The sequence below is a fragment of the Columba livia genome, chromosome 1 (assembly GCF_036013475.1).
Source record: "Columba livia isolate bColLiv1 breed racing homer chromosome 1, bColLiv1.pat.W.v2, whole genome shotgun sequence".
Lineage (NCBI taxonomy): Eukaryota > Metazoa > Chordata > Aves > Columbiformes > Columbidae > Columba > Columba livia.
In genome coordinates, this window is record NC_088602.1 from 184,290,264 (window position 1) to 184,434,442 (window position 144,179).

Here is a 144,179-nt window from a genome sequence, read left to right on the forward strand (position 1 = left end):
CTTGACTAGTAGAATTATGTCTTGTGCATTTACAGTTAACACCAATGCCTTTGTCCTGGCTCTGTGGTCTCATGTCTTGTCAATAGCTTCAGATGAAAGATGCCCTGCCAGGTGCCCAGGTCCACAGCAGCAACCTAACACATATACCTCTGCCTTCCCATGTGGTCCATCCTATCTCAGCCTTCAGAGTCAAATGGCTTGGAGAAATATATCAAATGGTATTGTGAATTGCAATGAGGGCTGAAGTTGTCTCTAAGCAGCCGAAAACCTTGGAAAAGCCCAGGGTACACAAAAGAATTTCTATTTACTTTCTGGGTGTTTACACAAAAAACCTGGTTGGGTGTAAGGACTGCAGCTATAAAATGGAGAGCTGTGGTCTGGCCAAAGGAAATCCATGTGCCCTGCCTTGAAAGTACAGTGTTGTTGGGACACGATGGTACCTTCTGAAGGTATAAACTTGCAAGGAGCAAGTGAAGGCACAACCAGGGATGCAGTGTTTGTCCCGAGCAATCTGATCTGCTCACAAAAGGAAATCATGCCCACAGCAGAAAATGCCTTGAAAGAATTTTTCAGATACCTTGGGAAGGTGCTTTATCAGTTTTGTGGGAAAATAGTTTGTGCTTGGATCCGCATGAGGTTTCAAAAACGATTAAATAGGAAAAACCTAGCATTGCCATGCTGGGTGAGGGCTGCCCTGTCCTCAGATGTGCTTCTCCTCTCCTTCTTCTTCTTGAGTACAAAGGATTACCACATGCACACAGGTTGCCCTTCAACCCCTTCAGCTTTGAAGGGCTCCTGCACACCTCCCTGCCCATCCCTGGTGGTCAGCTATGTGTTGTGTGCAGGGACCTTGCTCAGTGTCCCAGGCTGGCTGACCATATGGGTCTCAGTGAGGTTGGAGCTCTGGTGCTCTTATACTTTAGGTAATGTAGAAATACCCATGTGTATGTTCTACTGCTGGAAAACAAAATAGAATCTCACAATGTCATGTTGATAGAGTGCTGTCTGGGGTCTGTTGATTTGGCAAGCTGTATTTTTCATGGCAGTGAGTCCTCATGCATTTTATCAATTTAAGAGTAAGGAATACTGGAGGTTGGTTTGTTGGTTTTTTTTTCATCCATTTTCTTTGTTTTGACTTCTTAAAAATTAATTTTTTTTTTTTTTTCAAGGAATGATAGAAGTTCATGTTTCTGAGATCAACAGCAAGATACAACAGCTCAGTTTTCTTCCTGGTGTGTATTTGATCTGTGATATGGCAACCACTGCACTACAGTTGCTTCCCAGCAAACTGTTCACCTAACTTCCCTTATTCCTGGCTCTCTCCTAGTCACGTCAGTAGGTCCCCAAAATAAGAATTTTTTTTTTTTCCTAATGTAACTGCATGAGAGAGGGCTGTACATCTGCCACAAGAGGCTACAGTACCAGTGCTCAGGAAATACCAGAAATCAGAAATGTTTACCTGTGTTGCAGACATTGGTGCTCTGTCCTTATCACAGTACCTTGGGCTGGAGATCAGGACATGACACATGTTCTCTCTCTTCCCAGTGATATGAAGGTCAGAAAGAAAAATCCAAGCTTGGGAAGTAAGCTTTGGAAAGAGGGGCTGAGAGGTCACTTTCTACCTCCTGTCCTCATCCTGTCCACTCCACTAGCTGAGCACCCAAATCTGTTGTCCTCTGGCTGAAGGAAGGACTCTGCAGACCAGGGAGTTTCTACCACCATTTTATGCTTCGGCCATGGTGCAAAGTTCTCAGTTTTCAGTGAGAACTTGTTAGTGCTGTGACATTTGTGCTGCAGCCATCAATCAGCTACAGTGTGATTTTCTTAGTGATTTCCCGGTCAGGCAATCCCTAGATAATTTAAGAAAACATGACATAGGTGTGCTTCTTTCTTCTGCTTATCTGGCATGCTTGTTTTATTAGCAAGGATAAAATCAACACCAAAATACACCCACAGTCCTTTGCAAGCTTTGGAGGTAAATGTATAATTGTCCATGATTTTTTTTTTTTTTTTTTAATTTGACTAATGTGTTTATAAAGGCAGCTTTTATTCTCTGGATGCTGTGTGTGTTATGTCTCTATCAGACCAGGAGGCCTGTATTACAACTGTGGGTTTGGATCTCAGTTCATATTTTAAGTCTCACTAAAATTCAGGGTCTCTGGGCAAACTGTGGTTTGGATTTTTCTGAGGGCTATGCCTGTTTCCCCTTTTTAAGAGAAACAATAGTTCAAAATCTACATACAATTAGATTTCCCATTGCATAGGTTAGCTTTCTTTCCAGTCTCTGCAATAGTGTTATTTTGATATTGTATTCTGCTTCCATTGTAATTCATAGCCTGGACAACATCAGCCATCCACCAGTTACCTTTGTTTATTATTTATTTTGTTTTTTCTTCATTGGACCTCTTTGCACTTGAAGGAGAAAGAAGGTGAGCTTTCAAACACCAGCCAGTCTTTACCTTTATTATTCACCTTCTCATTTCATCTGGTACTTCTAGTTTTCATTAAGGGAAGAGGTATAATGTATAATCATATATGAGAAAAGAATCAAAAAGTGTGTGGCAGTGGCAACCTGTAGTCTGAAAATATTTTGGAAGAGTTGTGTCTGAGGGAGTGGACATTTACCTGGACTGTTTGTAGCAGTGGGTAGAGCTGTGCGTGGCTGTGATCGGACCAGACACCTGCAGAAGTGGTTGGTATTCACACACGCTGGAAGAGCAAGAGGGATGAGGAACATCAGCCAAAAAGCTGCAGGGTAGACATCCCTGATACAATTACATAGCAAACTCATAAATCAAACATCTCACAGATCATATGAAGTGTGCTTAGTTCACAGGTTTCAAAATAAACTATTTCAGCTGTTTAATTTGGTTCTAGTTGTTTCAAATTAATTTAAGCAGAGGTTTTCATCGGAGGAGCATGCAATGTCAAATGAATGCCCAACTTTACCTAGGTAATTCCAGAGGAGATTGAATATTTTCCATTGTATAAAAGTACAGTGCTAAAATGTTTATTTCTTAATACACCGTTGCCCATAAAGTAACAAATACAACTACGGTATTTCAAAGTTTATTGCTCTGGGTAGGCTCGGATAAAAGGCCATATGTTTCTAGCAGAGTCTCTTCAGACCCATAAATATAATGTTGCTTTGCTCATTCAGAGCAGAGAGATTCAACTGTATAACCATTTCAGTTTACTACAGAAGCTTTATTACTGTAGAAACACAACTTTACCAATGGGGGTATTTGCTTTGTTTCCATGATGCTAATAATGTCTTCCTTCTTTCTCGCAGTGTTTAAAGATGATTATTACAGCTGGCTGGCACTGCCTCTGAATGCAAAGCCTTCTCAGCCTTCTTAAAAATTCTGCATTGGGTATTATTCATTTAGTTTTTAATTGTTAGCATTTATATCTGTTTTTATATCTTTTGCATATCACTCAGCTGTTCAAAGGCAGTATTCCCACGCTGCCAGTCTGAAGAGCTTCTGTTTGAAGGCACCGGCAGCCCAGGGAACCATCCCAGATGCTGTCTGTGCCCAATCCAAAGAGCTAATGGTTTGGTTCTGCCGGTGCACATTAAACTGACACAATTTTGGAGTCACTTTATCTGTGATCTTAAAATAATGAGCTCAAAAAGATTATTTTAGTGTCTTTCTAACAAATTATGTTTGCTTTGGTCTCTCTGCTATTTCTTTTTACTCATAAGCACTTTATTTTCTATTACATATTTACCCTTTATGGCCCAATACTCTCTTTTCTAAATCAGCTGAAGACTGTTGTGACTGGTGTGGCTGGGAAGCTCTTGCAGAGGCTGCTAGAGAGATAAAGTGCAATTACCAGCATTAGCTGGATAACATAAAAACTGTATTAGATGACATCTAGAACATTTTTCAGATAAATCACTCAGCATTTCCACTACCCCCTCACTCAGTTTCTTTGTATTAGAAGAAGTAATTTCACCCATACGTGGTGTAAACAAAGTTTTTGTGACTTTTGCTTTCTCCCTTAGTTTCAGGGTCAAAATTAAATTAAGTTTTTTTTAAATTAGCCTTTTGATGTGTACCCATGTATTTTTAAATCTCCAAGGGTAATCTCCCTTCCAAGTCTTGATTTCCACTGTTATAGCTGATGCCATCTTCTCTTTTTCTCACTTTTATTTTGTTTTGTTTTCTAAAGAGCCTGTTCACATTGTACATGATTGTGCTACATGTATGGGACATCTAGAAACTATTTCAGTGCATATCTGTAAATGCCTACCAACTTCATCAAAATACTTAAAACAGATCCTGGTGTTTCCTACACTGTAGGAATAATGGCAGTGTTAAACTTAGTTTGTATTAGACATCAGAGTATCAACATTTAAATTGTGGGGAAGAGGAAGAGAACTTCTGAAAAACAAGGACCTCTGTAAAACTGAAGTTGGCACTGTTTTCCAAATAAAACAATCCAATATTCAGTTAGGTTTCTCTGTCCTGTGTATTTTTTATTTTCTATTGGAGATCATATCTTGACATATTTTTGTTATGATTAGGTCTTTTTACTATTTTCTCCTGTGTGGCTTATTTGATATCCAGGCTTGGCTTACACTGCAGCCTTAATATAATTAAGTAAAAAATGTCAACCAACACAATTTCTTTTGAAACTAATATGTCTTAGTTTTACTGCTCACACAGTTACTTAGTCCCTGCCATATGGTTTCCAATTTCCTCTAGCCCTTGAATCATCTAGCCCTTGGGTATCTTTATATCACGTCATCATCTGCAGACCAGAAAACCCTTTCTGTCTGATAGCTGCTTTGTTCTAGGTATGCTATTTGACTTGAAAAGTTGAATAGCTTGTCTGATGGTTAGCACAAGGTAAGTTTCTGCATGGGTGTTAGTTCAGAGGAGTTCATGAACCACAAATGTGCACACCTGTATACCAAACACTCACGTGAACTGAAGTTATTGTACCTTTCTCCACTGATTCTGTCTGCCCACTTCCCATCACTCTTCACAATGAAATATATTGAAAACTTAAGTTTATGTGATTCTTAAAATATGTTTGTCTTCTCTAGTAGAAAATTTTTGGCCAGCTACAATTAGTAACTGAGCTTGCAGAATAGCACACTGCCTGTGTTTTTCTTCTTGCTTTCTTACAGCTTTATTACCTAATGAGAGAGTGTTCTGTGGGACAGAATAGTACTCTGTGATTTGAGAATTATTTCTGTGGGTGTTACTGCCTGCTGCAGTTACTGTTCCTGCATAATGAACTGCAAAAACCCCACTGTGTGGGTGCAGCATAGGTCAGCAGAATTAGATTTTCTGTTAATGAAGTTTCATCAGTTTCCTGAAAGTAAGTTGAACTCACTTGAAATAGTAAGGCTCTGTTGGCCACGGTGCTTCATTTTTAAGAATTTTTTTTTCCCCAGGTACACCTTTAACGGTAGTACATTCGTGTAGCCTTGCCCTTTTTATTTACTGTCATTTAAGTGGATTTATTTATAAAAACTAAACCTGGCTAGAGTAAACACCAGTCATGGCCAATATTTGGTGCATTCCTTTGTATTCACAGTGGAAACATCATTAGCAGCACTCAGAAGATAATAACTTGAAGTCTTTGCATTATGTTACAGATCTCTCAAGCGGTTTCACATTGTTCAGAAAGCTCACAGAGGTGTTGTGTGGGCAGGATCGACTTGCTGAATTGCCATGGAAGATACACGAGTATGTGGCACCTGCCATTGAAAGCCTGCAGAACCCAGACTTTCTTTCTTGAGCCACCAAGTGCTATTTTTCTCTTCACAACAGGTAGCTCTTTTTATTTTTTTTTAATTATTTTTTTTTTTACATAATGGAGAAAATTTTTTGAAAGGAAGATCCCAGTCAGATGCTAATTTCGTTATTTCCATTATTACTTATATCACCCTATGACATTTCAATATCAATTTGAAATGTTTTGTAGCTATGAGATAAGTGATACTGTGTAGCACATTTCAAAGCAGAGAAATCAAAAATTAAGTGTAAGTATTAATTTTGTAAAAATGAGTTGAAATGTTTTCACAGTTTTGGATACATGTTTTTTTTATCCGTCTGCTTTCAGTGGCTGTGCTTTTAAAAAGGGAACAAATGTTGCAGCCTTTTTTACAAGTCCTTGAAATCTTTGGTTGTTGTGTCAAAACAGATTATGTCACAAAAAAATGCACACGTCCTTGTCTTATTGCTGGTTCTTATGGACACCTAGATATAGCAGAAGAGAATGTGTAGTTCAAGTCTGTACAGCAACAGTTTCACAATCAGGAGAAATGGTACCTACAGAAGCATATGGTGCTTCCATATTTCCATTCTGACATGTCTAATTCCATTGTGTACATTGAGAGGGAGGAAGATGGGGAAAAACAAATTTACTTAGCAATAGGATAGAATATGAAGAATGCTGGTATATTGGATTTCAAGAGAGTATTTGAGTTCAGGATACTCTTAACATGAAAAAGTAAGAGATGTGGTATGAAGCTGGTAGAAAGGTGAAAGCCAACAACATGTAGAAAAAAGAAAATTTATCTCTAAGAGGAACTGGTTCAGAAATGTCATTTAGTGTGCCTAGTTAACTTACTAGTGCTTTGAAAATCTGAAACATGTGTGATGCACACCATCAAATAGAGGATTTCTTAAATTACAGTTGTATGCTAATTACTCACTTTAGGCAGTGGTTTGTCTGAAGCAGTAAATGATCCTAGACTTTTTGTCTTAGCAAGAAAAAAATCTTACCACTAAAATGTTGGGGACTGTTAGTCACCAGTGCAGGAATTGCCACTTTTCTAAACCTTGAATAGAAATGAATTCAATAAAAAGAGACATAATGACAGATTTATAAAAGCAACGTTCCTTTACATAATGGATTTTCTATTCTAATGTTTCTTTACTGTAATCCTTTAAAATTATGCAAAAAATTTATTATTTAAGTGATAGTAAAGAATTCATTAAAAGATTAATAGTTCTGGTTTACCAATTCGCTTACCAGGTCACTTAATTATTTAGTTCATTAATTCTGTAAATGTCAGACTTACCATGAACTCTAGTGATTTGCATAAGTAAGGTTAGAGTTCTATGAGCAATTGTCATTGAACAACTTCAAACAAGAATTTGGCATTATTTTTACATTTCAAATGAAAGAAACTGTTTGTGTCTACACACACACATGCATACAAAGATGGGAAAACTAATCTTGTTAATTGATCTATCAGCATTAAGAATGGTTTGGGGGACATGGTGGGAATTTTTTCCAAAACGTTAAGAAGATAACCTTCAGACTATAGGAGTGGGACTTCTTTTAGGAACCACATTTCTCATTAAAAAAAAAAAAAAAAAAAAAAGTTTTTAAAATAAATATAACCTAAAGTTTCATTTATTTATTTGTTAAAAAGTATTACTCATTGGAGTAGTGAGATGATGGTTCCTTGCAATTATCAAAAGGATCCTATTACTGCAGTGACAAGTCAGACAAAACAAATGTTTACACTGTGCTAAGGTGATCCCAACATTAGTACTCAAATGTATAGATTTATATGTATACACACACATCTATGTATACATAAACATGCTTAGAGGTACAGAAGAAATACTTGTAAGAACGTTGGAATTAGTCTAAGTAGCCATTAGCTGTTATTTAACCTTCAGTAGTAGCCATCAAGTAAGACACTGTACAGTATGGCATGATGAACACTCCTATTGCATAGGTGAAGTTTTCCATTCACTTGGTAAGCCTGAGTGGAGAACATCAATAGCTGGTCATTATGCACCATGTAAAATAATTTGATGCCCTATGATGCATACAGGCTAAGTAAGGCCATCTTAAATAATTTTTATTGTGGAATGATTTCTTCCATTACAGATTCTATGCACTGTAAAATATCATGGGGCTGTAACAGTCACAAGCCAGCATGTACTCATGTATCTTGCTGCAGCGAATGGTTCAAAGTGAAAATGAATCCTTTCTGGCAGGCTAACCCCACGGCCCTCTGCGTTAGTGGCATCTGCTCTGGCATGTGAATCAGCCACACTCTTAGTGGGTGCATGCCAAGCAAGGAGAGGTTTCCAGGGGCAATACATAATCTGTTCAGGCCCACTCCTGCCGTCCCCATGAGTGGATCCATTAAGTACAATTAGTCTTGTAATTAAGGGCCACAGTATTAAGCCCTCCAAGCATTTTTTTTTTCTTTTTGACAACACAGAATCAATCTTGTGGCAGCTTCCCTGACATACAATCTAAGATCTTGATAAAAAATGCGAGGATTATAGCTAAGATGATGTGAAAGACAGTAAAACATGAGGTGCTATGACATAAATTAGGCTCATTCAGATCTGTGCAGTAAATAGGTATAAATAGAAGGAGAATGAGTCAGTGTTATGCATACACAAAGGGGGTATAAAGGTGTAAACATGTGAGCTTTACAGACAAGTATCTTTGGGCTTTTTTCACTGAAGACATTTGCAGGTGTTGCATATTTCCTGCTGGAATAAATTGCATCTTTTGCAGTGCCAGTAACTTTGGGAGAAGCAATGTGAGTTTTTGTATGGTCTTGGGAAACACTTAGTAGTTGTAATAAAAAGAAATGTAGAGTGGAAGTTTTGTCGATTATCAGCTACTATGTGATTTCCTGGGATTGTCTGTGTGTGTTTATGGACAGAGGGATATGGACTGGCCTGATCTCAGTGACTTTGGGACACAAATGCACCATAAAACTCCTACACCTTTAAAAGGTTTTATTATGTTAAAATAGGATCTCTAAATGGAAACAGCTGAACAGAAAAAAAAAAAAAAAAACCACAACAGTGTAATGTCATCTAATGTGAATCACTACAGAGCTAGCTCTGAATAGGACCCAGAGTTTATAGACATTCAACACTGTTTGCGGACAAACCAAAGTGATCCTCGAAAAATGGCAGATGTCCTATAATCTGATCCTATTTTACTTACAGCTAAAAGGTCAGGTTTTTGTCTGTTTGGTGGTGCACAATAGTTACTCAAATATTTTTACTAGCTCTGAAACCTTTGGTGGAGAAGAGAACAAACCCAACCATACTGAAAAGCATTTAAAAGTGTTCAAACATGATTACATATAAAATACTGTAGTCAAAATACTTTAAAATTTGCTGTCATTTTTCACAGTTTTATCAATGCTTTTACTGCTTAATAGGGCACTTTAAAACAAACAAACAAACAAACAAAACCACTAGTCTAATAAAGACAAACCTTTGTGACGTTACACTGGTCTTTAAATGGTAGAAATCTGAGGATTAGATCCAACCTTAAGTCATGGTACAACAAATCTGAAGACCCTGTACATATTGACTACAACGGCAGATTGTAAAAATCACCACAAAGTCTCGTACAGCGTGATAGTACGAATGGTCGTTCTTGAGCCTCTGGTGCTTCAGTTCTTCCTGTGAATTGTACCTGTGCTAGCAAGGACATTCTTCATGTGGTCGTATGAACAGTAACACAGGTGGTGAATAGGACTGTTTGTTAACATCTGTCTAATTAAACCAGCTGCCTTTCCTCAGTTCCTCAATCAACAGTGAAAAGGCAGGTAGAAAGACAGGCTGAATGCAACCTCCTCCATTAGGTAAGAGGAAACAAGTTAGGTAGGATTGTTACCTTTCGCTACAAAAAATACTGGCTGATAATCCCCAGATGAGTTTACTGGTGAGTAACACCTCAGTAAAACTGAGTTTGTCTGACAAGTCAGACAAAACAAATATTTACACTGTGCTAAGGTGATCCCAACATTAGTACTCAAATGTATAGATTTATATGTATACACACACATGATTTGTTGCATGCTTTGAGCAATGACATGAATGCTCCAAACAGAATGGCAGAATACAATGATAGATCCTCTGCAGCTCAAACTGTCCTGTTGTTAACAAGCATTAATTTTCTGACTTTACAGAGCTCACACATGCAGATTCTTGACCTCCAGGGAACGTAAGAATGGCAGCATTGTACTTAAATCTGTAACTTGTTTGTGGTATATTGGCTTTAAGAACAGTGAGGATTGGGGTGATACTGGACATTCAGAATTAGAAATTGTCCAGAGAGTTTGTGAGGTAGCCTCCTACCCACCGGCAGATGCAGCAGGTTTGGGTTGGAGGCTGCAGCCCAAAATGAAATGTGGCTGGATACAGCTTCTAAATAGCAGGCCAGAACCCTAGCCGGTGTGTACTGGCACAGCTCCGCTGAAGTAGTTATGGTAGTTTATGCCAGTCAGGCTCTTGCTCAGCAGCATTTCTGAAGTGCTAACTAGGTGTTGTTGGTATTTGCATCTATGGCTCATCTGATCTAGATAAGATAATCCCCATTTCTTAAAAATGTAAAAGCAGCCTCCTCATTGCAGGAGCTCTTTGTATGAGTTACACTCTCAATGTAAAAAAAAAACAAAACAAAAAAACAACAACAACAAAAACCAACCACCAACCAAACACTATCCAAAGTACTACTTCAGTGTACGAGAAACCTCATGCAGTCGCTTTATGTTGAATTCTCCATTTATGTTGCAAAGATTAGTAGTATTTGGATTAAGTGAACTGTCATGTACAGGATGTATTTTGAAATATGGTGGGTTTTGAAGGTGATGGACATCAATGTTTCATCAGTTTTATTCTACTGAAAAATTTGTGGATTTCCTAACGACTGTTAATAGCCAATATATTCTTCATTACCTACTGGTCAATATATTATTATAGAAATATGCTTCCATCTATTTGAGGAATATAGATCAAGTCGAAACTCTGTCTCCTTTGTTACTGAGGTTAGTATTAGATGTCTTCTCATGAACAACTACTCAGGCTTCCTGCTTCTAATAGTGCTTTGAAATGTGAAGGATTTCATAATGCTTGTAAATTATGACGTACACAAACTTCAATCTTATAAATTTAAATTTGAGTCCATTTACAGTTTTATAAATGTCTGTATGGTAACTGTTTACCTTTTGTTCTAGATCGTGTAAAACATGTATCTCCTCAACATATATTTCAGGTATAAAAGGATTTTAACTTTTTTTTTTTACTATGAAAACTGAAACTTGAAGAAAAAAATATTTGTTCACAAGTTCTGGAAATATCCGATGTATTCACTTCTACTTGAAATGACAGAGATACTACATTACAGAATAATTGTAGGATTAGTATTCAGCCTATGACTATTCAGATTATTGCTCAGATAAAATCACACACACACACACAAAAAAGTGAAAGTTCTTCAAAAAACATCCAAGGTTGTGAAAGTCTAAGTGCAGGGGACATATTCTGTAGTGTCTGTTCCCCATCTTTCTATGGTTTAATCAAATACCATGTTAATAGCTCTGATACTGTAAGACCTTTTGCTAGCCTGCTCTGATGTTTTTCTGTCAAGGGCTAACTAATAGTTTTAGCTCTCCAAAGAACAACATAACAAAGATAAGGCAAATGCCAGAAAATATATTCATTAAATAGTCAAGAGAATGCCAAGGACAAGCTCACTGTATAATGTGTTAGGAGAACATCAATATTTGAGAAAAGGAAGATGCTGCTTTGGTATAACATATTTGTGAAAACTGGAGTAAGCATGTTTTAAGCAAGGCTTCTCTTTAATTATTGTCTGAGTTTCACATAAAGTCTGCTTCATCAACTGGATAAATATTTGACTGCTGTTCAGTAAATTGCATTAGTTTACTTTAACTGTATGCTCAGCCTTATTCAGGCATCCTACATTAGGCAATGTAGTGTGTAATGCATCTCTGCAGGTGACCAGAGCTATTCTCTGTATGAGGTAAATTAAAACTCATATTTTAAAAATTAAACATTCTTGCACTTCATGATTTCAATATTTAATTATAACCTGTGTCAGGGCCTAATCTCTGACTGAGTCAGGCATGAAATTAATCAAAAACGAGGCAAAAGCTTAACAGTTCTACTGCACTGTTATAATAATTTTTTCAGCAATTCTGTGGTTCTTACAGAAGTTTTATGAGGAAGATGCTGGCAAGCATGTAGTTAGTAGTTAGGGCAACAGTTAAAGGTTAGTAAGTAGCCAAAATAATGATGATTTTTGTTAGCTTTCTTGAAAATAAACCCAGCAGAACAGTTTACTCCTGAGATGTGGGCGCACTGAGAGTGTTGTAACATTACAGACATGATCAGACAAGGAAAGAAATCTCTGACTCTTTCTAAATCTGCTTCAGGAAGAAAACCCAATGACATGAACAAAGCACAGCTTTGACGTTCTCATGGAAGTTGCATCAGGCTATAGATAAAGGAGTAGATTATTTCATGTGAAGTATACTGCAGCTGTAGAGACTGCAACTATACTTTATGAAGTTCTTGTGCAAATCAATTTGCTGTAGATTAACAATTTGTAGTTATATTTTTTTGACTGTTGCAGAGTGCAGAGCAGTGAGTTTCTTTGTCATTGTGCAAAATAATCTTATATTTCCCCCTTTTTAATCTGCTTTTTCATACTCAGCAACTTCAGTGTCAAACTTTGTAGCTGCAAAACAAAATTTCACAAATTTAAAGCTTTTTTTTTTTCCCTGCAAAATCACCAGACCGTGCTTTGCTTTTACATGAAAAACATAGGTTGGGTTTGGTTTATTTTTATGGATTTGAGTAATTTTTGTGGCTTCAGTGCTTCCTGAAACAAATAATCCATAAAAACCAGGAAGTGTAGCCAACAATAGTGGCCAACAATAGTGGAAAAAATCACAAACAGGCTCCTAAAACCTGACTTAACTACTTTTGACCTAACAATATAAAGCATATGAATATGTCTGAACATATACTTTAAATGCTAACCTTTTCCTATCCCATCAGAAAACTGACTGGCTTCTGAAGGCAGTCAGGTAGCAGGACCAGCGATGATTTTATTTAGCTCAGCTAAATATTCTGCTCAGACACAGGCTGCCTTTGTGGTTTTAAGCTAATCAAGTGTAACCTCCATAGTTTTACCTGTTGAAAAACAGTTCACATTGCTAATGATTTGTCTGAGAATTAGGAAGGTGTTCGGCATATGAAACATTTCTTCTTATTGCTGCAACAAAGATTTGGAATGCAGCAGATGAGCACGGACTTAACTGATGGTTTGCTTGTGTGAAACAAGGAGCCACACTAGCTGGCACAGATCTTGAAGTGCTACATTCTAAAAAGAAAAAAATTTTTCAGAGTTTATTTATATGAGCCTGCTGCCCAAGATGGCAAAGAGCCAGTAAAGCCCTTGGTGATAGCTTGAAAACCACCAACTTAGACCCACTTCGTTCATGTGGTAAGATTATCCATTAGCCCTGGAATCACACTGTATCTCACCACTGAGAATATTTTACACCCATTGAAATACCTTACAAGTTACAACTAGAGATCTACCTGACTTCAGCTGACCAAGCTGATGTTCTCAGGGAAAGCCTCTTGCTCTCCAGTCATAGAGTGTATGAGACATCTGCCACTGTCATTGTTTTAAATGCAGGTGGAATCACTGCTTTAATTCCCCCCCAAATAAAGTAAGTAAATACAGATTAAATAATTCCTTCTTACATTGAAGAGCCAGTCCGTTTGTCCTTGGGAAGCCAAATCTTGTGAGGGTTGTGATGCCTCACCAGGTGGGACTTACCAGGCCTAACTCTGCCCTGTCACCTGGGCTTAACTGGGCTACACCTCCCAAACAGGACTTGCAGTCATTAATGTAACTTCTGGTGAACCTACCAGTTATTTTAATGCCATATACTCATCCTTTAACTCAACGTTATGATAGCATTTCAAAAATATACAGAAAAATATACATTTAAAAAAACCACTGAAATACTGCATGAAAAACAAACTATATGATCTAACATACTGGTAAAATAAATTATTACAAAGTATATTTGTTTTTAATAATATTGGACCGCTTCCATAATGTGACATTAACATTACATTTAGTAGTTGAGCTGAAGCTGTTAAGAAAGGTTTAGCAGACTTTCTCAGTATAGATTTTTAGTAGGCTGGACTACAGTATAGAAAAGTTTTTCAGTTGATTTAGGAACATTTTTATCTTATTAATGTATTATTATGATTTTCTTCAGGGTTTTTTGTGTTCTTTGAGATCTGGAGTTTCTGTTGTACTTATGGTTACAGGATAAAATCTTGTTCTATGTAGATTTATAATCTGTAGAAAATGCAACTAATTTGAAGCAGTTTAGTGGGGTTATATTAGACAGTGTAACTGTTTCTGTCACTTGAACCCCCTCAGGTTTTCCTTGGAGATTCCTCAGCTGTTGATCCACACAAACTCTTTAAAATTTGAACCACACTTCTCATGCACACTGCTCCCTTTTCCATGTGGGGGAGAAAGATTTAGACCAAGGGTTTATCTCAGAGAAAAGATAGTTCTCCAACACATTGAAGAAAAATAGCTAAAAACAGGCACAACTTTTAAGTGAACTCAAATAGTTTATTATTTATTAAATAACGAATGTTATCAGTTGTCTTCGACTTTTTTAGATTTGATACGCTAAAAAGTTATTGCAGAGTATGTGTGGATGCATTTAGTGAACTTTGTACAATTACATTTGTTAAAACTTTTGAAACTTTTTTTTCTGATTTTGAGTTATATAAAATACGCTGTACTCCAAATGATAGTTGGTTTGCTTATAAAAAACAATTTATGACAAGGATACTGTTATATATATAGCTATTGCTGTGTGGTAGAAGCAGATAGATGAAAAAGTAACCACTCTCTTTTTCATTCAATTCAAAACCACTTTTCTTAGCAGCCTCAGGGTTATTTGGTGTAGCACCCTATTTATTGGGAAACTTCAATAATTTCCAAATATTTTCATTTCTAATAATGGTGTAAAACAATTACAGTTTTAGGAGTTCTATAGCCCTCACTGCTCTAGAGATTTTTCTAAATATTTTCATTATCTGATAGAAAATGGCTTTCTGCTCAGTATACCAGAAAAATCTGACCATGAAGTTACTTACTAGGGTAAGTGAAAGGTGTTGGTCTGTGCTTTTATTGCCCTATTTATGGAGTGATTACTAAACCCAACAGTACCTTATAACCTCATGAATAAATCATGGAATCAGTCACTGTATTTATAAAAATGTCTGATATTTCTTTCCAGTTTCCAGCATTTGAACATCTTTGGGTGACCGAAATATATAATTACTAAATGGTGAGCAAATAAAGTTATCAGGGCTGGCTTTTGTGGCTCAAAATGCTTGCAACCAAGGGCTCCCCTGAATTAAGGAACTCTGAATGTCAAAGCCAGTTCATCTGTGTTCACACATATGTACACACGCTCATATTTTCATGCCTGTCTGGCTAGGAAGGAGTTTATGGTTCTTTTTGAATGCAGAGGCAGCCTTGCAGGGAGAGGCAGAAGTCTGATGTTCGAAGCTGTGTCACAGTGTGGTGCCTCCTGCCTTGGCTTCCCCTCCCTGTGCAGACCTTGGACCGTAGGACACAGAGCTGATGGGCCTGAGCAGAGCAGGCAGCTCCTCAGGCGGACTGCTGGAGCAGCAAAGCAGTTCCACCATGGGCAATGACAGTGCTGCTGGCTGCACAGCTGGTCCCACTGCATGTTGGCTCAGCTGTGGTCCCCCAGCTCCATGCCACCCCATGGCGTCAGGGGATGGCAACCAGCAAGGACAGAAGCCTGGCCACTGCATAGCCATATTGCACTGACTTCATGCTCCTCTTGTGCCATTGAACTTTTAACCTGGCTCCATCTGAGGCTCAAGAGAGTGGTGAGATCTGCCTAACATGCCAAGGCAGAATCAGAACCATGGCATATGGGAAATCTAATGGTGCTGACAGGTCCTGAAACATTTGTCATGTTCCCATCAACACTTATATTTCCTATTGCATGGCCGAGTACTGCAAGAAAATGACTACAGCAACAAATCTCCTTAGATGCTGTACAAACATAATGCTGCATTAGTATCCTATAGACCCACACACTTTCTCTAAGTTGTGTTTTGGGCCTTTTATGCAAAATCCCATCATCCCTGTTGATGACTTTACTAATGTACTGCAGTCAACCATGGCAATTATTGACAATGTCTCAATTTAAAACAAACTGGCAGTGCTACTTCTTCCTAGAAGACAGCCCCTGAACACCCAGTGCTCTTGGGTGTCTTACTGAACCTGAACTTGCTAGTGAGTCCAGCAAGTGTTGGAAAGTGGTGTAAGTGATGTCATTGGTACTTGCCTTTAGACAACAACCAAATAGCCGGTAGATCCTGCAGTAGGTATCACAAAGCACTGACCAAAGCTATTCCTCACAGATTGCATACTTGAGGCAATGAGAGCAAGCACTTATGCTGGCTCTTTGACACCAAAATACAGGAATGTTGGTCTGGGTTCAGCTCCTTCACACAGCTGGGCCAAAACCCTGTTAGCTCTCCTGAGCCTAGCAGTAGTTTAAAAAGTTGATTTTATTTATTGAAAAGTAAAAAATCTTATAGCAGGAACTATGGCTACATAGAATCATAGAATTGTTTCAGTTGGAAGAGACCCTCAGGATCATCATGATGCTTTTAGTGCAAAAGATTCTAGCTGGTTAAGTCTCTCTGATATTTATCTGTGGTACATATTTGGCTGTAAATAGTCCAGTACTGTAAATAGGGAAATGATAAATCAGTTTTCATTTCAATGTAATAAAAAGTAAGTTTAGATTATTTACCTTGAAGTCCCTCGTAAACTTTTCCATGCAAATTGGGTCAACCTGAGACTCATTTGAGAAGGATATGGGAACATTCATTTCTTTGAATATTGAAGATATCTAACCTAACAAAATGTAGATTCAGTGCTTCTGACAAGCACAGGCTATTCCTTGGAGATCTTGTGAACAGTTTCTCTCTGTGTCTGACCTGCCAAGTATAATTCCTTATCTATCTTCAGCACTTGCTTCATTGTTTCGCTCCTTGTGAAACACTTGATCTGATCCTATTTTGAATTGGTTTATGTTTTCTGTACTGTTTTATTGTATATTTCAGGTGTCTGAAAGTAAATCATCAGGATACATCTTTTAATATATGAAGGGCTGGACACATATGTATATATAAAGTGCTAAAATTAGAACATATGAAGGACTGGACATATATATATATATAATATTTATAAAGTGCTATAATTAGATACTCAGGTAATTGAATCTTGGACTTTAACATCATGACTTTTTTTATGCACTTTTGGCATATTTTCTGTCCATTTCAGACTGAACTTCTGACTTTGTAAGTAAAATAGGTAGAAATTGAGTGAAAGAATGATCCAGAAACCAAAAATGGTTTATACTGAATTTATCTTAAAAGAAAGAATCATTGGGTGACTATATGAAATGAATATTTTCTTCCTATCCTAGTGTCCACATCATGTGGACAAGCCTATTACTGCTTTTTGTCTGATTGTCACCTATATCTGCAGTGTCAGTGGAAAGAGGTGAAAATGAATGAACTTAGGGACTAAACAACTTTGTCTCCAGATTTAAGGCATATTGGCAAGGTAGTGTGGGTGAACTCCCTGAGACGAATAGACAGTATGTCCATGATATGAGGAAAAAAAACCTAGAAGATCTGAGTTTCAGAACAGCATCTGAGGCAACTTTTGGGCATCTGGGCATAGAATTGTAATCTCTTGGGAGGATTTTTTATTTTCCCCATGGAAATGCAGATCCATGATCAGGTTATCTTACCTGCAGTGAGTCTGATTTATTCTCCTCTGAAAGTGGATGTTGAGCTATTTGATTGCATTAGGCTGTTAAGATTCTCTGAGACCTCTCAACCTTTCTGATGTTACCAGTAATTTGGAATCTTGGATGAAGTAGGATGAATCCTGCCCAAGCAGAACATAGTAGGAAAATCACCAAGACCAGAGAAACTCAAACATACGGTAGCCTTAATAAAGTTGCTGTTTTTCCTTCAGAATGTTTCTGGTCAGATACTCTGGTAAGAAAAAACAATCTGAGAAAGGAGGTTTGTGGATAACTTCTATTGTTTCAAACCTGTATTATTTTTTAAAAAAATTAAATACCTCTCTCTATAAAGTTAACATGTATTTCCCATATTTTAAACTCTTTTGTATTAGCCATAATTGAAAAATTGTTTTCTCTGAGGTTTGGTTTTGTTTTGTTTTGTTTTCATCATATTTATGGTCGACAGAAGGACAAGTGTAGTTATTTTCCTAATATGCCTTGTTACTCTACCCTGCTCTCAAAATTTATAATTCACATTCATTTTCAATAGCAAAAAATTAAAGAAATATGCATTCATGTGTCTGAAAGAACATTAAACTTCCATTATCCATGATTTCTGGGAGAGATGGCAATCTGCAAAACAAAGTTACTATGATGCGATGCGGTACTTCATTTTACATACTAAGAACTAATAGCTCCATAGAAAAGCACTTTTACATCTCTTTAACTATGTCTTCTTGCAATGAATTTTGATTAATATTTCTGTGATGACTACAACAATCAAGTCAGAAAAGAAGGCTGTAAGGAAAAGCGTGGAATGTATGTTTAAATATGTCAATGCAGTGGCACTGCAATACGTATGAAGAATCAGGCTGAAAAATGTGAATTGGCATGAAATACTATTTAGAGTGTGCAGCAGTCAATTACATTTGCTTCAATATAACTTCTATTTGGCCTGTATTTATTTGGCAATCTCTGTGAGTAACTCGCTTGTCACACACAAGTGGTGTCTGGGTTAAAGTCATGAACCTCCGCTGCCAGACCCATTGGGGTGGCTGCTGTGGTAGGTGGTACAACGGGAGCTGGTGGCTTCTGCCACCCGCAGACCTGCAGTGCAGCCACTCACCTCCCTTTGCTGCATCATTGCTGGCAGTGGTTTATGCTTTTTGTTTTACTTTAGCAAGTCAACAAAGGCAGACTTAAAGACTAGACAAAGCCTGACTCTATACATAAGACATATAAAGAAAGCAGTTCCGTCCATGGCCTCTAATTGACTTAATTTATCAGCCAAACAGCAAGCAAGTAAAGTGTTGTGGGCAACATTTTGCTGTTGGCTTTGGTTTTAGCTTTTTAATGCATACTGGCATGACACACATCAGAAGTCCTTACGGGCTGCCAGACTGGATATTACTGATCTAATGGTTATAGCAGAGATTTCAGAAACAGGACATCTGGTGCTTCTTCCTACTATTTTCACTGGCTTTCTGTATGACCTTAAGTAGATCATATTCCTCTTCTCTATCTTAATTAACTCACCATCTATATTATAAAGATATTAATTCCTACCCATCTTGGCCTACATATCAATTATTATTATGCTGTGTTTTCATATGAATGTGCATTTTTATAAGTAAGAGATATTTCATAAATAAAATTATTTGAATGCCTTTCTTTTGTTTTGTGCTATGTCAGTTAGATGCTCTCTTCAAATCTGAACATGGTTGATTGTCTCCTATATCTTAAATGATTCTTCTGTCTGACTTAATCAAAAAGAGTTGTTTCAATGATGATTAGAACCCCTTCATTTGTCTCTAATATGACCATTTTTAAGATTGGAAAAGCTGTTAGTCCCTCTTCCATGCAATCAAACAACCTTTATCTGTCATTTGGTATCACAAGTAGCAGTTTTCTTTATGCTCAGAATGCATCCAGATGCTTTTGGTAGACAAAAAGAAATTTTATCCTTTTCCTCCATTTTCTGTGCTTCATTTTCACTGAATGAATGGTGGGATATGCCCTTGTTCTCACAGAATGGCATGTTATAATGCCTGAACTTTATCCCTTATATTTCCAAGTGATTGGATAATTTCTTCTGTTCTAGTAAAATTGGACAGTGTACTCAGGTTTTCATAATACTATGTTATAGATTGGCAAATAAACCGCAGGATGCTTTTTTTTTTTCCCCCTCCTATTTCAAAATGACAAGATCATCATAAACTCAGTAAAGAGACTTTGCAAGGGGGTTAAGAATATTTTTCAGGCTGTTTCTTCAGGAAGATAAAAGTAACACCCATTTTTTTTGTTTGGCTGTGGGTGGCCAATTATGAAGACCTGTCTTTGGATGAAAGAAATAGGGAGTGTGAGGCACCTGCCTCCTTGAATCCAGTTCATACAGAAATATCTTGCAGTTCGTGGATCCTCAGCCCAGCTAGCTGCTCCTCAGCTGTGCAAGTATCCAAGCATCACTAGTGAGCAGGGGGAGGTGCTGGTGCTCCTGAGTCCAGATACCACCTGCCTAAATACCAACAAAATTCTCTAGCCCAGGTCCAAGACACAGGTTCAAACCTCAGAAGTGTTCTCAGACCTTACAGGTATTGGACATTGTAGCAGAAAATAGCTGAAAGGAGACACTGAGTTGGCATATGGCTCAATACAGAAGGCAGGACCTCCTTAAGATGCTGCAATTAATGTAATTTGAACAGGAATCTGAAACCAAATCCTCCACATCTAATGTGGAAACATCCTAATCACCATGCTTCTCAAAAAAGAGGTGGAGCTTCCTCAGTATTTCCTGTTAAGGCAATTAAATGCTGTATTAAATACCTTAATGTGAATTAGGAGAATGGTTAAGGGGGGTGGAAGCAAGAACATTTTCCTGGGATGTGGGAAATTTGTTTTCATGTACCTGTTCCAAAGAATGCTTAATTATTTATATGAGATGTAGGCCACTCAGTAAAAAAAAAAACTAAGTTTCCCCTAATAATTGTCAGATAAATACACCAAAAGTGGGAAGACTGAGTGGGAGACAAATACATTGCTGTTGTCGCTTCAGCCCCTGTTATGTCGCATCTGCTTGTTCGGTAGGTAATTTCCTCTTGATAAAATAAATGGTGAAGTCTTTTCGTATTACCCATTACAGCTGGAAATGATTTCTCCCCACCCCCTTTTTGAAACAAAGTAGAATGTCATCCTGTTATTGCACAGAGGGGCAGCAGGAGCTGTGATCTGGTAAACTAATTTCATTCCTCTAATTTAGATTTAGTTGCAACCCCTTATTGTGGAACCGGCACTCCCAGTGAGTAATCAGGAAAAGATGGTTTACCTTTGAGTTTATACCAGTATGGCTTAGGCTGAGTAAATGCTAGGTGTGCAGAGTATCATCTAATTGTCTAGTTTTCCCTACAGGGGTCTATCCCTGTTAGGCAAACGCTGTGCCAGCCCAGCAATGGCTTGAACCTAACCTGGGTAATAAGTGCACATGAAATTTAGTAGCTCAGCAGAACCCAAAGCTTTTGACAATCAAATGGTTAACCCTTTCACAGATCTGTTTCTTGGGAATTGAATAAATGAGGGTATTGTAATGTAAAGAACATTTGTTGGCTGAAGGCCACCATGAGGGAGATTAGTGGGGGGTATTAAAGATGAAATTATAAAGTCTCAGTGAAAGAGATTCAGTTGAATTCAATGATAAATGACAGTGAAAGGAAGAGAGGGATATTTCTGAGATGAGCTGTATTTCCCTAAAGAAAAATACTTGTGAGATCAGATTTTTAAAGAAGGAGTATTCTTTTTTTATTATTGAAAAGGTTAGATTATATCATTTTTGAGAGCTCTGTTCTACTGAATGTAATAAAAATTGACATGAAGTGTTTTAAGTTTGTTGATAATTCCATACTATTCTGACCCACTTTATCTGAATATCTTAAAATTCAATTTCACTTGTAGAAGGTATTCTCATATTATCCTGCTATATAGGCTACAAAAGGCTGGTAAATCCATAGATGTTCATGACCACTCATGCAGAAATGAAATATTTAACTACAAGGGTATCTTGTATTTCAGAAGTTATTTGCTGACACTTCATTCTCAGATCCTTGTAGTCCATACAAAATGATTTGCACATCGGAAATATAAGTAAATGCTTTACAAATTGACTTTTTGAATATTTTGTTGCTACTGCTAATAGATTTTATTAAGTGCTTTTTGCTCAGAGATATTTCAAATGTTGTGATTTTTTTATCATTTAAAAGCACATTGCATTTGTTAATCCTCTTAACGGATTCCTCGGTTTTCGTTGACAAAAACAATAAGAGGGTAGGGGTGTATATTCTCATAACAAGACATATGAAAGCTGATGTATATTAATTATGCTTATTATTTTAACTTTTGTTAAAAGAAAGATTAATTATAATGCTTTTATTATAGGAAAAATCCTTCCATATTTTACCTAAGACTAAACAGGTAGAAGTCACTGATTTTTTGCTTAGTTTGAGTGGTTATTAATATAGAAATCTAACTAATCTTCCTCTTTTAACATTTAAAACAAATTACAGGGCACATTTCATCGAGTAAAAATGCAGCCTCATGTCATTCTAAATCACATTAAGAATCAGTTGAAGTTGGGGAGGTGGATGTCGAACTGTCAGATTTTAGAAAGAGTGGAAAAACTTGAGATCAGATTTTCAGCCTACAGATTCAGATGGAAGAATTTAATCAGCCACTTTCCGTGTGCTTCACTGACTATCAGAAGTTCTGTCTGTCACATACAGATGTGGATGTGAATGTCTGATGTGTGTTTCCCAGCTCTACCTAATTGGATAACTACAGAACTGGTATTAGAATAGACAGTTAGTAGTCAGACCTGTAAAGTGGACAACAGCCAAATTTGGAGTGGGAAAATGTATATTTTCAGTGTACCATCTGTCAATATACTGATAAAAAGTAGTAGCACTGAACTGGCCTTTTCACATTGGATTTTAGGATTTGATTTCTGTTAGAGAAAATACGTTTCTGTTGTTTGTTTGAAAACATAACTCTTAAATTTCCATGCATATTAAATAGCCCATTGCATGTCATGGTAACCCATAAGGATTCCCAAAGTGTTACTAGCCAATGTCATTGATGGAAATGAGAATATCACATATTTTACCTCTGTAAAACACTTTCCGTGTCTGCCTCGTGCTGTGCAAAGGCTATTACCCCATCCAACTCTGCAAACAGACTGTCCTTTATTATGTGTGCAATAGCATTAGCATCATAGTGTTCATTTTCTTGCTGTTCCCCACTACAGGACATGTAGAAAAAAAAAGATTCATGATTGGAGCAGACACTGTTCAGCGGGATTTGAGCATTGAGAGAGCAGGTTGAATAATAACACACATTTCAAACATTATATTGTAAAATTCCTGTAACGCATCTGGTCAGCGCTGTTGCTAGAAGTCATAGCCTTACTCTACTGGGCACACCGTTTTGCCTCAGTTCAGTTACTTGCATTTTAAATACAGCCTGGGCAGAATGGAAAGGCAACGAGATTTTCGAATAATTTGCTGGAGGGCTTAAAATATCTTAGCAGAACAGGACGACTACGTAAAAAAAAAAAAATTCTCCTGGGTGGCACATTCATGGCTTCATGACTAATTTGAGATGGCATAATTTTAGAGATACTAAGAAATCCTATGACGAGGACAGAGCTTCTGCATCCTAAGATTTCAACCTACTGTCATAACATGAGGGTATAAGGACTCTAGAAAGGGCATAATACTTGTCAATTAAATTAAAAGTGCCAGCATGGTTGTCCACATTGTTGAGTTCCTGAAATGGCAACATGTCTTGTTTTGTTTCAGATGTTACCAAAATCCATACTTTAATTAACTCAGCTTTGGAGTGTTTCAGAGTGTCTATGGGGAGATACACTTTAATTCAGATTGTTAAGCAAAGCACATTAATTAGTTTCTGGTTCCTATATGGTTTTGGGTAGAGTTTAAAATTTTGGGTTGTGCAACCTTAAACAGTTTGAAAACAAATTATTTGTGAGGATTTTATCTCTCTATGTGAGATACAGTGCCAGACTGCAATTGGAAAGATTCATATGCACAGGGGATCTGGTACTTGGTGTTCTCCAAAGTAGTTCTTCAAACTGGCTTGTTGCCTTGGTCTGAAATCATCCAAGCAGACCAGTTTACAGGAAATACAAGAAGACGAGAACTTGTTTGGGTTCTGAGGAAGGCAAATTATGATGTGGAACAGCACTTTAAGGCATGGTAGAAAACTAGAAGGATTTTATTATTTTTTTAGATTATAGTATTAGTTATTGACATTCTTATACGTGTTTTGGAGGAAATCCCTAAAAAATTTTTATTTTCAGATCAAAACAAAAAGGATTAAGAAATGTATAAGTTAGGTGAGGCCCTCAAGGATGTTTCAAAAAGGTGGACCCTATCTGAAATCACTATGTATTTTAAATTAGGTCTATTTTTTTGAAACATCCTGTATTTAAAGTGTATTTATTAATGGGGGAGGGAATAAGTGGGCTATAGACCCTCTCCCCACATTTAGTGCTCCTAGGTATGACATGTCCAGTGGCAGGGCTGCTGTGCTGTGACATCACAGCATTTCCCCTCCACCCACATGCTCCTCCTTGTCAAGTGCACTCCGTCTGCATATTGAATAAACTTCACACTTTAATAGTTGTAAAACTAAATAAACAATGAATGAGGCTTTTTAGGAATTTCATGGAAATCCAAAGCGTTTCAGATTCATAACTGTAATATCATTTGAGGGTCGGGTGTGCCTGGTTAACGTAATGATACTACAGAGCATGTCTGAAAGCTTGATGTTGGGGCCTTCCAAGATGCAGCGATATTTATATTGCATGGTAATAATAATGATTTAAAAATAATATTCAGCAGCATTAAAATGCTCCTTCTCTGGTAAACAGATCCTGAGCTTCTGTTGAATTATTGCTGTTGTTCTAGGGGCAAAATTGGTTGAATGTATTCTTTTACTGTCTTACCAACCACCAGGACACAGCAATGCCAGATGGTTGGGGTTTATAGCCAGCACTTTATGTACAATAAAAATATTTAATGACACTCTAATCATGCTCAAAAGCAGCCTGGATTTAGAAATAATGTCTCAGCCACCAATCACCTGCAAACAATGAATAACCCCTGAGAAAGAGTGCCAGAAAAAACACGAGATTGTGTATACCTTCCTGGAATTATGAACAGATTTCTGACTTGATGGAAATTCAAGTAGTGTTGAAAACTGTGGAAAGGAAAGGTGTAGAAGGGCCATATATATATAATAACCCAGAAACACAACTATATTATTAAGACAGAAATGTTTAAGTTTCGCATGACAAGAAGTGTGAAGAAATTGAGTTGAAGTGTAGCTAGATATGGAGACAGTGTCTCACTGAAATTTTTCACCTCATGCCTGGGAAAGGTCTTTAGAAAATTTAAATATTATTTAAATATTATAGTACTTGAGTTATACCAGATTTGAGGATGACATTTTCATGTCTTCTGAAAATGTTAGAGAAATTGAAATTATAAATGAAGAGCCAAGTGCAGAAAAATAAAGACCAAAATAAGGATAAGTGTGTTAGATGTAAAAAAATTAGGCAAAAGCAGTTATTTTTAAAAACTTAGTTTTGTACAACCTGTTTACACTCTAATAGAGAGACCTTATCAATCATTAAAATTGCTTCATGCTTCCCAAAATAAGAGCCTGTTTTCTCTACTTGTAATTTTGCCAAGCCTGAAACATCTGTTCTAAAATTTCCCATACAGACTGAATTTTTGGAAAATTTCAATCCCAATAGATAAGTTTCTTCCAAGAACAAGATTAGAATGAAAAATGTGATGACTTATCCAGCGACACAATGGAAAATTGAAGGAGATGAACTATGTCTGCACCTTAGAAATTGTAGCATTGTGTCTCAGTCACAAGGTAGCTTTTCTTTACAAATCAACATGATATTTATGTTTCATAATTCAGTGTGGTTTACTAACTTTTGTGTCTCTGGAGAGAAGCACTTGCCAAGGTTATTGTTTTATATTAACCCCTCCACACTTTAAACAGGTGAGTCACACAAAATTGCAAGAACATAGCTAAGTAGTTATGGTATCTCTTGGCTGCAATACATTGCTAGTTATTGGAATGTGATCATGTGGAAGCTAGAAAGCAGCGAATCGATCCTGGAGATTTTTTTTCTTCATATATATCACATTGTTATTAATTACCATAAATTATAGACATGCCATTTTAATTGTAGAAGATTGGAAAAATAAGAACTCTGTCAGAAAAGTATAGAACTGGAGAGTTACTGTTGTTACTATCAGGGAAGGTTTTATTTTTCTTGAAAGTTACACCAAGAGATTTCAATTCAGTTGTCAAAAGAGCCATCTAGAGTTCAGTGTTAATAGCATTGGAGAGAAGCCTTATATAAAAGCTGAATTTAGCCTCCTCTATTAGGAGGAAACCTGGATCATGAGCCCAGCTTCACACTTTGGGCCCATTTCCATAAAATTCAGAGAGGTTTAGTTCAACATACACTGTTTAAGATGCATGTTATTCAAATAGCCTTCTGTAGAGAGTCTTGAGTGCATTCATCCTTCCACAAAGAAGTTCTCCATAAAAGCTCTTTCTTTCAAGCCTGATAGCTCCTGCACATGAATAACTTTCACCATAGGAACTCACTGAGGCAGCAAACCCTGAACTTAGTGTCTTTTCAGAAATAACAGGCTCTTGGAACAATATTCTCTTAGCTCCCTTCAGAAGCAATTAAGTGCTTCAAGTACACCTGGAGCTTATTAAATCTGGGAGAGGCCTTAAAGCTACAGTTCACATTTCACTTCAGTCTGGTAAGAAATCAAACAAAAGGGTGATTTTAAGAAGTCAGGTAATGCTTATTCCATATTTCTGGCAAGCAAAATATTCTATAGAAGGTGCTTGCTTCTCTTGGCAAGAGAAACCCTATTTCCAGCCTAGGAAGCTTCATATCGTATGAATATTTCATTTCCCTTCACTTTAACTGGAGTAAATGTACAGTAGGACATTTTAAAGGCTTTCCTCGGTTCCCAGCTCTGTGATCTATACAGCCACATAAAGATCTATGGCATCTGCTAAGACTGCCTGCTTTCAGAAATTACATAGGTGTAGCTATGGTCACTGGCTTGTCAGGACTTCAATTACAGGAACACAGTATCAAGCTATTAAGTAATAATGATACTTGATGATATATATTAATTAAACCCACTAAATTAATGACAACTGTGTCACTCTAAACATTGTTCTTTAGGCTTTGAATCTATTCTCAGCACAAGGATGATCTGGTGAAAAATCTAGTAATATTATTTAGTAACATCTGTTTGGAAAGTTCATGTACATTCTCTGATGAAATTTGCGTTCCTCAGACTATACCAATTCACAAAGAGTGGTGTTATCTCGATGTGAATTTCCCCTTCTCTGAGAGAGTGAGTAGAACCAGAAAATTGTTCGGAGGAATGAAAAACAATTGAAGAACATCTAAGGCTCTCGCTTTTTTTTAAAACTAGGATAAGGTTTTTGGATGGTCCAAAGTTCTGATGTTCAAACAGGACAGAAAATTACAGGAGTAAGCGCATCTGAGTATCTGGTATCTAACAGACTGATTTCAAATTCTGATCTTACCAACAACATTCCTGTCACATCTGATCATGCTCTAGGTAAAATCAAAAAGATGTGGATGAGACAACCCTGAAATAAACTTTTTGCTTTGGTAAAACTGCATGAATCTGAGACAGCTAGAGTCAGTCTAGTTGAGACCTAGGAAAAAGAGTAAAATACTGATTTCTAATATGAAAGAGCTTAGGCTTAAATGTAACCTTAACGTGTTTCAGAATGAATGTGCCAAATCAATGTGGTTGGCTTTATTAGCTAATAGAGGGTGCCGACGGCAGATAACCCCTTCCTGGAAGATGAGTGAGAACTGATCTGCATTTCACTCTTGTTCTATAGCTTGCTTTGCAATTGGCAAAGAGTGATTATACCTCTTTAAAGACTAGCGATTTTTTTGTTGGTGGTCTAAAGGCTCCACATAAGATCCAGGTAATGTTCTGTGAAGTGGAAAATAATGCATGATCAATGAGCCAAGGACAAACAGATAAGTATGAAATTTGTGTAGACAGATTTTCATCTTGCATTCCCCAATATGTGAATACTGTCTGAAACACTGGCTATTCAACTTTAATATTCTTTGAACATATTTTAAATAGGCACAATATAACTGATATTCGCTTAAATTGGAACTTCTCCTGGGATCTGCATGCTTTGAAGCATTTTTGATAACTTACAGACATTATATGATTGTAATGGAAAACTGTCTAAGAAGCATTTGCCTTAATAGGAGTATTGGGGTGCTTTGTGACTGTCTCCAAAAAGCAGCTCTAGCAGGCTGGGAGAGGAAAGACCAGGCCAACTATGGCGTTGTTTTAATCCTAGGTAATCCATCAAAGACGTTAGAATATACACATAAGCGTAGACTAAATGAAAATATCAACCTAGCTCAAAGTGAGACATTCACCTGCATTCCTGCTATCAGTAACTCTTCCAGGATTGGTACGGGATTGCTTTGTATTATTTCAGCACACTCAGGAGAAAACACAGAGTCAGTTTGGGAGCACTGAGAGTGAGGACATGGGTCCCAAAGAAAGCAACAGTAAAGTCGGGAGGTTTTTCTCAGAGCATGACTGGTAGCTTGAAGATTAGTATCAGGTTTGTATTTAAGTATTTTCTGTTCCCATCTGTATATCTCGTGTTTTGGTGAAGAGCTGAGCACTGCCATAATGAAAGTGTCCTGAAAGTAGTGCTAAGCTGACTCTTCAATTCACATCTTCTCAATAGCTATTTCATCCTAAATTTAGAAAGTAAGTTTTAGTGTTGTTTTTTTGTTTTGTTTATTTTTTTGGTTGGTTGGTTGTTTTTTTGTCTGTTTGTTTTTGTTTTGTTTTGGTTTGTTTTTTTTTAGGATTTTTTAGTGGTTGTGGTGGTGGGTTTTGATTGCTTTGATCCTTGCTACAGTCTGAGGGTTTTTTGTTTGGCTGTATAGCACAACACACATTATAATTAGGTAAATTAAACCAAGATAATAATAATAAGTAGATAAAAATGAATAATGATTTCACAGATTTTGTTTCTGACTTATTAGTTAAATTGTTTTTGAAGACTTACACTATTCTTTGAGAAGTTTATTGTTATAACAGGAACACATTATAATACTTAGAAATAGTATTCGAAAATACATTTTGTATGGAAAAATAATGCTATATGAATAGCACAAGAGAAATAAGAGAAGCTAAAAGAAAAATATTTTAGCAGCCTGCAAATTCATTTCACTATGACTTTGTGAAAAGTGTATATTTTTGTGGGATTCCGTATTTTACAATTCAGACAGAAAGTGAGAGTCTACATATTTGACAATTTTATCAATTGTATACATTTTCATTTATAACTTCGAAGTGAACTTTTCCTTTTGGAAGTGTTCAACTACAGTAATTCCTAGAAAGAAATTATGAAAAAACATTATATTCAACTCTACCAATAAGTTTACATTTTCATATAATGTTTCTTTCTTTTTGTTTTTGTTTTGTTAATGTTTTTTTCTTTTTGATTTGCTGGAGCCCTTCTCCCCCACTACCTCAGTTTATTTCTGTTTTTTCTAAAGAGGCTTTAGCAGAAGAGAGGAAAGCAGTTTAGATCCAGTCTCTGTGAAAACGGTTTCATTCAGTAAGAAGTTATCTTCTTTTAGCTTGTATTTTTGTACTTATGCCAGGAAGGAAAAGGATGTGGTGTTACACTTTGAAGATTATTGCTTTCATTTTGCTTCATGCAATATTTTGTAGCTATCTTGAAAAATCATATACAAAATAAAATTGCTTTAGCACTTGTTCTGGGTGTTGGTTTTATATTTAAGAGTGTCTAGCAGACACTCTTTCAGTACCAATGGATTTTTTCACCAGTATTAAACTTTAGTGTTTCCAGAAGATGCTCTCTAGATAAGTCTTGAAGCCCTGCTTCTGCAATTAGATCCACTTGGGTGAAATCATGTGAAGGCTCATTCACTTCAAATAACTTGCAAGTGCCTAGTGTTTTCAGGTCAAAATTTAGACCTTCAAAGCCATTGCTCCACTGCTCTTTCTTGAGTCCAAGGTGCTGTATATGCTTGACATAGATTTCTGGATATCACAACCACAGTCCTCGTTGTGCCAAACAGGCTAATGGTTAAATACTTAAAGATTTCACAAATTCATCTTTTTGACTCTTACATCTGGTTGTGTAGCTATCCTCAAATCACACTTACTGTATAATTCCTTGCATGAAAGAGATCTACAAAGGGTTAATTTTTGCTTCCTGTTAATCTAGCCACCTCACCATGGGAAATGCTCTCCGAAGACCTGAGGGACTGAGTTGGTCAGAGGTGGGATTTGAGTGTGGGTCTCCTTCAGCCTCAGGTGAATGCTCCAAATGGATCTACTGGGTGTAATATCTACCCTCTCTTACTTATTACTCCTGGCTCTGTGCTGTGGTCACGGGGATTAACCTGTGTAAAGCGCCTGAAATCAGAAGAGAGTTCACACCTGAGAACCTCAGCAGGGGAGCCAGTCAGTGTCCAGCCAGGAGATGAAAGTCTCCCTGCCTGAGAGTGCTGATAGAGATCCTTATTTGCATTTCCTACTTTGAGTCATTTTCCTGCCTTAAGTGGATGTTATTCTCACAAGCCAATTTCTTCGGGAGCTTCAAGGCAGCAGGAGCCTATGTGCCTGTCGCAGGGTTACAGATGCCACCAAGCAACAGGGTAATTAGGTTCATTTCAACAGTTTACTTTGAAGTCCATTAGGTGGACATAGCCTTGTTAGTTTATCTCTGAAGACTGGAGAATGGAATACAGGAATAATTATCATGAGTGGTAGAAAAGACAGCCCCAACAAATAATGTCAGAAAAATTAGGAGGTCTCAAAATAGAAGAATTGACCTTGCAGTGTATAAATAATGACAAACAGTGGGACAAAGGTTGTGCTTTTATTTTGAGAAATGAGACAAAGGAGCTGACAATACTCACAGATAAATAGAAGCATAACATCCACAGCAACCCCAACTGTCAGAGGTCATTCTAGAGTCACATTTTACAAGTCACAGGCTTCAAGCCTTCTTTGGTAATATTTCAGCAAATAAAACAAAACTGAACTTCCAGGATTTCTCACTAACTGTCGCAGCTATTCATCATTCTAAATCTCTACCGGCATTTTCAGAGCTTTTCTGTCACAGCCACCGGAGTGGCAGGAAATTCCTGTATGGAGCTTGTCTTTTCACCCAGCAGTTCCAATTACTTCGGTACTTGACTGCCGCTTTGACAGCATCACTTCTGAGCCATCCAGCAGTGTGATAAAAATCAGAAAACAACAAAAACAACGCATGGCTTTTGAATAGGCCATTTCTTTAAAAGTGTTTGAGTATGTGTCAGTTAATTACCATGCTCTGTGGTCATAAACCAGAGCGTATTTCACCATTTGTATTTCTTTGATGTGTATTCAAGCATTTCTTCTCCGAGACCTGTCACAACAAGTGATACAGTTTCCCGGTGTCTTCATTGTGAGGCAGAGTTGGGTTTTTTAACTATTATTGGAATTATATTATATTTTATTATGAGTATTAATGGATGTTTTATAATAAACAAGTATGGCAAGAAATTCCTTGAGGTTTTCATAAAAAACACTCTTGCATTTTAAACATGAACAACTTAAGTCACATGTGAAGAAATATTTTCAATATATAAAAAATCTGAAGTACAAATAGTATAATTTTCATTAGAAAACACTGTTGTTGTTTCACACAAACTTGCCATTAATTAATAGTCTACGTTTTGAGTATAGTCACAACCTTGTTATTTGAAACAATTCATTGAGAATAGTTTTTACAATAACAAAATTTATTAACGTATCTGTGTCCACTGGGCTTGTAAAGACCAATTTCTAGGAGAGTTGGAATAAAAACATGACAGTCCTGCTGAATTCTGTGAAGCCTTAACACTGAGTTTCCCTTTGTTAAAAATCAAAATGTGTCAGAAATCTACTGACTCAGAATAAAATTGCAGGTTACAATTTCACCCTTGGGCTTAATCAAACATGTGGTGTAATATCAAATTTATTGTGTGTTTTTACTTTGAGCTTTGCTGACATTTCAATGCCATCAGCTGTAGAAATGTCGAAAAATGTGATTGTCTTTTCTGCATTTGGATATGGTGCCACAGTTCACCTTGGCTTTAACAAGTTTCATGGAATTGTCCATTTTTTAAGCTGATAGAGGCCATTTTAAAGATCATATTTGTGTATATAAAGAATCTCATACCACTAAGGTTATTATAAAGAAACACAACTGTACTACTTTTCACATGTTACTATATTGTTGATTTTAAAGTCCACATTTCTTGATTACCATATTTATGAATGCAAAGATTATGTGATGGAATATGATAAATATATTAATAATTTATTGGTTATTTTTCCTTTTAGATATTCCTAACTGTCTTATTTTAGATCCCAAAGCTTTTTATTTTTTTTTTTAATCTTAATCAAACAAAGAAATAAACCTGCAAGAAACGTGTGCATTCTATATCATATTGCAGATATTTTCTGTTTTTCAAGTAGATAAAAAGCTTTCAAGTAGCTAGGACACATACATTATGCCCATGCCTATGTATAATGTACATATATTTTTTTAGTGTATGTGCATATAAAAGGCATAAAATAGAGGTTTGAAATCTTGTTTGCTTTCTTTATTACTTATGCTTTGAAAAATACTGTTCATCTATACTTGGAATTAGTGTTGATTTTTCTGCTATTAATTTCTTATTTTATTCAGGGATCTCAATTTTGTGAAGAAATCTTAACAGTGCTTATAAAAATACAATATTTACTGCATTTGATACAGAAGTAAAAAAAGTAATTCTTACTCAAGAATGCCCTTACTTCAAGGATCTCAGAGTGGCTCAGATATGCTGGAAATGAGTATTTGCACAAATTGATGAAGTAGGTATTATTACTGTATTTAAAAAACACAACGAGGGAGACACGGGAGGACTATATGGTTAGATTCAGAGATCTAGATGTCTAACTGCATCTGTGTGTTGAGCATGGGAGCTGAGGCGAATTTTACATATGCAGGTTGTGGTAAGAGCAGCTCTCCTACATATGGCAAACCCTGCTTGTCCCAACTGCCACTGGAACAGGGGACATAGGGATGGCAACTCCTTACGTTGGTGGTGTCTCTTGAGACCCTTTGTCATGAAACCATTCCCTCAACTGCCATCTAATCAGGATGGTGCTTACACTCTTTTTCCACTGGCTAAGTTAACTAGGCACCTGTTTTAAAGTAGCCAGACACGCTTGTCTCAATACCACTGACCTAGTGGACACCCATGTGCTGCAATATCACAACTGAAAAGATGTGTTCAGGTATAACATTAATACAGAACTGATACAAAATTTGCTTAAGCTTGCACAGAATCTTGTGCCACAACTGAGAAAATGCTGCTTTCCTGAAAGCCAGTGCTGAAACTTTAAAGCTGTGTTTTCTTCATGTTTTGTTACTGATGCCCTTTAGGAAATAAAATTATTTATTTTCTTTCTGTAACTATGAAGTCCATATGAAATGCTACTTATTCAGTACTGTGTGAATGTCAGTGATTACCTTTTAACATAAGTGCAACTCAAAAGATTATTATGCTCTGATTAGTGCTTGTTATTATTGTTTGTTTCTTGGCTCCTGTTTTTCTGTAGACCCTCATCTGCTGCCTATGGAGAATGCTGGATAGCATATGAAACAGAAATGAGCTTTAAGTGACATTCATACCTCCTAATCTGTGCTATTTACAATTATTTTATAGTCTTACAAGAGAAGCACTAACAGCTGATTGAGACTACAAATGCTGCAGGTAGCAGCTCAAGAATAAGTCATGGAGAGGCTGCTCTTGCAGGTCTGGCTGGGCTCCTTCAAATTGTAAGCCAAATGTTAAACATGTTCCATGACTTACTAAATTCTGAAGTGCTCTTTGGCACTCCTCCCAAATGCAGAGTGACTTTGTAGTAATAACTATTGGAAGCTATCTCATTATCCAAACTTCTGTGTTCAAAATTTGTCTTATCTATTAGGTGAATAAAATTTACCACTCTGTCAGGTACTGACCATATTGTAGCATACTCTATTTTTCTTTGACTATTCTGTATAAAAATCTATTGCTACCTCTGTCCTATTCAGTGCCATTTTTGCCAGTGTTATCCCAATTTTCTCTTATTATTTAGTGTTGCCTGTCATACTTGGTTTAATATTTTGGGCTTTTCCACATAATCTAATCTGTGAAGGTCAGTCATAGTCCCATCTGTGGGTGTCAGAGGCCATTTACAGGCTGCTCTAGGTTGGAGGATAATCTTGACATTCAGACTGTAGGTTGGCTGCCACCAGGTGCTCACAGAAGGCCCAATACAATGGTTTCCTCCTTAACATGCTGCCCTTTATTTCTTTTTAATAATTCTCTTTCTGCACCATGGGTGACCCATCACCTCAGCAAGCAGCTGTATACTGGGGCTCTGCTGCTATAACCTGGCTGCCTGAGTATACTGTGGCAAGACAATACAAATCAGAGAAAGGTGTCAGAAAGAAGAAAAGCTCTGGGAAAGAGGTAAATGTGTTGTCATGTGAGGCAAGATCCCAGTGCTTGGTGTTGGAGCAATCATCAGTTCTGCCTTGGCCAGAGAACTGCAAACTGGTGCAGATGAAGATCCTTAGCTCAGCAGTACTCATGGGGTGCTGTCCAGCTGCCACTGGCCGGAGCTGATGTGAAGGTCAGTTACAATGGGTCGTGTCGGTATTTGGCTACTGACATTCTCTATCTTTGTTATGATCAAGAACAATTTTAATTTCCAGGACCCTATCCTAATAGCCTTGTATGACAATCTACTACCATTTCTTTACTATGAGCATGCCCTTTCCTAGGTACGTCAAGAGTTCATTTCATTTCCTCTACATTAAAATAAAAGGTATTAATGTAAATCTCACTGCAAGCAGACCTATAGCAGGTTTTAATTTCTTAATTTTAGAATAACAGAGTGGCCATAATACACTTAATTTCAATATTGTTGCCAGAAAAACCAAGCAAAAAATCCCATTAATTTTGAAAAAAAAAATAACTACATCAGAAGGAAGAACCTTCTTAAAGAAGAAACTGGAAAGGAGAGCTAAAAGGAAAAAAAATACGAAATCAAGGAAAAAACTTGCAAAAGATATACAATGACTTTTTTTTTTTTTTCAAACACGTGAAGAACAAGATGCCTACAAGAAGGAAACGAGTTTGTAAAGATGTTAGATAATCAAGATACGTAAAAAAGATTTAGGGAAAACAAAGCTGAAACTACAAGCATTTTTGCTGCATCTGTGTTAACAGGTGAGAAGCTTGTGTCCCATGTCAGAAGCCATTGAAAAGAGGTTCTGACATCAAAGCATCTGATTCAATGAAAGAATTAATCGAAAGAAGTTACAAAATTAAATGCTGTATAAAATTAAGACCTTTAGAGTAATAGTAGCAAACGAGGTGGCAAGGTGGGTAAAAGGTGAGATGATAAATTTTGTTGGTCTTACAATGTTATTCAGGACAAGGATGAGGACCAGCTGAGAAGAGTTGTAGAACATAATACTTGGTAATAAAACAGCAAGTAAAATGAAATGTAAATAAATGTTACCTGATGTCCATGGGGACAGCTTTAACTATGTATAAATCTACCTTAACATATACAACCTGTCACTCAGGAATGAGATCTTCAGCTTATAAATAGTGGATAACTGTAGAGAAACAGTTCTATGAAAATGTCAGCTCAAAACAGAAAATATCATTTCACCTCTCTGTAACTCCACCCCGTGCCCTCATCTCAAACACTTTATATACTTCTGGTTCACTCTTATTCCCTCACTCCCTAAGTCAGGAAGATACAGAGAAGTTAACAAGGATGATCGAAAGTATTATATGATGTCAACATGATTTTTAATTAAACATCTTAAGACTCTTCAGGCTAGAAAAAAAACTAGTGAAGAGGGAGGTAACAGCAGTTTATAAAATCATCAGGGTTACAGAGGAGTCAAAAAGGTAATGATTGTGCACTGTCTCTTCTAGAGAGAAAGTACGTAAAGAGATGAGTGGTCTATTATGTTCTCTACTTATTTTTTATATTTCACTAAACAAACACTCCTTTTCTTATGTATCACTTAACAGAACTAACAAGTGATAATTCTGCTTCATATTGTGTTTGGTACAGTTTTCTTTGTAGACTATTTAAGTTATCAAGATATGCAAATGTACCTCAATTTTCATGCTATGGATGGAGCAGAGGACATTGCAACTGTAGCCAGAAAAAAATAGTGACGTCTTAGGTTTGAGGTACGCATTGCAAAAATATTATGTATCTATTAATAATTACATTTTGTTGTACTAACTTCTTGCTTAAGACTGCTCATGTTTGAGGAGGCAGGGATTTCTAAGCCTTTCTTTGTTTTAGCGACTCCACTAGCCCCAGAAATTAGGATTCAATAATCAAGTGGAATATAATACATGGCTTACAGCTGATCACCCTTTGTTTTGCTTGTGGTCAAGTGTGTCTGATTATTGACTCTGCAGATATGTTAAGCTCCAACCTCAGCTACAAGCGCTTTTGGCAAAGAAACCCAAGCACCAATGAGAGAGAAGCCTATGTGAGTCTCAACACCTGATGTGCTGTAAGGCCATGGAAGCAGTCTGTACCAGCTTGGGCTGAGGGCCAGAGAGCATTTTCCACTGTGGACTGGAAAGAGGAGCCAGTTCATGAAATCCTTTCCTTCCTGCCCTGATGTGTTCTCTGAGGAGTGACAGAGCAAGGAGGTTAAAGTCAACAGGGCCAACCAGGCACCTTCTCCTGGACAGCCTGTCAGCAGCACCGTCACTGCCCTTTGCACTTCCACCACTTAGATCTATTTCACAGCACATTTCATATTTCACATGGCATGTAGATTAATTAATCTTCATAGCGTTCCTACGCAGTAGGTAAATGTTGCCCTTAAATAAAAAACCCCAAGTTGTCAGAAGACAGAAGCCAGGCAGTGACTCGAAGGCTTCTGAAACTACCCTGTGGCTGGGCTCAGAATTTAGGAACTCTTTTCAGTCTTGCTATTGTGTTGAGGTCATCTTGCTCTTTGATGTATCTAGAAAATTAAATGAGCTGTTAGAATCTGGATACATTTCCTCATTAAATCAGAAACATTTACCAGTCCCGCATTGCATCTAAAACTTAATTTTGATTTCACCATGAGAAATGCTATCTAGATTTTGTTTCTCATACATTTTGGACTGTGTGAACTGTGGTGTCTCTTTCTCTATTTGGCTTTTGGTTTACTTTGTTATATAATTGTTACATCTACTTAAAGGTCAGCCAAAGTAAAATTATATTTTGTTGGAGGTGAGATGCAGATAAATGTTTGATCTTGCCTTGCCATTTTTCTTAGGCCTTCTGCAGAGCTGGGTTACAATGTGCCTGTTTTTATAAAGGAGATTATATTTTAGAATCTGTCTTGTATTATCGATAAATATTTCAAGGTACCTGCAAACCTAGGTTAGGAGCTATCATGTCTCAGGAAGCTAAAAAGGCAGCTATTGTGCATTCATTTCATTTTGTACAATACAACCATGTTTGTGTATAACTGGACACTTACAAATATTTATTTACGATGCCCACTTTCATCACTGCTTCCACATGTTAGCTTGAAAGTAAATAACTAAGCTAAGCAAAAAAAAAAAAGCAAGGAATTCTTACAAACCTTGTTTTTCTCTATCTAAAATCTAAACCCCAAATATAAATTATTGAATACTTTGTTTTAAGAACCTAAGCATTTTCTCGCTGCATTTTTACTTTTAACAGATGCTGTAGATACAGATGTAGTCTTTTTGCATTTACATAGGGCTGGTGTTATTAAGAATATCCACATGAGAAAAGGTTACAAAGATGATCCCTATGAGGAGGTGAATCAGATAGCATATATTGTAATACAGAGTATTTTTAGCTGTAGCTGACTGACACGTTTAGAAAAGCCGATACTTTGATGAGAAGATCAACTGTGCAATATTCTCCCAACATCTCCTCCAGAGTCTCAATGCAAACTAACATAAGGATGCAATGTATGTGTCAAGAGAAATAAACATACATTAAACCAGACATTCATTTTCCTCAAACTAAGCTCTGAAAGCCTATGTAACAAAATACCAGGAAAAGGTAGAAATGCCAACTTTACAGCAACAGTCACATTTCAGATAAAGAAAAGCTTTTATATGAAGTTGTATCCACAGTCCCTAGCATAAAATATTAATATTTCCAGCGATACCACTTTATAACTGAGAAGGAAGTGTTCCTAGGAGAGAATAATTTTATAAAAAAAAATCCTGCTTTTCAACAAGTATACAGTATTTGTAATTAAAATGTTTATATGTTGGCTAATTATGTAAGAATACTGGTGACACGTTTGATAGTTTTATTCAGGTGTGTGATCAGAGTTTAACATAAAGCAGCCTCATGTAAAATTTCAAAGAACTACTCTTGAGCTCATAAACTGAGGCATTAAATTACCTTACTTTTAATAACTTGATTAACCTGAAATGATGTTCCTGTTTTTTGTGAGAGGAGAACTCTAGTTCAATATTGTATTAGTTCATCCTCTTTTCTTAAAATAGCCTGGGAGGAACTGAACAGCATTGTACTTCCCCTCTCTATATGCTGGAGGTCAGGGATTTTTGTTTCATACAAGGCACCTGTGCTTTACTCTGCCTCACCCTGCTACAATGTCCAGAAGAGGTGGCAAGCTGTTTTTGACATGAACCTTGCTATGTTCGATGTGAAAAGGGAGCTGGTTGTGGTCAGATGTGGGCAGCAAGTTGCCATTTAGAAAATAGTTCCCAACTAATGGATAAAGTATTTTTAAGCATGCTGGAATGGTTCCACAGCCAAGCTGTTACAAATGAATAGATCTTTTGTTGTAAGCCTTGATCTTTTCCCTCCTTCCTCCCTTTCTCCCTCCCCCCACTCTTTGTCAGGATGAGTCAATATCTTTCTAATTGGGTGTCCTTTCTGGACTTCTTTCCAGGTTTTAGGCATTAAGAAAGTTCAAATCCTTAAACACATAGCCCTGGTGCCCAGAAACCATTTTTTCTTTTAACAAGTTTATTGCTTCAAGAGACATTCATTTCAGAAGGCTCAACAGTATTGTATTGGGGTTTTTGCTGCACACAGAAAATGTAAAAGGAACTCAGTTGTACTTCAGTGAAATGGCATTATCATTCCAAGAATGAACAAACTGATTTGTTATGTCCTTAACAAGAAGCCAGTCAACTTCTAAATAGTGTTGTGGGATTGTTCTGAAACCATGGCCCAGAATGCTTTCAAAGATAACTACCCTGCTACCTCGGTGGAAGCTCTTATTTTGTCATAACATCCTTTCTGGCTGCCTGAGGAAAGCAAAAGTGGGTAAAGCCACTTCTGTCAGCAATACCACAGGTGAGACAGGCCAAACTTAATGCTGATATCTGGGCAAGACTGAAAGCCTGGTAATGATGCCTCCCAATGGAGCTTCCTGACATGGTCCTGTGCAAGAGGATTGACAGGTGTATTTGTTGATTTCCTAAATTCTTGTCTTGAGATTTTTAGCAAATAATTACTGCTCGGAATTCATCAGTACCTGCCATAGCAGGATCTGAGGTGAATATGACCTTCCTGGGAAGCAAATACTGCCATTCTTATTTCATAGATAATAAAAAGAAGGCATGCAAAGATTAAGTATTTTGCTTGTAGATGCTGTGAAAGTTTGTGGTAAATTTTAGAAGAGAGTTGAGGTTTCCTGCATTAAAAAAAAGCCAATGGTAGATGCAGAAGGAGCTGTGTGTTCTGTGTGTTTAAAGAAACATGGCTAGACTCAGAATTTTGATGTGCTGAGACTGTATTCAGTCTGAGGTTTGAGTGATTTTTAGAGAAAAAATGGAATCTTTCATCACATTAGAGTGAGATTCTATACATTTCCTCGTAAAGAACAAGATGTAATGATTGAAGAACATAAACCATTTATGTATAGAGACAGTCTCTTGTACGGACAAAGCCTGATGTCTGAGGTAAGGAAAAAGCATTTTTTTGCAAATTAGTATAAGATCTCATCACATGTAGATGATTCCCTACTTTTATTACTGACTTCTTTCACTTTTCCCTGAAATGCCTGATGTTGCCTGCTTTCTGAGACAGACCGCTCTGGGAGATTCTCCGGAGTGCCTCGACACAGCAGTTCCTTGGTTCTGCCCTCTCACCGCGTGAGGCCATCTGTGTAACGGGACTTACAGAGTATCTGTGAGCAAAGGGGAGTGAAAATCTGTGCTCCCCTGCAACGCTGCATTCCTCTGTCTTCCTACCTCTTTCGTTTCTCCCTTCTGAAATTACCTAGGGAAAAGAAACAGAACACTGAAATTAGACATCTAGCAACTGTAAATGAAATAATTCATATATTTTACTGTGCAGTAATAGTCCATCGCCAGTCCTTGCTTGGATGCTGTTAAAAAAGACTACCAGCTATGTTCAGACATTCAGCTTTCCTCCCTTTTATCTCTGAGTTATTCTTAGTGAATATGAAGTGCAAAAATCAGAAAACTGAAGACAGAACTATTGGGGAAAATGAGGCTGCCTTTTCTTTTTCTCCCTAACAATCAGTGAGAAGGACAAATGTATTTCTTTTCTGACTAACAGTTAAGGACATGCCTGCTTGTCACTGCAAGCAACGTTACCTGCTTTCTGTTTTCTGCTCAGACAGACTCTCCAAACCAGCGGGCCCAAAACTCCAGCATCGTCCTTCCACCTTCCTTCTTCACTTCCAGTAAATGAAAAGAGGGTTGAATTTTATACAGCTTTAAACTGATGCATATGAGTTCAAAGGAACAAGACAAAGGAGAATGATGATCAGATATGTAACCAGGCACGTGCAGCTTGGTTGCTCCCATTCTGGAAGTCACCAGGTTACAGCCTAATGTTCTTGCCGCAGAAGAAGCTACCTCATTTTTACATGAGTATCAGTGATGCCTTCTTTGTAAAAAAACAAACAAAAAATCCCAAACCAACAAAACAAAACCCAACCCAAAACCAAACCAAATCAAACCAAAATGAAAAAAAGAGCCCCAACCAAACATTGCTATTTTGTGTATAGCAGACTACTGATGGGATCTGTGAATGATTTGAGGCTCTTGGTATTCACTGTATAAATAACTATGGAGTAGTAGCCCTGCATTGGCCTTTTACTTGTGACTCACAATATTAACTAAAAACAAAAATAAAAAAAATCCCCTAAACCCTCAACTCCAACTTCCTCTCCAAGCTCTTATGAGGGTTTTCCACCAGAACCTCCCTTCTCCTAATTCCATAGCAGCCACTTCCTAAGATGTCATTCCTTACTTCTTTTATATTTGTGGAGTTAAAAATGAAATGGGCCTGTTCCCATGAGACAGAAGAACTGCAGCCACTTTGGGCATGTTTCCAACATGTGCTAACAGGCCAGTTTGGCAGATGCTAATTGTTACTCATTTACAGTAGCAATATGAAAATGAGTCATAAATCCTTTTTCAAAGCATGTATGTTTACATTTCATTCTCAGCCCTCAGTTTCTGCACAGGTAACTTCCTCACACAATTATTTGTCCTTAGTCCTGCTCTTAGGGAGAGAAACATATTCCTTCTGAATTCTATGTACACTTTGCCTGTACTTACCCTTCTTGGGACATGAGTGGGGGTTCTAAACTGTAGTTACATCATAAAATTTCAAACCTTCATTTACCTAGAAAAATACATCTTCTTAATATTGTTTGTTAAATGTGCTTTTCTCACCAACTGATGGGAAACACAGTCATGTGGCTGGAATATTCCAGCAATAAATAGTTCTTGTGATTATCAAATGCCTTGGCTCCACTTCAGCATTTAATCACCCTCAAAAGCCGTAAATTGCCTCATATGCGCCTCCACTATGAACATTGTCTCTTAATCAAATTGGATTAATAAATTTAAGAGGCATTACCCATTTATACGTGAATTTTGGTAAGTCACAAGAATAATGAGCCAGATGTAGTGGAGATGTAAAGAGCAATGTAAGTTGCAAGTCCACAACTTAAAGATTATACAACACGCAGAGAACAGAAATACGTAGCATTAGCAGAGAAAGCTACCAACAGGTTCATAATCATTTACACCTGATATATTTATTAACATTCAACATGAAAATGTTTACATTAACTGTTGTCCTTAATGGGGCCAGAAACATGCTTAGACCTGTTGGCAGGGATAGTTTTCAGTTCTGTCTGATACTTGGTACTGCCTGTATTTTGACTTGGAAAGGGTTTTGTATTCTGAAAGTTTTGTATCTCAAAAGCTCAAGGTTTGCTCCAGAAACCCTTTACATATTGATTTTATAGTACTGTGAAGGTGATTGTTTAAATGGTTTCATTATTGCCATGTTTGAAGTTTAAATTTACATATCAATTACTGTATATGTGTTATTTAACCACACTTAAAGTAAATAGCTCAAGTATGTTGTTATTCTAGGTGCTGTCAGCATTCTTACTGATAGCTGCCCTTAAACATCTACTGTACACACATTTTACCACTGCTCATTAACTGTATTAGAAAATAAAAATGTTAACTTCTTGCTTATCCCAAAGTACTAAAAGTCAATTATGTGAGCTATCACAAAGTACAACATAAACAAACCCCATCTGTGCATGGCAGCAAGGAGTGTGTGTTTGTGTTTTGAATCATAAAGTTGTAATGAAAATATTTTATGGTGGGATCCTCTCAGTCCCAGTAAAAGAGCTTCAGATCCGTGACACTGTGATACAGGCTGTGCTAATCTAAATATAACGCTGACTTGGTGCAGTAGTTTGTGTGTTCATCACTGGAAATAAAAATGCTAGGTTTTGCTAGAAGTTTGCAGTTGTAGCCTGTGATTTGGAAACATAAGTGAGTTATCATGAACTGAATAAATTTAAATCTTTTGTTTTTACATAGAGCATGGCAGAGGTGACAATACTACAACTTTTCCAGTCTTAATAGAGCCCTTTAATTGATTTAGTTATATTATCAGTCTCCCAAATTGCATATGGCATGCGAAAAACTGATTCTTTTCCAACAGTGATATGTTATGAGATTGCCTGTGGATTTATAAATAGCCGGAATGTTTTAAAATGAAACCAAAATCCAAAGACTGAAAGACTTAAGTAGAAAGAACCTAGTCATAAATTAATGAAATGAAACATTCTTCATACATTAAAAAATAAATTGTAGTATTGATTAATGCAGTGAACAGCACAATTCCATCCCATTGCTACAATATTATTGTCACTTCAACCTGAACTTGCAATTTTCACAAGTTTCAGCATTTATCTTTGGAACTGTCACCTGTCATGCTTAATGAAACTAAGTGACAATTGTATTTCTTTTAGTACATTAATATAATTAGGGTCTTTTAAAAAGCCACTTCAGGGTTAAAATAAATTATAGAACTTCATTAACTACTGCAAGAAATCCAGCTTGCAGCTTTTTTTTTTTTTCTTAAGTATTGTGGATTTGCCTTACTGTTACTTTGTCTCCTTGAATAAATATTGATTAGGATTAAATACTTTATAATATATCTTTTTCCATTCATGAGTTCTAACCATCCACCTTCACAAATGAGGATAAATGTATAATCTCATGGTCTACTGTAGCATATCCTTTACACATGCACATTGTGAGTGTAGTTAACTATGAGTGTCTAGACAGATACTTAGACAAACATTAATGTATATATACAAAACCAGTTGTGTGTTTCTAAACCCTTCACTTTATTTTGCCAAAATCTCAAATTGTGTATTTCCCTGCAAACTGCGGAGCAAATTAATGCAATATTTTACAGACAGCTGCATCCATGTGTCAAAATTCTGATTTTGTTTGCATCAATGCGAGGCAAAATCACCCCATTCTTCCCCAGTTCACTCATTTACATTGAGAAAATGAGATCAGATATCTTCTGCTTTATTTTAAAAAGTATTATACTGTCTTCTTTGTCATGGGAGCTTGTTGATACTTTTCACCACTTCTCATTCCACAACAAATCTCATGAAGGAGGAGAATTTAAAGTGTGACAAGGTATTAGAAGCTGTGGACATCAGAAGAGAAATTTCTTTTTTGGTACTATAAAGGAAAAAATAGCATACCTTTGTATTTCTGCTCACCCTCATATTTTGCCTTTTCCAGTTAGAGTTTTATAAAAATCAAATTCAATGCCTGATAACCTAGATGTTTCTGAAGATTTAGGTTTTTAGTACTAATTCTTCATATAGAACACCAAACTTTCATAGCACGTCTTGCATAATTTTCATATTCTCACAAATGATTTGTGGGCTTTTTTTGTTTGTTTTTCTTTGATTTTTTTTTTTTTTTTTAATTATTGGCAAATTTGATCCCATTACAATGGCAGGTAGAAGTGGATACTTATTGAATATAGGCCTTGAGTGCTCCTTCACATACATTTCCAGATGTACATTGCATTTCTTTCCTCAAGAAAATAAGAGCTTGGTGATGTTATAGTGTTTTGAGAGAACACTTCAATAACCCTTTTCTAAATTGTGTATGATTCTCTTTTCAGAATTACCTACAAATGGTAATATGAAAAGGCAAGACGAATTTTGGTAAGAAATATTTACTGTTTTGGGCTGAGCGCATGGGGTGACCATACAAGGAGCACTCCCATTCCCAGCCTCAGAACAGACTGATGGGGAGGTGGGGAAAAATGAAGCAGGCTGGAACGTCGCTATCTCGTGACTTAATCATTGATTATATTAATGGTGTAAACTAATTAAAAGAATACCTTTTACTCTAAAAAATGGGTGTCAAATCCTCTTCAAGTCCGCATTAAGAAATCTGGCTTAAAAAAAAACAAACCAAAAATGGGGCAAAAATCAGTGATCTGATGAGAGATCCAGGACTGGAACACCAGAGATTCTACAGTGAAAGCTTCCGTGCTACAGTTGCTTACATTTGACTCAGCTGTAGATCCTGGTTATCAGAACTATACTTTTTATAGTAAATTGTATTAATTTGAAAGTCAAACCTATTGAGAAGGTGTGAAGCTCACTTTGGAAAACAACAGAAAGGTATTTCACTTGTTCTTGATCTTTAATGATCAAGGTAATTTACAGCTTGTTGGCATTTACTTCTTGGAACAACCTCTGAGAAAGAGCAGCTAGTATGTTAGAATTCTAAAATAATTGAGTACAAACTACCTTACTTTTATTTACAATCATAGAAGAAAAAAATAGCTCAGACCCCAAAATAACTGCTTGTATAAGTTTACAGGAGCCTGTTTATAGTTCTTATAATGTAAAACAATGTTAAATAAAATTATACTCTAATATTATGGCTTTTACAGCAGTTTCATTAATACTTTAAAATGTTTGAAATAAAACACAGAAAAAGGGAAAGAGAAATGAAGGAATTTGTACAGTGTAATAAGTTTCCTCACTAAACTGAAATGTAACAATTTCTTCTAAAAAGAAAACACTAAAATTCCAGTGATTTTATGTCCACATACACGCACACTCTCTCCCTCTGGTATGTGGCAGATATTACACTTATTAATGGAGAATATAATTGTGTCTATCATTCAGTGGGCAGGACTGCATCCCTGCATATGTGGCTCAAAAGTACCAGCTAGGAGGAGGACTTTTTAAATCTAATTTGTATTTTCTGATTTTATTAATATTTTAGCTGAAGCATTATTATTATAGTCACGCATAAACATGTGGCTCTTGTATGTCTGGTAGTTTATACTTGCTATTAATTGCCAGAATGCTTATCTGAATACTTTTTGGAGTTAATGTATCTGTGGTGATATCAGAACTATAAAATACATTTCAGTAGTGCTTAGTAAATAATACAACTGAAAGTACTTCAAAACTAATAGCGAGTATGATCACTACGTAGTCCTTCAAATGCTATAGAGAATTTCCTCTTGTGTTTTTTTTCTAGCTATTCCAGCAAGTCTAAAGAATGAGGAAGGGAAGTGGGCAACAGCTAAGTTGCCCTTAGCTTTTCTTTTGCTTCCTTGGGAAAACCCCCATTCTGTGAACACAGACACAGAATCATATCAGGCCTGGATCCAAGATTTGCATTTTTTTCATTTAGCTAAGCAAGAAACAGAGACCATAGATTCTTTTTCTTTAACTCCCTGTTTTAGACAAGTAAGGGTGCCTTTTTGCACCTTTACTTGCACGGGTTGCCAGGATGCTTATCTGTCAATATAGAACAACAGTAACATTTGATTCAAATGAAGTTTTGTAATCATGTTATTTTGTCATTTTGTTTTGTAATTCTAGTTCTGTTCAGTCTAGAGAATTGTATGCTCCTGGCTGGCAAAAAATCCCTGTTATTTTAGGCAAATATGCAAACAAACAGAATCATGACAGTCAAAAATACTAGTAGAACTGACAGGTTTATGTTTTTCTTCCTATGACCTGTAATTTACATGTAATATCCAAATGAGCATTTGAGGCTAAGGCCTCAGTCCAGTCATTTATATGGAAGCCAAAATGAAAAATCAGGAGAATATATTCAGGCAGTTCAAGAAAATATTGATTATAATTATCAGATAGAACAAAGAGAGGAAAAAAAAAGGAGTCCCCATGAAATATTTTACTTCAAGAAAACTAGAATTCATAGAATTGTTGCAGTTCTGGGGCTTTTTTTCTTTGTGAGTTGTAAAGATATGGGTGAGAGATGACTGTGCAAGATAGCATAGTTGCGAGAAGCATGAGAAAATAACTTGTGCTTGTATATATAGCAATGAGTTTTTATCAAAGATTTGATTGTGCATTCAGTATTATGGACTCATAACATGCAAATGTATTCTGCTGTTAATACACATTCACAGCATACATGTTAGTGGTTCTAAAGAAGCTGTTACAATATATGCTCTGAATATGTATTAGGAATAATACACAAAATGTAAATAAGAACATCCTATATTATGAAAATATAACATAAAATGCATAATATTTTTAATACTCATTCATAGTGTACTCTCTGGCAGCTCAAAAGGAGGAACTGTACTATGTATTATGAACTGCTATTGAAGATGCACAAAATTAACTACATTTTTATAGATCTCTGGATAGGATACCGTGATCTCACACAGCAATATAACATACAGTCTTCTGTTCCACTGCATTATTTATTCTATTTGTAAAATATGCTTGGTGTAGAATTTTTCATTTTAATATTTTTTTGGAAGGATTGACTAGGTATTCTTTTCATATGGAAATATTTTTATTTTTTTGGAATTCTAAATATGGTATTTTTACAAACGTCATTTCATATTGGCAATTAGTTTGATACTATTGAGAAAAGGTAATGTAAATTTCATGAATACTCACAGTTGTAAGGAATGTGAATAAAATACTAATGTAGGGTAATTCCAGATCCAGATACTGCTCAAGCTGCAGAAGCAAATGGAGCTTTGTTAACCTGAAAAGCAATAGAAATATTTGGCTTAGGTTTTGTTTGTTTGTTTGTTTTTGTTTTTCTTACTAAATACAGTTTCTAGGGCTATTACAACTACATAGGTCAGGTAAATTAATTTAGTTATTCTAAATCTACCAAGTCTCTGTATATTTTACATCACTCTGTGTTCAGTAGCCACACTTTTAAATCAATATTTCCTTAAACTTCCTGTCCCATTACCTCAAATGATGCTGTTGTCCGTCATTTATCTTTACTGAGATGATCTTTAATGTCAATACAAATTCCAAATAATTTGGATGCATTAAAAAATCAGTACAGAGTTTGAAACATCCACTTTTGCTGAATTTCAAGCTTCTTCTGAAGTCCTAAAAAAGTTTTTTTTTTAATTTTTAATTTTTTTTTTTATTATTAAGGTGCAATATTAACTGCAAAGTGAAAAGCTGAAAAACTGAAGGGAATATAAGCAAATGAATTAACTGTTGCAACCCAGCACACAGCTGTAATTGAATACTGAATATTTCTTCTTGACTTATTTGTAGGAATGTAATGAATTACTAGTTGACATTTTGTTGTGATGAAACGTCATTTTGCATGCCTCAATATATGATCTGTTACTTTTTCATGTGAGATCTATTACCTGCTTGAGTGAGCTACTTGCTTGAGCTTGCTAAGGAATAGCTGAAACTACCATAAACCATGCCATCTGATGTGTTTCGCTCTGAGCAGCATAAAGCTTGTTGAGCTGAATTCATCTTCATGCAACTCCTTGGACTTCATTGGAGTCACATCAGAAATAATTCAGAAAATTTTATTTTGTCTTACCTCATAATTTGTCAATTTTAATACAATCTTTGCCATCTGTGTTAGAAAATATTTTACAGAAACAAAATATTTCTTGTACTACTATATTACTTACTATAAACAGAAAAATAAAATGGAGAAGAATACCTTTTCATATTTTAAATTCATGTTTACACTCAGTTTAATTCTCAATTGCCAGCTTGAGACAGCACAAAGCAGACATTAAGCCCCATATTTCCTTTCTCTCCACTGTGAAGTCCATCCTGTGGCAGAAAAACATCAAACCCAGACAAGAAACATTTACAGTAGAAAGACAATTTCTTGCTCCCATGGTAATGTACAGCATTACTGGAACCAACTGCATTTTTTTTTCTGTTTCTGGTTATGGAGGGAGTTAAATCTGCATGTTTCTAATTTCACTTTAGGCATCCAACTGTCTACTTGTTTCTATATTTGTGCTCTGTGGAGGTGGATTTCCTCAGACTAGAAGGGGTTGGTTGCCCTGTTAGGACCAGCTGGTATCTAAGGCATCATCAATCCCACAACACTTCAGTGGTTGTATTTTATAGAGCGCAAGCCTTCATCTACAACACAGCTGCACCCTGCTCTGTTCTGGCACCTTCACAATTTACCTGGCTTTAAACAGGATGTTTTGGAGAAGGGTAATATAAAAACTAGGCCATGAACACCAAAACGAACTCCAACCCAGCCATGGGAGTGACCTTCAGATTCCCTTTTACTGCACTTTCATGCATATACCACATGTATTTCTGCTTTTGATCTAAACTAAAAAAAACCCAAACCAAAACAAAAAACAAAACAAAACAACAAACCCCAACAAACTCTAATCTGTAGGCTTAACTTGTAATAGTTATTTTATAATATAATTTGGTTTTAACTCCAAGTCTTAAGCCCTTTTAATTATAACAGCCTTCCCATTTCAGTGTTGCCACACTATAAAATAACTAGGATAGAGATCCTGCCATGATCCTAATACTGAAAAGAGCTACGAAGGTTAGAGTAATACACATAGGTTAAAAGTGCATATTACAAAATTGAAAAACATGTTCCTAGACATAGCAGAAGGAAAATTTGAACTTACAGGTATCAATGTACATGCAATCAATCACAAAATGATTTACTAAATATTATTGTTCGCCTTTCAGAAACATAAAAGTGATCCAGGGTGTTAAGAAGGATGTAAAAGGTTTCCAGTTTCTTCTGTTCCTGCTGATGGAAGGAATTCAGGATCTATTAAAGAGCCACCTTGAGGAGGGAAAGGTAAGTGTCAGAATGGTGGGAAAATTTGGGTACCTATACCTGCATTGATCCATAAGTTACAGTTATTGATTGCTTCTCCTCACAGTGTAAGCAGTAATATTTTATTTGAAGAGTTATGCACAAATTTTCTACAGCATTGTTGAAATGAGCAACTCTGCTATCCAAAACTTCTTCCACAGGAAACTATCTGATATAAAAAAAAACCCTCAAAGACTAAAAGTTACCCTTGGAAAATTCAACCTCAAAATATAGGTTGAGTTTTTAATAATGTAAGTAAATAACCTTTGCAGCAGTCAGTTTTGGGATATTTTGGGTTTACTTTAAATAAGCAACTTGTTTCTTTCTAAAACACTTTATTTTCTCCAGTGACAAGTCTATTCTGGCTGGAGGTAATATCTATCATATGGCTCATGTAGGAGCTCAGAGTAGAAAATGGTGATGAACAATTTTGTCCTGAAGACATATGTTTATATTCTGCATTTTGTGCACTTTTAACAGGAATCTCTTTAACAGAAAATTTTTAATAGGGAAAAAAACTTAGATATTTTTTTCTTTCAGAAAATTGTTATTTGCCTACAAACTACAACTATTGTCTATGTGCAAGTGTTTTGAGCTTCTCTTCACATTCATTCCAAAATCTGCCACTAATGGTCTAGAAGACCATACCTGAATTTTATGATCTAGCAATGGAATAGTATATTGGAATACATATGTGCAACAGCTTGTAACTCAGTTGCTTTTGTAAGATACTTGAAAGGCTGTTGATGTTAGTATCTGAACTACCCACTTCTTGAGAATTTTCATTAATATTTTAGAATTAAATATATTTTAAGGAAAAGCAATTCAACAATTATTTTAGGTTACTTGTGTATTTGTTAGAACTAAGTACTGTCAGAAAGTGCTGTTATGGTTTGCTTATGCCAATGAACTTTGCCTGTCTGTGGTATCTCATTAACAGTAACCACATCTGGACCCATCTTTTTACAGTCATCACAGTCTTTGGTATGTAATGTGTTATGCATTGCACAGTATTTTTAATGCACTATTTCAGTGATTCGTGCTTTTTGTAAACTGAATTCTCTTACCATTTTTTAATCTGATTTTGCTTAGGGGTGTCTCCCACTGCATCAGTTGCAATATGGCAATACTCTTCCATTCACTTAGTTGCTTTAAACTCTATGTAGTCTGCTACACAGTTGGACCTTGGTGGGGTGAGCTCATCCCACCATCTTTTACAAGAAGATAAACTGAACGTCATGAAGTTTACCATGTGGGTTTCATAGATAAGGTTAAAAAAAACCCAAACAAACACCAACTCTAGATGCTATCGGTTCTTCAAAGGCATTTATTATCCAATGAAATATTTTGAAGGCAGGGTGTAGCTGGCTAAATTATTGCTCCTCCCACTGTTCTCTGCTGTGTTTCCAGTTTCAGAGGGAAAAGCACAAGCTTGTACATTGAGTATGAGTCATAACATCTCTTCTGCTACTGACTCACTTGGGAGCTTAGGTAAGTCATTCTACCTTATGTCTCAATTGCTCTGCCCCCAGGACAGTGAGGAGGGAAGGAACTACGGAAAGTTATGCAATGTTTTCATAGATGAAACGTGTTGATATTGAGACCAATATTATTATTATGCAGTACACTAATAATTTTGTGTGCCAGAAATGGATTTTTTCCATAGCTTCTTCCACACATAGCACATTTTTTCCATTTTGTCATGAAAAGGTTTAAAGAAATATTATGTTGTACCAAGGAACATCTTAGGCTACTGAAATTCTTAAAAACTATTGTATTTTCTCAGAGGAAAGTATATGCACCTTAAATAGCATTTCTTATGAATTGTATCACACTGTTACCTTTTGCTCCAATAACGATCAATAATAAATCCATACAGTGGTGCAAAATTTATTAATGATTTCTGAAATAAGAGGAGGCCCTGGAGTGGGTGGTATGTCACACAGAAATGACTCCTGCTCAGGTACTTATCCTCTCTCCTGGTTTTTTTTGCCAGCATTGCAGGGAAATGCTAAACTTTAAGAAGTGCACTTTTAATACCAGAGCATACTCCTTAGCATTTATGACATCAAAATCCATCAGTTATCTCATCTTATGTTAGCATGTAGATATTTCATAACTTGGGTATTTTGTCTTCCTACTTTTGTTTCCCAAAAGACATCCAGTTGTACACTGTAATGACATATACTAGTAAAGTACATTGACTAATAAAAAATCTGCTTGTAAGTTTTAAGTAAATTACATTTTAAACATGGACACACTTCTATAGAGAAATGTGATGTACTGTGACAGCATAAGCAAGGTAAAGCACGTGTCTTATGGACACTAGCATGCACAAGAACCATGATGTGGAGCAGTACTCCATGGTGTGGGCAAGAATGGATCATGAAGCTGATGATCAAGTCAATCTGTGCCATGGGAAAGAAATGTATTTCTTACATAGGGAAAGCACAGGTAAGACCACTTGGCAGGTGGTAGTGGAGGAAGTAGTTTGTTCTCTGGGGTTTTACTTTTGAAAAAAGCTTCTTCTATCCTTCCTATTCCTTACAAGATTTTTGTATGCCCGCTTTGAAACCCTTCTTATAGACCTATCTGTATGTTGCCAGTTAAGGTACACGAGAGGGTTAGGTTTTGTTGGAACTGATCTTTGAGAGGGTGGAAAGCCCTGGAGGACAGGCGTGGAGGCCTACGGCGTTTCACGTGCCTGCCCACCCGGCTCCAGAGGCGCAACTGGTTGAAGACAAACAATAAACGCAGCGAGCAACTTCGGAGCCGGCGGCTGCACCATTAAAAGTGCCCCTGCACCGCTGCCAAGCGCTACAGCTGCAAACCCTGTCCAGGCATGAAAGCCTCCCTTTCAGATTTGCTTTTTTTAAATTTCCCCTTCTACCCTATTTCTGCTTGACGGGTTTCAGCCTCCTGGGGGAATTTCTGTGGCTGGAGGCCCGGCTGAGGGCAGGGGGCAGCGAGGCGCCCTACCGGCCACCCCCAGCGGCCCCGATCCCAGCCCCGCACAGCCCAGCCCAGCCCGGCCCTCGGGCCCCTCGCTGGCGGGCGGCAGGACCTGCACAACCGCCGCCCTGAGCCGCGGCCGCCGCCAGCCGGGGTGGGATGTTTCATCGTCCGGAAATGATGGAGAAGGAGTGACTGCGGCGGCCGGGGGACACGGGTGTGAGTGCCAGTGCGTGCGCGCCCCTGCCCGGGGGGAAGGCCCGCGGGCGCGGGGCGGGCGGCGGGAGAAGCGGCGGCCGCCGGAGGACACGGAGCGGCGGCGGCTCGGGGAGCGGCGCGGACGTTCCCGCGGCCGGGGCGCGGAGGAGGGCCGGGCGCCGCAGCGGAGCGGGAGGAAATGCGGAGGTAGGGCGCGCCGCGCTGCCGGCCGGCTCCGCCGCGGCGGATGGGGCCCCTCTGGCCCCCCCGGACACCCCCCGCGGGCACCCCCCGCGGCCGCCCGGCTAACGGCCCGCCGCCGCCCCCGCCCCGCGGCCGCCGCCTCCCGGCCCCGCGGGTGCTCGCCGCGGGGGGCGGGCGGCGCGCCCGCCGCCGCCCCGCAAAGTTGCCGCCGCTTCATTGCTGTCCCTCCTCAATCCCTCGCCCCCGAGCCGTGAGTTTTCTGCATAAAATACATTAACGAGCCTTTTCATTTGCTTGTTCCTTCAGGGTCGAGTGTTAGTTTTGTTGGAGGGGGGTGCACGCTCTTTATTACTTGGTGATAGAGCTGGCAGATGTCCCACGTGAGAGAACCTCTTCCCCCGGGGCCTGAAGGGCCAGAGCAAGCTCCGACTGAAAAGAGTTCTTTGATCTCTCTCCCTCGAGGTGAGTTGCTTTAAAGTTTCTCTGTAATTGTTGAGCCTTTTATTTGAATGATACATTTACTGATTTGTTTTGTGGGTTTAACTCCTCTTTTCTTTACCCTCCCCCCGACCTCCTCTCTTTGGTGCAACTCTGTAACACTTTCACTTCCACCTCTTTATTGTTTTAACCAGAAATTCCTATGTAGAAAACGAAAAAAAAAAAAGATGCACTGATGTCAGCACCGGTTCTCACTACTTGAAAAAAAGCAGTCATTCAGAGGCAGATGCTGCTCCTTAAAAATTGCTTTCTTCTCAGCCCTGTGTTTGTGGTTAGAAACTCTTTCCTGTAAAGCTCTCTTTCCAGGTCTTGCAGTAAATTGAGAAAGGTTGATCCAAGAGCAGGAGTGTTGTTCAGGTTGGAGGTCACTTTGCTTTTTTTTTTTTAGATTACTCTGTGATGCTACAGCTAAAACCAGTTTCTGAGAGTATTAACTTTCTTTATATCAGCTGTTCAAAAGGTAGTTTAAAAGTACATTCACCTTAAAGAAAATTTGTTTAAGTTATGTCTTATTTGCATTGGCACAGCATACATTGATATTCCGGTCACCTTCATATAGGGAAGTTTGACAACATATATTGCAGGTTATCCTCAAAATAGGGAAATATGTTTGCTTCCTGAGTCCTGGTCTGTGAAGATGAGACTCAATTATTGTTTTTTGTTTACAGTTACAGCTTTGTTTTCCAGAATTCCAACAGGAGTTTTAAAAGTCTCTGAAGAACAGACAAATAAGCTTGTTCAAAAACTGTAACTTTATTTGTAAGTGGTTAACTGGAGTGGAGCCTGGTAATACAGTTGTGCAACTGTGGATTAAAGATGCAGTCTTGTTTTTGTAACTTGGAAAATCCATAGCTATGTGAAATCAAAGTTGAAGACTTGTTTGAGAAACCAGAAAGTATCCGTAGCTAACTAAAAAAATGTTCTGGCAGGGAGACACATTAAATTGGCTTATACTTATCTTATTGTTGAGGTTTTTCTTCTGTCCTAGTGAATGACTCATAACTTCTAAACAGTAAAAATAATAATAATAAAAAAGATTAGATACAGAAGATCAAGCATGCAGAACTGAACTGTTAGAATCATGCTTTTGCCAGAAAAATCAGTGTGTGTGATACATGTTTATTTCCAGTGTGCTGTTTTTATCTGTCATGTGATCAAGTGGCCACACTGGTTAAATTCTGCATGTAGGCCATACATCCAAGTTACTGAAGTTTTAAGTCAGTCAACTAACTTGCCTGGAAAGTGGTCTCATTCTTACAGTGCCACTTTAAATTGAGTTTTCACTATGAAATAAAGTCTTATGTGATTTCATTTTGTAAGATTTTCAATACGTGCTCTTCTTCTTACGAAAAGTAAGGAAATGAATACTGATCTGCCCATGGACAAGACATGTATAGAAAGTCTGAATCACACAATTACAGCTCACAGCTATTGAGGTGGAGGTTTATAAAGTTATTTTATTAGGGATCAGTAAGGTACAAACAAGTGTAATGTATTAGTTCAGATGTGCTCACTGGCCACACCTTTCAAGGCATGTGCTCAATTTTAAAGTGTATGTATGGTTCACAGAAAAGCAAGACTTTTTTTTTTTTTACAGATTTCAGCATTCAAATACATAGCTTTTTATCCTAATGAACTTAGATTTAAGGATAACTGTGGATATTTGTTGCTTTTTTCTAGCCTAAGTCTGTTGGGGAAATGGGGGTGGAAAGAGGAAGAGGTGAGTTCATAACATTTCCAGTCTATATTCCAGCATTTCTGTTGTCAGCTTTGCAGTGTGTGGTTACAGGGTAAGGTAGCCCAGATATTCCAGGACTGAAGATGTAAGATAATATGTCTGGGACTTTCAACACCCCCTATTCTTTCTATACAACCCTCAGGACATGCAAAAGTACACTGACTTCTCTAGAATTTGGCGATAATTTTAAAAGCTGTCATTGAAATTCATATTATTTCTGGAAATAGGCTTGAGGTATTTGGAAAAATCTGCCATAATTTGAAATAATTACTACTTTACTTAGAATCACCTCATCACATTTATGTGATGACTCCATATATTTACAGTGAGATATTTGAAATCTCTGTCCACCTAGGAATAAAGATTCCTTAATCAGAAAAAAAAAAAGGCTTAGGTTGTACATATAATAAAGTGTTAAGTGCATTCTAATGAGAAAAAATTTTTTGATTGGTAACAGAATACTTTAATATGCTTTCTGTATTTCTTTTAACTGATATAGTTACCTTATACCGTAAAACCAAACTTCTATTCTGTAGTTCTGTAAGGTATCATTAAAAAAAATCCAAATCTTCAAAGTGCTCCTTTTGCTTGCTATCATACATCCAGATGCTGAAGCTGAATTGTGTTTTTCCATGAAAGGAAAAGAAACTTCAGCTGAGTTTTAGATACTCAACCAATAGCTATCCCACAACCTAATTAAAAACCAGACAAAAGTAATAAAGCTTAATCAGATTGCAGGGATATACATCAGTTGTGGGCTGTGGGGTTGGGCCATAGTTTGGCCTACAGATGTGACATGCTCTGGCTTTCGCAACTTAAAAGAATTTTTGTGTGTAACCAACATGCTTTCTCAACATCCCCTCCATCACTGTTCTTCCTTGTTAGTTCATTTTTTAATTAATGCAGAAATATTAGTGAGATTATTGGACTTTAACCCTCCACAACTAGTGTGCTATCAGAGAGAGCAAATGAAATCGTAGACTCTTCTTCTGTGGCAATGTCAGTACTGAGTTGCAGTCTTTAAACCATTTTCTGTGCCAAAAGAGTCTGGTGGTCTAAGGCACAGACTACAGGATGAAAGGTTTAATCTAATTTCTGCAAACATCTAGGTAATTTTTGCCACATCTTTCCAAAGTGTAGCTCTACTCATGCACTCTTGCTGAAGATCCTGGTCATGCCATCTCTCTTCTCCTGTAGCTCCATAGGCCTTGGAATCAAATTATGACTACTTCTACCTGTGTGTTGTGTAAATGTAGTTGATGAGTGACGTAATCTCTGTGCTTGGACCACTTCAGTTTGGCTGTAATCAAGTATTTTCTCCACAAGCAGGTACCAAAATAATCTCCCTTAGCAAGGAATGTGACAATTAGTGACCATTAGCCCCTTTGCTTTAAGGAAAATGTTTTGTATGTTAGAGGTCATGTCATGATTATTGCCTGGACTGTGGGTAGACCTTTTCCTTAAATCCTCTGCATTTGAATAAACCATTGAATATGAGAGAGAAATTCAATGAACATGGAACTATATTTAGAGCGTCAGACCACATTTTAGAACATATAAGGCTGTCACCTATAAAATATTTGGAATGCTTTTACCTTTGTTTGTTGGTAACTACACATAACGTAGAATAACAAGTGAACAATGTTTAGCTTTATCAATTTAGAAAGAAAATCAATAAAATAACAAAAAAACCTATTATGAAATTGAGACTGATAATTGCACTTCAACTATAAGAACTTTCTAATGACCCTTCAGATGATGGAAATCCACTAGAATTTACTTTTTTTTTTTTTTTTAATTGGGTGGGGAAGGAGGATGGAGAAGTCTAGTAGAAATATTAAGGGCCAAGTTCTATAAGTGACCATTCCCTCTGGTTCAAATCATGTCACTGTTGCTGGATGGAGATGCAGTTCTGATTTGGCGTCTGAAGAAACCATATTCAGCAACTAATACTTCCATTCAGAAGTGTACAAAGAGCATGTTCTTTTTTTCAAGAACATGATTCAAACCTCTTCATGTTTTCTGTGTTCAAGTGTTTTCATGATGAGGATCACTAAAGGAACGTGCTGACTAGATGAGATGGGGTGACAGAAGACTTACTGCAGGGGGTGTTTGAACATTCTTCAGGCAACAACAATTAATATCACCATAATTATTGCACTTTACCAGCAGTGCCTTAGTTATGAGTAATGGATTTTTATTTTAACCGTTAACCAGTGCACTCAGATTGCTCACACTTAGCAGATACTTACTCTACATTTGTGTTCCCACTTGCAATCTTACAAGAGTTGAGTGAATCTGTGTTAATTTGTTTCATCACTACCTGTCAGTACTGAGATGTTTTTTGAACGTTACTGACTAAAATACTTAAAACCTTCATAAATGTCTAACTCTGGTTTGTCATAAAAACATACTTCTGCTTTCAGTTTCACGTGCATGCCGTTCCAGTAAAGTGATTCATGTCCACATGGGTGTGATAGACTTGTATTTCATCAAATTGACTGTAAAGGTCTTGCATCAAATTTGAAATACTTTTGTTCCATCTCATAGGCTAATTTTATATCAGAATAATTATTCTCAAATGTTCCAGGCCCTCAGAAGTTATATTTTTCTTTGTTTTAAACACTTGTGTTTTTTTTCCTAATAAGTAGCATTCAGCAATGAGTGTGTTATGTTGGTGTTTTCATTTGGATCAGCAGTGCGGTTTTGAAGTGAATCCCCTATTCGCCCCCGCTTTGGTTTGCATAGTGGAATGATCCTGGGGAGTGACCTGGACTGGATTCCTTTTGGACAAAATAATCCGAGAGATGCACTGCAGGAATGTGCCTAATATACTCCAACCACTAGTAACCCTTCAGTCCTTGAGATTAAAACTGAGAGCTAGTCCAAAGTAAAAAGCCCCAGGAACATGTGTAATATGGAATTGTCCTTAAAATCAACTCTTGCACTGTACTGACTCAATTTTATTGGCCCATGCTGTTGCTAATACGTCATAGCCACCAAGTAAAGCTTAGCACATAGGTGAAACTAGTTTTGTACCCATATGAAACATTGTAGCATGAATAACATAAATTAATAACTGACAACGTAACAATTAGTGTGATTATTGTGAAAAGATGTTTTCACTTATGTATTTGAACTTTTTAATGCTTTTAATAGTGCAGAGTACCTATTTGCATATTGCTAGTAATTTTTAATTCATCTTGACTTAAATTTGTCCAGGGCTGTCAAACTTGTAGTAGATTCATAGTTGTTCCATAGCTTGCACCTGGAAAATTCTGTGTAAGAGCCTTCCAATAAGTTCAGTTGAATTGCTGTAATTTTCAAAGGCTTATTTTTTTAGTGGCATTTTTGAGGCCATTGAAAGTTGCAATGAGACATCTAAGTAAAAGCCATTGAAATGAAATAAAAACAAATTAGTTATTTTTGATTTAAAACAATCAAGCATGTAAATGGAGTCTTCCAACTCCATAATTTTTGGATTACCAATTTTAATTAGGCAAATCATGAACTGGAATAGGCATTCTGTTACGTGAATAGCACAGTTGAACCTACTGGTTATGTGAAATGCCTGAAAGTTTTGGGCATTTCATGAAGTAGCTGGTGGGTGTTTCTGTTAATGGTTGCATTGTGAAACCTGGTATTATTGTGGTTCCTTTGTGTTATTGTTGTGAACAGTGGAATTTTCATTAGGAAATAGTATCCTCAGTGGTTCCTTGCCAGCGAGGATATTAATGAACAAAGGAAATGTGTTAGAAATGCAGTGTTTGCCACATGCTCTCCAATCCCTTCCAGCGGCTGGAGGCTTGAGACAGAGAATCGTTTTGTTACCTTTCCTTTTGGAAACATTCTTCAACTTTTTTATTCCCCCTAGTTTTTTTCTTTTTTTAGTTTCTCTTTTCTTTGAAGAACAAAATTCCATTTAGAGTGGTTTGAGCTTTGCACATGTATATTTAAATCTGTATCTGCTTGTTCAGGGATAACTCAGGCCTTCCAAAGATTCGTGTTTACATCCCAGGGCCTAGGTCAAATTTAGGTGCCTAAGCAACCTTTGCCCTGTGCTTCCATCATTCCTCTACCCTCAAACAGTAAAACTGTTGGACTGCTCCTGACTCTGCATTTTTGGAGATCACAATGACTCCACTGTGCCAGTCCATTCTGCTTGTCCTTCTCTCCTTTATGAGACTGATGCCCTCAGATTTCCAGAAGCCTTTCCCAGCAGTAGCTGTACTTGTTACTTGTTGTTTACTTGTTTACTTTACTTGTTATTTGGTGCAATCCACCACATTGTTGGTGATCAGAAAATGAATGTGACATAGCAACAAAGCCGTCTATTGTTGCAGCAACAGGATTTTTCACTCATTTTACATCTGCAGTGTTGCTGTGTCAATAGACAAACTCCAAACCTGTTTCTCAAGTCCAGTTTGTCCTGTTGCTCGTTGAACACTCCTATAGTTCACATGCTTGGAAGAGATGACTGAGCCTGTATGTAGGCTTATGCGTCATCTAATGAACAGAAAGAAGATGCTTATCACACTCTGAGGACATGTAACCCACTTAATGTGGACACTTGTTGCCATTTTCTTTGCATGTTCAAAGATTCAATATTATGTAGTTACTGATGCGTTAAGATACGATGCCACATTTGAACATGATGAGACCCATTTCTGAGTAAAGTCAAGAGATGGATCAGTGCTTGTGGGGGCAACTGGAGTGGGAGTGTACAAATGGGCAAGCACTTGCAGAAGAAAAGTTGTTAAAGACTTGAGCTTTTTGAGGTGTGTCCTGCAAATATACATCCTGCAAATGTACAGGTCATGGAAGCAGGGGCTGGCCACTTGGGAAGAATATAAGGCTGCTGTTAGAGGATGTAGAAAGGCAGCTAGGATAGCCAAGGCCTCCTTAGAATTACAGCTGGCGAGAGGGGTCAAGGACAGCAAAAAGAACTTTTTCAAATACATAGCAGATAAAACTAATACCAGAGGCAATGTAGGCCCACTGATGAATGGGGTGGGTGCCCTGGTGGCAGAAGATACAGAGAAGACAGAATTACTGAATGCCTTCTTTGTCTCTGTCTACTCTGCCGGAGGCTGTCCTGGGAAGCTCTGTACCCCTGAGACCCCGGATGAAGCCAGGTCAATGGAGGAGTTTGCTTTAGTCGATGAGGACTGGGTTAGGGAGCAATTAAATAGTCTGGACATCCATAAATGCATGGGTCCAGATGGGATGCATCCACGGGTGCTGAGGGAGCTGGCTGAAGTCATTGCTGGACCACTCTCCATCATCTTTGCCAAGTCTTGGGAAACGGGAGAGGTGCCCGAGGATTGGAGGAAAGCAAATGTCACTCCAGTCTTCAAAAAGGGCAAGAAGGAGGTAATTATAGACCGGTCAGCCTCACCTCTGTCCCTGGGAAAGTAATGGAACAGCTTATCCTTGGTGCCATCTCAAGGCATATCAAGGATAAGAGGGTTATTAGGGGCAGTCAGCATGGCTTTACCAAGGGTAAGTCATGCTTGACCAACCACATAGCCTTTTATAAGAATGTAACAAGGTGGATGGATGATGGCAGAGCGGTGGATGTGGTCTACCTTGACTTCAGTAAAGCCTTTGACACAGTCTCCCACAGCATCCTCACAGCTAAGTTGAGGAGGTGTGGTCTGGACAATAGAGTAGTGAGGTGGGTTGCAAACTGGCTTAAGGAGAGAAGCCAGAGAGTGGTAGTCAATGGTGCGGAGTCTAGTTGGAGGCCAGTATCTAGTGGAGTGCCTCAGGGGTCAGTACTGGGGCCAATATTATTCAATATATTCATTAACGATTTAGATGAGGGAATAGAGTGTACTATCAGCAAGTTTGCTGATGACACTAAGCTGGGAGGAGTGGCTAACACGCCAGAAGGTTGTGCTGCCATCCAGCGGGACCTGGACAGGCTGGAGAGTTGGGCGGGGAATAACCTAATGAAATTTAATAAGGGAAAGTGTAGAGTCCTGCATCTGGGCAGAAACAGCCCCAGGTTCCAGTATAGGTTGGGAAATTACATATTAGAGAGCAGTGTAGGGGAAAGGGACATGGGGGTCCTGGTGGACAACAGGATGACCATGAGCCAGCACTGTGCCCTTGTGGCCAGGAAGGCCAATGGCATCCTGGGGTGTATTACAAGGGGGGTGGTTAGTAGATCGAGAGAGGTCCTCCTTCCCCTCTACTCTGCCCTGGTGAGACCCCATCTGGAATATTGTGTCCAGTTCTGGGCCCCTCAGTTCAAGAAGGACAGGGAACTGCTGGAGAGGGTCCAGCGTAGGGCAACAAAGATGATTAAGGAAGTGGAGCACCTCCCTTATGAAGAAAGGCTGAGGGCGCTGGGTCTCTTTAGTTTGGAGAAGAGGAGACTGAGGGGTGACCTTATTAATGTTGATAAATATATAAAGGGTGAGTGCCATGAGGATGGATCCAGGCTCTTCTCGGTGGCAAACAATGATAGGACAAGGGGTAATGGGATCAAGCTGGAACACAAGAGGTTGCACTTAAATTTGAGAAAAAACTACTTCTCAGTAAGGGTGACAGACACTGGAACAGGCTGCCCAGGGAGGTTGTGGAGTCTCCTTCTCTGGAGACATTGAAAAACTGCCTGGACATGTTCCTGTGCGACCTCACCTAGGCATTCCTGCTCCAGCAGGGGGATTGGACTAGATGATCTTTTGAGGTCCCTTCCAATCCCAAACATACTGTGATACTGTGATCCATTACCTATATCTTTTATGTTTTCTATCAGTTTTGTGTAGTAGTTTGATGTCCACTCAATATGCTCTACATTATCATAGAGAACAAATAAATATAGCTCTGAAAAGAGGGATACTTCACTGGGATGTTCTAAGAAATTTTCAGGAATTAGTTTGATTTGTATCCCAGCAACTTTATAAAGACATCGAAGACAGGATTGGAAGGGATCTGGAGAGATTGCATTGTATACCCTTCTTGCCTAACTATATCTAGGTCTTTCTTGACAGTTGTGGCTATTTGTTAAACTTCCTTTTTGATAGGGCTATTGTAATAGTAGCCTTGTTGCTGACCCGGACTGCTGACACTGTTCTGTTGGTGGAGTCTTGTAGAATGTATTTGTCATGATGCACAAAAATGCATGTAACCAGAGGCACAAACTAAAAAAGGAGTTAACAATCGGTGTTACAATAGTCTGAATGGTGAAAACAAGTTTTGATTCTATGAAATACATGTATTGCTGTGTAATTTTAAAAATAAACATAGCAAGATTATGATAAAATGAATATATGTACTATAAAAGTGATTTATATGTATTTCAATAATTCCAAATAACAAAAAGTTAGGAGTTCACTTTGTTCACTTAATTAATTAAAGAGCAATTTGGAGATGTGATTAAAATTTTCAATTTTTTCACAGAGCGGCTTACCAGTTGTCTGTAATATTGATATGATTTTGGTTGGTAACTCAATTCTATATTTTACCAGCATGTTGTGTCTCTTCCTTATTTAAACCTTAAGCTTGCATTAATCTCTACACAAGTAGCGTTTGTGCCCATGCTTACCTTCAGGGTAAATCACAGGGTACTCTGTGAGGGTGTCACTCCCACGGGGCTTTTGGCTGGAAGCTCTTCAGCTCAGGGACTACTGTTAGTTTAGGAGAGGTACGTAGGCACAAAGGTTGCTGGTGAGGGTGCTGCATGGTGATAGGTAAGAAGACTATGTGGCTTTTGTGACATGACCTAGAGTAACTTACTGCGGTTTTGAGGAGGGGTTGTATTTCTACCTCAGCACTGCAAGACTCAGAACATAATGAGTCTTTTCTTCCCACTGCTAGGAAGAGCATCTCTTTTACTTCTTGGCTGTCAGTTTTGGAGTTTAGTCACATGAGAATAGAAGGGTATACAAAAGGAAGTAGAAGCTAAAATACTATGGAAATATTACATAAAAGTTCTTAAGGTTAAGCTTGATTGAAACAGAGAACTGTTATAAATTTATTTGAAGATGCAGTAGAAAAAAGCCAACCTGTCTATGGCCAGATCCAGTCATTAGTATTTGTGCCAGCTGTAGGCTTTATTAAAGCTGCTCTGCCACAAGCATGGCACATCACAGAAGATTAAAGTTTTTGTTTAATTCTTACTGGACTTGTAAACTCTAACCATTATACTTATGCACCTAACACAAAAATAATGACATAACGCAACACAGACTTAAGATTATTCTTGAGGCTGTCTTCATGTTATGATTGGTTGTAGTTGCTATGTTGTAGTTGCACTTTCAGAGTTAAAAAAAAAAAAGTGTTATGATCCCATCATCAGCTATGTATTATAGGGAATAATCAAGACATTCCTTCATACTAAAACTGAGACCTGGTGCACATTCTAGAAAAATATCCAAATAATCAGTCAGGACACCAGTGTTTGTATGTTTTCAGTGTTCTGATGCATCAAAAAGGATGTATGAAAAAATCTCAAATGGTTTATGGTCTATGTTTTCTAAAGACCCATCATGCTAAGTCTGGCTCAGATGGAGTTAATTCTCTTCATAGCAGCTCCTGTGGTGCTGTGTTTGGGATGTGTGACTAAACCAAGGTTGATGGCACACCAGTGGCTTGTCTGTGGCTGAGAAGCACTGGCACAGCATCAAGGTTTTTTCATTTCCCACTCTACCAGAGAGTAGGCTGGGGGTGGACAGGGGATTGGGAGGGGACACAACCCAGACAGCTGGCTCAGGTTGACCAGAGGGATATTCCATTCTATATAATGTCATGCTCAGCAATAAAAACTGAGGGGAGCAGGTTTTGGGGGAGGTAGCTGTTGCTTGGGGGAAACAGCTATTGCTTAGAGGCTGGTTTTGGCATCGTTCTGCTTATGGGAGGTGGTGAGTGATTTCCCTTGCATCACTATTGTTTTTTTTTTTCTTCTTCTTCTTTCCTTCACTTATTGAACTATATCTTGACCCATGAATTCCTTCACTCATGCTCTTTCTGTTCTCTCCCATTGTCCCATGCGGGGCTGGGGATTAAAGGAGTGGCCGTGTGGTCCTTGGTTGCTGCCTGGGGTCACTACAGCCACAGAGCAGCATCTGCCCAGAGATGGGCTGCTCTGTGCAAAGAAAACATGTTTAATGTTGTAAGTTGCTGTCATGCACATTAATGATGAAGTCTTCACTTGAATTCAATAGGTCAAAGAACAGGTAATTAATGTGAATTGTTGTAAACTTCCTATTAAAATTGTTTGCTGTTCAATTGCAACACTGATTTTTTTTTTATTTTATTTTTACTGTTTAATAGTGACTCTTTCTTCTTTCTTTTTAACTGTTAGTATCATTTATGTGGTTTTGACTGGCTGTTTACCATATCCAGCTAGAATAATAAAAGTAAACATGAAAATTACACATACAAACTACCTAGAAAAAAAAAATGAGAGAGAGAGAGAGAGAAAGATACTGAACCTAAAACAAGCAGAAGAATAAAAAGTAAATCCCTATGAATAATGATGACTGACTGTATTCTGCACTGCTTCAGACTTCCTAGATAAAAATATAATCTAGGACACTGGGGGTCCCATAATATTAGCATTAATATTTCCTTAGAGCCGTTCATTGTTTACTACATGAAATAGTAAGGCTCTGAAATGTCATAACCTATACAAGGAAATTGTATACAGTAACTCTGCAGTTTTGTACTGCCACTACCAGGTAGATATTGTTGTAATCTTGGTGTTGTTACTGCAGTAATTTAAGAGCAAAATATCTTAAAATAGCCCATTTAAGCTTACTCTATGTGGAAAGACGAGTGCTTTTACACCACATCTCTCCAGGACACTACTTACTTTCATTCAGCCCATTTCAAAGCACTTTTGAAACACATTTGCACCTAATACTGAACAGCACCGGTGAAATCATCGTACTTCAATACATCAGGATTTGTATCTGATAGATGTAAGGTAGAAATAATTTGTATCTAATGTCTGTCAAAGGGGTTGAAAAAAATCCATGTGGGTTTTCTTTTTTTAGGCTAGTAGGAGTATCTAGGTGAGATTAAGTCATCAGGGCAAGATCCAAAACTCATTGAAGTCAATGGAATCTTCCCAATAACTTCAGTAACTTAATATAAATCGCAGTGAAACAGTTCATCTCAGGATGGGCTTGAGGAAATATTCAGAAGTTGTTGAAGAAATCATGGGAGGGAGCACTGAGAAATAAGTACCGCAGAGGTAGCTGGGTCAGACGTTTCAGAGGAAATTAATAGAAGGGGAGCAACAGTGCTTGAAGGCACATGCTACTATACATACAATATGGCATATATTATTTTGAGTGATGTTCAATACCTCAGTTTAATAGGGTGGATAACAAAGGCAGAAAGTTAGGATTTAAAATCAAACTGCTGTTGGTTACATAAAGAAACTAACCTTTAATATGTCACAGTAGCAATAAGTGATTTTTCTGTGTCTTGGGACTGGAATCATTGCTTTACTAGAGGACATGGTATCGTTACATTGTGATAAGTGGTTTATAAACACATTCTTGTTTGAAACAAATAAATAGAGTGAACAGACTTTTCAACAGTTGCTTGTTTAGATTTACTATAAATATTAAATGTTGTACGCATACTCAAAAAATACTCAAGACTTAAAATATTTAGTGTCTTACAGATCCCTCTAGTAAGTAAAATAAACTGATAATTTGTCACTGCGAATAATGAACAAAGTAATTCCAGATCTGGATATTCCTCGAATGCCAGTAGGAAAAACCTGTAGCAATCAAGAAGAGAAAGATTTTTATCTGTGAATTTGTCTATTAAAAAAATAATGATGGCAAAAATGAAAGCTGCCACTTTGCTTTGAGAAAATGCAGGTCTGTGTATGTTAACTGGCAAAATAATCAAAACAACAAGATCTGCTATCTTGTGAAATAAGCTTAAAAATCCCTCAGATAACCTTACCATGGAAGTTTCCCTACATCTTTTAAATACTTGGAGAGAAGAAATCATTTTTCCTTTCATCATATGCTAAATGTTGCCTTTTATTCAGGAGTGACTTCTAAAAGCTATTTTTTTCAACAAAAAAATGGTAATTGTGTTATAAAAAATTCTGAATTTCTGTACTAATAAGTTTTGAATATTTGTCTTTAATTATGCGTTCAGCTGTAAATAATGGAGAACAGACTTTTGTGGAGTTCTTGTGGCTTTTATATGCCAGAGCCACATGAACCTGGGCAAACCCAATGTTTTTTTGGTGTGACATAGCATTTCGAATTTTTATCCAAAGATGTTGTGAAAGGTAAATAAATATAAACAAACTCAAATGTAATTTGCTGATACAAAACTTGTTGTGTATTATTTGGTATGATTAAACACAGTACAAGAAGTCTTTATCTTAAAGAGGAATTATTTTGATCTGGACAAGAAACAAATTGAAAATTCATAGGAATTATTTCTAAGGAAACTACATGAGACAAGTTATATTTTATGCTCTTTTAGTTTTAATTTTCAGAGATAAGTTTTGTTCACGTAGAGGAAAAATACCATAGAAACTTATATCTTTTCTTTTGACTTAGAAAAAACTGACCAAGAGAATACCGGGGCAGGAGTTAAAGACATAAAACAGCCTTCCAGTAACCAAAGTATACAACCAGAGATACAGGACCAGTCCGTCTGGGAAAATCGCACTGATGGTGACCTCATCAGAAGTAAGTATTTCCAGAACAAATTGCTGCCATTTAGGCTTGCTTTCACAGTGCAATGGGATACTGCCTGTTGACTTAGTTAAATGTGTGTCAAATGCAATTGTGTTGCAACTGTAATGCATGTCTACCAAATTTATTTCCCGGAATGACTTCTGTCAGCATACATAAGCAGTGAGATCAAAGAAAGGTGTGATTTGAGTGGTGCAGTGTAATACAGACCTCTCCGGCATCTACATTTTAAAGTGTTAATGTCATATTTTCCTCTTATTGTTCTTAATGAGATCTGTATATTTAGTAGGCACATGAGCTGCAGTATGCAACTGTATTAGGAGGTATCATTGTTTTTGATTTCTCAGGTTATACATTTAAATGGTAAACTGAGAGCAGTTGCTCCCAGATGCAATGAGTACTGGTCAGGTGTAAATTTGTCAGGAGTTTTGAATCTTAAAGTAGTTACTTCTTTCAAAACTAGAAGAATGCTGTAAGACAAGGGTTTAGGCCTATGCTATTGAACTGTGTTTTTTTAGAAATTAGCTTCTACAAGTCTGCATTCCGAGTGCATGTCTTGGATGCTTTAAAACCCCAAAAGGTATGCAAGGTTACTCTCATTTTTCAGTCTTGAATTGAAGATCATATGCTGTCCAAATGATCATCCAGAATTGCACCCTCCTGAGGCAAAAATATTTCTGTCAATTGCCAGAGCTAATACTACTTTAAAACTCTGTGAATGCTTGGAAGTGAGTTGCTCAAGGGAGGGGCAGCATGAGAAACTGTGCTCTAATTATAGGGTGTATTCAGAAAGCAAATGGACTAAATGCCGAGTGGTGCTCCAGCCCTCTGGGATCCTTGTCTGACCACACACTTCAGGGTCAGCCTGTCTTTACGCTCCGCACGTACTACACGATACCCAGTGGCTACATTGATATTTCTGAATCTGTCAGTTGTTGTAACTGGTGATTTTCTCTGGAGCTATCTGTTTGTTTTGTTTTTAATCTTATCTATGCAATCAACTTTTTCTGAACATTGTGTTAGCATTTAAAGTTCTTTCCAAATCTCAGTTAATCCTTTTTTTCTAAATAATGAATCCCAGTAAATATGTATACCCTTAAGGTATTGAATAGTAATCTAGATCCCTTAACTTGAGTTTATCATGTCAGATATTGATCTGACAATTTAGAAAAAAATCTTAAAGGGCTATAGAGGGAGAATTTTCCTGCACAGTTTGAGAGTTTACTTAATCCCAAAAGGTTATTATTTTGGACTATCTCTGGACAAGCAATTGCTTTGTGTTTGTGTGGGGGACCTGGGAAGGTACATATAGCATCTGCTGCTTTTGGAGTGGCCTCCTCCTCATTCCATCTTCCTAGAGGCTTCCTTATTCCCAGACCTGTGGGAAAGCAGATTTGTTTCATAGCAGTTAGCAGTGTGCCTGAACTATGGAGGAAAGGACCAAGGACAGTAGGGTGGAGCTCTGCTTTCTCTATTCTAATATACTGCAGCAGCTGCGCTGGGGAAGCCGGAGAGGAAAAGGTAACTTTTTCAACGTATATTAGAAATTGCAGCAGGTTTTGCAAGTCCTTGGCAATGAAGGAGGGGTAAACTGAGTTGACAGTTGTATGCAATTATATGTCTCTGTGATGGGAAGGTTAACTGAATTTAAAAAAGTAACAGGAAAAAAGGTGAAGATAGGATACATTTTTGAGGTAAGTATGTATGTGTGATGCACTGCTGCACTGTGAATAACTGTGCTTCTCCTGGAGTCACTAACAGTTTTACCTTTGACTTTGTGAAAAGCAAATTTAGGTGGAAACTAGAAGTTTCTGAAACTCCTAGTCTTTAAACAGTGTTTTGTATAGTAGCGGTTTTGTTGCAATACATGTTTGAGTAGCTGTTATGATGCACATCTCTCTTTCTTTCAAAGTAACATGTGTTTTTTTTAACCTTTAAGACCAAAGTCTTCTAGATGGAAGAAACAAAAAAAAATGTGAAAATGTGAAAAATGGAAGTAGCTTCATGTGTTTTTTTTTTTTTTTTTTTTGTTTTTGTTTTTGTTTTTGTTTTTGTTTTTTTTTTGTTTGTGGTTTTTTTTTTTTTTTTTTAGATCTAGATATATATACATATTTAAGTTTTCTGTGTGTATGCTTTGTTTTGGAGAGGGTGGGCTGTGGCTGTGAGTAGGAGAGTCTGTTCTATTTAAAAAAAACCTTGAGAAACTGTGTTTGCTTCAATTACAAGTACTTCTTGTACCTTGCAAAAATGTTACTTCTTGTTCTACCTATTAACTGAAGTTCGAAAAATAGAAAAAGTACAGCAAAGAGAAGCTTGTTTATCACAAATGTTACTTGGTTATTTCACCTTAAATGACAAGCATTGTAGCTCAGAATGGCTATGATTCAACCAGATATATTACCCCACTAAAGTTTGCAATATATTGCATATTGAAAGAAGCTTTAGGTTAGAAATAAACAGTGTTTTGATCATTACAGTCTACTTCAAAACTGTTTCTAAAGAAAATTTTAAAATTGTTTTAGGCAGTGCATAATTTAATTTTCTCAGATATTAACAACAATTCACCCCTATTTTAATGATTCAGTTCCTTTTTTTCCCATGCAGATTGTTTTCCACCCCCACAGTTGATACATACTCCATTTGTGTTAGCCTTAGTTTTCACTTTATAAATGTTTCCAACATTTAATTTCCAAGATTTTCCTTGTTTGCAGCTGTTTTATTCTGCTGTTATATGGAAGAAGATTAATCAGTCAGTTTTACTGGCACAGCAACAATGAAGTCCAGTGTTAGAGACTCTGTAATGACTTCATTATGTATGATTTCTCATTTGCACTTGTGAACTCAGTTTACCAGGCAACATCAATAAACTAAAATGCTGCCCTCATTTTCCACAGTAAGGCGTTTTCAGTTCACCTTGCCCTTACAGTCCTTTTCTCAAGTTGCCCTTTTTTCATCTCTAGATGATGAGATTTCCCCCAGATTAGCCCTTTCCCCACCTCCTTTGGGGCATCTCTTGTCCCCGGAATGAAAACTTTCATAATATCCTGGCTGAATGGCTGATCTTACCAGAAGCTTGAACCAACGAATTAATCATTTTTGAAAAGAGTTTGAGAGTCATGGTAGAGGAATATTAGCTTCCAGTGCACTACTGCTTCATAAGGTTATTGTGTACTGACATATAAACAGGGGAGAGCTAAACAAGAAATTGGTTATTACCTTTCTGTATTAATTGTTAATGCACTTGCATAACTGTTACTGGAATATTGTGTTCAGCTGGAGAAGGGTCAGGGGAGAACCACAAATATCTTAGGAATGACTGGAGTAGTTGAAAACATGCCTTATTGTGGAAAAACTCCTGGAGTTCAATCTGTTTATTGTTAGCAAGGCGGGTAAAGAGGGGCTTGCCGAGTCCCTGAGAAGCACGATACCACAATGAGCAGAAACTTGGTAAGACAATTCTTTAACCGTAGCAGACAAAGGGAGAACTAGATGTAATGTCTGAAGGTTCAGTTAGACTAGAAATAAGGTGTAAATTTTTTAACAGAGTATTTGAGAACAGGAGTAACTGCCAAATATTTGTTGGTTTTAGGTTTGCTAAATTGGCTTTACACTTCACAAGGAGGCCATTGCTATCCGTATCTTTAAATTTGAAAACCTGAGTAAGAGGGAGTCTCTTTTCCATTGCAGTCACCTAAGTCGGGATAACCTCTGTATTTTTCGTCTCAGGTATTCTTCAAAGAAATGCTGAGACCTATCCCTTTCTCTTCATAGACACACGCACATATTTTATATTTCAGGCTGTAGAGCTTCTGCCTTTCAAACGAGTTTAGCCTTAGAATAGCTCCGTCTGCTTTTCCTTCTTCAGCAGTGCATTTTAAATATCTGCAAACACCTTTTGCTTATTTTCATTGTGTGGTCTGGTGGCCTGTGATGGAGATGTTCTGCTTGTGTTATCACTCACCTTTGGCAAGTGAAAAAAGGTGAATGTTAAAATGTGCAGCAGGGTAGCCCATGGATATAGGAATGAAGCCATAGGAGCCATGGTGTCTGGCTTTGTTCTTTTGGGAAAGATGTTTTTCTGTGGTCAGTTTTTTTTTGGTTGCTTGTTTGTTCCATCACATAAACAAACAAAACAAAACATCAGACTATAAAGGTAGATTAGAGAATATTTTGGCACAATTTTTATAGAGGGTACTAGGTTACCATCAATGTGTGGTGTTATGTAGGGGAAGCAATGTTTAGGAAGGAAGAAAATGCCAGTCTCGAGCACTATTTGCTTGTGAGGATTTAATCTCCTTTCTGGTTCACAAGCAGGACCTTAGCTATGTGATATTTAAGAAAACAAAAAACATCTACCATAGATTCAAATTGTCATGAATAATTGATTAATAATAATCCAATTCTCAAGATTAAATACCTAAAATATGCCCATGTTTTACAGATAGAAAGGTCATTGCTATCCATCATCTCCTAGCTTCAATTGCCTCTTTCTCCTCCATGAAACACCCTCCTGATAAGAGTGGTTCTTCAGAGAACGAGATGCTTCATTCAGCTCTGTGCGGATTAAAAAATTTTGCATGTTCTTGTGCCCACTATTAATTTACTACATTCTTCTTTATTGCATTTTGTTTTATTGAAATATAAATAAACTTAGATTTTTTTAATCCATTTTCTGTATTTTTCTGCTGACATTTTTACATGACTATATATTTAATTTTAATATTTGGAGGTTCCCCTTTCCTACTGGCTAAGTAACTGGATAATTTGCATAGTGTAAATTATGGAGTCTGGGTATGGGACTTTTTTCCCCAATGAGAAGAAGATAATCTGCTTTTAGAACTGTTCTTTTTGTTTTATTTTAATCCAAATATCTTTTCTCGGCTAATTTACAGTGCACAGTGATTTTACAATTATTGTGATTTCAGATGACTGTGTTTATTCTGTGTAAAAATAGTGCAAAGTGCTTGAGATAACTTAAATGGTTTTATTCAAAGCTAGAAAGTATGATAGATACTGTCTTCTTGCAAAGCAACTGAGTGTGTGAGTACAGAAATCACAGAAAATAGATTAATGGAAAATATTCAAAATATAATGCTGAGTCTAAAAGGTGTACTATTTTAATTAAAGAAGTGATTTGTGTACAATATTCCAAATATACCCAGGTATTTGCTTCATGTGGTTGTGAAAAAGTGTCAGCCAATGAATGAACAAAACTTTTATTAGTTCAACACTTAATAACAGGAATGCAGTATTTGGTATTTAGATCCTTCTTTAAAAAACATAAACCTTGAGCTGGATGTGGAAGTAAAGGAGGTGTGAAGGACCTCCCTGAGAACTCCCCTGCCAGAGAGGTTTTCTAATCCTCTCTCCAGCAGACACCTGGCCTGTGTCCCTTCTGTTTCTCTCCCCAACCTGGCAGATCTTTTACTAGTTCTGTTCCAAAGTCCTCAGAAGACTTTTATCATACTTATTGAGGAGCCTGATGGGTTTTTATCTTCTTCCTAACCACTTACAAGATGGCTGACAACATGTGCATTTTGAAAATATTCTTTGAAAATATTGTGCATCAGCTAGTTCCCTTAGCACAACACAGGAGGTAAAATAGGATTTCTTATGATAGTTTTGGCTGGGAAATAGTTAATTTTCTTCATAGCTGCCTACCAAGTTTACAATGTGGCAACTTTTCAGCCACTAGATAGTGAAATATTACTTTGATTATATAAACTGGACGAAAGCTCACTAAGTATGTTGTACAGCATACTCAGAGTGTTCATGCAAGTCAAGATAAGGCATCTCACAAGGATGGTAGTGAAAATTATGCTGTTTTAAAAAAAATTGTGATTTAGTTGGCTTGAAGGCAGGCTGGCGTGTTGTGCATCAGCACTAGGGCCTGTGAAGGACCCATGGATTTACTTGTACTGATGATATACCAGTTGAAGGTGAGGAGAAGAATGAATAACAATGCTCTTGCAGTAGGCTGTGAAATACAAATGACAAATCAGAAGTCAGTGCCATCAGAACACAGAGACCAAGCATTTTCGGTATTCCAAATAAACTCATCAGATTTTGTAGCTGGTGCACACATAGGCAACTGGAGCTCAGGTTCACTACTGATCACCTGATAGCTGTATCCTTACATGTACAGTCTTTAGAGTTTAAGACTGGGTCTTTGGTGTTTGCAGAAGTCATCTGTGGAATGACCAGAGTGTTGCTGAAGTTAGTAATCCCTTGCTTGTAAACAGAGCTGCTGTGGGATGCAAATGTTTTCTGTGTGGCCTCTTCACTGTCACTCTAGGTTGAATGTTCTGAAGCAATGCAATTAATGGTGGACTGGGATAGGTCAGGAATTTGGGTACTCTATGGTGACTCCATGTGGAGAAATAAACTTCTTGCTGTTGTTGACCCATTTACAGAATGGTAGTCAAACTTCAGTGAGAACTTTAAACTGCGCCAGATGACCATAAGATACATGCATGTATTCCGCATATCACTAGGAGCCAGAATTACCTGGAGCCTTTCAGTTTCTGTTTTACCTTATTGCTGACTCTCAGAACATCATCTGAATTTATGGTCTGAGGCTGGGGAAGTTTGGATGTCAGTAATCATCAGTACCAGACAAAGGTGAATTTCTTCAAGTAACATGAAGATTACTGTGCTTGCTGTGTTTAAGCCTGAAGTAAATTGTATCTTAATTTCAGAATATTTTACTTTGTTATGTTGGTACTGTCTCAGAATTAATGTGCTGTTATGCCTAGGTGGGAAAGACTATTTATATTATTTTCCTGATTAGTTCTTTGTATAGGGGAAGGACTACAGTATATTTGTAGTGTTTCCTGAAAGAGGAAGAGTAATGAAACTCTGACTGCGTTCTGCATGAAATGTTATACTACAAAACCAATGAGTCAGTGTGGTTTCAGTCTGCTATTTTCAGTGCTAACAGTATTCAGTTAGTCATTTTTAGAAAAGAAAACACCAAATTACAAAGTGCCTTAAAGTATCATCATGCAAGTTGTACTTTTAAGAACCTGTTTTCAGGCAAAAATGTCTTGAACATAAACCATAGCAAAAATCATCTTAGTTTTTCTCTTTTTAGATTATATTTTATATTTGCTGTCGTGTGTGCAGAAGGCTTAGAATAAGTTTATACAGCTGAAAAGTAGTACTACATATTGTGTGAACATCAAAATAATTAAATTAATTCTTCAAAATGTAGGGAGCCCAAATAGTTTTTAATCTTTAGAATTTTGTATTTACTGATAAAAAAGTGAAAGATGAAGAGGGGCACAGCAGAAGGCTTAGCTAAGTAATTACGGTTATACATTTTTCTTCTTTAAATAGCTATCTAGAGGAAAGAAAGGTCTGAATACTACTTACTTGGTCTACATTCTAGTAATAACTGCAATACAAAAGTACCCACAACTATCTTTCCCTGAAGGTATTTTTGTAAGAGACAAGGAAAATCAGGAGCCTATGACCTATTTGCATGTTGTTGTGGTGGTGTTTTTTTGTTTTCTCTTAAAAAAAAAAACAAAAAAACAATTCCTTGTGATCCAAACCCAGAGAATCCTTTTGAAAACCATTCAAATGTCAAACAGCTGTGGCCACTCAGGCTATTTCTAATACTAGTTTTGTTAACTCATTATACTGATGAGGTAGGCCTCCAGAAATATTAAGGCTTGGTTTAAGAGAATGGTGAATTATTTGCCAGTTGAGCATTAACTATTTTTAAATGAACTGTAGTGCTCTGGCATGTGAGAAACATGTTTTTGTATGAAGACTGCTCTTGAAATTTGTGATGATGAAGTGCGAACCCATTGCATTCTAACAGGACAGCTGTCAAATTCTGAGTTTTATGTCTGGACCTCTGAAAATCAGAGACTTAAATTTTACTTTTAAACCTGCTACCCTCAAATTCTAATGCAGTATCTCAATTATCAAGTTTTTACATTAATCTGTAGATAGGAATATTATGACACTTGTTTAGAGAAAATGATAAGATTTAGCAATGCTAATGTTAATTACAGCAGAATTTCAACTAAGAGACTGTTTCCTGTTACAGAGGTTCCTCAGGCTTAAGTGAGTTTTATTGATTTACAGCTCAGACTTAAGGTTGTATAATGTTTGCATAAAATGTTATGAAGTTTGCTTTTGAGACAAGTCAAGTAGAGCAAACTGTTAGGCAAGCTTATAAAATATGTGGCCTATGAGTCAGATTTGACCTGCAGGGCAAGTTTTTGCCCCTGAGAGAGAGCATAAGATATTTGCCCATTCTTCAACAGAGCAGGAGCAAGCCTGTCTTCAAGTATGGGTCTGAAATACATCTTTCTTCAAAAATAAAACCTCTTAGCCAGTTAGAAGGCACATACCTTTTCCCATATCCTTTCTCTATTAGGACAGATGCATATTTTAACTGTATTTATAAGTTGCAAGTTTAAATAAAATTCACATTTTAGCAAGAAAGCAATGGAAAATTATTATGCTGACCAAAACTGGCCATAACAGCAGTGTCAAAACAGAGTGAACATCTTTTAGTTCTGTACAATTCAGGAATACAAGAGATTACTGAACAATACTAGTAGGGCTCTGTGGCCTTCTTGAACAGAAATAATCTGGCAAAAGCTTTCTTTCGTTATCACTTCTGCATCCACATGAGGGATTCTGCTGGGAAAGCTGGAATAGGGAAAGAAGTGTAGGTGTCAGTATCAATATTTTGTTGGATATTTGTGGAACAAGTCCTTATGGAAAATGAGAGAAGACTTGTTTGATTAGCACAGGGAAGGTTCTCATAGAATAAGCCACTTTGCTCTCAAAATCTGAACTCAAGTGTTAGACATCTGTTTCACAGTGACTGTAATGGAATGGCATTTGAAAGTTTTGATTGTTAAAAATATATTTTAGAAATTATCGTAATTTAGGAAGACAGGTGCAAAGGGAAGTGGTGGCTATCGTGGTGGAGTCAGTCTTGGAAGACGGCTGAAGGTTTGTTCTCTTAATACATTGTGCTGTGACCTCTTTCCTGTATTTATTTTATAAAGTAAAAAGGGAGAGAAAATACTGATCCATCCCTGTTACAGTTACTGTCTCTAAGCCATTTTTCTCTTTTCTGTTTGCATAGTATTCTCTAGTTCCCACTTACCCTTTTTTTTGTTGTTTTTGTTTTTGTTTTTTTAGTTTGTTTGGGGTTTTTTTTGTTTTTTTGTTTGTTTGAACAATCCTTTTTCCTGTTTTCCCGCTTCTGTGTTACAATTACATGCATGTAACCAGTGACAGGAAGGTTGTGCTTAGAGGCTGGCTGGAAATGTTTTTAAAGTGCTTAAGCGCAAAGGCCTGTTCACTTCTGCTTCTGTGTGTTAATATCAACATTTAAGCTAGTTCATAAGTAGCAGTAAACCTTCTAATCACAATAAGTATTTTGACTATTGCAGAATTAACAGTAAATTAAACATTATGAAAAAGTACTGTGTATTCAGGAAGGAAAACCCAAAATGCTAAATATTACAACACACTTTGAAAATCTAAGCTTCTGGAGTCATGATTATGCGAAATTTAAATTTTCATAAAATAAACAAAAAATCAACCTAGTCTTAGGCTGTAGCTGCTGACAAAAGTGGAAAGTTAGTCTCAAAATTGAGAATACTTATAAAAAGGATATATTTAAAAATAAAATATTGTTGATTTTTGAGTAATTTGGCTTGGCAGTACCGCACTGCACAGAAACAAGGAATTTTGTCAAAATGAGCATAATACTAATTAAATATAGGTGGTAGGGAGATGTTCCCATTGTTCCCAGCCTGAGAAGATGATATGGCAAAATAAATTGTAGCTGATTATGCAGAAGGAACAGTAAAGAAAAGGGTGCTGGAATTAACTCCAAGTGGCAGAGCTATAGCAGCAGTGCAAATAAAGTGGCAGATGGCACGAATAGAGTGGGTAAGGATGTATCAAAACCAATGCAGTTCTGTCCTTTTGGCAGTTGCTTGAATGGTTTCCTAAGAGCTTTTCTGTGTGGGGCCAAGAAATGCAAGAAGTGAGGCTGAGGTTTCCCAAGCACAAAACAGCTGCACAGCACAAAGTGATGGAGGCAGAGGTTTGGCTCACCCATCGCCAGCCTGGGCGAGCTGCTGTTGCTGAGGATGACATCAAGGCTTTTGTGGGGCTGAAGGCTTGTGTGAGCAGTGAAGGAAGGCTGTTTGCACGTGATGTAGTTGCTGTTTTTGCTAGGAGACAAGGGTTGCCACTTAACTTTGGATATTTTTGGATAAGAGGACATTGCTGCTTCAGCTGTGACTTTTTAAAGGTCTTGAACTGTAAAAGGACAAAAAAGAAATAATGTAACTGTAAATTCTGATGCTTTCACTTAAAATGTTGTTTCTTTTCTGTGAAATCCTTCAGCTTATTTGCAAAACCTTGTAACAAAATGTTTTTAAATCTAAAAATTGACATCTTTCAGTATTGTGAATAACTGATACAGTAGAGATTTCACTGCTGTATCATCTGCACTCCACTGAAAAAAAAAAGTAATTGTGATTAGTCTACAGAAGGGTTTTCTTTTTCTCTGCAGGTGAAGGACTTATGTCTTCTAAACAATATGAAACAATAGGTTTTCAGAAAAATAAGAGATCCTTGTTGCAAAATGAACTGATTCAAAGCATGTTCAAATCTAAATGCTACTTAATATTTTTAAACCAAAAGTGAAATAAATAAATTTAAATGGGCCAAATTATGTAGTTTGTAAGTTGAAAGAAGTATTTTTTGTATTTTAATAGACAATGCAAATGATTCCATATGTAAAGTTGAATGCTTTTAAACAAGTTGAAATAAGAATTCTTCTTTTCTGTATGTTAGAGATAAAAAAGAGTATTCTGCTGCTATTCAGTCAGTTCTGCAGTATAAGGACTTGCAGGTGCTCCTGGCCTCTTCTATATGGAAATCGTTTGGGCACAATGATTTCATAGAGATATATATCTTCTTTAAGGAATGGAGTGGAGAATCAGAATTTTAGCTCGGTTTTGGGATGAAAGAAAAAGGTTTTACAGGTAATCTAATCCTGTTAAGACAATTTACCTATTTCTTCACATAATCTGATGCATTTGTTTCTCTGAATTTTTGTGCTTGTAGCTGTTGGTTACTGATTTGACACTTTATTTTTCTAGCAGGACTGATTTGTAACTGCGTGGCTCAGATATCAGAGCTTTCTTGTGAATTGTTTGAGCAGCTTGTGCTTTGCTTCCTCTCAGGAAACTAAGTGCATCGTTGTTACAGGAAGTTCGGTCTTCACCAGGCATGGTCAGCAATCTGACTCTTGCTCTGCTCTAAGGGATGTGTGCGTGAGCAGCAGGCAAAAACCCATTTAGCATATTATTTTTTTTACTGTATTGAATTAATATAGTGGAGGTCATGTGTGAAAGCTTGGCCAGGATGGGTGGGATTGTCCAGCTATGTCAGTAGGAGGACTTCCTGGATCATTTTAGTAATACAGTAAATAAGAAGTAAAAACCATTTTCCTTTGTGCTAAGTAATGGTGACGATTCATGTTAAACACATTCAGGTTTGAATTGAAAACACAAATATCTTAGTTGATAATTTTGTACATTCTGAAATATAGCATTGTCTTACCCTTCAGCATAGGAAACTACTGTTTTAATGTAAAACAGTTAAACTACCTATAGGGTGGGAAAGGGAACAGACAGTGAGTTCTGATGCAGAGAGGCAGCCTTTAGTCCATGGTTGCTTGCATTTTCGAGTCTGGGGAAGGAAAGAAGAGAATTTAGGTTTTTCAAGAACTCTGAAAAGAGGAGTTTTCAAGGTGTATTCTGAAGGATCTGATTTGTACAGCTTGCAGAAAAAACATTTTTGGTGAGACTGTGCCATATCTCTTCAAGGCACACCAAATGGTTCAAAAAAGGAAAAAGAGCTCTCATTTCTGAGTCATCTTGATGACAAGGTGGTATGTTAGTGGCATAAAGCAGCCCAAGAGCCAGCTTTGGTTATGGCAGCACTGCCTGGACTTTCTGTGTGTGACTCAAATTCCTTTGGTGACCTGGGGTCCCTGAAGTGCTTTGCGATGGGGAAGCCCCACTCATCCAGCCCATGGCTGTAGCAGCCAGCTGGATCAGTGACAGGGGTCCTGTGCCCATCTCCTGGGCTTTGCTTGCCATGAGAGAATTCCTATGGCTGAAGAACATCCATAACAGAGACTAACCCTTCTCACTGTGTTTAGTGTTGTCCCCACAGATACAAGCTGCTTCTCTTTACCCTCACACTTTGCTTTTGCAGGACTGGGAAACAGATGGACTCTACCTACACTCCCTACTACATTTCCACATCTTTTTTCTTTTTCTTTTTCTCCTACTGACAATCATTCTATTATTAACTATTCAGTCTGTAGTTACAACAGGCTGGGTCATGAAGAGTTATTGTTGTGGACCTCAAGTCCTCACCCTGCTTTCTGACACAGAGTTTCTGTTTTCCATCATGCTGCTATTGCTGAATGTGTCTGAATTTGGCCAGGGCTGCAGGAGCCTCTCTGACCTCGAGCAGAAAGGGAACAGTTGCTTCAGTGCCAGATCACTGTATAAGGATGATGTGTTTATCTTTGTTTAATTTCATTGCTTATCAACTAGAGATTTATCATTTACTTCTTTTCTTACTTGTAAAATTTGTAGCAAATACTTCAGCTCTAGTGGGATTTTACTGGTGAATGTTTCTGTTTCTTCTTCCCTACTCTTTTCTGCCCTCACAAACTGAAGTGGCAGAGCTCACTACGTATTTTTTTTCCCTTTCTGTCTCCTTCCCCTCCAGTGCTGTCTTCTTCTGGGTTGTTGCTATCTGCTCTTTTTTCTTTTGATGTTTTTTGCCCTACTGTTGTTTTAATAATGTAAAATCCCAAGTTTTAGCCTGTTCCTTGTGGTTACTGTCCATTTGTTTCTCCTGTTCCATTTTCTTTGCAGCTGTGCTTTCTCTCTGTGGTTTTCTGGTACTTGATATCAACTGATACCAAACTTAGCATCAGCCCTGTGTTGCGAGAAACAATAGCAGAGAGAAAATAAGTGCAGCAAAGAAATGAGAAACTCAGTTATCAATGTATGTATTACTATTTTTGTACTGATATTTGGTGTTTTCCTGCTATCTTTTTACATTACCCTCTCTCTGCTGCTGCCGTTCTAATTTTACTCCTACTTTTTATTTCTGCACCTTGTTAGTTTTGTGAATGGTAGCATTGGGTGTTACTTAGAATTATGGAGATGACAAAAGACAAAGCACTGAGAGCAGGGGGTCAGATTCATATGTGAGGTAGAACACTTTTTGAGGTCTTCTGAAATTCTCTCACCTTTGTGAGTGGCGGACTAGAAATTAAGGGAACAGTCAATATTAAGGGAATTCCTCATTCCAAGTGTTTGCCTTCATGCTCTTTTTAAAACCAAGTACAGCCATGTTTTATGTATATTTCTACGAGTTTAGCTGAGCACTGTAATCTTGTAATCTGAAAACTCAGCAGATTTGGCCAGTGGAGAATAAACCCGACCTTTGAGTATTCTCTCACTCAGAGCTGAACGGCTAGGACTGCTGTTTGCCTCTCCAGTCCCACATTCTTTCCTGCAGTGAAATGGCGTCCAGTTTGTCCGTAGTTGCTGGGGTTTTCAGGAAGGGAGCAGGAGATGCTGGAACTAAGAGGACCTGTTTGTGCACTTGCACAGGTTATGGCTGTCAATGACATTTGAGGTTATCTCTCCTGCCTGGCTCATCCTGCTGTGCCACTTATGAGGCAATATCCAGCAAGCGATATCCTGTTGTTTGTAGTTTCTCTTTGATGTTTATTATTTGATTTGGGAACAGGTAACACAGTGGTGTGGCACATCAGAACTGTTCCAAACATTTTACTTAATGTCTCGAGTTCCATGGGACATCAGTGTGTCTTTAAGCAGCAGTATAACCATATGTTGTCATAGGCACTAATTGTATAACTGCTGTAATTGTCATATCAACAGCTTGGGTTACTTTTCTGAGTCTAGTGATTAATTAACCTCCTTTTTAGAACGAAAGTTTCAAAACCAAAGCATTCTGTTCCTTGGTGAGATGGGATTTTATTGGATTGGCATCCCTTTATATCCTTCATTGTTTTGGGGACTGTGTTCACATGTAATGAATCACTGATTATTGTCACTGATTATTTAGTGATAGATAACTTTCAGCACTTTAGAAATTAACAATGATCTGTTTTTAAATTTTGGTATTGTTTTGTTCTTATATCCAATTCCTACTAGTCATCGTGCATTATAAAAAAAGATTTAACAATAAGAACAGCAACAAAAGTTACAAGTTACCTATGTAGAAAACATAGGAAGAAATAACTAGGCATTTTGCCTTAAATTAAAAAAAAAAAAAAAAATCACCTTCAGAAGTAATAGTAACACCATGAAATGCTGGAATGGTGACCACAAGTTAATCTGTCCTGGCACATGTCTGTGCAATGATTGCCACTGCTCTAAGTAGTTGTAATGCTATGAAACATAAGATAAAATAGACTGCAGTTCTCTTCCAGTCCTCTAGCACAGGGGCTGATGTGGCCCCTGGTGAAAATGAATTTGACACCCCTGCGCAGAATACATAAGGAGAAAAAAGGATAGATAAATGTTGCAAGTGGAAAGTTTGGAGTAAAATTTTCCACTTTTTAAAATGACTTTATACAGAAATTTATTCCCCAGGTGTATGAGTGTCTGTTACCTACAGTGTCCTGTTTTGTGTTTGGCTCTTCTCTTGGATTTTTCATGGCAAGTTACTGCTGCTTGTTATCAAGAAATGAAAAACCATATGCTACAGAAGGAACTGTATGTCACTTCAGGTAGATGTGGCTTAACAATCCTTGCATTATGTGCATCACCTTTTTTCTAGATATATTGTGATCTAGCAAGAACTTTCTAATAATCTTCAAAGTTTATCACAGGTGGCCATGTTTTCAGTCTCACTAAAAACATTAATAATGACTACAAGATTTGCGTATGATGAAGGAGAATTTACTGATAATTTAATGATAATTAGAAGACGAAAGGGTATTTGGATTCTGAGATGATTATTAAAAGAGAAGTAATTTAAAATGTTAAGGATTTACTCAGTTCAGCAATTTGCTGTTGCTGTCGTTAGAAAAATCTGCAGGCATTTTTTCATTTTGAAAAAAAAACATGTCAGGAAAGAGGATTTGTAAACAGATAAATTCGGTCCACATTTTCAGTGGGAAAGCCTATCAACTTTGTAAACCTCTGGCTACCAGCCCTTTTCATGCCTCCCTGTGGTAACTGCTTCTTTCTGGGTATGTCAAAGGCATCTTTATACAATTCCTGCAACCCTTCAAACAGCGTGTAAGGTCCTGTGGTGCTTCCAAAGGAAGGCACTGCAGGTGTCTTTGCACAGATTTAAGAGTACTCTCGGCATCTTCTCATGCACTTGTGTCGCCTTCTTAGCTCATAAACACACATGCACACACGCGTTTGCCATTCTCCTCAGCCCTTCACCAACTGAGAGCTGAAGGGATAAAATGTCTTTTCCCTTTGTCCCCTGCCAGCCTCATTTCTGTTATACCTGGTGTTCCCTGGATGTGTTCTCAGACGTATTTTAACAAAGCGTTCTCAGTGTGATTCCTGTAAAACTCGTACCAGCAATTTTACTACAGTATTTTCATTACAAAGGACATCCTGTTTCATAATAATATAGTGTGTTCATTTTGAAGATGTCCTCATGTCTTACAAGAAGCAACTCTAAAAAAGTGGTTGATGCTGTTAGTTGGTACTTTGTTTTCCCTGTAAAGTCAGCATGATATAAAAAATTCAGTGTAAAAAATTGATTTTAAAAGATAGATTGTACCTTGATGGTACCTTGTTATTTAGTTAATGTATGCCTTCTGTGATATGGAAGCTGCAGTATATGCTATTTATGTCCTAGAAAATATTCAAAAATAATTGCTGACAAAAGCCACTTCACAGGTTGACTCAGAGGTACGTCTTGTAATCTGAATGTTAATATTCTGGGTAGCTAGGCAGAGAAAACTATTGATGTAGTTTGAAGAACCATGTAGAGACTAGTCAGGATTTTAGTTAGAAAAGTGGGGAGGCAGAGAGATTGAGATATTTGAGTTCTTCCAGTTTCACTGAAATGTTATGCTTATTGAGTCTATGAATGCATACAATTTGTAATATTTTTGAAAAGGTAAGATTTTTTGCCAGTCATTTTGAAGTGTTTCCTTTTATATATCAAGAATTTATGTCTTTTCCAGAAGCAATTTGGAATCACCTTAATTTTACTCTGGAATCCAGCTCCTGGTTTTACTGTGCAATCCATGACTACCTGTCATATGCTTTATTTCTCCCCTCAAGCTTAGGTTGGTGTTATGAAGATATACTGACATAAACTGGAGGCCTGATTCTCACCTCCGTTGCACACGGTCTCTTCTGTGTGGTCCATACAGAGCAAGTAGGAGCAGTTACCACTGAGATCAATTTCCCAGCTCAGTTTAGCATGTAGATCTTGGCTTTCTACATTCATCGACTCAAGCAAGACCTCTGTATTTCCTATTGTGGCTGTAACTGTCTTGGGAGGCAGACAAGTGTCTAGGATATTTTGAACTGAAATGATAGTTTGTATTTTCTCAATATTTGAAAATGCCAGAGGTTATATTTTTTACACCCGGAAGTCACGCGTTTTTATTCCACCCTAGTCCACCTGCAAAAATATTGCTTCTGTGGCCTGATCTGATGTCGTAAACTCTTGTGTCACAAATGAAGAAAACCAGCATTCTTACCTCTCTGGGTATGCAGTCAGATGACCCAGGCTGTAAACTGGAATGTGTATTTTTCATTGATGGCATGGACCTGCCTAGGAAACACCAAGGGCATGTGTATAAGCTACCTTGGAATTGCTTTTGATGTGATTAGGCTACTAATTAGCTGTCTCAATTCTTCTCTCCCTCCTGATGTTTTCTTTTGATTCCCTTGGACTCCGAGGAGTCTGTGTTTTGTGAATGTTTGTTTTTGTGTTTTGTCTAAAATCCCTAATGATAGCTTAGACTGTCCTCTTTCGGCTGAGAGTTTCCCTGTGTTTACATACATTTTTCAATTAAATGCATGTATCAGGATTTTTCTCATAAGAATTGCTGCTATTTTGCAAGGTGTAAACAATATATTGTCAGTGTGCATACATATATATGCGTATTCATTTAAACTGTGCTAAGGATTTTACAGTCTGAATGAGAATGTGCGTAGTTACTTCAAAACCATCAAAACCATGGTAAATGTTTAGTACTTGAATATTTATTCAGCAGATAGTAACCTCACAATTAAATTATTATGAAAGTCAGTTAAATAACAGCAGAAGTTATTGTATTAAGGCCCACTTCGCAGGAAAACCAATGACAAGGAAGCAGTGAAACACGCTAATAGATTATATGCTATAGCAATATATTGCCTTTTTATTGCTTTTCCACAGGCAGCAGATTCATGTATAGTTATTACTAGCTACATTATCTGCTAGTTTTCTATCAAAAAGATTCAGTCTATTGAATCATTAATCCAATATTTATCATTCTTATTGAAAATCCACTAGTGTTAGCACTGTATAAAATATTGACTTAAATCTACCGGTTTTGCTAAAGATTAAAAACATATTAACCTGAAAAGCACAGTCTTTCTTAGGACATTTGAAACTATTCATTGTGGATGTTTGAAATGACATTATTTCTATGTTGTGCAAGGAATGATTTTTTAAAAATCCTTAACATACAGTAAGTGACCAGTGCCATCCTGATTTGAAGATGCTGAATGTTCATCCAACTCATATTTGAAATTTTGATGTGTATTGCATTAGTTACTGAATATCAAGTATAAAATTTTTGCTCATACATAGAGTGTAAAATGGGATCTTTTGTAGCAGCACACGGCCTGTTTAGAATGATATAACAGGCGCTGAATGTTCACATATCAAACAAAATGCCATCTTTCTGTAGAAAAGAGGTGTCAAAAAGTTTCTTTGTACCTTTAACGCATGTGATTATGTAGTACAAAATGCAGAGTTTGTAAAATTTCTTGAATATACAGGCAAAAAATGAATAATTCAAAACAACTCATAAGTTCTACATTCTATTGTATCTTTTATAACGCAGGCAGAAGATAGCATTGTGTTCCCAGTAGAGCTGAATTTGCACAAGTTACACCTCTGAAAATGCCAGATGGTCTATGGTCTACTTTTGAGAGCTGTCACATATGTAAAGATTTGAAAAAAGAAAGACAGCTGAATGAGAGCAGTGGATCATTAAAGAGAGAGTGAGAGTCCCTGGATATCACTGTGTTTTAAGAAGCATTGTGTCGTTCCCCATATTACACCTTTTTTTTTTCCTTTCTTTTTTTTTTTTTTTTTTTTTTTTTAGATATACACAACCTTTAAAAAATAAGGTAAAAATATTTCTGTTTTAAACTGAGTGGTTGTGGCTTAATCTGGGAACTGTCAATTGCTTTTGTTCTTTATGCTAGAATGCGGTCATATGGTTCCTAATTGGTTTCAAGTGTGTTTTAACCATAAGATTCAAGTCTCCCTAGTGCAAAATTATCAATAAAGTTAAAATAAATTTAAATTGAGATAACTAATCCATTTGGGGTTTTATTCCATTTTGATTTGACCTGCGTATCACATGTGAATACTGTAAAGCCAGTCAGCTAAAAAGTTGTATGTTAATGCCAAAAGACTGAAGTAAGAGTACTTTGGGAACTGTATTATTTAATAAAAAATTAAAAAGAAAAAGCACCAAAAAACTCCCCAAACTCTTAGTAAAATTAATAATAAAAGCAAAAACATAGAACTGTTTAGATTCCCCAAGACTTCCCATTCACTCACAGTTGGACAGAAACACGTCTGTTTTTGAAGATTGAATTTTGGATAATTTGTCAAGTTATTGTGTTATAGCAAAGCACCAAAACATACAAACAATTCTAAGCTGCCACCACCAATTTAGTGGTCTTGGAAAAGGTCATAACTGTCAGTTTTAGAAACTTGCGTGTCCAGACATACAGAATTTTTAGTAAAGTCTACTGCTTTTATTTATTGAGGAAGGTTAACTCCTCCCCAGTAATTTTAGGTTATTGGTGCAAGTGTACCGCTCCACATTTGGGAATGATACGCAGCTCAATGTGAGGAAACATCATTACATGGAACGTCAAAAACAATGTCCCTTAATAGTACAATTTACATTTGAGTGGGATAATGCAAATAAAGCTATGGGGAGATATGGATATGAACACTGAATTTTAGAGGGTAAAATTTTAATTCCTGGTGCTGCCAAAGGCTTTATTTTCTTGACTGTGTTTAGGTCTACATTGATAATTTTAAAACGGAAGGCATACCTTTCGTTTTTTAACAAAATTAGTTTTGCACATGTTTGGAAAGATGACCTACACAAAGGGATCCTGGTCATATACTTTTAAAGAACCCTATTAATATAGGAGACAACTCCCTAAAATTTGTTTTGGGGCCTTTATGGAATTCTGGAATTGTTAACAGAATACGTACTACAAATTGAATTGCAGATTGAAGAAAGTGCCTTGCTTGTGCTTCTGTTCATAGGTTTTGCAAACACTAATGCAAAATTTAAAGGAGAAGCAGTTTCAGTATTGCCAATGAAAAGCTTTTTGGGCAACAGTTTGTTGTTGAGGTGGCAGACCACATTGTGCTCCTGCTCTGTTGGCTGGGAGGTTCTTGAGCAGTTACTGCTGGTAATAGAAAGGAATGATATTTGTCTTCCCTGCAACATCTTCGTCGAGGCTAAAGCATAAATGCTTCCCCCAGCCCTCCCTTTCTGTCCTGCAACAGAAAATTATCACTTCTGTAAAGTAGGTTCAGTCAGGGTTACTCTGACCTAGATAGATGTGGGCAGTCTAGAGTATCTTCTTAAAATCTTAGTTGGTGTGACTGAAAAAATCAAATGGCGGGAAAAAAATGAGCCAGTTCATGTTTAAATTGTTATGCAAAATATCTCTTTTTGCCTGTGAACATGTGACCAGGACTTAAAGTTTAAGATTTATCTGAAGTTTAATCTGGACAAGTTTATGATAGTTGGAGGAAGCAATCTGAGAATGGTGTCAGTGTCCTTGATAAAAGGGAAGCACTGAGGGTGTGTCAGGCAAATTCAGAACTAAGAGTCTTTTTACACACCATGTTGGTCAGTGTGTCCCAGTAGTATTCGTCTGAAAGTTTGGCCACTTGTACCTGAAGTGGCTGGTGGAAATGTTTCTTTTAGAGGAGGCTAACTATAAATAAGTATACATATTGTTATCTTGGACACAGTGTAATCTACATACAAAGCTAAACTTCAGAATAATCTGAAAATGGATGTGGATCATCTGAAAAGAGAACGAAATACAGCATTCTTTTCCTTTACTGCTGGCACTGTATAATCTCTCTTCAGTTGCGTGCTCAGGGGAATCTGGGTTTTTAGCTTGATATTAGGTTAAAACCAGTTGAAGACTGGACTGTCTGAAAACCTCTTTATGTCCAATCATGATACAGTAGTGTTTTGATTAAGAGAGGTGTTTGGGCTGATGCTTTTTGATTATGAAATCCTGTTGTGTTACTATGTGTATAGTTTAATTAGTTTTCAAAGAAAGTCCTCTCTTCTTTTTTTTTTTGTTTAAATAAGAATCTTTAATTTGAAACCACTTTTTATTACAAAACTTTACATAAAAAAATCTTTCATGTTTTCTGTTCTTCAGATACAGTCCTTAAATCAGAGGCAATGTTCAGTTGTTAATTTACAATTTAAATTAACCCTTTCTTTCTTTTGTTTTAAGCACAACCTCAACGTTTGCCTCAGCCAAATACTTCAGCACTGGAAAGGAGTGAGGAAGAAAGTGGCAGAATCCAAAATGGCCACGCAGGTCTGAGTAATGGAAGTGGAATTCACAATGGGGTCAAGCATGTGCCTACAGACAACAGAAAAATTTCGGCTCCTGTTTCAGAAAAAATGCACAGAAAAATTCAGTCCACCTTGTCTGTCAACAGTAACAGCAGCAAGAAGAGTAAAATAAGCTCTGTGTTTTCTCAAAAGCCAGGTACTTCACCTGAAGGTAAGCAGAAATTCTTATTAAAAAATCCTGAACTGAATAAAGACTATCCAAACCCCATTCTTACTAATAATTACACAATCAGCTGAAAATAATTGAAGAGCATGACTCATGCTTCAGAAGCAAATAGAAATCATTATGATAAAACACAAGTTACTTCCCCAAAGGAAAATATTAAGTGTTTGAAAGAAATTGAAGCAATGGGAGATTTCTTGCTTTCATTTGGCCAACATAGTCTGATAATGTTTTAGAAACTCCTGTCAACATTGTCACATATATACCAGAAAAAACTGTTAAAGCACTAGTTCAAAACATAGTCAATACTTAAATCCAGTAATGATGGGCTCCATGATGGTAGAGTTTGCTTTTGAAAATGTTCTGTTGGCAGATATTCTGACTAACCATGAGGTCTGAGCACTCGACAATACAATTTAGACCTGTGCTTCAATGTTCAGTGTGCCTTATGCTATATTTGAGCTGTAAATAATTTGCATGAAAAAGCTTCATTCTCCCTATGCATAGCTTAAATAAGCAAAAGTAAATAATTTCACTTACATTTTAGCTACGTGTGCCTGTTTTCACTGCTTGCATTTCTCTAATGGTCCCAGAGTTCCTGAGCTGCCCCTTAATCCACCGCCTTCCCATTAGCACTAAATACTTGACGGGCTTTACTGCTACCCATTCCAAGAGGGGTGCAGAAGCTCTAAAAATGTTATTGATTTGAGACAGACATAGATGCGACTGGTTAAAAAAAATCTCCGGGGGTGTGCGTGCAGACAAAGATTCTTAGAGAAATGGGAAGCAGTACTGTTCAGCGAAATGGGGAGGATTCTCAGCCAAGATGAAAGGAAGAGGGATCAGAAGGGCTGCACGTAGTGGCCTGAATGAAGCCTACTGATGTCAGTGGAGTGACTTCTCTTGACTTCAGCTACTTCAATCAAACCTTCTCAGTGAATCTGTGTAGTAATATCATGGACAGCTTCACTCAGACTGTGCCATGGGCTGGTCCTCCTTGCTGTGGTTTATTTTCATATTTATCTTCAAAAACATGCTGTTATTTTTCTGTTGCACTCACAGTCCTGTAAAATTTCTTTCCAAAACCACAACTTCATATTTGTTACATTCCCCTTATCTCTTTCTGTTAGACGAAATCCAGTTCACCCTCCAGACCGATATTTTCCTTATATATCAAAAAAATGGTTAAGAGACCTAGATCTGTTCGCATGACTGGTACAAAGTGAATTTAGGAAATTCAACCTCTGAAAAAGAAATTCCAGAGTTCTAAAGAGACATTGCCTGCCATGTTCATGCCCTTATACAATTATTTACGTCAAACACTTCTTTATTTTTTCTAAAATTATATTGGAATAAATATGGTCAGTGGGGTTTTTGTTTGTTTTTAATAACCTTGGCAATGATTATGTAAAATTGCCAAACGATTGAGGAGAAAAATTATTAACATATCTTGAAATATATCTGTTAATTCTAATGTCTGATTCTAATATTCAGCACAGATTTTGTTAGTTGCTGAAAACTGCCAATATACAATCTTTTATATGCAGTCAGAAGTGTTGGTATTTTTAACAGTATGTCTGATTAGAATATAGATAATTACGTTCTGTTATCACACTATCTAACTTACATACTTTCAACATACAGAAATACAGGGTAATCCTTACTCTTACATGTAGTTTCTTGAGTCACCTAACAGCTAAAATTAAATATACTCAACATTATACATCTAACCTGGTAATGTTCTTGTTTTGAGTGTGGGAACTTTGATATATGCTCTGAATAGCTTGACCCACACTGCTAATATCTGCTGCTTCCAGTTTTCCATTAACCTGTCTGAGTGAAGCACAAGTTTTATTTTTCAATAATTAAAGTATATCTATGGTATTTGTGTCTACACATCTTCATGAACACATGTAGAAACCTTCTGACATTTCTTCATCTTTTCAGTAGTTTACCCTGTAGGACTGCATGGGGGAACTTTAGGCTATTAGTAATATTCTTACCAAGTTGTTACCTTGCAGGAAGGATCAATATATATGTGATCTTTTATATCATCCATTGGTTTTTGGGTAAGATACATAATCAGAGACCTGGTAATGGGTGAGTGGCAATCCAGAAGAGTACACTAGTAAGTCGTGTGACTGAGGATTGCATAGACACTCTTGAAAGAGTGTCTTATACATAAATTAATTTGAACCTAACTTCTGCAGATTTTTTGTACAATGAATCATACTTTTGTGGGAAAATACATATTTTTGTGAGGAGTTGTCTCTTCTGATCCAATGACATTTCTGTAGAAACTATTGAAAAGGATGACAGGAAGATGGAAAAGACAGGAAACTATTGGAAATAATTTTCAACGTTGCTTAACCACTTGGCTTTGCTTTATCTTGTACTACATAACCTCATAAACCATTGGTTACTGCTGAAGAGCTGCTGGGTTTGAGTTTACTTGAAGGTGTGAATTTGTGTTTGTGCACATCTATACAGTATAATAATATAACTTGTATGCAATTTCTTGTGTAATCTTATGCAGAAAGAGAGAAATCATATTAAATTTTTACTGTGAGTATTGAATAATCAATCACCGAAACTAACTCAGCTACTTCAGTTCCTTCAGCTACTTTAGTGTCCAGATAATTTTTGAAGAAAGAAATACAGGCAAACTTCAATGCTTTCAGATCCTCTAGATTCAGTTTAGTTTTGCTATTCCTTATATATGACCTTGGCTTTTGTAATCTAATATATAGCTTTAAAAAAACCCAAACAAACAAAACCAAAACAAAAGCCAAAAGCAAACCCAAACCAGACCAAAACAAACAAAAACCCACAAAAACCCCAACAAACAAACAAAAAATAAAGCAAACAAAAAAACCCCAACAACCAAAAAAACCCCAAACCAAAACAAACTGAATATACATGCCATACACTTTTGCTTCATCTGCCTTGTGTTCCACCTTGAGTACTCTGCTCTACTGACAGTCAGAAGAATACGTAGTTTTGTTAAGTGAAAGAAAGTGGCCATAGACAAGAAATAGAGTATGTCTTCAGAAGGAAGAAAAGTGAAAATTCTGGTTATCAAGCTGAGTTTAAACTATAGAAAAAAAGAAAATATTTTTCATTTTTTTCTTATTCCCTCCCAAAAGCTGCATTCTTCTCATTTCTTCTTAAAATGCAAGATGTTAATATTTCTGGAGTACCACACCTATTTGTAATGCAAAATAAGGCCAGGTCTGGTAGGTATTTTGGTCTAGAATATCTTATCTATTGACAGAACAGAAAATCTTGGTAGTTCTTGAAGCAGAATAGAATCAAGAAACATCCTGGATTGCCACCCATCCTGCGCAGCAGCGTATTTGGGCTTACGCTTAATTAAAAGGTGTACTAAATGCAGCGTGCTCCGTCATATACTGCAAACTTCTGTTTAAACACCCAAAACCTAAATGAAGTTCAGTGCTATTTTAGCCAGGATATCACGTCTTCCCATTAAGAAGGTCAGTACTGCTCCTGTTGGTTTCCAAAGCACTAGGCAGCCTTAATGCAGGCTATAAAGCCCCCCAGTCCTCCAGTCCACCAAATTTCCCCCATCATAGTTATTAACAACTCTTTTATTAATTGTTCCAGACGCAAGCTCCACTTGTGCTGTAGATCACATCTTGTGAGCTCTCGGAATTGAAGCTGCATTTGAAGTGCTTAAAATGTAACAGGCATTTTGGTAGTGGTACTATAAAAGCTTTAAAATCTCCCTGTAACATATGGTGTCAGCATTTCAGAATAGGCTGTTTAGAAACACTTTCACATCCAGTGAGGCTTAGAAGGGTGTGAGTGCACTCACCAGCTCTGCTCTTCCTCTGCATCTATTATTAATCCATATTGTCCCTGAAGAAATCTTACTCATCTCCATAACTTACACTATAAAAAACCAAACAAACAAGGAAGGAAGGAATGATGAAATAGTAGGAGTGTCTCTCTTAAAAACCAGTTTTAAACCACTGTTTCAGTTCTAAAGATTTTTTTCAGAGGGACTGTGTAGGTTTCAGAGCATATTGGGAATAAAAGATTTTTTTTTATTCAAAGAAATTTTAACAATATTTTAAATTATTTATGTCAGAGGTGCCACAGTTCTTCCAAAACTGGTTGGTAGACCACTAGCAAAGAGAATTGTCACTCTCTTACACCTGTTATAAATAGTGCAGAGAAACACCTTAGAAACCTGAAAAAGCAAACGTAAATGACTAAAAAGAAGGCAGTCCAGATGCTGTGTTTGGAAGCAGTGGTACCTGTCCAGTGTAACTTAAAGAGGGAAGACTAAAGGAGACAGCAATGAAGTAACTGGACAGTAAATCTAGATGTTAGGAAATGAAGAAAAACATATAGCTGAATACATACATACATATGTGTGTCAAAGTAGCAGAAGGTGAGTAATAATGGCATATACAGAGTTAGAGAGGGAAAGGGAAGAATCAACTGGGCAGTGTGAAGGATGGAAGAATAATTTAATTAAGGTGGTGGAGGGTGCAAAATTAAGTAGGCACTAATTATTTTGAAAAACCCAAACCAAGTTTTCTTAATAAAACCTTATGAAGCCTGATGTTATGCATTTTTTTAATCAAAGCAACAGTTTATTAAAAGTTAATGATGGAGAGAGGGAATACTGTTTTGAAATGGAACTCTCACTTCTGGTCCAGTTTCTGTGACCTCTCAAGTTTTAACATTTGTCAGGGTAGTTTCCAAAACTCCAGTCTCTTGTGACAATTTGCATTTAGGGCGATACCTCACATATTCAAAAGGCTGAGAGCATACACAATTGCTGTATTCATCTGGAAATGCAGTTCATTAAATTATGATGATTTGATTATGAGCCTGCCTCCTGTATGTATGGTGAGATCTTCACCTTATTCCTTCCCAGGCTCTAAATCAGAGAGGCACTAGAAGGCATCTTCTTTCCAAGGATTTTTTTCAAGATAGGTCTTAAGAAGTGTAATAAGGCTAGATGGAGGAGTGAAGTAGGTAAGAAAGCCTGCAGCATCGGGGGGAGGCTCTGGGGAAGGACAGGCAATGTCGGCTTGCTGCCAGATCTAAGTTACCACCCATGCTTTTCCTGGAGCAAGGCCTGAAGCAATCTCCCTCAACCTTCTGGACTGTGTATCTTGAGCAACTGAGCTTAGATGTGCAGTGAACAATCTCACCCAACACATGTTGTTTTTTTCTTTTTACATCCGATGTTTAAAATTGAACATTTCAGGGTAGATTTGAATGGGACTTTTTTTACCCTTCTTTTTTAGTATAATGCAACTTCATCTGTTCTAGATGTTGAATCCAAGCATGGGGTTGGTGGGCACTATTTAACTCATGCTGCTGATTACATTAATTTATTAGAGTATCCCAAGTGATATTGATGGCTTAACTGAGACAAAGCAAGTCCACCAAATAGCCTTTGTGTTAAGCCAGCGTCTTAAGAGGCACGAGGTGCATATACAGGGAAAGTAGCGAGTAGTTCTCTTAGCAGATTAGCAGGCCTCTGTTTGGAGTAGGAGCATCTTACTTTGGTTTATATAACTTCTTATAAACTGAAAAATAGTTTTCAATCAACTTTCCTTTTGTGCATATGATTTTGAATAGGAATTTTTTATTACTTATTATTATTAATATTCTTCTTATTATTTTCTCTTGAGTGCCACAAGAGCAGCAGTAATTTTTCTTTTATATATTGTTCTGACATCGTATTGGTGTTATTTACTGAAATTCAGTATGAGTGTGTGTTACACCGTGAATAGCATAACACTGCAGAAATATCTACTGGCCGTCTCTCTCTCTTGTATTTTAAAAACATGCATACACTTCTGAAATCTATCCCAGAGCATTAAGTAGCATTTAGGCAACTACTTACTTAATATCCTGCAAATCTCTCTACTTGTGACAAAGTTTCCATTGTTATCTTTTTGAAATTGATTCAAAGTGGATTTGTGTCTGAGCATGAAGTGATAAACAGAGATTTTTTTTTTGTGAGATGTGATTGTATCAGAATGTAGTTGTCAGTCAGGCAGTGGGCAAATAACGTTATCATATAAGGCATTTTGAAGAGCGGTGTGTTTTAAGTATGGTTTGTATTTTTGTTTCCATAGAAGTCTTGGGAAGTGATTTACGTGTTGTGTAGCAGGATTGAGTGGAAAACGGTCTGTAGCAAAAAAAGGTCTTCCTGCAGTATCAGTTTTATAAGGTTATGGTCTAGTAGCATCTGAGTAGTGTCAGTGATGAGCGATGGCAATGAAAGCTTTCTATTCTAAGGAAGCCTTAGATAATGTGAATTGGCACATTTCTTAGTACATTTGTATGTTTCAAGTGGATCATTTTACTCCTGAGGTTATATCTGTATCAAGAATTTAGAATAAAAGCTTTGATGGAAGTTTTCATGTGTTTTGCAGTGTAATTTGCCTGTTCAGGCGACATTTTAGTTTTCTTGATCGATAGAGATGATAGTTTTCCATTTTAAAATGTTAAATATCACATATATTATGATTTATAACTTCATTTTCCCCCATCCAAATAAATGCAACTCTGTTACGTAGAGTAACTGTACTCCACACAACAGGTCAGTCTATTCTCTCTGCATTTCCTGTTTTTCCTTGAGCATTTTCCCAGGTGTGGTGAGTTTTCTGGAAGGGGCTGGGCAGCAGAGGCTGCACACTAACCACGTATGCTAGCGGAACGGTGGTGCGATGGCATGTGTGCCGCTGCTTGGGAAGGTTGCACACAACCTCAGTGTAATGTACACCTTTTAGAAACGTGTGTGGGGTGGCTTCTCTTCTCCTCTCTCGCTGTGCCGCCCTGGCCGGGGGCTGTCTCCACCGTCGGCATCGTGTGTTCATCCACTGCTGCCACGGGAAGCACTTGCTCTTGCTGGGGCTTCTGTTCAGGGCTCTGCGGGGGCCCGGAGTAAACCCCTGCTGAGGACCTCAGCTGCCACTTTGATTGCGGTTTTACCCTTTTTGATTTTCACTGTGAGACAGCCGAGTGCCTGGAGATTTGTTTCGAGTTGTCTGAACTCGGCGAATATAGTTAGTAAGAAGCTGACCAAGGTCACCACCCTGTAAGTGAGCTTATTTACCATTGCCGACACGAAAACCTTTTATCATATGTGACCGACCTGCTTGGTGTGAAAGCTTATTGGGTCGGTTTGAGGCAGGTTAGTGTCAAACATTACAAAAGCAGCACAGATCAGCCTGCGTGTATGTTTTCTCTGTACATTTTCAGTTGAACTTCTGCGTACCTTGTACAGTTTTGATCGTCGATAGTTCTCTCTAAAGTCTGTTTCTTAAGTAGAGCTGCATAAAAATGAAGAGGAGCAGATAAAGGGAAGTTGAAATAAAATAAATATCTATTTCAGTATTTAAAAGGATATGGATATCCCAGTAATATCTGTATGCAAAGATTTTAGAAATAAAAAGGTGTATTGCAGGTGCAAATGTTTAAAGACGTGGACATTAAAGTTGTTTTATTGTTGATATTGTTTCTTTTCCTTAAATGATCATAGCTGTTATAACTGGGATAAGGTATAGAGAGGGCCCCCTGGTCTTTGAATAACTGTGTAAACAGTTTTAAAAGATTTCAGTCTGTTTCTTGTCTGGATATTGTCTGTGGTAACATTTATAACCCAGTTAAAGTAGATGTTACATGTACTGTATACACTCTTCGGTTAAATCGGCACAAAGTAGCTGGATGTGTGTGTATGATATAGCCAGCAAAAACTTGGACGAGTTTCTTAGGTTTCTGTTTGCCTTGGCATTGTTTAACAGTTTTGATGAAGTTCCCTAACAAATCTGTAACTTTTGGGGGTGTGCCAAAGGACTAAGGAAACAGCTTTACTTACATCGGTATTTAAAAATGCCGCATGGGGTGACCTTTTTAACGTCAGGTTTAGCTTTCATCCCAGGCAAAAGGAAAGGGTAATTGAAGATGAGCATTTGTGTCTGAAAGCTCATATTTTTTCCCCAACTGTGAGTTGATCTAATAAAATATACTACCACTGCATACAGACCAGGCCTATCGTAATTTATGGCATTCAGCATAGCTTTTGGGAGCTTGGGTCATAGTCAACAAATGTGATAAATGCATTTGATAAGGGAACTAAGGCAGATGTGAAGAAATAGATCATTTTAAGCTAGCTGCTCTTTACAGCAATACAGTGTCATAACCAATATTGCTGTATCATTGCTTTATCAGAAAAGACTAAAATATATTTAAGGTTTCCAGAAAACATGTTGTCAGACATTAAGATCATCAAATTTATTCTTTTTTCCAAATTCTTCCCAGCTATATAAATTGCATTTAGTTCCAGTTGGATTAATGTGTTCCACTACTCACTCATCTGCAAAAACTATTAGGATTTTGATGTGGTAAGGTCAAAGAGTAGAAGTTAAGTATAGTCTTTATTCTTAACATGTTAAATAGTTTTGAAATTTAAAATAATCTGTAATTTAAAATAGACTCTTTGGTCCTGGAAGCAGGAAAGAATTATTAGGGAGTCTTGTGCAAGCAGTGAAATACATTTTAGTGGTCTCTAACATGGTAATGAAAAACCTGAGGTCATATCTTTTGGAGTGGGTTTTATATAGCATCTTCTTTGTGGCTGGATGGAGGTGGTTTTTAGCTATAGAATTTTTTCTATGGAACGTACAGATTGCTGTAGGAATATGGGTACTAGAGAAGTATGTGTGAGTTTTGTGTAGCATGTTTGTTATTATTGCAAAAAAACAAAAAACAAAAAAACACTGTGACTTTATATTTTTCTTATAATTACATCTGTAGCTAAGAAACTAAGGAGTAGGAGTCATACACCCATTTTATCTGAAGGTATTACAGACGGCTAGAGTAATGATTCTGAATTCAGCAAGTCAGGTAGGGCTAGGAAACAGCATGCTTTGTCATGTGTTAAATAATTGCTACCTGGATAGCTATTAAAAGTCAATAACATGAAGAATATAAAAGCATGATTATTTTGGGTTTGTCCTTGAAATGTGGATCAAAGTTTATGTTCATTGTACAAATGAGTCATTGCAAGAATGAAGAGAGCAGTAAAGAATATTTCTATGTTAAGTGTTTGTGCAGGTTAAGTAGAATTGTTACATAAAGATTTTCTAAATGGAAAATTAATTTTGCAATCCAGGGAGAAAGAAATAAAAATAACTAGTAGGTAAATAAATCCTTTTATTTTTTCAGTCAGTGAAGAAGAGATGGAAAGACCCTCCACAGAGTTTCTATCATAGTACTAATGGTCAAAATTTCCTTCTGTGTCTTGAACCATTTTTAGTACCTTTTACCTTTGAAATACCTTAATTTACATCAACACAGTCGCTCCTTGTAAGTATTGATTTAGTGGGGTTGTTTTTTAGTTTAGGAGGGAGAACTTCCCTTGTGGGTCCAGAAGGTGCTTTCTGAATGCAGTTCCTTTTGCTTAACCTGTGAACTCTGTCTCTTGTCCATCAATAAATATGTATATTATAATTTCTGTGAATGTTTATTTCTCTCCCTGCAATTTTACATATCCCTGCATGAAGCAGGCAAGATTTTGTTGAGCATCTTACTTTCAATACTAATACACATAAAGTTTTATTATGGTGTTTTGCTTAAAAAACATTTGAAGAACAAAATTCATTGCGGTATTAGCTTCCATCAACTGCATTTTAAAGATGCAAAATAGTAAAAATCTCAGTTCCTCAAATACGAAGGTTTCTTAGATAGAACTCTTGGCTTCTTTATCTTTTTCCTTCATATTAAAAGAAAATGTGAAAGGAGATTGTACCTGAACAAATTTAACACCATCTCCATGACAACCAGCTAATTAATCGCTATCGGTCTGGCTTTGGTCCTCTTCAGTGAACTGATACTCCCCAGCTTTATTTCACATATCTTCTGGGTTTTCTCTGAAGGTCATTTATTTCACGACAGTATTTCTTTGGGAAAAGCAGCCGTTTAATACAAGCAGCAACTTTCTTTAGAAACAGCTCAGTTTTACCAGTGGTTTCTTCTCAGTTTTGCTTCCTGCACAGTAGTATGGAGTTTTTGAGGTTGTGGTTTTTTATTTTTTTGTTTTTCATTCTTGCTTTCCCTTATATTTCTGTTTCTTCTTTTGGATGTTAAGTGCTCGTTTTGTGTATTATGAGTCTGATCCCATTACGGTACAGATATTCCCAGGTTAAGTTGCGGTCTAAGTAGTATAGTAAGTAGGTGAAATCCATCCCTAGCAGTTTGATATTTAGAGTGGCCTAAGAGCTCAGGTAGTTACTTTGCTTCTTGGGAGAGATTTTGCAGGTCTGAGCCTCTGTTGCTGCATTGCTGTAAGTATTTGTGCTTATTTGCATGAAGTCATGTCTACATCATCTCACAGCCAAAGTTTCCGCAATATTAGAGATACTTTGAATCCATCAAGATACTTACCATGGTTACTCCACCATTTTTTACATTATAAATACATTTAGGAGACCTGCTAATTGTATTACTGTTGCAAGTAATTGCAAACTTTCCCCATATGATAACAGTCTTCAGCCTGTGAACTGGAAGAACATAACATCTGTAGATGGTCAGGCCAAATGCCCACATAGCTTCATATGCTGTCTTTCATACTGGCCTCTTGGAGCAGATACCTGTGATAGACTAGAGAGACAGGGAAAGGATGAGGTGTAGGATATTTTCCCAGGAACATTTTCCCAATTGTCAGTGATTTGTGACTAAAAATAAGGATGAAAGCTGAGGCTAGGAAAGAACTGTGAAACTACTTGATACATTAACTCTTTGGGTGCCATATTTTTTGCTGACAATTTGTGGGACACCTACTCAATTACCTCATGTAATTTATCATTACTTATGAGAGATGGATATTGATATTCAGGTGTAGTTATGAACTGTATTGAAGATTAAAGTGGTACGTTAGAAGGACTGCCAAGAGATCTGTGTAGAAAAGCAATAGAAAAATCTGAGTTTTGATTGAGTGTTTTATATATTATTGGAAGTATAAAAATACATATAACATGCTGTTATGCTAGATTTAAGATGTGCATAAAACTATAAACAAAGCAAAAATTATATGGCAACTCCCTTCTTTTTCTTTGTAACTATCAAGCCAAACAAAGCAGATTCAGAAGGCTGAGATGCCTTGGGAGAGACTGGAAATAGTTTCTTTCATATGTGGATTTTATTTTTTTTAAATAATTTCTGGGCGTGCTGGAAGAAGTTATGATTGAGTATAGTAGATATGGATATTTTACATAATAAATGACTGGAGAAGTGGATCTAAGCAGGTATTTAGTACCTGGGATTTGCATGAAGTGAAGTGGGGGAAGGAAACTTGTACCAAAACCAATATTAAATTAAAAACAAGTTAGGTTGCATAAGTAACCTTGAAGATGGGAAACATGTTCTTAATGGTCATAGGTTATGTCTACTCTGAATTGCTGTCTTTCAGCTACTTATTTGACATTGTGATATATCTGCTTTTAGATTAAGGTATTAATGACTTGTTCCTTTTTCTTTTTTTTTTTTTTTTTTTCTTTTTTTTTCTTTTATTTCTCCTCCTACATGGCATTCTGCTGAACTGGCACCTATGAAGATTGCTGTGTTCACTGTATCCTGGCTTGCTTGTTCTGTGAATTTGTCACCCTCTGTAACATTGTTCTGGGACAAGCATCCTGCGGCATCTGCACCTCGGAGTCCTGCTGCTGTTGCTGTGGGGATGAGATGGGCGATGACTGTAACTGTCCCTGTGATATGGACTGTGGCATAATGGATGCATGTTGTGAATCTTCAGATTGCTTGGAGATCTGCATGGAATGCTGTGGGATCTGCTTCCCATCCTGAAATATTTATCCCTTTTTATCTTATTCTCTATAAAACTGGAGATCTTTAAATACATTTGAAGAAAGACAAGGTAAGATTTTCACACCACCAACTGGTATTGCACTGTTAATTCCCTATGTATAAATATATATTTTTAAAAGCAATTGTCAAATCTGTATTCTAACACAAATTGTATAGTTTTGTATGTGAAACTCAGTCTACATTCCAGCTTCCTTTTGGCTTTGCAAATGGAAGACTTTATTGAAATGGAGTTATAGGCCTGATACTGCAGGCTGTATGAGGGCAAAATTGCCATTCAAATTGAGTGACAGGTTTTGGTTAGAGACTACAGGGCAAAACCTTATGTATTTGCCTTTACCTACTTGGATGTTTAAACACTCAAATGCTTCCATGCATAACATGCCTTCACAGGCATTTTGAAAAGCAAAATGTCTTTATTTCAATCTCTGTGGGTTGAAAGCAACTTTGTTTTCTTATTTTAAACTGAATTCAAAAGTCAGCATCAGGAATCTACTGCTGGTTTTGCTACAGTGGTCACATTGGCAATATTTCTTTTGAATGTCTCATTGGTTTGAGAGAGATTCCTGGTATTTCCCATTGTCAATATTGATGCTACAGGAAGAACTGAAATCAATGTAAGTTTTAACACGGACTACAATACCAAAATGTTATTGTTATCAATCAAGACAGAATAGAGAACTTATATTTTACTTCAGTACTAATACTACTTGAAATGCTTCTTTTTAGAAAGATACTTTGGAAATCTGTGTAGACATGAAATATATCAAACTAACAGACTGACTGATAAACTAACAAATCTTCAACATTTGGCTATAAAAGGGAAATTATCAGAAGTTAAGAATCTAAACCTGTACACTAGTGGCCTTGTCAGTATTTGTGGCTTTATAGCCAGTTATCACATAACTTAGTATTTATTTCTTTACTGTGTGAAAAAGATCTACAGAAAATCGCAGAATTTAAACAGAGTCTAAAGACCAAAGTAAAACTGACTTAATCAAGGCATTTTATCATTGAATGCAAAAAGCAAATGCAAAAATGCTTATTCTCAGATATGTTTTAAGTGTTATTTTTAAATAACTGTGTAAACAAAGGACATTTTTATAGTGTATTATATCCTTTAAAAATAAATGGAATATGATTTTAGATGTTTGAAAAAGACAGTTAGGATCCAGTGGGCAACTTTCTCTATTGCACCATTAAGATTTTCTGAGAAATATCTGTCTTTGTCACTGTGATTGTGAAATGAATTTTATCCAACACATAAAGAAGTTTCTGGTATTCCAAGATTTAGGGAATAATGGTACCTATTTTCTTTACCATCTGCTAGTTTTTCTCCTCCATGTCTGTAGCTCATTAATTTTTCTGTGTAAACGACCTGCACATCTTGATCTCACAAACTTTCCTATCTACACACCAGATTTCTCATTTGTAGATTGTTGGATCTGGTAAATCTAGGCCTTGTTACAAGTCATCAATAGTCAATAGCATATTTCTGTTGAGTGAATTGACCATAAATGTCTCTGTCCGCTGTAGTGAATTCAGTTTTTGTAAATGTGACAAGCTGAAGATCACAGGAGTGTGAAGCTAAGTCAACAAATGGTCTGATATTAACCAAAGCTTCTCCCTGTGAACACTGACTAGTAGTGCCTACTACTGCAAGTTATCACTGAAGGTAACATAGCCGAATCCTCAACTATACTAGGGAGCTGGGAGGTGTTATGTTTTGCCTCAACATCTGCAATATTGTGGTGTATCCTGATGCAATGCAGATTTACTCAGAGGGTTTCTTATCTGTTCTTGATAGTTACTACAAGAATTGATTCTTATCGTATTTCTTTTTTTTTCCATATATTGGGCCAGATTCATATCTGTGTTGCATAAACAAAGTGCATTTCCATTAATGTCAGAATATTCCATTGGTTTAGCTCCAGCTAGAGAGCACAAAGGTATTATGGTAATAGGCAGGCTAATAAGGAATCATATAGTTAAACTGATAAATTCCCTGAGCTCAGAATCAGGCCCATGGGGCTCAATTATGACTCCTAAAAGTCTGAACCACATTGGGAAGGGGGAAGAGGTGCCTTGGCTGAGTGGCAGTGCCTGGAGGCATTTTGCCTTTGTAAGGCATAATGCCTCTGGGGAAATTGGGGCATCACAGTGAGCACTGGGACTCGATGCACCTTGGAAAAGGTGTAGGCCATTGTAGGTCTATGGTTGACACTGTGGTGGTGGGGACATGCTCTCCGGGGCTAGGCAGCATCATAAGCTGGCCTGCCTTGTGTCCTTCTGGTCACAGAGAGGTGAATTATGGCTGTTTCTTGTCTGATTGTGCCTTTGAGGGCAGGGAAGGAGACTTCCAGGCTCCTGTCCCACCAGGATGTCTGTGCTGGAGCAGTTCCAGTTCTGTGTTTGGAAAACCGCACATTTGCATATCAGGCTTTTAGTGAATACTGGATATTAGTAAAAATTACTTTTACCACAGGATGATACAATATTAAAAAAAAAAAAAATCTAGGGTCCCTTTTCTGTGTAAAAGTTTATTTACACAGTTTGCTCTATACAAACTCTTGTTTCTTCTTACAGGAATTCAGAGGGTTTTTTTATTTGTTGAAACTATGAAAACCTGGGAAATGTATTTACTATGAAGTATTTACTTCCAGTCCTGTTAAAATACAAATAATAATTACAAGAACTCTCTTCATGCTTATATGCGTATGTGTACAGACTTTCACATGCACACACACACACACAGAAATATTCTTTCTTTTCCCACTTCATTTGTGAAATACTAGGAAGTGAAAATAGTGTTTATTAACCCTAATAGTGATTAGAAGTATGAAAGTATTATGAACAATCGGAAAAAAAAATGTGTGATTTGTTTGACATTTAAATGTAGTCTGCTACTATTTGTCATAGAGATATTTGTCATAGAGATATTAGCACTTTTGTAAAATGTATCTTTGTAGCAGAGAATATTAGTATGTAGTTTGAGGAATTCCTTTCTGTATTTATATTCTTAGATTCTGTTTTGTAATTTTCACTCCATAGGCAATCTTGTAAGCACCTTGTGTAATTTAAACAAGCAGAATTAGAAGGAGACAAATGTGAAAATATAGTTTAAATGAAATTAAAACATCAGAATTTAACTGTCTATTTTATAATAGTTCTTGTGAACTTGTACAGTGTTTCAGTAAATAGTTCTGCAAACTGGCCCATTTGAAAAATGGTAATTTGCTACTTGTATTTTATATCAACTGGATGTGCTATTCTCAAACACTATTTTAAAATAAAAACCTTTATTTTGAAGCTTCTGGAAATCTTCTTCTAGTCTTGCCTTGTCACTCTTCTGAATGATAATTTCATGTCTTATTTTCGATTTTTTTTTTTTCTGTTATAATACTTCCTGAAGGCTTTGGCCCTTGTGTGATTGCACAGAGGGTGAACGGGTGTAGGTGAGTTGTCTTACAGGTAGAGCTAAAACAACTAGTGTTAGAAGCTGTGCTAGCATAAATCTGCAAGGGTAAAAAAGGTTGTCATTAAGAAGGCACTTTCATTCCCTAGTGAAATTCTATTAATGAGGTGGAAATCCAGTAATGATTAAATTTGATCAAAATGAAAATTATTTTAATATGTCTGCGGCAATACGCTTCAGTTTACGAAAAACAAGCTGAACAGAGTGTAGTCAGTTTATGGAATTGCAGTAGACATATTAAGGTCTAATGGCCCATGTGGCCTATGAAATGAAGGCCTAGACACAGTGCCACTATTTTAAAGTAAAATATGTTTCTAAAATCAGCTAGTTTGAACACAGATAGAGTAGACCATTTAAACTGTGATTTAAGCAAAGATTTTTTTTCATGGCGGCTTAAACTGAGTGTGAACATGCTTATGCTACTTTAAAACTGCAAAAACTGCATGTCTACAGCCTTTTGCACAAATTTTTCTATGTCTGTTTTAAAGTTATTGGATGTCCTAGCATGCGTATACGTGGGCCTAAAAAATCTGATGTGTTGCTTCTGGGTGTTATAGAGAAAAGATGTTAAAACTGACAGAAATCATGCTTGTACCATGAAGTTTTGCTATTGACGTTATGTGCCAAAATAATTGTTTGTGTAAGAGGACTTATAAAGGCATAGACAAATAGCATCATTTGGGACTTCTTATAGATGTTCTAGCCAGGATCCATAATACATAATATTTCTAGGAAACAAAAGGCTTCTGTGAAGAAGGTAATGAACATCTGGGAGCTTTTGGATTGAATAATGACTTAATTTCAGGCATAGTACTCTTGTTAAGAACTGATTGTTGAGTTGTGTGAATCATTGTTTTTATAATCTTCTAAATGAGAAGCTTTTCAGAGCTATTCACACATTTAAAAAAATGTCTTAATGATTGCAATATTTGATATATGTTCTTGGAGAGCAATGCCAATTGTATTGATATATTTCCACAGTAAAACTCCTTTTGTCAGCAGTCTTGTAACCTTCTGAAAGGCAACAGATATATCACAGAATGAATCATAGAATTAATCATGTATCTGAAGTCTTACTCTTGGCCCCCAAATTAAATTAAAGATTAGAGAAATATCTCCCTGGTGTCTTCTCTCTGTCCCTCTCTCTATCCATATGTGAGTGCACACACCATGCGTCAAAAGAGGTAGTGTTGATGGTGACAGTAGTAGCTCTAGAATTGACAGGCATTAATCTTACCTTTTGTCCTGTCTTCTAGCACTTCTGCCAGTTTTTGCCACTTCCAAAGGGATCAGGGGGACATTAGCTCAATTTTAGCATCAGGATGTTGAAAGAAGTTCAATAAAAATAAGACCCTGTGCCAATTTCCATGATGCACTTTTTCACTGCTCAGTATACTCAAATGAGAAGTTGATTCCCTCTACAAAATTCAGCCTCCTCGTAAGCACTTGCATCTGCTATTTACCAGTGATTTGGTACTAGTGACATAAAAGGATGGTGTTTCTCTTCACAAGTCTTTGATATGATAGACTATTTCTAGTATAGTTGGAAAGAGAAATTTCTCTGAATTACCATTCTGTGAAACAGACAGATATTGAGTTTGATTAGGTGATCTTAACCTCCATATGGTTTTCAGTCTCTCAGTTCACCTCACTTAAAACTTAATTTAATAAGACGCTGCATGCAATTCTGTTTACCTCCTTTGTGTATGTATATTGTAGCAATTGTTAGTACATTACCATTCAGTGCTCATAAAAATGGGATGCTGGATGAAAGATTGTATAATACATTTTATATTTTGAGTAGTATCTTACTAATTTTTATTCTGATATGCATATGCTATTTTAACTGACAAAATACTCCACTGTAATTGAGGCTCTTTATATCATCTCAGTAGGGTATGTAATTGGTGCCCAAGCACTATACAATTCCTCTTCAATCAGTGGTGTAAGCTTCTGCAATTTGTCTCATCTCCAAGTTGCACGAAGTGACCACACTGTGAATATGCTGTACTCCAACTTGTATGTGTTACACATTACAATCTTTTTCCACAGCACCTAGCTTTGTTTTGTTAGCTTTATTATGAAGTGTTTTTGTGTGTGTGTGTGTGTTTGTTTGTTTGTTTGTTTGTTTTAAAAAAACAACTTTGTTGTTCAAGGAGAACAAAAAGGGCTTTTGTTATGGAGGTCTCAGAAAATACCATGATGTATGTCATGTTGTAAATTATTTCTTCATCTTTTCTGTGTTCACTGCTATATGCAAATAGACTTGTGAAAATGATATCTTTGGAATATATCTAAATAACTAGTTCAACAGTGGTTTATATTTGAATACATGAAGTTCAAAATATATTGATTGTGTCTTGCTCATTAAAGAACTGAAAGTTCTGTCAGGATGGACTCCGCAGAATCTTGCAAACTGGCAGTCTTCAAGTTCTCACAAGAATTGAGCAGAACATTATTTTAAAATTAATACCTTTTATAGTGGCATATATATGCTAGTTTTTAGATTCTGTGCTACTTTCAGTTACTGAAGACTAATAAGAACAAGCTGGGAAAAAAGAAATGCATTAAACAACATGGGTTTGCTTTCCTCCCTCGGAAATGCAGTTCCATTTGTCTGATTTTTTCATGTGAGGAGAAGACACCTTGATTACATATTTAATGTAGACTAACGGCAGTGGTTTAGAATCCACAATAACTTCAAGGTCATTACAAGTAGCGTGTGAAGGATAAAGGGAAACGCAGTACAAGGATTCCACTACTGTTGACAACTGCTGTCTCTGCATCAGTAATCTGCTTTGCAACTATCGAGCTTTCATCAGGTTAAGTTTAAGAAAATTAAGGTATCCATGACTGAAATTTTATATTCAGTCTTGTTTCTTCAGAAAGAATAATTAGACATATTTACACAATTACATTTTAGTAAACTATTATGCCAGCTTAACTGTAACACGTATTCTGGTAAAAGTACATTAAACAGCAATCCAAAAGCAATTTAGCTGCTAAAGGCATTATTTTCTATCTAATTATTCACAAATTAATGAATAAAATTAAATTCCAATCACTGAAAAAATGAAGCAATGGTGAGAATCAGAACTACAGATTAGTTAAAGCTATGCAATGCATAACAGAATTAAAGCTTTCTTTTATTCAAATTCAATGCTTAAAAAAGAACAAATCCATCATCTTGAAATTTGACTTGTAGCTTGACATTAAAAATAATATGAGTAGAATTTTCAGTGAGGTAAGCACAAAACTAGTTCAAGTAGTGTCACTCTCAATTAATGTACTCAGGTGGTGTGCCCATTAAAATTCCCACTTGTGGGTTCAGCTCTCTATGCAAATGGGGTCATTACCTGGAGAATTTAATTGGGTATGACACTGGGAGTAGGATTTTTCCTTTCAAAATAAACCCACTTGCACACATTTTCACTAGAAAGTTGATTGTTACATATACTTCATATTGTTTGGCTCTATAAATATTTACCAAAATTGAGAATGTCTTCACTTATTTATTTTTTTTTGGGTGATTCATAATGCATCAAAATGATTTTTAAATTGTTCCATGTATTGCATATGCAAGTCTTGTTACAAAAACCTGTGGTGAAAATGTATTTTTTGGTGTTAAAATGATATTTTTACATGTTTCACATCCTTTTAAAGCTGATAATAATCTTAATAGCATCTGAAAGCAGAACTGCAATATTTTTGTAGTGTATGTACATGTAAATGAAAAAGGCTACATCATATTGAACTTACATGTCACACATTGTTTGGAAAGGAAAAAAAAATATACTGTGTTTCCAAGTAATACTAACTTCCAACTTTTACTGGAAATTACTTTTCAGAATCATTTGTGTAAAAAAGGCTAATACTGAAAGATTAATTTCAAAATGCAGCCACAAATGTTGTGGAAGCACAGAAGTACATGGTTGGAAGGAACTTCTGGAGAACTTCTAGCTCAGCAGTCCAACCTGAAACAGTGTCTAAAAACATGTTATTGAAAACCTCTGCTGAAGGGAATTTTGGACAATCTTGAGATAGTTGGCAATAGTGCTACAGCAGCCTTGCAGATAGAAAGCTTTTTTAAATCTTATTTTCATTTCTGCAAGTAAGACTGATGCATCTGTGTTCTGTTCCCAAAAGATGTGCAGAACAATCACCATTCTCCTGTCAGAACCTTTCATATATTAACCTTTCATATAGTTTGTGCAGTCCTGAATAGTTTTCTTTTACCTAGTCCAAAGAAATCCAGTCTGGTTTCTTCAACCTGCCTTCTTCAGTGCCAGAGTAATTTCAGGCATTATAGACTGTATGAGCTATGGTTCTCATTTCAAAGCATCACAAGACCGAGGGAACAAGTTGTGAAGGGACTTCCTCTGCAAATGAAGAACACAGGTGGTGGATGGCATATTGAGGTAAGAAATACATTTATGCTTCTAACATGTATGGATTTCTGTGGCAAGAAAGTTGACAGCGTTTCAGTTGCACCTTAACTTCTGTCAAGGAAACAGTCCATAGAATCAACAGTACCGCCCTGTACATAAACACTTAAAAGGTTTTCGTAGGATTTGCAAAACACTTTTTAAAATTTTCAGGGTGGAGATCTACAAGTGTTGTCTTAGCAAACAAAAAGAGAAAATCAGTGTATTTTTGCTCCATCTCAGCTTTCAGCTTCATGACGGTTCTGTCCGCCACTGTTTACTAATCCAGCATCCTCTGTGTTTTCACTTCATGTCCAGTTCTATTGGTTCTCATTTATTCTTTGACACCTAATACATATTTTTCTATGCAAAAAAAACCTTGCCACTGAAGAGTGGTGTTTTACTTGTTAAAATTACCTACAGCTTTATGGTAGCCTTACAGTATGTTTTTGAGATCTTAAGCAAAAGTGGATTTTAACATAAAGAAATTGCATTTCAAAAAGTTGACGCTACCTCGCTACTTTTCATGTTCAAAAATTGTTATTAGAATTTGAGGAAAGCTCATTTTTTTCTCAAGGAAAATCACTGGAGGCTTGATCTGAAAATAATGACAAATTAAATTATGGAAAAAAAGTAGTAATGCATGTCAATATAGGCTTATGGGAAATACTTGATTATTATTCACTAATAAGAATAAAAGTTTGGCTGATAAACATAATTATATAGCTATAATATACTTGTGTTCTTAACACATTTGACTTAGGACTTACATGACATCCTGATTTGCAAGATTATACTTTAATATGTGCAGCTGATGTAGACTGAAACCGAGTATCTGATAGGTCTCAATCAGTAGTTGTCAAATGAAATTGTTGTTAAAAGGGTGATTTTAGAGAGGTACTATGGAAATTAATACTGTGCCTGCCACTATTGAGCATTTCCATCAATGATCTGGGAGCATTTCTAACAGATTTTGTAGATGAATCGATAGACGATGAACAGTGACTTAAACACATACCTTGTTACAAGGTGATGATTTATATCAACTTGGACCTTGTAGGATGGACCTATTCCGAGAAAATATTTTTCCATGCTATGAAAGGGAAATGAAATATTTAGAATTTACTTTATAGAAAAATAATTAATTTAAAACACTTTGAAAAAGCTGAACAATGAGTTTGAGTTGAAACGCTATGGCCTTTCATGGTGGCGTTTTGATTTTTGAACGGGTAATGCAGTGAGTGGAAACAGGGAAGAGCGTATGCTTAGGAAATCAGTTTCAGAACACTGCTTTGTGACCTTTATGTTTTGAAAAACAGTAACAGTCCAAAGGAGAGCCACAGAAATGACTTACCGAGACATAAAAGTGCTTTAAAAGAAGAGAATTGCTGAGCTTGTTCTAGTCAGTTTATCCAGCAGAAGACTGAGATGTGACTTCATCTCACTGTACCGGTATCTTCACAAGCAAAAATTATGGTGTTCTGAAGCTTTTCTTGTGCCAGAGAGATGCAGAAAGAGCTAAAATCTAAAGACAAGCAAAAATTGGTGTCAAATTTCTTACCAGAATGTAACTGTGAAGATAGTAATGAGTAGAAGAAACCACCAAATGCAGCATTTGATTACACACCTCCTGATAGTATTAGCTCACAATGGAATGCTTTTCTGAAAGATATGCTCACCTTTAAAGGCTTGTGTGTGTATATACATACATACACACATGGAACACATATATATATAAAAGAATAATAATAATATTCGAACTGGGTGGAATTTTATTTCCTTTCATATTGGAGAGGTTACATGATGTGGTGCATTAATACCTCATGAATTTGTTTTCTAAGGGCTCAGTTCCTCGGATCAGCTGACTGAAGCCAGCTCGGCCGGAGCCGGGAGGGAAATCTCGAAGCTACAGAGGTAAGAGGGTAAAGAGAAGGGTTTCTGGTCATGTTTTCGATTCAGCTACCCGGGAGTTCCCGGCAGCCCTTGCGGAGCCGGCTGACGTGGCGCGGCCGTTACCACGGTGACGGGGGTCACACCCCTCCCTCTTGCTTTGAAAAAGCCTCCGGGAGCCCACCAGGTGCTGGGAGGTGAACGTGCTTGTGAGGCAGGTGAGCACTACCCACACGGTGCTGCAGCAGCGACTGGGGCTGCTCGTGCAGTAGGGCTCAGGGGTCCTGTCACTCCTTACTGTTAGACCTCTCACTTGTTGCTGGTGACACAGACTGGGGTGTGGCAGGGCAAGTAGACTGGACACAACTAGCTCTTGTAGGTGAGTTTGTGCAGGGTTTCATTTTGTTTTCTTGTCCCCAATTTAACTAAGGGTAGTAATGGTTTCTAGAAAAAGGAAAGCTGTTGCTGCCATTAATACAAAGAGTGTGTCTACACAGACACTACCTGCCAAGAAGGATGCAGCCACCCCAGCTTCTGGCTGCGCAGAGTGTCTGTGCCTGGCATTAGTACCAGAGAATGGTATGGGAGGCACCTGTGTACGATGTGACCAGGTCAATGACTTACTGTGCCTAGTGGCAGAGCTTAAGGAAGAGGTGGAGAGGCTAAGGAGCATTAGGGAGAGTGAAGAAGAAATAGACTGGTGGGGTCAGGCTCTTTTGACTCCTAAGGGTGTGCAACAGGAGATGGCAAAGCCTTGTCCCTCCTGCCATAAGGCAGATAGAGCAGATCTAATTGATGGGGGGGGAAACGGAAACAGGTCCCTGATCAGAGAGGTAAAAGAACCCTCTCTCGAACCCCATCAACACCCTTGGTGCCCTTAACAAATAGATATGAGGCCCTGGACCCTGAAAATCAGGCAGAGGACAGCCAAGAAGATCCACCTGGAGACCCCTCTGGATGGACCTCATCTACAAAAAGAATTACAACTGCAGCTGTAAGAAGAAAAAAAAAAAAAGAAGAGTGGTAGTTGTCGGTGACTCCCTTCTGAGGGGAACAGAGGGCCCTATATGTCTCCCAGACCCATCCCACAGGGAGGTCTGCTGCCTTCCTGGGGCCAGGGTGAGGGACATTAATAGAAGACTTCTGGAGCTAACTCAGCCTTCAGACTACTATCCCCTGTTAGTAGTCCAAGCTGGCAGCGAGGACATCAACAGAAGAAGTACCAAGATAATTAAAAAAGACTTTAAAGCACTGGGTCGGTCAGTTCATGGGACGGGAGCACAAGTGATATTTGCCTCAGTTCCTGTGCTATCTGGGATGGATGAGGAGCTGAACAAAGAGAGGAGTAGAAAAGTCCATCTCATCAACAGGTGGCTTAAGGATTGGTGTCACCGTCAAAATTTTGGGTTTTTTGACCATGGGGCAAACTCTGTGGTACCCAGTCTCCTCAAATCAGATGGGCTTCATCCTTCTAGGGAGAGCAAGAGGACTATAGCTCATAAGTTGGCAGGGCTGATCAGGAGGGCTTTAAACTAGGTTTGAAGGGGGAAGGGATTGAAACTGGGCTCTCCAAAGATCAGCCTAAGGATGGAAAGCCCGAATTAAGAGTGAAATCAGCAGCCCACTTGAAGTGCATGTACACTAATGCACGCGGTATGGGCACAAACAAGAGGAGCTGGAAGCCATCGTGCAGCAGGAAAGCTATGACATAGTTGCCATCACAGAAACATGGTGGGATGACTCATATGACTGGAGTGCTGCTATGTGTGGCTACAAGCTCTTCAGAAAAGATAGGCAGGGTAGGAGAGGTGGAGGGGTGGCTTTATATGTTAGAGAGTCACTCGACTGTTAAACTTGAGGTCAGCAGTGACAAGGTTGAGTGCCTGTGGACCAGAATCAGAGGGAAGTTCAAGAAGGCTGACATCCTTGTGGGTGTCTGTTACAGACCACCCAACCAGGATGATGAAGGAGATGAATTATTCTACAAGCAGCTGGCAGATGTCTCAAAATCGACGGCCCTTGTTCTTGTGGGTGACTTTAACCTGCCGGATATCTGCTGGGAGCTCAATACTGCACAGAAGAGGCAGTCTAGGAAGTTCCTAGAGTGTATAGAGGACAATTTCCTTCATCAGCTGGTAAATGAGCCCACCAGGGGCAAGACCCCGCTAGACCTACTGTTTACAAACAGAGAAGGGCTGGTGGGAGATGTAGCGGTTGGAGGCCGCCTGGGGCATAGCGACCATGAAATAATAGAATTTTCAATACTCAGAGATGCAGGGAGAACCATTAACAAAACCTCTACACTGGACTTCCGGAGGGCAGATTTTTGCCTATTCAGAAGTCTAGTTCAGAGCATACCCTGGGAAACAACGCTTAAAAACAAGGGGGCCCAGGAGGGCTGGACATGCTTCAAGCAGGTGGTTTTGAGTGCACAGGAACAGGCTATACCAGTGTGCCGAAAGGCTAGCCGGCGGGGAAGACAACTGGCTTGGCTAAACAGGGAGATTCTGAATGAAATCAGAAATAAAAAGAGACTTTACCGACTGTGGAAAAAAGGGCTGGCTACTTATGAAGAATTTATGGAAATAGCTAGATCATGCAGAAAAAAAATCAAGGAAACAAAAGTGCAATTTGAAGTTAATTTGGCCAATTCTGTCAGGGATAATAAAAAGTCCTTCTTCAAATATGTTAATAACAAAAGGAGGGGCAAGGAAAACCTCCATTCTCTGTTGGACTCTGAGGGAAATATAGTTAACAAAGATGAGGAGAAAGCTGAGGTACTTAATACCTACTTTGTCAGTTTTTACCAGTAAGACAGGTGGCCCTCAGGACAACTAATCTCTGGAGGTGGTTGTCAGAGATAGGAAGCCAAATAGGCCCCTTGTATTCCAGGAGGAAATAGTTGGTGATTTACTGAGCCATCTGGATCCTCACAAGTCTATGGGACCAGATGGGATCCATCCTAGGGTGATGAGGGAGCTAGCAGAAGAACTTGCCAAGCCGCTCTCCATCATCTTCCAACAGTCCTGGCTCACTGGGGAGGTCCCATATGATTGGAAATTGGCCAATGTTACCCCAGGGTTGCAGAGCTGACCCTGGCAACTACAGGCCTGTCAGCCTGACCTCGGTGCCTGGCAGGGTTATGGAGCAGATCATCCTGAATGGAATCACACAGCACCTGCAGGATGGACAAGGGATCAGACCCAGCCAGCATGGGTTTAGGAGGGGCAGGTCCTGTCTGACCAACCTGATCTCCTTTTATGATCAGCTGACTCACCTGGTGGATGAGGGGAAAGCTGTGGATGTGGTCTATCTGGACTTCAGCAAGGCCTTTGACACTGTCTCCCATAATATATTCCTGCAAAAGCTGGTAGCCCATGGCTTGGACAAGTGTACTCTATGCTGGGTTAAGAACTGGCTGGAGGGCCGGGCCCAGAGAGTGCTGGTGAATAGGGCTGCATCTAGCTGGCGGCCAGTCACTAGTGGTGTTCCCCAGGGGTCAGTGTTGGGTCCAGTCCTGTTTAACATCTTTATTGGTGATTTAGATGAGGGGATTGAGACCATCATCAGCAAATTTGCTGATGACACCAAGTTGGGAGGGAGTGTCGACCTGCTGGAAGGCAGGAGGAATCTGCAGAGGGATCTGGATAGACTGGAAAAATGGGCTGATTCCAATGGGATGAAGTTCACTAAGGCCAAGTGCCGGGTGCTTCACTTTGGTCACAACAACCCCCTGCAGCGCTACAGGCTGGGCACAGAGTGGCTGGAGAGCAGTCAGACAGAAAGGGACCTGGGGGGACTAATTGACAGGAAGCTCAACATGAGCCATCAGTGTGCCCAGGTGGCCAAGAAGGCCAATGGTATCCTGTCCTGTATCAAAAATAGCATGGTCAGCAGGACAAGGGAAGTGATCCTTCCCCTGTACTCTGCATTGGTGAGGCCACACCTGGAGTATTGTGTTCAGTTCTGGGCCCCTCAGTTCAGGAAAGACATTGAAGTGCTGGAGCGGGCCAGAGAAGAGCAACACGACTGGTGAAGGGACTTGAACATAAGACCTATGAGGAGAGGCTGAGGGAGCTGGGGTTGTTTAGTCTAGAGAAGAGGAGGCTTAGAGGTGACCTCATCACTCTCTATAACTACCTGAAGGGAAGTTATAGCCAGGTGGGGATTGGTCTCTTCTCCCAGGCAGTTAGCAATAGGACAAGGGGGCATGGGCTTAAACTCTGCCAGGGGAAATTTAGGCTGGATATTAGAAAGAAATTCTTTACAGAGAGAGTGGTCAGGCATTGGAATGGCCTGCCCAGGGAGGTAGTGGACTCGCCATCCCTGGAGGTTTTTAAACTGAGATTGGACATGGCACTTAGTGCCATGATCTAGTAAACGGACTAGAGTTGGACCAAGGGTTGGACTCGATGATCTCTGAGGTCTTTTCCAACCCAGACGATTCTGTGATTCTGTGAACAGATTATTTTAATCATTTGAATGGGGCTCATAGAATTCTTACTTTTGTCAAATGTTAAAAACAATAGAAGAAAATGTTTTTCTATAAAACTTTCATTGGCAAAATATCTCTATATATTCTGGGTGCATAAGAAAAGTGTCAGTATTCTAGACTGTTTATCACTTGTATTCAGAGAGACTATCTAATGGGGAAGTGATGTTTTCTGCTCCGTGCTCTGCAAGTAAGATATATGAATGAGATAAAACAGGGACAGGTCTCCTGGGTCTGCAAGGTGGCTTGCTCCTTGACTTCTTCACTTAACAGGCTCTACAACATCTCTGTGGGTTGGAGTTTTATTTTATTTATTTATGTATTTATTTCTTCTTTCTTTTTTTACTGGTGAGAGTATTAGAAGTACCAGTATGCGTGTCTAATCTATTGAAATGGACTTGATATGGTCCTTTTTTTCACTCATGCAGGATCTCCAGAGCACAGAGATGTTTGTCCTCTTCGCAGTAGCTGTCTGGGATAATGTAGCGGTCACAGATGTTTCCCATACCAACATTCAAATATGGTGAATGTAGGTTATAGTTCTGGACTAATAATTCAAATAAAAATTAATTTCTATTGCAAAAATGTAAAGCACATTAAATGTTAATTTCAAGGGCAAAGCTAAATTGAAGTCCTTAAGAAAATACTTTAAATTAGATGAATCACCTGTAAAACAAACATTATAGAAAAAAAGTGAATTTACTTAATATAAAAAAGCTAATAAAATGGGCTGTGAAAGAACACTGAGCAGCAGTGTAAAGATAAGTAGTCCACTCACACCAAAATAAAGCATGAAAGTTCATCTATGATATAAAAGTTTATGGAAAATTTACAAGACAAAATCCATTCCAGTTTATTAAACCAAGGATGACTGGGATTTGTGTGTTGTGAACTGTCAGTAGGCTCATCATAACCATTACAAATCTACCCTGAAATGCTAAAAGAGCAAAAATACAGAGCTAGGAGGTCTGTTTCCTCTGGGCCAGGGAAAAGAAGTGAGTACTGGCTTTTTTTTTTTTACGTATGCCATCATTCCACATGTTGCAATGCAGGAAATAATAGAGCAGGTGGAAAGGTCAGGCGTGTGTAGAGACTTTACTGCATATTTCACTTCCCTGCTCCTTAGTTAGAGGTTAATGCAATGCTACGTTACATCGATTCAGCAATAGTTTTGCATTCACCTACTTCAGGAGAAATTTAACTCACAAACTACACCATTAGGTTTATCTATTTATTTATTTTCCCCAGGCTGCTTCCTTGGTTCTGTGGTGCTCTTGAAGGAGTCAAATGATAAAATGAAAATTGACCCCTATGGAAATCATAAGCAGTTTGTTAGACTATATTTTGAGACATGGATTTCTCCAATGACAGAAATGAATTTTCCCCTTTTCTTAGCCTGGTTTCCAGAGAGAAAAGGTGTTAATAATCCACTGTGATGTATATGTTTGTGTGCATGTTTTTCCATTTCCTTATATCCTACTAATAACTTTTAAGCCTGTTGGTACCATTTAAACCAAGTGAAAAAGGAGAGCAATTAAAAAAAACAACAAAGTAGAGTGGGCCTATTCTTATACCACGGAGGGGGCACTTGTAGAATTTGTGTAGCTCTTATAAATTGTCAGATAATCCACAGATCGGAGACTTACTAAACATGTTTAATTGCAGTAAAACCAACTGCTGAATTTCATGTTTTAGTAAATCTAAGGGAATCAAGCTGAGAGACTGAAATCACACAAATTAAGATTAATTCCACTACTCAAGAAATGAGTTGTTTTGCATGATTTAAGCTTGACTTCCATCAATATGAAGAGTTTAAATTGCTTTCAAAATAAATCCTACTTCTTTGTCTCCTGTTTTGTAAAGTTTCCTTTTAGAAAAGCTATGGTATCCCCCTTTAATTATTCAGGATTTTTTTCCCACCAAATAGGTTTCTAAATCTATTATTTCATGGTTGCCTTCAGGAAGAGAACTACAAATGGATGAAAAAAAAAATGATAGTGACTAAGAAAAAAGTCTGAAGGGTTGATAAAGAAACTCTGTTTTTATTAACACAGACACTTGTTTATTTTCTTTTTACCAATAACAAGATTCAAGACTAAATTTTTAAAATTTTAGTTCTATACTGAAGCAACATTTTGCAATAAACATTTTCTAAAGAAAAAATATTACAGCATAATTGTGCTCCCAGTTAGCATTAATAAAGCATTATATATGTAATTTTTACAACTAGAAGTAGCAGTGTGGTTGTCACATTTTATTGTACACATAGCTTGATTGTTGCAGAGTAGACATCTGCCAGAAACATTTCAGTTTAGCATGATGAATTTACTGTAACCCTGTCAAAAATCACATAACAATGCCAAAGCATTGCTTTGAATATAGGTTGAAAAACAGGAATAAGTGTGTTGAGAAAGGTTTTCAAATTCTCTCAGAATCCAGTCATTACTGGTGTTACGGCCAGGCGCGTAGGAATGCTGCTGCTCTGTGGGGGATTCCTGGGAAGTGAACATTACTTACTTAATCAGGGTAGGGAAAAGCAAGATCCTGTTGACTGTAGGTGCCCTGAGTAGGCTATCAGCACCCCAGCGAGGATGCTGGCGCACAAAGGGCAGGCAATTTGCACAGAAGTGTAAAGACTTTTTGAAGCCTTTTGTTAAAATGAAAATGGGAAGAGCGCAATTTGTTTGTGATGTCTTCTGTGCTGACTGTATTTCAGAGGCTTGATTTTTCACTAATTATATACAAAACACTGTGTGCAGCGCTGCTTGGGTTAATATGCTTCTTGAAACCTTGTGTCTGAATTATGTGGGCCCAATTCTGAGCTCAGATAAACAATAGAAGAGACAATCAGGGAAAGCACACGCTGTCTGGGGGCTTAATGGTAATTCTCTAGGATTCTGATATTTCAAGAAATAGCATATCAGGAAAGGTAAGTACTCCCGCATCTTTGATAAAAGATTCTTCATTGTAGTATGTGGTTTAAATAAATGTAGGATATCTCACTTTTTTTCTCAGGCAAGATCTTTTTGTATTTTCAATAGAGGCCAAAGGTGTCCTAGCATGTTTCAAATAGAAGATAAGATATGATCCTGGGATGTAGCTCAAACACCACATTTGTGTATTTTGTAAGACTATTATTTATGAAAGGGAATTACAAATGTGGATCTGCATTTGCATAGGCCCAACTGTCTGCCTGCCTCTATGAATATTACTATAGCCTTCAGGTAAATCCTGGAATTAAGGGTATTGTATCAATACGTAGTCTTATTTAATGGACTTTAAACCCATAAACAATGGAACTGATTGCTCACATGTAGATACAATTAGTGTAAATGATCATTTCCTGACATTAATATACTAAACAACAGGCAGACATTGTTTGTTCTATTATAAATTTCTATTGTTAAGCTGATCTCAAGCACTGTGTATAAAGGTCTAATGGCAGAGTAGCAGTCTGCTACAACATGGGAACCTCTGCCTTTGCTGATTTGCAGGGAAAACTTCACAATCGATACTAGTATTAAATGGGAAAACCTAGACCCTGCATCTCCCTCTTCCTTGCCCTTCTCAGAAATGTACCTCAGAGTGCTAGGACAGATGGTGTCAGGCAGTTTGAGAACAAAAAAAAACCCCAAACCCAACCCAAACCCTCAAGACCTCTTGAGAGGTGATAGCCTGGAGAACTGGAAACCATGCTGAAAAATGGCCATAGAAGAATTTCTTTGTTCCTTCAGAGAGCTTTGGTGAGGTATGTGGGAAAGCACCTGTCCTACGAACTTTCCTTTCAATATCTGCAATTTCTGAATTTACCTCTATAAAATATATTGCTCTGTGACTGAGAATGTTAATATTTCTACATGCACATGAGTTCCTCTCTAACTAAATATTCTTGCTTGGAGTGCTAATGGTTCACATCCTGCTCTGCCCTGCTTCTGCGAATAACCCAATGTACTGACGGACTGACAAGACACCCTATTCTGCTACAGCTGAATTAGGGCCGATACATGTTACACACAGTGCTGCCTGACAAATTGAATCAGCCTCTCTAAGTGATTTTGCCTGTTTCAGAGTACTGGGAAACTCAAAGGGCATCAAGTCAAATTACACATTGATCGCAATTTGCCCTGTAGCTTTTGCACACAGAAGGAATCACACACAACACTTAGAAGATTAGTGGAAGAGACTGCATCAGGGGGATATTGCATGTAAGCATGTAGAAGTTGGACTTCTCTGGATGGTAGTAACATCACAAGTCTAGCCATCCAGGAAAGAGCAAAATTTATGTTGATGTGTGCTTCCCAAATGGCACAGACATTGATTTCATCATTCCTTCTACAGACCTTGCAATTCCCAATTTAGCCACATCATAATCCAAATTTAGTTTTGGGTTATTTTTCCTTCTTCAAATAAATAAAATGTCAGAATATCACAAATTAGAATGATATTTGCTTCATATAGAAGTACAAATCCATATGCACTAATGTTTAAGAACTGCTAAGAACTAGAATATTCTAAGTACTAGAATATCTTTAACCATGAAGATCAGTGATTTGCTACTGTATGATCTACAACTATATAGAGTTTGGATGACAGACAGGTAGTCGGATGCCTAAACCCACAATTTTTATTTTCTGATTTTACTTTAGAACTGCAGAGGCTAAATGCTTCCTTAAAAAACAGTAGCAAAAATAACTTGAAAGAAAAAGTCAAGAAAACAAAGATTCTCATATGAACTGTTTATTCCAATAGCTGACATTTAAAAGACAATACAAGATACTGTATGACTTACAATGATACGCCAGGCATCAGCACAAAGGCTCATCTTTGTTTCATTAGCAATGCTTGTGCTTTCTGGGGTCTCCTCCTTCTCCTTGTTATGCTGATGAGCAAATTTTGCACCAACGCAAAGCATGCTTCTCAGAGGAATGTCGTAGGCATTCCTAAGATAAATAAACCTCTGTGTACTGGGTCTCAGTTTATTGATCAGGAATTTACGTAGGGTCAGATCAGGTTCAGCACAGATGTATCTGTTTTGGCTTTTCTGAATGGTCTTCTAAGTCATTTAGTCCACCAAATGATTGTGAAGATTTCTGATTTCTGTCTGTTACCACCTAGATTTCTTGTTTGTTGCATGTTTTCTTCCAGTTAGTTACTAAAAGCACTAACACCATTCTCCATTGCTGCTTCTAAGAAGCCAGTCACTTGGTTTCTATTCTTGGTATTGTCTCTTAGAGTTATAGACCTGGCCAACATACCAAGAAAACATGTTCTATCGCTTTTGTTAACTGAGGTTGCCAGTCAATGACAGGCGACAGCAAACGAAACTGAGGGATTTGTATTGTTGTGTATGTAAAAACTTAAGGGTTATTTCCTTTCACATTCTGTGGTTTGGACACATTCTTTACTTCTCTTACCTAATCTTTACTACAAAGTCATGATAAATGTTTTGGGAAAAATATGCTGCCCCAAACTCTTCCTAAAACAATTTCTATTTGTTTGCTTAAACTGAAAGCTTTTTTGTTTGTTTGGCTGTTTCAGTGAATTCCTGAAGGAATAAACAGAAGGAAATAATGGATGGAATAAGTAGAAGGAAGTAAACTATGCATTTTTAGTAGCTGTCATCACCAGATATGGAGGTGGTTTGGATTCAAGAATTGATAGACTTTTGACTGGACTTTAAACCTACTGTATCTGTTGTTTAAGGTCAAATGTCTCAACAAGATCTTTCTATAGAAACGACTTGTTAGGTTTTACTTTTCTCAGGTCTCTTCTGCAAATTTTTCCCCAACTTCCTTGATTTCAAAAGTGACAATGATGGTATTTGGGTTTTCTGGGAATTTCTACACTGCGATGCATGTTGTGAACAGATTTTTTTTCTAGTTCTGCTTCTGGGCTTCCTCTGATCTTTGTAATGTACAGTGCAGTGCTGTCTTCCCTAGGCATTTCTCTCATCATTTTCTTAACTTGTTCTTCTGTTCTTCTACTGGGGTAGCTTGTGGGGCTGTGCAAGGGAATCATTCACAATACTAGCTAAACTGCAGAAAAGCATTTTTAAGGATTCCACAGAAATAAAGAATTATGAGCATTTTTCTTTTTTAAGCTCAAAATGAGGAAAAATTAAGATCCCACAAGCCTTCAAAGAGCCTTCCCTTGACCCGTCAAACCAACACATAAATACAAAAGTTTTATCCATTATAAATGCAACATACTTTTGTAGGAACTGCTTTGCTTAGGTCTGTATTAAGGTTATAATGAGTAAAAAAAATACTATTGGATCAAAGCCAAGAATTTGTTGATAAATATGTCTTTAAAAACTTGAACACCTTTTAATTCCTCCCACTCCCTGCATGAACCAGGAAATCATAACCTTTCATACAAAGCAAATACACATCCAGAGTAAATTGTATAGATATTGTTGGATTGGATCATCTCGTTTAAAGTTTTTTGGAATTTTGCTTCCTTTCTCAAATCACAGTTGCAGTTGCTGGAACTCCTGTAGGCCAGATGACCTACCTCTTCACGGGGCTTACAGCATCCATCCTACCAGATGGCACTGAGAGAAAACCTACTACTCCTTATCTGCTCCCATTTTGGCTTCCTTGGTACATGTGCTTGTAAATATTTACTTTTTATGTTTGATTTCTTGTTGTAGCTACTTAGGGCTTGAGCCAGTGTCCACTAGCAAGGTGAGAAACAGGTGTTCGAAGAGATTATCAGAGGCTTAATATTTCCTCTTGAAAAGTAACCAATGCTCATCCAGAAGTATTTTATTCATATGCTTGCAGACAAAAAAGACTGTGCACAGATGCAGCTTATACTCCTATCTCTGTCTGCAGGTCTGTGTCCATAAACTTGATAATAAAGTGTTTATTCACTTTGGTTTCTGCTTAAAACCAAGTGTTTGCTACATACCATGAAATCAGTAGGTCTTAATAATGAACCTGCAAATTTGTTTTGCTGTTTATGTTCTAGCGTTGTGTTTATATATTAACTTGGTAGGACCAAACTGGCTCATACTTGTGGGAGCATTTTTAACCTGCCACCTGGTGTTTTGTTGTGCCTCAAGACGGAGATTTAAGTTATAGACATACTCTAAAAGGTAACCAAACAAAGAATCCACCAAAAACTGGGAAATTCTCCCTTTTTTTTTTTATTTTATTTTGCTGGTGATTTTAACAGGAATATTGGTGCTGTTTAGAAACCAGAGAAATTACAAGATCTGTGGGGCAGCCAAGTAGACCTTTCCCCGTCTAGTGAAGTTGTCCCCACTCATGGCAGTGGGGGCTGGAACTTAAATGATCGTTAAGGTCTCTCCAACCACAAACCGTTATATGATTCTATCATATGAAATGCACAGTTTACCCACAGATGGTTTAACAGTGATTTTGGTTTTACTTTTTCCAGTGTAACTTGGCTGTGCCTCTTTATCTTATTTGTCTTTATTTATTTATTTTTCTATCCCCTTTATCACACTGTGAAGTATTTTGGCCTGCCTTTTTCACGGCTGTTCATGACAGCCTCTTGTCTATTTGTACAGAGCTTCTGCCCTTTTTCTTTTCAATCACAGCATGGCCAGTCAGCCGGTCTCACCGGCAGGAGTTAACTGGAACTTGGGTACTTTTCCAGTTGAAGGACAAAAGTGTTCTTCCTGCAACCTGTATTTCAATAATGAGTGAAGATAAGTTTTGTAGTCAACTTTAAATAAAAAACACATGGTTTCCTGCAGCTGGAGTCTTAATCTTGCATTAGGCTTCCCACAGCCAGTGCTGCAAGTGGCAGCTTTTAGAAGCTGGTGGTACCGCAGCTCTTGGTTTTGCAACTGCAAAACGCTCTTTTTGGTTAAACTCGAGTTTATGGTTGCTCATCACAAAACTACTAAAAGAAAAAGAGTTTTTGCAACTTCTTGCTTTTGGAATTGCTGCTGGGAAATCAGTGAAGCCCAGTCCTGTTATTTTATAAGAGACTGCAGTTTCTGTACAGAAGGCAGAAAACCACTCTAGACTTTATTTAGTAGCATTGCTCTCAATTTAATTAAACCTTCCATCCCCCTGTCTTTGGATATCTTCCTTTCTGGAATTAGCAGAGTTGTCTTAACAGTAGAGTTACATAGCTTGTAAAAATTGTACTAATCGTGTTGGTTTAATAGCTGCATGTTTTTGTGTTCACTTCCTCTGTTGTTCTTGCGAAAGGTGCCATAATCTTAAATCCTCATCTGAAAATGTTATGAGCTTGTCACTTTTTTTTTCTCTTGACTCACATTTCAAAGAGATCTGCTTCTTTTTATCATCCTGTCTGCCTTCCCATTACAATTTTACATTATGATATTGAAGCAGTCTTTGATCGTTTTGTAGTTTGCGTAGGTCCTTGTGTAATATGTTCACTTGCTTGTCTAGTAGCATGTTCACTTGCTTGTCTAGAACGCTGCATGTCAGTGAGACAACCTGCACAAGCCTAATCTCATCTGCCTCAGTTTTTTGAATAGCTGGCATATTTTGTCGGATATGCTATAGAAATTGTCTGAGTGTTTGACTGAGCCCTTTTTGATAATTAATATATTATTCACCAGGGATTTATAAATACATTTCCTCCAGCTTTATCTTCTTTCTTTCTCTGAATAATAAGAACTGCATATGCATAGGGCACTGTCACTATATCTTCCCGCCCCCTTCACTGACATGATTTTACCACATTGGTAGATAATTTGGTGATTTTTATGCTACTGATAACATATGATAGTGCAAAGTATTCTACTGTTGTCAACAATATTCACTCAATTGAAGCACTTGTGTTAAGATTTGGCATCACTGTGCAATGACTTGTTATCAAAGATACAGATCTTTTGAAATAGAAAGTGTGCTTGCTATCTTGGCAGGGGTCAATTACACTTATAAGTTTCACTGAAATGAAGAAGGTTAATGAATGAGGAACAAGTGTGAGCATGAGTGGCAGAATCTATTTCACTGTGGTTATGGGTGAGTACCAAGGATTCTCTTCTCCTTGCACCCATTAAACTGAGTTTTGGGGCTTGAAGACTGGTAAAATTTATTTTTGATTACACAGACTGATGATTTTGGGACTTGCTTTTTATCAGGAATATGCATAAAGTGAATTTACATGTATTTGCATGGGTATTCAGAAGGAATTTAATGGTAATGTAAATAAGAAACAACATTACGAGCTTTTGGGAAATTTATTTTATTTTGTTTTACTTTTTTTTTTTTTTCCTTTGTTTGGTTTTGTTTTGTATTGTTTTATGGTATTGCCTTGCAAAAGAAAAGACAGAGTTTCTGGTTGCTCTGTAACAGGGGAAACAGGGAACAGCCAGCAAAGTTCCTGTAGAGAGAGGAAGGGGAAGGAAAGGGACCTAAACTTTTGTTTTGGCTGCATTCTGCATAGGCTGAAAGCCTCAGGGAAACTTCCAAGTGCTGGAGTAGGTAGGCTACAATGTACTGATCCAGTCTGCAGATAACCAGAGCACAGCTGAGGGTGGGGAGTCTTGAAACTGATTAAAAGTAATCACAGCCCTGTGGCCCCAGGCATGCAGAAAACAGAACCATTAATGCTATCCGGGAATCCATATAATGTCCTACATAGCAATTGCCAGTAAAGAGAAGAATAAATTTCTCTAGCACTTCTTCTTGAAGCCAGGGAATTTCTTATATCTGCCGGTATGGCGAATAAGAGTGTTATCCTGAAGTGTGCTGAGTGTCAGCCCCAGTGCTGGTGGTGCCGCACAGTGAGCTCTCTGTATCCAAGGGTGGCCTCGACTTTTCATGTTTTTCACTTTACAGTCCAATTTATATCCATGTTAATTCATTAGCCAATTGAGGCTATAGAGAGCGATACCAATATATTTTTTTTCTTTTGTGCTCAATATATTATAATATATAGAATAACAGTGGGAAGAAATTGCTGAAAAATAATTGCAATGAGATATTTCAATAACGGCTTATACAGAACCTGCTGGGAATACCTCATGTACTGTTGATTTCAATAAGAATATTTACTGTAATAAACACAGTAGAGCTCTATTTTTACTTTAATATAAAGATTTATGTAAAAAAGGGATGAATTACGTTACTCAGTTGTATCTCTTGAATTATCTTAACCATATGTGGTTGCTCTTAAAATTAACCAATTTATTATTTTCTAAAGAGCAGCTGGGGAAATGTTAAATATATAAATCTGAAAGCGATGTAATTACAAACAGAGGGGCAGAAGCAATATTATGTAGTCACAGTTTAGAAACTGAGCCTTGAGTATCTTAATACATGCCTACATAAATGATTACTATTAGTTTGCTCCAGCACTTATCTCAATGGGATGTTTTTGCCAGAGCACGTTTATTCCACCTGTTGGTAAACGAGTAAACCATTGAATTCAAATTTCTTCTGCGATTTTTTCCTTCTCATTTGTGCCAGTTTCAGCTTGTTTTAAATAAATTCCTTATTTTCATGCACACATAAAAATTGGACCAAATCACTAAGGAAGCCGAGAGCATTTGGAATAGAATTTAAGAAATGTAATTATTAAAAAAAAAATAAAAAAAAGAAGGTGACATTTCAGGAATTTAAAAAGTACCCATGTTTATGTATGCATTTACAATTATAAAGCTCAGTTAGTCCTTGTGAAAGATGTTTCAGCATTGAAAGATATATATGTATAGCCTCTGTAAGGTCTTTGACTTTTGTGCTTGGTACACCAAGTAGTGATGTACGTGCTGGGTAACGATGCACCCATTGCTGCTGGGTCTAACTGATCGCCATAGCTGCTGTATATAATACTGGCCCATGTATTTGTAAGGGTTAAAATTAAAGAGAATAATATCTTTTTACTCTAGGTGACCACAGTTTTTAAAAATAATGGTTATAGTTTTAGAAATCAGAGTTCATTCACACTGCTCAGCAGACATAATTCTGTACAAGTGTAATAAATTGTTACTCTTTTGCATTATTTAGGGTAGCTCAGATAGGATGCTTTGAACTAGAGGATCTATTTCTCACTTTATTAAAAATACTGAATTTTCCTTATTTTTTCAGTGTCGTACATTTTATACTGCTTCCTTATTAATGCCTTTGTTTTAAAAATGGGGCAGAGAGACTCCTGATCTCAGCAAATATCTTACTGAGTATACTTTTGCTTTGGGGCAAGCACAACTTAATATTCATAAATCTTGGAATGCAGAAGTGGAACGTGAAGAGAATCAATGTAGATTCTCAAGCATTAGGTATTGGGGCTAAATATCTGATGTGAACAACTTATCAGAGGATTGGCAACATTATTAAAGTATCATGTAAGAATCAAGCTGTTTCTAAGTTTCAAAAAGCCATGGAAAGATCCCTAGTACTAGTTGACATTTCAATAAAATATGGCTAAGAAGAAAATACCTCATATAAAGAGATCTCAACAGACTAACATAAAATGAAACAATAAAGTAGAAGCCAGTGCGATAAAATAAAAACAGATCCATGTAGTGATACGTGAAATCTGAAAATCAATTAAAGCTAGTTTTTAGAATGACAAGCAAGTAGTTCCTGTTCTAAAAGACACAGCAAATCATGTGTTGCATTTGCGGTTTAAAAAATATTTATTTTTGATTGATGAAAATTCTCAGTCGGTGCCCATTCCATGCGCTGTTTGCTCCAATGCCACATTAACAGTCGTTGTCTCAGTTTGTAATATGGATAAAAATGTCAGGGCAAGTATAATAGAAGATAGTTTATAACAAAAATACACCCCTCTAAATGAAGCTCAGAGTTTCACTAAAGATGGCCCAAGAGGGAACAGGCTTTGTTACATATTGAAGACTAGGAAGTCAAGGTTGTGGCAGGCAGATGGCAAAAGCCAGTTCAAGAGTCACCACATCTTTGGTAAAAGCATTCTGCCACCAGTTGTCCCTCTTCAGTACTAAGGGGAGCGTGTGTTCAGCTTTGTGGGTGATATGGACGCAGGAGGTTGTGAAGTCTCCTACTCTGGACACATTCAAAACCCACCTGGGTGCCTTCCTGTGTAACCTCATCTAGGTGTTCCTGCTCTGGCAGGGGGATTGGACTAGATGATCTTTCGAGGTCCCTTCCAATCCCTAACATTCTGTGATTCTGTGATTCTGTGATGGTACGGAGATGGTGTGGAGCAGTCTGGACACCAAAGCCTGGTCTCGAGTTGTGTGTAGCAGCCTTGAGTATGGGGTTGCCTCAGCTGCTCTAGAGCCACAGGGTCTCTGGCTGGAAAAGACCAGTGACTACAGTTCAGTGACTTTGTGAGCTGTTTTTCAGTGCACGATGTGTGTCCCCTTCTATGTTTGACTCAGAGAAGGTAAGTATTGCTTCGAAGTCTGTCCTGCAAGCCCATATGCAGGCAGAGAATCCTGCTTCTTTAGCACAGTTCATGCCTGAGAACGTCTACGTTTAATGACCTATGACAAGTAGACATTTTTTTCAGTGGCATTTCAAAGAATTCTATTGAACAAGAAGGAACAGAATCCATCTTTCTCAGCTGTGCTGGTTTTGCAGGTCTCTAGCTGCAATAAAAAGCATTAAAACTTTTTTTTTTTCTTCTTACTGAAGTCAGCAGATCCTGCTCAGAATGCTCAAAAGGAATGGCTCTGTGGAATAAACCATGCTATTATTACTCAGATATGGTAACACTTCAGGCTAGGAGAGAAAAAAGACTTTCAAGAAGTGCAGGACTACTCCATTTTACCTGTGGCTCATTGAAGTTAACTGGTGTACCCTCTATCAAATTCCTATTCTTTAGGTCATCACTAGTGATCTTTCTTCCTTTTATTAAAAAAAAAAAAAAAAAGATCTTTATAAAATAATGTTTCAATAGGTTGCTACCAAATAATAGGATTTTTTCATGATACCTCCTTCTCAGATGTTTATGGTTTTAAGATGATAACTGTAATTACCCTGGTGAAAGCTTTACTTCCTTGAAAGTAAACAGGTGAAGCATGACACTTAAAAGTGTGTAGAGAGTAATTTCACAACTTTGGTAAAGATCTTTGTGTATTTATCTCAACATAGGGGAGGCAAAACCTGCAAACTCTCATAGGATACAGCTGATGATACTAGAACTATGACTTTGATAAGTTTTTCCAGCACTGTAGGAGTATGACTGTCCCAAACACTTCTAAAAATGAAAGTGTCAGTAGTCCATGTATGTATATTTTAGTTTTGAAAATAGCGTCTAATGGAGTGATTACTATAAAATTTGTGAAGGAAGCCATATATGAGGAACTGGTTGAAGACTTCTGCTTTAAACAGTTTCCTGATAACTAAGGTGAAATTTTATGCCAAATATTCATTAAGGTGCAACTTTCAAACTGGAGTGCACAAAAAAGTCTTTACACCACCATTGTGCTCAACTGATTTTAAGAGTATGGACACAGAAACTGAAGATACTGGAGTTACTGTAGCATGGTAAGGTATTGCCTCTCAGCTAAGCTGTGGTCATAGGCCATACCTATGATCTTCATCCCACCCCAGTTACAACTGAAAACCAGTTAGTATTAAATCAAATAGTTTTGATCATATACTATTTCATAAGTGGTTTTAAAAGCAGGTATGACCTTTAAAGACTACACCCACTTCCCTTTGAGTAATTATTACAGCTGAAATCCCTTCTGGATTTTGTTCCTGCTCCTTCATTAGAAGCCTGTCCACCAGCATTTGTATACTACAGCAGGAGTTGTCCTGCAACCTATGCATCATCACAGGCTTTCTCTTGCAGACTTATCTAAGGCTATAAAGCTGTCACAACAGCATAAAAAGATGAGAACAGTCTGTGCACATTGAAAATTCCACATGTATTCCATGTATTTTGAAGAGAGAATAAAACATAATAATTTTTAGTGAAGTTGTCCTCAGTCTATAATTTTTAAACATCACTAAAGTGAGTATAACCAAATGAGAGTGCTCAGTAAGAAACAATTTGTTTCTTTGTAAGATGAATTATGTGATTTCTATAAATGTATTGTGTATGCCCACTGCGGGTAGAATCTCATAACAATTATAATGAGGTTTCACAAATGTTAGAATTACATGGGGAAGAATTTGGAAAAAGACTACAAGGAACTTAGGCTAAAATTCTTGATATAGCCACTACAATCAAATAAATATGTATATAGAAGACTAGTAAAGCTCTTTACTTCTGTATTCAAGGTGATGAACACAGGTTTTCTGGGATTTTTGCAAGTAACTTGAACTGTGCTTGAGCTGTGTGTTGGTGAATAATTGTTGCTTACTGAATTTAACCTTTGCAAATCTAACAGAATAAATAGTTCAATAAACGTGGTCGCATGTCTCCAAATCTGTTAAATTTCCTTGAGGAAAAAGCCCACAATTTCTACTAGATTTACTTTCATGAATACTGTCACAGGTTCTGAATTAATATGTTTTTATATTTTTAGCAATATTCAGTAACAAAATTTCTTATTAATATACAGCCTTCAAAAATACTTTAGGTATCCTCTGACAAAGATGCAAGAAATTCCCTTGGTGATTACATAAAAATGAGGACAGGGAGTACCATGCAGTTCAAACAACAGTTTACCAAAATGGACAAATAAAAGCTAAATCAACATTATAAATTACTTAAATTGTTATTATTGTTTCTTTTCAGAAACTTGAGCTGTCTGTATATGTGAGCACAATTGTGCAAGGTGAAAAGAGTGATTTCTTGACTTAGCAAAATGCTCTGGTGAATAAGAATGACTTGTATGTTTATATAAATAGGAAATGGCAGGCATTTTCAGTGAAATATTTGTATTTGTCAATATTTTTTTCTTATACTAGGAAAAAATATCTTTTATCACTATGTAGGAGGTTATAAGATTTTTACTGTTCCTTCCATGGTTTTGTTATTGTTTACCTCCCTTGTTAACAAAAATTAACCATTAAATGGATCACCAGACTAGTTAAAATGATACAATGAGAGTAACAAATAAAGTAGGATAGTTTCCATGGATATTTGAGAGATTTGGTGTACTTACAGAGCAGGGGTAGTCAGACAAGTGTTTTAACAAGGAAAGGTTTTGGTTTGGGGAGTGCAGGAGAAAATGAAGACCTGTCAGTCAAGGTCGGACTGCCACCTGGTGCTCACAGGGATAGGAACTCCCTGCCCGGGCGCTTCCTATCCCTCACCTTCCAAGTCAATTGAAGTCAGCAAAAAAACTTGCCCATAACTTCAGGACTGTATGATCTGAATTATTACATTGCTTAGCAATATAACAATGTAAAATGACAAATTTTGTTAAGATTATATTGTATCTTTAAATTATTTAGAGGTTTTAAATGTTTGTTAAAAATCACCTCCATAAAACTTGTAATTCTGTTTCTATAGAAGAAAATATGTATATTCTGACTGTGGCAACACAGTAGAAGTGTGTTGTTTCCGAACAATTCTTTTGAAATGACGTGTGGGCATGATTTTACTTGGCACTAGTTCTCTCAAATTGCTTCCTACAAAAAGGATGACCTAATACACTAAATCCTGTATGTGTTCAAGATGCTTCTTTGAGTCTGTCAGAATCTTATGGGTTGCATGGATACATCAAATCTTACTCATTTAATGTAAGCAGCAGTTCATATTGTTTAATTTCAGCCACTTTGGTGAGACAGTTGGACTCCTTCTATGGTCTGCAGAAACAAAGGGGCATTTCCAGAGGGCAATGCATCCTACCCAAGATTAGTGTCCTAAGAAAGAAGAAAGATGAAACCAACTCTAGAAACAGCCATTTCTCCACATTGACTTTAGCCCTAGAAGCCTGATTAGACAAGTCAATGAGAGGAATTTCAGTTACCCTTTCTTCTTTGGAAAATTCTACTATTTTTGACATAAAGAGCATATTTCAACCACAAGCCATGACTGGCTGATGGTACACATTAATTTTCAATAGATTTCCCTCCATGCTGTGAAATAATCATTTAATAAAGCTTTCAGGGGCAGTGTGAACCTTAGTAATATAACTTTAATAGATCTGTTGCCTGGGAAGTTAAATCAAGGCTTAGGCCCAATGCCAGTATTAAGGTAAAGACCCCCATAGGCAGCCTTGTCCCTTGTGTAGGTCTTAGGTGATCTGAACCAGTTTTGGTAGTATTTTTCTTGGTGGGAATGCTGATAGTAGTGCTCAGGGCAGAACTCTGCCAGAGGAAAAAAACAACATCCCAGTTTGGAAGGTATATAAAAAATGTTAAATGATAATATCCTCCACTACTGAAATCCATCTTCTATGATCTAGTTCCAAACCTTAAAATAAATTTTTATTAATCAGTGACTGGGTCCACCTCTGCTTAAAACAGTATTTTGTATTGCAAGGTAGTATTTGTCTTTAAGGTCTTTGGGTAATATATAATATAGACATTATGTTCTGTGTAACATAAAATAAATAGTAAAAATTCCATGTACATTTTTAAGCTTGCTGCATTCTGATTGAATGAGACTTCATTCTTTGTTATGTGTAAGCAAGATACATATGAAAGTACAAAAGCTTAGGAAAAAAATTGCCATTGTTATTTTTAGTCATGTGAATCTTTAATAACATTAGATTCAAACAGCATGTAAAAAAATGAAGGTTCAGCACTGTGTCTAGAATGCCCAGTCTGAGACTAATATATAACTAACATAATTAGTATTTTATTGTTCTTGTAGCAAAACAAAACAGCAGTGAAAGTGTAAAACTTGGAAGCAGTTTCCAAAAGGACAAGTTTAAGATCTGATTATGATATTAATATCTTGGAAGACTGTCCAATTGGAGGATTAGAGGTACAGGACTGTCAATTAGCAAATACTTTAATGACACTGTAATCAATGACAAATAAATTTTAAAAATCCCCATGACCTTACTGGTCTTTTATATCTTGGAAAAAAAATTGGTAATCTCAATTCTTGATTTCCCTTTTGGCAACTTCTGCAAGTGAGCTGGAAAGTGTCTGTCAAAAAGGAATAGCTCAACTGAAGCAAATTCTTCTTGCTTTTGTCTCCAAGTGAACTGCAGTGTGAAAGGACATGAAATGTGAATGCACTGGCTAAGAGGTTTACAGTAAAAGATAAGGTACAGTCTAAGGGTAACTATTAATATCTCCATTGTACAGCAAATACTCAGAATGGTAAAAGGTTGTTGTTCAAGAAACAACAAGTAAAACAAAGCTTTAGTGTTTTTTAAAGGTTCTCTGTAGATCTGTAAATTTTTCATGTGAGTTGTCCTTGTAGCCTTGTTAAGAGCTGCTATTAGAGGTGCATGAAGAAACTGCTAGTTATTCAGGTGTGCGAAGTTATATGCAACAAAAGTATGTGATAAGAGGGGTAAATGGCCTTATATTCACTAGTAATTATATTCATTAATGTATTCTGATCTTAAGAATTATGCTTTAATTTAGCTGGAGAAATTTTCTTCTAACATTTGTGCTGATTAGTGTTCATTTATGGATAAAATTTTCAAGTAAATTAGTTTTATGTTGTCAAATTTGTATGAAATATTGTATGTTTACAGTTGTGCATGTAATTATTCTACATGGGGGCCTGGATAAGGACTTAACCCAGAGACCGTGAAAGTTAGTGGTAAACTAAGCCACATTGATTTCAGTGGAAGTTATGTCAGGCCTTATGTGCAGATGTAGATAATTTTCAACTGGAACTTGAACAAACATACATTTATAATATTTCATTTGCCTTTATATATCTAGGCTTCTGGACTGGAGTTCTCAAAATATTGAAAATGGGTCTTTCTGAACACCTTAATTTTGTGGTAGGCAAAAACAAAGCTAATATATCGTGTATCCTATATAATATCCTAAGTACTAGCACCTCCTTTGGTCGAAAGGATAAACTGAATGATCTCTCCAGTTCTTTGCATCTGTTTTCTATTATTTTTAATTGTATAAATGCAAGAATAGCTGATTAGTGGTGTTGAAAGGATTTAAAATATACTTGACTTATGCTTGTGAAGTTTGATTTATTCATCTCTTTTTTACATATTTTGATGGCAAAATGCACCTAAATTCTTTCACTAAGATAGCAGCTTAAAGAAAAGAATGCAGAGTTCAAAAGTGTGTTTCTGCAGCAAATTTGTATGCCTACACTGTAAAGTGCCATAAAGTATGATTACAGATGGAGTCCTTCTACTACAAGAATTTTAGGCTCACAGAGTAGACTTTGTCATTTACACTGGCCTGAATCCATTGACTTCAAAGGAGTCAATGTAGATTTAAAGTGTTGTACTTAAGATATGAATACAGACTACAGGCTGATATTTTTTGGAACTCACATACGATTTCAGTTAAATTAATTAGAATTGCAGAAATATATCAAAAGGTACATATATGATTTTGTTATTTACTTCACTGAACCAAACATGGAAACTGAACCAAAAACCCTAGCCAGAAGAAGACTTGTCTTGTTTTCTTTTACAAAACATAAGTGTAGCTTTGACTGCTGAAATTTTGTGGGAGCTACATGAAAGTACAGAGAAGAAATGGGACTGAAAACTTCTGTTTCATCACTCTTCAGAAAATGGTGTGAAAGTCTCCTGAAAGATATCCAGCAATCACTCTGTGAAACAGCATCAAGGCGTGGACAAAAAGAGCTCAGAAGAGATAGAAAAAGTAACTTCCTAGCCCAAGGGAAACCTTTCTTTCCTTTCTTTTCTCTCTTTCTGCTAGAACAGTGTGTGACTGAAGACCAGAGCTAGGATTGTTCTCACCCAGCATTGGAGATCTATGTCTGAATGAGTTACCCCAACATTTTTGGGAGTCCATGGAGAGAAATAGGTGCTTTTGGGTGCAATTTATCTGACCTGTTTTAGAGGAACTTCGTCTCAGAGCTGACTGCTTCTCTCACTAACTATGAAGAGGGTCTTGGGTCAGAGGAGTGTGAGAAGTTATATTTCACTTCCACCCCCCTCCCCGCCCCCAACAATGGCCAGCTGGGCTTGTGATCTATTTCTTTATTCGTGCAAGAGATCTGGTTTTCATATTAAAAAACAGTGTAGGAACCATGTGCCAGAAAGCTGGAATGCTGCCACTCTGATGCTTTAAGTGTGGAGATTAGAAGAGCAGTAGGTCATCTTCCCTGTCTCTGCACTAATAAATGGGTTGCTGGATTGCCCAGCTACATTATATCTTCTGGGGATTTTCTTTAATCAGATTAGCTAAGAAAGGCTACTATTGTATGTATAATATTTTGATCATGCAGTGCCCTCCCCAGCAAAGGGGACTTGGAGTACAACTCTTGGCAGACAGTATGTCAGGATTTCCAAATAAAAACATTTCCATTTCTTACATTTTGCTTCCAATTTGAAATTTTCCATGGGAGAAATTTTCTGACTAATTCTGACCACAAATATATTTCAACAAATTTGCTACAGTATTCTACCTTGTATCCCAGTCCCAAGGAGAAAAATGGTTATGTGTTGTAATCCGGTCCTAAATAACCATGATGAGTGAAACTTGAAGCCTAATTGATACATTAAAAATAGCTAAATTCAGCCAACATAAATGATTTTGTTACAAATATTGATTCTTTTGTACAAATACTTTCTCTGAGAAAAGCAACTGATATAAATAAAACTGAATATACTTACTCAAAACTATTTTGATGGGAAAAGCAAGTCATTGTTTAAATAACTTTATTTTCTGTTTGCTAGACAAAGTTTTATCTTTTCATTGGAAAAGCAGAATATTTTAATGAAAATTGTTCTCAGGGATGAGAAACATTTCCCATTTGTATGTAAATTTCTGTTTCTAAATATAAAGAACTTATAAGAAATGTGAAACAGTTTTCTTATTTTCTAACCCATTGCGAATTTCACTAGAAAAGTAAGTAGATTATTAGATTGAGGTAATTTAATCAGACATTTTACAATTATGCTATAGAACATGTTATAGATCTTAATTATCCATCCTGGTTATCACAGAATTGTATCAAATTTGTAGTTACTTCTCTCAGAAGGTCTGATCTCCCTGTCTCACCACCTCAGAAGAGCAGCAGGATGTGATTGTTAGATACAGGCTCACAACTTTAGGTGATGCTCTGATTCATGTTGCCTCCCTGCTACTGACAGCTCTCATCTACATCCCTCCTGGTACATCAAACCATGTTTTGCCATGAATACATTGCAGGCCAGGAGTCTCTAGAGGCCCTGTACTATTCCAGTCAATGGGTCTCTACTACAAATGCTGCACTTTCTGTTCATCAATGAAGTGCCTCCTGTAATTTGGCATGGAATAAGTGGGTAATTATAAACCCACAAATTTTGTTGGTCTCACCAAGGAAGGTAAAAGGTGGACCTGGAGTATAACAAGGAAGGACACACTGGAAATATATGAAAGGCATGCTTCAGGAAATACACAGACAATGAGAAGATAACCATGGGTTTCAATTTCTTTTGAATATGGCACAGGGAATTAGCAGAAGATAAATGCTATGTAGTTCATGCTTTACTGTGCTAAACATGTGTTTTAATATGGACAATGTAAAAGCAAAATTGTATATAACTGCCTGACTTTACTATCCCATTTTTTTGTTTCGAGTGACTCTTCCTTCAAAGCTAAGATGACTTATAATCACTAATGCGTATTTTAAACATAACTGAAGTACATATCAAATCTAGTTACACATGGAATGCAAAAAGCCCATGTAGTACTTTGACCATGAGGATAGGATTTGTGGGACCTTTCTCTTGTCAAAGAAGCGTGTAATCAAACACAATTGCTCAAAAAAGTCTTTGAATAGAAATACTATAGATAATGCTTTAAATTTTTAAATAGTTTGCTTTTTTTTTTCCTGTGATAGATCTATTCTTTTTGATGTTAGTGATAACATACATTCCATCGATCTGTCTCCCCAATGACCTGCTGAAGTTTGGTGGTATATCTATTAAAATGTTGCTTAAAGTTCATCCACCTTATTTTTTCTACACTAACTTATCCCTTCACAAATTACCCCTTGTTGAGAGGCAGGGGAAAAAAAAAAACACGCTGTGTGTGTGAGGAATATTTTCCACTGGTCTTAAAAAGAAATTAAAGAATCTTCAATTTATTCTTCCAAATCCAATGTTTACCTTTTTGAATACTTTTGATTATTTTTCCCTCTCAACTCATAGTATCTTTCGAATTTTTCTTATTACCTTTAAAGTAATTCCATGCCTGCTTATGTCAGATATTTATCACTTGCAGTGAATATACATGAGATTATACATGAGATTGAGAAAAATCACTGGTAAAGAGAGAGGAAAAATCAGAATATTTGCAATATCTTTCACTTTTTCACACTATGCCATCTATTTTTTGAAGGAATACTTACAGGAAAAATACACCTATGAAATGATATTATTGTTTTAAAAGATAAAGCATTATGAACCACTTTTTACTGAGATCAATTATATAGTCCTACATAAATTTTTATAATCATTAAAGGAAAATGAGTGCAATCTTTGTTGTATTTTTATTGTATATTTAGTTGTGCTGTAGCAGGCCATAAACCTCCAAATGTTTTATAGTAAATATGTTCTAAAATTTAAATTGCATACAAATTATTTTGCATTGGTTACACTGAATACACAAACACTTACTGTCACTATGTAATATTCAGGCAGAGTTTTGCATGCTGTACTCAGATTTATACAAGGTGAACATATTTATTATATTACAAAAGAAAAAATCCATTGCAGGTTAATCAACACTGGAAATATTTTACAGATTCATTTTATAAAAAATGAATTTCTGCTATAATTTAGGCAATGAACAATTGCATTTTAGATTATCTGTAGGTGTGAATAACTGTTCTATAAAATCTTTTTCAAAAGCTGTATTGCAATAGAAAATGTTATAAAGATTTACTGACAGACTGTGTATAGTGGATATTTCTTAGAAATTATGATTATTAAGAAAAAAACCCCAAACATAAAATGCACACATAAGAAACCTTTAGTATTATAAGCATTATAATAACTAAATTTTGGAAATTCAAAGTCTCAAACACTTCTATAACTCATCCTATTCAAACCTAATACAGCACAATGCAATTTTTACAGTGCCCTTTGTGCTAGTGTCCTGGAGCACTTTAAAATGAATAAGGTTAAAATTAGCAATGTAGCACTCAATTTCCTAAAGGAGTTACTTTAGAAAAACTAAGTAAAATCAATGCCTTAAATGTTTGGATTTAAAACCCTGGCAATTGAAGCTCTTTTTATTTCAAGTAGCAAAGTGTTCCAAATCTCCTGAACAAAATGTCTGAAGGCTCTATAGGTTTAGGATATCAAAAAAGTATTTAAGAATTATAAAACCATCATCTATCAATCTCTGAGTGCATACTGATAGGCATGGAAAGTAAATGTAATTGCTAGGTAGAGCTATATAGCAGCCTCTGCATCAAATAAGCTAGTAGTTTATTTCCATTTCTATAATACATTTCACCTGAAAATCTCAAAGCGGTCCCTCTGTTAATTCCAGCAGAACCATATAAAATACTTACAAAACAGAATAGTGAACTGCAGTAGTATGCTGAAAAAAGGAGTTTTGTATGAACAGCAGGAGAGGTGCAGCCCTCCAATAAACCACAGGGTCAATTGCACATCAGGTGGCATCAGTTGTGTAATGGGGCTACTTGTAAGTGATTTTATTAAACTGCAGTTCTGAAGTTGATTACTACAGTCCTGTATTTACATATGTAACTACCAAATGCAAGAAACAGACTTTTGTAGGAAGTCAGCAATGGCAGGTGTAACAGCAACCAGTATAGAGGCAATGGCAGTGTTCTCTCCTCTCTCTTGCAAAAGCACATAGATGTATACCAGAATCTACAGATGGAAAAAAAGGAAATCCATGATACTATGAGATACTGATAAGCAAACAGAATTCTTGCTATTTCTGATAACCACCTTGATATTATCAAAAGAAACAAACTTCTTTTCAAACTCTGGCTGAAATTGGAGAGTCACCTTTCAAATCACAGAAAAATAGTTATAATTAATTTCAGAAGTGTTTGGGATACATGAAACAGGACAGTAAGAGTCACACACACAAGACAAGAACTTATGAGCAGCTCATGGTGGTCAGGACAAGGAATCTGGTCATGTGTGAGTCCTGGAATAAGGTCTGTAGATATTCTTAGTCTTGACTGACCACTGGCGGACAGGGAAACAAAGATACGCAGTGGGTGTCCATTAGCACAAGTCATTCAGTCACCGATGTTGTAAGGCAACAGGGGACAATGAGGCAGAGTGAGTCGTCACCTGCAATTTCTATTTGTAGCCATAGTCTGCCTCATTTTTATAGCCACTTTTGAGTTTCCTTTCCCTTTTCTTCCCTGTTGCTACAATTTACTCCATAAGAAACTATTACCTTTCTTCCTTGTCTAGCTATCTCTAAGTTCCGTTGCACCCCAGTAAACTAATCATTCACCAAGAGAGCAGCCTGATCCAAAGGACCTGCTTTGAGCAGAAGGTTGAGCTAGATGACTTCTGGACATCCCTTCCAACCTGTGTGGTTTTGTCGTTCTATAATTAATGCTGAGTTGGGTCACCTTTTTCTTTATATGATTTTTGCTTTAATTTAGTGTTGTAATTGAGGCCAAGGTGCTACTTAGTTATCATTTAAAAACCTTGCTATCATTGCCCTCCATCTCTTTTAATAATCTGTTTCTGAACTCAGTGTGTAAATGAATGCTATTTGTATAAGCTTGCAGTTTTATGAGTTTTATGAGTATATCCACATCTTTCTCTCTAGTGGTACCTGCACTGATTTCTGCACTGATTGCACCTGTGATAATATGAACTGCCAGAAAAAAAACATTTGTGCTCTCTCTGCGTCCACCTATGGCTAAGAAGGATGCAGCTATTTTGAACAGCACTATTTTCTGAAAACACTGAGACCAGGATTGGTTTGGAAATCTCTATAATCTGTAAAACCTTTCTGTGTTTCATTTGAGAGAAGAAGGAAGACACTGCTTCCAGCGTGGATCTTCCCCAAAATTACATGCTGCTACATTGTAACATTTTTTTAAAAATGTCTTTTACAGTCTGACAAATGTGGCTTATTGACCTAACAGGATGGATTTTGTATGGCAAGAAACTCTGTGTAGGCATTGATTAGACAAATAATCTTCATTGTGAATGTGATCTTCAGTACATACTTCTAATTTCATGAAAAGCCTTTCTTCATTTGTTAGGTGATGAAAGACCACATAAATCTCGTCAGCCTGAAAAGGGATATGTGAAACCCTTTGCTGATGAATCTTCACCAGGAAGGTGGCAGGAGGGCATGGGAGGGGAAAGAATTGAGACAAAGACATTCCAGGTGTGGAGAAAGGAGTTGTCTCTGTGTTGGAAAGAAACAGTGTGTCAGAACACGTCAGGTATCAGGATGAATGACAAAATACACTGGCATTGGGAAAGTTATAGATCCAGAAATTAAGGTCTACAGGTGTTTAGTATAACAAGAGACTTTGGATGAACTCCTGGGTAGTTGAAGATCATAGCAGTCTTGACACTTGCTGCTGTGTGACTCAGTATTTCCTTACATTTCTGTGATACAAGGAAGTGTTTGAAACTTGATTTCTTTTGTCATATTCTGAATGACCAGAAGATAACCCAATAAAATAACTAGCAGAAAAGCAGCTGCCTCCATGGAGAGAAGAGGGTTTTAAAGTGAAGCATTTATCAGATGGCAGAAGCAGAAAGAAGAGGAGAAGTACAATACTCTTCCTCCCTACCGTCCTTGTGCAGCTGGGCTCGACAGGAGGGTGGCTTGGAGAAGGAAGGAGCAAACATAGTCAAAGCTCTGTTACAAATGGAGTCTTTAATGAACATCTAGTTCCTTGTTCTCAACCTTCTCTCTTCAAGGGTGTTTTAGTATTGTAGGTGTTTTTTTAAGTTGCTATATTAGGTTAAAGTAACACAAAAGTTGGCTTATAAGTTTCTGCTACATCTAGCAGAAGCAAACATATTAGTTTAACAAGAGAGTAAACATGGGCACTTTAAAACATTCATTCCAACTAGGGATTCAAACTCTTGTTTTAACTTTTTAGGCTTTTTACTATTCTGTATATCCATAGTGTGACATCTTTACAATGTAAACTCTCTGTCACCTGTTCCATATGATTAGTGTTTCAGATGATTTTCAGTGTCAGGTTGTGTGGCTTTTGGCTCACAAGAAGAGGCTGTTTAAACTTCTCCATATAGGCAATGATGCAGACTATTCGTTGGAAAAAAGGATTGAGAAATGGAAAAAGTTATTAATATTTTCAGGCAAGTGGCCTTTCGAAACTCATGTATTTTCTGCCATGAATTATTTTCTAACATTGTCATAAGAAGGTCTTTTCTTCCTGCTCCTTGGGTTTTCTTTCTTGATTGTTACTCTTTTGCATAGTTCACCCCTTTTCTGAACCATTAATAAAACCGCCATTATGTTTGCATGGTATGGTTGGCCACATGTGCTCTTGCCTTGGAAGTGGTGCCCATATTCCGTCCCCTTGTCAGGAAAACGAGGTAAAGCTCCTAGTTACAGAGTTGACTTTGATGGGATTTTAGACATTCTTAACAGTAAGTGTAGACTTTATATTTTCCAGAAGAGAGAAGCCAAGGAAGACAATTAAGAAGACAATTTCAAATTCTAAATGCCATAAACAATTAAACAACTGTTTTCCAAGAAACAAGGACTGGATAATTAATTCTTTGTTGAGCTTTTGTGGGTTTGGTAGGAATAAAGAGATTGAAAATCAACAGTAGAAAATTATGAAGTACTTGACGGATGCTTTTAAAGTGATAATAATAGCTACAGTAAGTGTAAGATGGTATATTGCTCAGAGACGTTTACTGAACTACCAGGTATTCATTTGGCTATAGGCAAACATACATCAATAGCAACTGACTGAAAAGGAGTAGGGGTAATATTTTTTTTCTCACCAGTTCTTCTAAAATAAGTCTCTTTAAATTTGTGACACAGTCGGTCATGTGCATCATATTATGGCAGGTTACATCACATGATTTTATGTAGCCTGCTGGTAACATCACTTTGCATTATACATTTAAAGAAATATCACTTCTTTTTGCGTAGGGTAGAAGACAGTAATCAACTGACAAGTATTCTCCCGCTACCCATGAGAAGAAGCCAAGTATCAGATCTAATACTTTCCACCCCCAACAAATAGTTTTCTGTAAATGCTTGTGCATGACAGAATGCAAGCAGATAGTGGGTATTTCACAGCTGGTGACTCTCTTATTGTTTAACTGTGATGTCTGCATCTTATCACTCTGCAAATTATTTAGCAACTGCCATATTATTTATAGGTATGAATTGCACAAATTAATCTCATAAATAATTCATTCTTTGCTGTGAATTAACATTCTGCCACAGTTAAAAATCTATTTTTGTGAAAGAGTATCAATTGCTCTGGGCATGTTGTGCTTGATTTTTAAAGCCAACGGATTTTGAAAAACACAGGTTTCAGTGAAAAGAATGAGAAGGGTTTGCTTCTTGAACTTTACACACGCTCAGAAGGTTTCAGGTTGTGAAAAGTACCACCATGGTCTTTAGCAAGAATTATGTCATGTTCAGACATTTACAGGAAGAGGAAAAACATTGGATCTCATCCTAAGAGCATGGCAGTCTGTCATGACGTGACACCAGTTTGTAAACAAAAAAATAACTTATATGAATAATGATACATTTTTATAACTGAAACCAGAAAACAGTAACATTCTTTTTCTTCCCACAGTAAGACATAAGAATGTCATTGTGGACCTAACAGAAAGACAGTCACAAGTTTGTTTGCTAGTAGACTCCTAGGGAGCTGAACACAAAAATCCAATAAATAATTAGCTCTCCTGTGACAGGCTTCTGAATTACTGTGATACATTAATTGGACAAAATTAGCATGAATTAAGGCAAATAAGTATAACATGTAATTTATTACTTACTAAGCATGGTGCTGCAGTGGAAGCCTCAGATTTCCCTTAAGATTGCTTTAACAGCTATAATGCATTCCTTAATTTACTCTGTGGAAAATCAATTTTTTCAGAGTTCATTAAGCACCAATATGTTACAATGCAACTCCCTAGAGCACAGAACCACAATACGTTATGCAAATTCATACCAGCATGTTACCAATATGTAAATAGCAATAATACTATTGTCAGCTTCCTATTGATAGCTATGCTGAAAAGGATAATACTTAAAACTTCTTTAACTCTTTTGATTTGTTTCTGATATTAATCAGTACTCTTTACAAATGTCATTTCTTAGGAGAGCTGTTATTTTAAAAAAATCTTTTTCCTTTATAGTTCATTAATGAGAGTGTTCTGAAGTCCCTGTTTGCAAAGAAGTGACACATAAAGCTTTTTTCATAAGCATCAGCCTTTTCACAATGAAAACTCAGTATTTCCAGTAGATGCATAAATGGACAATGCTGACTGATAGTTATGGATAAACCATTCAATAAATGAAAGAGAAGACATTCCTAAACTGCAAGCCCTGTGCATAAATTTATTTAAGCCTTTTTCCACCCTTTCTTAGCACACTTCTTAGCACACACACACACACAAAAAATTAAAATAAGAGATGATACGTTGCATTAATTCCAGGCAATCAAATGTGAGTCACAGGAGCTACCATTAAGAGAATGAAGTCCCAGACTGTTCGATATTCACCTAATCATATGACAAACTCTAAAGCTATCACAGTAACTGCCTCCAGAGCTCTTTGGGGAGACAGATGTCACCAGTGGAAAGATGATTTCCATGTCTTGGCACTCTGCAATTGTCAAACTGAGGGAGGGAGAAGGAGAGGAGGATTCTGCTAAAGAGGAAGAATCCTTTGTGGAAGGAGGAGGAGCCATGTCTCACTCCTGTCATTCTCCCTTTTATCAGATTGCTTTGAATAAAACCTTTTCTGCCTTAATCACACTCTGAGAAGCAAGGAATGGCATTGGTCTAAAGTATAAATACTTCCACTTAAAGTCCACAACTTGGCACTGATCTGTAATGATCGTTAAAGGCAGCAGGTCAGAAGAGTTGGCTTGGAGGGCTTGGACTTGTGAGGGTAGGGTTGTTCTTTTTTGTTTTTTTTTTTTTATAATATATAACTGGCTTATTGTTCCTTTGAGTTACGTGGGAACTGGCAGAAGAACAAGGCATTTGGTTATTACCTCAGATGAAACAACAATTAATACACCTATTTGGCCTTTAGCTATTGCAGAATTTAGCCAACAGAAGAACATTTGTGTGAAGATTTGTTGTTGTTGTTGTTTAGGTTTAATGAAGCATAAAAAATTTTTTTTCTGTTAGGGCACACTTATGTATGCAAACAGCAAAGTCCATGTAAAGTGAGGCTTAGTTGTCATTTTATTTACCACTATGCTTATAGTTTTTCTTACTGTAAATACAGGAAATACAGTGCTAGAGATAAGTAATATTGTGTAATAAGGCCCCAGTAATGCCCAGTGGTAAAATGTAATCAGGACTTAGTCTGGTATTTCCAAGACTGCAATTATGGCATTCCACATCTTGCAACTATAATCATACCGGTGACCGTTGATCTCCAAGCTCCCAAGCTGAAGAGCACTATCCAAGTCTTCAGAAGACGAATAAAGCAACATCAATGCATCCTAAATATTTTCAGTTTATATGTGCTCCGGAAATATTTAAAATAAACATGTATTTGAAACTTAGTTTGTGTTAGTGGGGAATTCAATCTGCAAATTCAGAATTACTGCAGACTTAAATCTCACCCCTTGACATCCTCAGCCATTCAATATATTGCAGCGTCTGTACCACATGCTGTAGTTGTGTGCTACTGGTGACTGAATGCCTCTGGAACTAAATCAGATGCTTACAGACTCTGACCCTCTAAGGATAAAAGGAATAATACAGAGTAATTTCAAAATATTTGGATATTATTTATGTTAATGGCAACTTTTAATAGGGAGTAGGGGGCAAGATCTGGTTCCATCTATGCAGGAGTTGTATACAACAGGCATTTTGAATTTGTGTTTTCAAATTCACGATGATCATTTGCAATAGGATCATATATCTTCTAGAAAATAGTACTTTTCAAATAGCTTTATATATCAAAGTTAGCAGGCATTTTAAATATCAGGTTAGTGGATTTGTATTTTCTATGGAAAATTGAATAGCATGCTTAAAACCAGTCCCTCAGAGACCCTTCAAGAATCTGGAATGGGTATGAAAGGTGAAAAAGATGTAGAAATTCTATTATCCTTATTGCCCATGTAAACTGAATAGCAGACAACAAGTGCAGAGAAATTTTGTGGTCCATATATGCCACATGTCTATATCAATTTCATTTTCTTTTCAACTGAGATGGTGTACAATGTTGTAAGACAGTGAAAAAGGAAGCTTGGTATGGTAAAATCTGTGGTTAAAAAAGAATACAAGAAATTGATAGTTTTTTCTGATATGATTTTTTTTCTCCCCATAATAACCTGCTAAATGCACAGGGCACTTATTTTTTAAAGGTAGTGTGAGAAAGAGCAGCACCTCCAGTGTTTGCTGGCTCCGAGTCAGACCAAGTTACAGTGATAGAAGTAGAAGAGTTTAAACCTCTGATTGCTTCTTCTGCTTTGGTGCTGCATTCCAACCCACGTTTAAAGTCTCCCGGAGGCCTGCCCTGACTCATTGCCGTGTGTTACAGAGTGGAGTGGTAACATTTGTGACATCTGCTGATTGGGTTTGGAAGTTCGTTGTCTTAACACATTGCATAAGGGCAGCAGTGGCTCAAAAATAATGCATGTCAAGGATTATTATGGCTTCACTGATTATGAATCTGTGCGAAGTCTTACACATTTTACTTACAACACCAGTACAGGAGCTGGAAATCTTTCTGTCAAAACCAGCTCTCGGATGTCACAGCATTTTCCTATTCTGTTCATTCTTCTTGATTACCTCCACATTCTTGTCTAGAGTTGAAAGCGAAGGTGTGTTTGTTGCCTTTCTCTTGTTTATCAACTGAAAATAATAATAAAAATAAAATACTGTACTTATAGCATACTACAATTTTATGCAATTTTATATAATTAAAATATTTTAATTACAGAATACTATTAATTTATAATGCAATGAAATAATTTCTTAGAAGAATTTGTTCAAAATTCTGGGCATTAACATGTCAGGTGTTGGTTTCTACAGTCACTTAGGACTCAAAATATATTACAAAATGTGAATCTGGCTAAATTTCTAATCATATACATTTCTTTCTGTCATCTTCTATCTTGCAGAAT

General features: G+C 37.1%; 1 protein-coding gene and 1 long non-coding RNA gene across 8 annotated transcripts; one reads left to right on the plus strand and one right to left on the minus strand.

The window, feature by feature from the left end:
* Positions 1 to 37,643: 37,643 nt before the first annotated feature.
* LOC135578214 (uncharacterized) lies at positions 37,644 to 49,560 on the minus strand. The gene is made up of 3 exons (XR_010469562.1): positions 48,255 to 49,560; positions 47,219 to 47,309; positions 37,644 to 40,212 (listed from the first exon to the last, which is right to left on the minus strand). It is a non-coding gene; the product is annotated as an uncharacterized LOC135578214 (long non-coding RNA).
* Positions 49,561 to 50,741: 1,181 nt separating this feature from the next.
* Positions 50,742 to 102,987, plus strand: MDFIC (MyoD family inhibitor domain containing). Of its 7 annotated transcripts, none has more exons than XM_005502952.3 (5): positions 50,742 to 50,897; positions 53,067 to 53,222; positions 66,546 to 66,677; positions 87,509 to 87,784; positions 99,402 to 102,987. In XM_005502952.3, exons 2-5 carry the CDS (start codon positions 53,132 to 53,134, stop codon positions 99,647 to 99,649), a joined length of 747 nt encoding a protein of 248 aa, XP_005503009.1. In that variant the 5' UTR covers positions 50,742 to 50,897; positions 53,067 to 53,131; the 3' UTR covers positions 99,650 to 102,987. The 7 variants fall into 7 exon arrangements, with proteins under 7 accessions (XP_005503009.1, XP_064904851.1, XP_064904852.1 ...); XM_065048779.1 differs by lacking the exon at positions 99,402 to 102,987 and adding an exon at positions 97,016 to 97,077; XM_065048780.1 differs by lacking the exon at positions 99,402 to 102,987 and adding an exon at positions 88,511 to 88,545.
* Positions 102,988 to 144,179: the final 41,192 nt, after the last annotated feature.

What these genes read in the sequence shown, in the direction of transcription:
- MDFIC (XM_005502952.3), top strand. Translation starts at nt 53,132, where the DNA reads ATGTCCCACGTGAGAGAACCTCTTCCCCCGGGGCCTGAAGGGCCAGAG. An exon ending in TGATGGTGACCTCATCAGAA is followed by an intron (nt 66,678 to 87,508) that starts GTAAGTATTTCC and finishes TTTTGTTTTAAG; the next exon opens with CACAACCTCAACGTTTGCCT. An exon ending in GCCAGGTACTTCACCTGAAG is followed by an intron (nt 87,785 to 99,401) that starts GTAAGCAGAAAT and finishes GCACCTATGAAG; the next exon opens with ATTGCTGTGTTCACTGTATC.